This window comes from Nerophis ophidion, linkage group LG03 (assembly GCF_033978795.1).
Source record: "Nerophis ophidion isolate RoL-2023_Sa linkage group LG03, RoL_Noph_v1.0, whole genome shotgun sequence".
In the NCBI taxonomy this organism is placed as follows: domain Eukaryota; kingdom Metazoa; phylum Chordata; class Actinopteri; order Syngnathiformes; family Syngnathidae; genus Nerophis; species Nerophis ophidion.
The window spans coordinates 50,483,400-50,627,578 of record NC_084613.1 but is presented as its reverse complement, the minus strand read 5'-3'; the positions used below and the strand labels follow the sequence as shown (position 1 = coordinate 50,627,578).

At 40.2% G+C, this 144,179-nt stretch overlaps 1 protein-coding gene across 1 annotated transcript; it reads right to left on the bottom strand.

Annotated features, from left to right (window-relative positions):
* Positions 1-77,920: 77,920 nt before the first annotated feature.
* cd109 (CD109 molecule) lies at positions 77,921-138,440 on the bottom strand. Its single transcript, XM_061893786.1, has 32 exons — positions 138,219-138,440; positions 137,968-138,119; positions 137,503-137,531; positions 137,165-137,398; positions 136,955-137,077; positions 136,838-136,877; positions 130,058-130,139; positions 129,888-129,975; positions 129,188-129,299; positions 129,002-129,111; positions 128,711-128,902; positions 128,504-128,602; positions 128,356-128,418; positions 124,715-124,885; positions 124,490-124,642; positions 113,935-114,007; positions 113,759-113,834; positions 113,548-113,665; positions 110,352-110,465; positions 110,055-110,273; positions 109,790-109,931; positions 104,051-104,227; positions 98,550-98,631; positions 97,264-97,495; positions 97,012-97,183; positions 93,559-93,749; positions 85,341-85,490; positions 85,193-85,258; positions 84,441-84,583; positions 81,034-81,190; positions 79,206-79,308; positions 77,921-79,026 (listed from the first exon to the last, which is right to left on the bottom strand). Exons 1-32 carry the CDS (start codon positions 138,284-138,286, stop codon positions 78,815-78,817), a joined length of 4,143 nt encoding a protein of 1,380 aa, XP_061749770.1. The 5' UTR covers positions 138,287-138,440; the 3' UTR covers positions 77,921-78,814.
* Between the last annotated feature and the right edge of the window lie 5,739 nt (positions 138,441-144,179).

Here is a 144,179-nt window from a genome sequence, read left to right as displayed (position 1 = left end):
GATTACAAAAATTCATTGATAAACACACTTTTGTGTAATAGCCAATATGGTTTTAGTAAAAAACATTCCACAAGAATGGCTTTAATTGACATCATTGAATCTATCAAAGATGCACTAGACAACCAACTCTATGCTATTGCCATTTTTATTGACCTAAAAAAGCCTTTGATACATTAAACCACAGTATTCTAATTGACAAACTGCAGACATATGGGGTTAGAGAGACCTCTTTAAAATGGATATAAAGTTATCTCTCGAACGGAACGCAATTTGTACAGATGGGAAATAACAGATGAACAGACCACTTGCATCACTTGTAGGGTCCTTCAGGGGTCAGTTTTGGGACCAAAACTTTTCACATTATATATCAATGATGTAGTCAAAGTATCTGACGTCCTAAAATTTGTGATGTTCGCGGACGACACCAACATTCTCTGTTCTGGAAATTATTTAATTCAAAATGTCAGAAATTCATTTGTGGTTTTTAATAAATAAATTATCACTAAATCTCTAAAAAAACAACTATATCCTCTTCGGGAGAAGGGGAATGGAAAAAACATACACATAGAAGTTAGCACGACGTCTATAAATAGAGTAAATGAACACAAAGTGTTGGGGGTTAATCAATCAATCAATCAATGTTTATCTATATAGCTCTAAATTAAAAGTGCCTCAAAAGGCCGCACAAACCGCAACGACATCCTCGGTACAGAGCCCACATAAGGGAAAGGAAAAACTTACCCCAGTGGGACGTCGGTGACAGTGAATAGTGTAGCCTATACAGTAGCCGATGAGACACCTTGAAGAGGACCGCATATGTGGGCAACAGGGAAGTCCTGATTGCAATCAGAAAAATGATGTCGCAGAGACCAAGGATGAAATGGCCTTAATGCGTGCGGAATTCAAAAAGTCTGCTGGAGCAAAAGCTATGGAGGATGAAGAGGAAGACGAGGAATAATTAATGTACAGTAATTTCTTATTGTTCCACAGAAGATTCACTTCCTCTCATGGAAATGTACAGTTTATTCTACAGGGGCCACTCAAACCTCAAAACTCAAAATTGATTATAATTAGACTTAAATTGGGCCATCATGTGGACATACATGACGACATGGAAGAATTGGTTCATGAATCTGCACTTAATAACACAAGAAGAAACATTAATTGGACATCTTGTGGACTAAGAAACCAACAAAAAAACAAAAAAAAAAAGGGAAACCAAAATAAAAAAAATATAATCAATGAATCAAACAAAATCATTCGTATTGGTGTATGTATGCCGACTTGTCATTATCATCCATTATGATATGATATACTTGTTATGAAATGGTCATGTATCCATCAGATCTGCTGTTGAAACTTGGACTTTATAACCAACATATACATTGATTGTCAATTAGAGGGTGGACATGGATAAGCATTCTTGCTTTTTTTTCCCCCGTATTCCTTTTCGGTGGGTGCCGTTGCATGTCCGTCAAATTACAAATAGTGATGAAGTGTTGCTATATATGTCTGTCTGCCGGAAAAAATTAATTAATTAATTCATTCATAATGTGTTTTATACATTTATTTTTATTATCCTTTTTAACATTCATGTTACACAGTAAAATTGTGCTGCTTTGGCAGAGCCAAGCACAGATTAAGTTCATTTATATTCATTTTGAGAGAGTTGACCGAGCAAATGGCAAAAATTTGGTGGAATAGAGAAAAACAACAATGGTCCCATTTTCCACGCAACCAAGAATTGCTTTTAAAAACCCAAGGAAGCACCACAAAACAGCACAATAGGGCTTATGTTAACCACAAGTTTAGCAAATCACTGTCTTAATTCCTAGTGTGTGAATGCGAGTGTGAATGTTGTTTGTCTATCTGTATTGGCCCTGCGATGAGGTAGCGACTTGTCCAGGGTGTACGACGCCTTCCGCCCAATTGTAGCTGAGATAGGCGCCAGCGCCCCCCGCGACCCCAAAAGAGAATAAGCTGTAGAAAATGGATGGATGGATGGATGTGTTAAATGTGTAATTTCAATTGAAGAAAAATGGACAATATGAACATGCTTGATCTGGTTAGCCACAATTGTTGCATTTGCAGTGATTCTAAGTGGTGTGGAGAACAGCAGGCAGCTTGCAGGGAAGATCTGCATTTGATTCCATCAACAAGACACCAAAACTTAGAAACGCGCAGCTGGGAAGCACACGTAAGTGTTACGGCAAAAACGGAACTGTATGAGCATAAAAAACACATGAAAAATGAAGTGAATTATATTTATATAGCGCTTTTTCTCTAGTGACTCAAAGCGCTTTACATAGTGAAACCCAATATCTAAGTTACATTCAAACCAGTGTGGGTGGCACTGGAAGCAGGTGGGTAAAGTGTCTTTCCCAAGGACACAATGGCAGTGACTAGGATGGCGGAAGCAGGATTCAAACCTGCAACTCTCAAGGTGCTGGCACGGCCACTCTACCAACCGAGCTAAACCGCCCCCAAAGTCAATTGTGGGATTTAGCTTATAACAACCCTAACTGTCATGTATAGCGAACAATTGACCAGCCAGAAAGGGTAGGGTGACACTCGCATATAAAGCTCTCCGATTAGAGGCAAGTGAGTTTCCTGATTGCTAATCAGAAGCAGGTAGGTAAAATCAAGGCTCCAAACAAACGTAACCAAGGCGCCCTGAAAACAGAAACTCCATCACAAACATACGGAAACTAAACACTTACCTAAGGAATCAATACAACGAAAGCAAGACAGGACAGGACAACTGTAGTCTAGTACAGTGGTTCTCAACCTTTTTTCAGTGATGTACCCCCTGCGAACATTTTTTAATTCATGTACCTCCTAATCAGAGCAAAGCATTTTTGGTTGAAAAAAGAGATGAAGAAGTAAAATACAGCACTATGTCATCAGTCTCTGATTCATTAAATTGTATAACAGTGCAAAATATTGCTCATTTGTAGTGTTTTTTCTTGAACAATTTGGAAAAAAAGATGTAAAAATAACTAAAAACTTCTTGAAAAATAAACAAGTGATTAAAGTATAAATAAAGATTTGTGCACATAGAAGTAATCATCAACTTAAAGTGCCCTCTTTGGGGATTGTAATAGAGATCCATCTGGTTTCATGAACTTAATTCTAAACATTTCTTCACAAAAAATAATATTTTAAACATACCGGTAAACAATATTTATGGAACATGTCCACAAAAAATCTATCTGTCAACACTGAATATTGCATTGTTACATTTCTTTTGACAGTTTATGAACTTACATTCATATTTTCTTGAAGTATTATTCAATAAATATATTTATGAAGGATTTCTGAATTGTTGCTATTTTTAGAATATTTTTTTAAAAACCTAACGTACCCCTTGGCATACCTTCAAGTACCCCCAGGGGTACGCGTACCCCCATTTGAGAACCACTGGTCTAGTATATAAAAATGAGAATACCGGGATTACTGTACATACAAGATATATTAATTAATTCAGAAATAAGATCGATTGGCCGGTGACCAGTCTAGGGTGTATCCCCCCTCTCACTCAAAGTCAGCTGAAATATGTCCTTTTGAAGATAGGTGCCATAGAAAATAGATGCATGGATAAATAAGGTCAGAATCCATATGTATGCTATCATTGTGGAGACTCTCCGTCACAAAACAGAGCAATAAAACAAACTTTTATCACCAGATGTGAAGGTCTGAGGTCATTTAAATAAATGGTAGAAATCTGTTAAAAGTAGGTCAGTTTATGATAGACAAGTGTAGGAGAGTTAGCTCTGACCTGGTGCTTATGAGGATGACTTAAAGCAATATGACGTCATGCTTTTAAATAAAGATTACAGACACCCCAATGGATGGTGATTATTTCTACACAAACATACATGTGTTTCACACCAATGTTATATTCGCTAAACTTCCTGCAGAATGACTCGGTTTTATTGCCAGACAGAAAAAGGTAAACGGGTTGAAGTGAGGAGAAGGAAAACATTTTTCCGAAAACCAGCCTAATTTCCCTCTCACATTGTAATCTCTCTGAGCGCGTGTGCCTGAGCATACTTCAGCCCTCACATCATGCATGCCTTTTCCCCAGCAGTCGATAAAACAGCCTCGCCATGCAGACACACTCCCTCAATAAACGTAAGAGAGGCCAGGAAGTGCTGAGTCGACAGTCTGTTGTATTGTTTTAAGTAGGAGAAATATGATGAGAGAAAAGATTTGTCGTGCTGAACCAGGCTCGAGGGGCCTGTTTTTAATGAGCGGAAAATGAAGGCTCGAGAGCTGAATTTGCATGGAGGGCTTGGAAAGGAATCATGCAGTGGAAAAGGCAGGAGCGGCGTGCTGCATAGCTGGCAGGGACTCAAAACTGCCAGCTTTACGTCTGTCAACGTTTTCATACGTGCGTGGAGAGAAAGATACTTACACGACTTCACGTGGACGGCTGAGTTTATCACTTTTAGTTGTGCAACCGTCTCAACTGCACTATTGCTGTCAGCAACTTCCATTTGCTGACCGTGTTGCTTTAGGATGATGTCACTCTGCAGAAGCAAAGATCGTTAACTGAGGGAGAGCACGTTTAGTTGGAATGATGTCATGTCATGACTCCTTCTTCTGCTACTTTTTGTCAAGAAAACAGGAAAACGACTGGCTGTGAGTCTCATTATCACATTAGGCTCACATTTGGAGATAAGCAGGAGTTATTACTCACTCTAAATTAGATTCAGTAACAAGCTGTAGCAAAAGAACTTTCTCACATTACTCAGAGCAGCTGATTGTCCTGCATCACTTGGAAGGGGGATGACTTCCATGCCATAGGGTGCAAGTAGGAAGGATTTCTTGGGAAAACAAATGATGGGTCCACTGGGTTCCAATTGAATGCGATAAGATGGAATCCGGAAGGGCGGAACTGAATTAGCAGGGCAGGACAAAGAGTTGATTTCCCAAGCGATTGCTAGTTTCCAGATTGTTTCTAACTGTGTGAGCTGATGGGGAACATACATTTATTGGGATGTTCATCCAAGGGGAGAAGATTCTCAAAAGGGTTTTGTTTAGGAGAAAGTGTGTGAGAATAACCATTCTAACACAACCCCAAAAAATGTTTGACCTGCATCAAGTTGTGTTTATATTGGGTGTTTTTATTTAAGCACTTTAGACCTCAATATGGAAATGAATGAATAATTAAAATAACCCATAGGTTCCAGATGACCGAAATGTCGCAAAACCAGTTCTCTTTGTGGATCTTTTGCTCCTGAAAATTAAACGGGCAAGTACACTGTATATCCCATAATATTAGTTTTTGAGTAGTCGGTGGATAACTGTAATTGGAACTAGGGATCTGCCTGTAATGACGTGGTTGCATTTTACTGCGGAGGTCGTTCTCCCAAGATGCAGTAGGAACTCCGGAAGCGACGTGCAGGTGAGACAATGATTTTTTGTCCATAACGTCATGCAAAAATACTGAAGACCGAAAAACGTGCCGATAGCGTGGGAGCTATGGCGAAGCTTAGCACAGGGATAGGAATCAAAGATCGTACAAAAATACTTAATGTACGGGTTGCATGTAACAAGTAGAAAACGTTGTGACTGTTGCGTAATGGAAACAAGGAAACCAGACTGATTGTGGCGAGAAACGAGAATAAGTAGCTCTCTGATTAGTGGCCAGGAGCAGGTGAGGGTCTGGGACACTAATCAGAGGCAGGTGGACCTAATCTGCAGTTATGGCAACTAAACACAAACCCAGGGCTGCTGAAAACCGAACTGGGGAAGTCAAACTAACATTACAGTTGGTACAAAATGCGGCTGCTAGACTTTTGACAAGAACAAGAAAGTTTGATCATATTACGCCCGTACTGGCTCACCTGCACTGGCTTCCTGTGCACTTAAGATGTGACTTTAAGGTTTTATAACATACGTATAAAATACTACACGGTCTAGCTCCATCCTATCTTGCCGATTGTATTGTACCATATGTCCTGGCAAGAAATCTGAATTCAAAAGACTCCGGCTTATTAGTGATTCCTAAAGCCCAAAAAAAGTCTGCGGGCTATAGAGCGTTTTCCGTTCGGGCTCCAGTACTCTGGAATGCCTTCCCGGTAACAGTTCGAGATGCTACCTCAGTAGAAGCATTTAAGTCTCACCTTAAAACTCATCTGTATACTCTAGCCTTTAAATAGACCTCCCTTTTAGACCAGTTGATCTGCCGCTTATTTTCTTTTTTTTCCTATGTCCCCCCCTCCCTTGTGGAGGGGGTCCGGTCCGATGACCATGGATGAAGTACTGGCTGTCCAGAGTCGAGACCCAGGATGGACCGCTCGCCTGTATCGGTTGGGGACATCTCTACGCTGCTGATCCGCCTCCGCTTGAGATGGTTTCCTGTGGACGGGACTCTCGCTGCTGTCTTGTATCCGCTTTGAACTGAACTCTTGCGGCTGTGTTGGAGCCACTATGGATTGAACTTTCACAGTATCATGTTAGACCCGCTCGACAACCATTGCTTTAGGTCCCCTAGGGAGGGGGGGTTGCCCACTTCTGAGGTCCTCTCCAAGGTTTCTCATAGTCAGCATTGTCACTGGCGTCCCACTGGATGTGAATTCTCCCTGCCCACTGGGTGTGAGTTTTCCTTGCCCTTTTGTGGGTTCTTCCGAGGATGTCGTAGTCGTAATGGTTTGTACAGTCCTTTGAGACATTTCTGATTTAGGGCTATATAAATAAACATTGATTGATGATCCGGGCAACCGATCATAACAGTGCCGATCGATCGGCCAATGATCAGTATCGGCAGATTTTTTTTTAAACTATGTGATCCCCCCCTCCCTCGAGGTAGGATTTCATAATCAAAGTCGGAGAGTTACCACCCTCGAGGTGGCTTCAATGGTGGCTGCTCTGAGTGTAAACAATAATAGAAGCTTCTGTAGTAGTCATTATTAGTACTTCTGACACTTTTTGTCATACTGAATCAGCTATGCATAATATATTGTTGGACATTTATATCTGGTCACGTTACAGTAGTTTAATTTAAATTTTAGCTGTTTTATACATTCTACAACGCTAGCAATAGCTGTGTTTCCTCTTCATCCACCGTGTTTGAAGTTCGCAGAAGGAGTGCATGTTTTTCCAAATGTTGTTTATATTCTGATAAGACAAGCACACAAATAGTTCTCGTGGATGTGGCCATCTTCATTTCTGACCTTGTAACTGGAACGCTCATAACTCGGCTGTGACGTTATTACCAGCTCCGACTTCCAAGGTAAATGGAATGCAGCAATAGTCCTCCTGCTGACAAGCTCGCAGCTAAATAGGTATTTCCATACAGTGTGCAGCCACTTCCCAAAGTTAATAATAATCACCTCTATTGCAGCAAATAAACTGCATTATTAAAATCATAATTATCAAGTGTCATTGTCAAGTATTAGGACAAGGCTCAACATTTTAAACACCAAGCGCAAGCAGGAGCAGGCACGCTAATAGCTAAGCAAACCGCTGACCTAGCTAGAAAAAACAGAAAAAATAAGTGCTTAGTAAGGTTTAGGAACCTACTCAATGGCCTAGTGGTTAGAGTGTCCGCCCTGAGATCGGTAGGTTGGGAGTTCAAACCCCGGCCGAGTCATACCAAAGACTATAAAAATGGGACCCATTACCTCCATGCTTGGCATTCAGCATCAAGGGTTGGAATTGAAGTTTAAATCATCACAAATGATTCCCGGGCGCAGCACCGTTGCTGCCGACTGCTCCCCTCACCTCCCAGGGGGTGAACAAGGGTATGGGTCAAATACAGAGGACAAATTTCGCCACACCTAGTGTGTGTGTGACAATCATTGGTACTTTAACTTAACTTTAACTTAGGAAGTGTGCATTACAGCAGAAAGCAAGCAGTTATTAGGGCTGTCAAAGTTAATACGTGAACTAAAAATTTCAATAACGGGTACACATTTTTTTGATAACACGAACGCTTCATTTTTTGACCCTCCAGCTGTGCTGTAGCGGGGGGACTTGGCTGCAGTTCACTTGCTACTGATGAGCCACAAAAGAGCACAAATGGATAAAAGAAAGGCTACCTTATGGAAATATCAGGTTCAAAGCCATGGCAAGTTGTTCTCCCGACAAGAAAGGACTTTTTTTGCCGTGAAAAGAGACAACATCCTTCCAGCAAACACCTGCTGCGCGCGTCGAAAGAGGTGGGTGGTGCTTTACTTCCGCGTTCAGAGAACGATTAAGGTGCAGTTACAACATAACATTTAGTTGTTGTGACTGATTTAGTAAGTAAGATGACATAAAAGAAATGAAAGACGGTCAGCAGGAAGTAGAAAGGAGACTTTTTTTATTGCAAACATGTCAAAAAACGTTCTCAAAACAATCACACACTTTTCCGTCTTCAAAATAAAAGCACTACGCAGTGCATCTGGTTTAACTACATTAACAGAATAAAAATGTCTCACATTTTTATTCTGTTAATGTAGTTCAAACAGATGGGCTTTTCTTCCGCCCGATCGTAGCTGAGATAGGCGCCATCGCCCCCTGCGACCCCAAAAGGGAATAAGCGGTAGAAAACGGATGGATGGAAAATGTCTTACGTTATGATCATGCTTTGACAGAAGGGATGGGGACCGAATCCGGTACGTTTTTGGCACCAACTGAAACCAGCGAGTATTACTGGGCACCGATTCAAGTACGGTCCAGCGTTGCCATGTTTCGGTACGTGGGTTGTGCGTGACATCACGTCTGTTTGGATTAGCAATTTTGAGTGGCGAGTACTTGCTTGCCCTCAAACGGACATGCTCTTAGTACTCTTGCATCCCATCAATGTTTTAAGACAAAAACCCAACCATCCCAAATAGAAAACGCTGTATAGGTTACCAATTAAACAACGTTATCATGGACGCCCCTACTTATTTTATACACAATGCCAAGCCACACGTTACAACAGCGTGGCTTCGTAGTAAAGGGGTGCGGGTACAAGACTGACCTGCCTGTAGTTCAGACTTGTCTCCCATTGAAAATCTATGACGCAATATGAAGCCTAAAATACCACAACAAAGACCTCGTCCTGTTGCTCAACTTAAGCTGTACATCAAGCAAGAATGGGAAAGAATTCCACATGAAAAGCTTACAAAAAATGGTCTCCTCTGTTCCCAAATGTTTACTGAGTGATGTTAAAAAGGAAAGGCTGGGTAACACAGTGGTATAAATGCCCCTGTGCCAACTTTTTTGCAATGTATTGCTGCTATTATATTCTAAGTAAATGATTATTTCCCCAAAAATTTTAGTTTTCCAGTTCAAACATTAAATATCTTGTCTTTGCAGTCCGTTCAATTGAATTTACGTTGAAAAGGATTTTCAAATGATTGTACTCTGTTTTTATTTACAAATAACACAACATGCCAACCTACCTGGTGATGGGTTTGGTAGTTTATTACTTTTGAAAAAAAAATGTGTTGGTCTTTTATTTTTACCCCACCCTATTCTGCTCATTTGTTTTTAACTTAATTGCCTCCATGGACCCCCAGTACATATTTTCCAGATGGAAAAAAGAAAGGAGTACGTGGATTCGGGTTTTATTTGTTGACCAAATGAACACACACATTGGTACCCATCCTTAAAATTAAATATACAAATCTGTCCATTGTTTGTTGTAATAGAAATACACCAGAAATGAAAAATAAACAAGTCACCCCGTATATTCCAATGGTGGTCGTGTGTTTGCAGAATAGGTTTTACAGAACAGCCCACCCCTGAAAAGGTTCCTAGTTGCTTGGAAAAGTCCCACTGAGCTAGGAAAAACTCCGAAAGGTTCCTGAGAAACTAAATCTACCCAGGTAGTTTTTGGTTCGAAACAAAGGGGGAACTTTATTTACCCGGGTGAGAGGGGAAGTTCCTGAAAAAGTTACTGCGTTGGAAAAGGGCCTATTGCTTCTTGTTTTGTTTCGTTTGGTTGAGGGTTTTTTAACAGGCCCAAAAGCTCCAAACCACACTATTATATTATATTGGTGTTAGCAGAAGAGTCGCACAGTTTGGGATATAGTTTGGTCGTTGATGAAAATAGATTTGCCTCTAAGACGACCCCAGTTTAGTCCAAAAGTTTTGGCATTAGATTGTGACACTTTTATATCAGTAATAATGTTGACTTGGCTTTGATCCTTCAAAAATGTCCGTCTGCAGAATGAGGCCTTTACATCTGCTTTTACTCTGAAGCCAGTTTTTTCATCGCTACTGCTCTGCAGAAATGAGAGTATGGTCCATTCCATTCCTTCATGGAACCCATCATTACACGTCTAACGGTTGGATTCATACCCCCAAAAGACATTAATTAATACATTTTCATGCTATAAAATATGTTTCGCCTTTTCTAAAACCATGCATCCCTAGTGAAGGAGATGGACGATCCCATCTATTATCCTGTGAAATGAAGACATACAAGCTCAAGGAAACGTCCCACTCTGCATACAGCAGGTATTTCATTTAACAAATAAATAAATCTCCTGCACGCTGACAAGGACAGCAAAGATTTAGGACAAAAAGGAAATCCGGTGTGCGCGCATCTGCTCAGAAGTTTAACTCAGCGGATGTGTTGCTTTGTTGTCTATCAGGCAAATACGTCCAATATCCCCAGGGGATCATCTAAGACTTATCCAGCCCAGTAGCAGCAAATCAATAATAACTTTATGATGCCGTAAAATATTTGCAGTAGTTTACAATCATGAGTCCCAAAAGCCTGTCACTGGCCCGCCAAAAGTCACCTTAATAAGAAAAATATGCAAATAAAAAGCTCCGTGATGAAGAAAATACATTGCAAGTTGTTGGATAGGAATGCTCAATGGGCACTTAAGGGACCAGGGCTCAAATCCCAATGTAGGTGAACAATACCACCCATTCTTATTATTGATTTTGATTAAACTATAATTAGTATTTGTATTATTGTAATTATATTCATATTATTTTTATAAATACTGGCCCATACCGTGTCTGCTGAGAAACATTTTGCAAACGTAATTTAGGACCCAACCCTAAATAATGCTATTAACAGTAGAAGAGAAAGTCGAACACAAATACAAACACAAAACCCAACACCTGTGAAGTTGGCCCATTGTGAAAATGGCAAATAAAAACGGAATACAATGACTTGCAAATCCCTTTCAACCTATATTCAATTGAATAGACTGCAAAGACAAGATACTTAACGTTCAAACTGGAAAACTTTGTTATTTTTTGCAAACATTAGCTCATTTGGAATTTGATGACTGCAACATGTTTCAAAAGAGCTGGCACAAGTGTAAAAAAAGGAATGCTCATCAAACACTTATTTGGAAAATCCCACAGGTGAATAGGCTAATTGGGAACAGGTGGGTGCTCTGATTTGGTATAAAAGCAGAGTCCATGAAATGTTCAGTCATTCAAAAACAAGGATGGGGCAAGGGTCACCACTTTGTGAACAAATGCATGTGCAAATTGTCCAACAGTTAAAGAACAACATTTTTCAATGAAATACTGCAATCAATTTAGGGATTTCACCATGTACGGTCGGTAAAATCATCAAAAGGTTCAGAGAATCTGGAGAAATCACTGCAAGGCCGAAAACCAACATTGAATGACCGTGACCTTAGATCCCTCAGGTGGTATTGCATCAAAAACCTACATCAGTGTGTAAAGGATATCACCACAGGAACACTTCAGAAAACCACTTCCAGTAACTACAGTTTGTCGCTACATCTTTAAGTGCAAGTTAAAACTCTACTATGCAAAGCAAGAAATGCCGCCGGCTTCACTTGGCCCGAGCTTATCTAAGATGAACTGATGCAAAGTGTAAAAGTGTTCTGAGGTCTGACGAGTCGACATTTCAAATTGTTTTTGGAAACCGGTGGACGCCGTGTCCTCTGGAACAAAGAGGAAAAAAAACATCTGGACTGTAGTAAGCGCAAAGTTCAAAAGCCTGCATCTGTGATGGTATGAGGGAGTATTAGTGCCCAAGGCATGGGTAACTTACACATCTGTGAAGGCACCATTAGTGCTGAAATGTACATACAGGTTTTGGTGTTTGATTTTTTTTTATTAATGTTTAAACAGAGATGACCAGAACAGAAAAACAGCAATAAACTTTTTTTTTTTCCAAAAGAAAAATTAAATCAAATCAAATAAAGCTAAAATAAAAATAACAATACTTATACATAGAAGAGAAAGAACAAACATCCACCCCAGAAAGGAACACAAAAAAAACAAAAATATAAAAAAATATTTTTTTTTTAAATAAAATAAAAAAATAAACCTTGCTTAGACTGTCACTTATACAGTAATGACATAAAACATAAATATACTGTACGTAGACCTTCAGTATGTAAACCAACCAGAATACTGTTAAAAAAATAAAAATAACTGTTTTATCTTTGTTGATGGTTGGTCAAAAAAGGTCAGAAAGCACCTCCACACCCGATAAAACTTCCTTTCAGAACCCCTCATCACAAGTCTAATTTTCTCTAGTTTGAGTTTATATAAAACGTCTTTTACCCAGTGTGAAACTGTGGGTGGGGCAGCTTCCTTCCATTTCAAGGGGATCAAGCGGCGCGCAAATAAGGTTGAAAAGGCAATGAGCCTTTGACCACCGACAGGTAATCCTGACCCATCCCCAGTGACCCCAAAAAGCAGCAAAAGAGGATTCAATGTAATGTTAACCCCGAGTACACAAGAGAGTGCTTCAAATATACCTTCCCAATATTTCTTTATTTTGGGACAGGTCCACAGCATGTGTATTAAAGTGGCTTCATCGGCTTTACATTCATCACATGTTGGATCAATATCAGGGTATATTTTGGAAAGCTTAGATTTAGAAATATGAGCTCTGTGTACCACTTTAAACTGAATTAGAGCGTGCCTCGCACACATGGAGGATGAATTAATTTGTTTTAGAACTTTAGTCCATTCTGCTTCAGCAATACGAACTTTGAGATCGTGTTGCTAAGCCTCTTTGATAGCCGACATGAAGGGAGACCCCAAACCAGATACTAAGCGTAACATTACGGAAATGGCTTTTTTTTTGGTTGGGTTAAAAGATATTACCTCGTCTATGACATTATCAGGAGGGTTGGCAGGGGACCCCGGGATGGAGGCAGACACAAAGTGCCTTACTTGTAAGTATCTGAAAAAATGAGAGGGTGGTAAATTATATTTAACAGATAATTGTTTAAAGGAAGCAAAAACATTTCCAATATAAAGATCTTGGAACGTTTTCAGCCCCTGCCTTTCCCACACCCTAAATGTAGTATCCAGCAATGATGAAGGAAAGAATGTGTTTGATGATATTGGGCTGGAGAGACTCATAACTTGGAGTCCAAAATGTTTTCTAAATTGTGTGTATATTTTAATGGAGTTATGAACGATAGGATTATTGAGTTTTGTGTTTGGAGGAAGTGGAATTACCGCACCAATTAAAGCAGACAGGGACGAGGGGCTACATGAAAGTTTCTCCATTTCCACCCACGCTGGTACGCTAGAATCCGAGTGATGATGTGACCAAAAGGATAGACCACAAAGATTAGTTAGTTGCCCAGTAATATTTCCGAAAATTTGGGAGTGCAAGGCCACCATCCTGCTTTAGCTTCTGCAAGTGTTCTTTACGTAAACGGGGTTTCTTGTTGTTCCAGATAAAAGATGATATCATTGAGTCTAGTTTTTTAAAATAAGCATTGGAAATGAATACAGGGAGGTTCTGAAAGAGATATAAATACTTGGGTAACACCGCCATTTTGACTACATTCACTCTCCCTACCAACGAGAGTGGAAGAAATGACCAGCTGTTTAAGTCCTGTTGAACTTTGTGTTTTAGTGTATTAAAGTTATTTTTAAAGAGGTCACAAACATTCCTTGTTACAGTGATCCCAAGGTAGACAATGCTGTTAAGGGCCAATTTAAAGGGTACTGTGGTATTTTGTAGTGTTCTGGTGGTCATATTCAGTGGCAGTATTTCACTCTTCTGTGGGTTCAGTTTATATCCTGAGATTTCTCCAAATTTTGCGAGGAGGTCCAGAATAAGGGGAATAGTAGTCTCAGTTTTGGACACAAATAATAACAGATCATCAGCGTATAATGACAACGTATGCTCTGTGCCGAACCTTGTAATGCCATGCATAGAGTGGTTATTTCTTATTGCTATGGCTAGCGGATCAATAGCTATGGCAAAAAGAAGAGGGCTAAGTGGACATCCCTGACGGGTGCCACGATGCAGTCTGAAGGTTTTTGAATAATGGTTATTCGTCAGTACCATTGCCGAAGGGCAAGCATACAATAATCTGACCCATGAAATGAATATATCACCGAACCCAAACCTACGCAGAGTCTCAAACAGGTGACCCCATTCCACTCTGTCAAATGCCTTCTCTGCGTCCATGGAGAGAAGGCATTCAGAGTCAGTTTGACATGGATTGTATATAATATTAAACAACCGATGGACATTAAAGAAAGATCGCCTGTCTTTAACAAAGCCGGTCTGGTCTGGGGATATAATATATGGCAAAACGCTTTCCAGGCGGCGAGCTAATATCTTGGACAAAATTTTGTAATCACAGTTCAAGAGTGAAATTGGCCTGTAAGAAGCACAATCTAGGGGATCTTTGTCTTTTTTCGGGAGCAGCGTTATACAAGCTTGATTTAGTGTGTCTGGGAGAGTACCTTTGTTTAGCGAGTCTACGCTTACCGCTGCATATACAGGTGTTAATTGTTTAGAGAATGCTGCGTAAAACTCACTCGGCAGGCAATCAGGGCCCGGTGATTTTCTGGGTTGTAATAATTTGATGGCCTCCACAATCTCCTGCATCTGCATTGGTGCGTCCAAGGCCGTGACCTGATCTGGAGACAAAGTTGGAATAGGCAGATCTCTAAAGAAGTTAGATGTAAAGGAAGGGTCACAAGAATTATTCGAGCTATAAAGATTGTAATAATAACTTTGAAATGCCTCATTTACTCCTAACGGGTCAGAGACAATCTCGCCATCCTGCGATTTCACCCCCTTAATTACTTGCTTGGCCCTGGCCCCCTTAAGCTGTATTGCCAGAACCTCCCCTGCTTTGTCACCGTGCTCATAAATGTTACTCCGATTTTTTTAACAGCAGATTTTCAATAGTGTACGAAGTAAGTATGTCATATTCTGTTTTTAGTTTTAAACGTTCTTTGTACAAATCTGGAGAAGGAGTTTGTGAATGTTCCTTATCTGTATCAGCTATTTGTTTTTCTAATTCCACTTGTTTTGACTTTGAATCCTTAATTTTTTTGGCCGTAAATTATATTATTTGGCCCCTGAGATATGCTTTAAGGGCCTCCCAGACAGTCGCCATGGAGACATCTGGCATCATGTTAATATCTAAAAACAGAGAGATTTGGTCAGACATGAATTCCAGAAAGTTTTCATCCGATAGCAGAAGAGGATTAAATCTCCACAATCGTCTGGGCATATTAACGTCAGGAAAATTAAATTTAATTAAAAGAGGAGCATGGTCGGATACTACTATTGGGTAATATTCACATGTCTGAACCTCTGTAATTAATTTATTATCAATAAAAAAATTATCTATTCTACTATATGTTTGATGGGCGCAGGAAAAGAAAGAGTATTGTTTGTCTTTCGGGTGTAAGAAACGCCAGATATCTGAGATGCCGTATGTGTTAAGAAATGACTGCATGTAAGAAACTGATTTAAGTGTTGCATATCCTGGCCTAAGAGATGACCGATCCATCCTGGGGTCCAAACAAAAATTAAAATCCCCTCCCATGATCAGCAAATTGGAGTTTAAACAAGGGAGCTGATTAATGAATGAGAAAAAAATTGCGGGTCATCACAGTTAGGAGCATATATGTTGGCCAAAATAACATTACGATTATAAAGTTTACCAGTTACTAAAACATATCGTCCATTAGAGTCAGCTACAATTGCGGGTGGTGTGAACGAGACACTCTTATTTATCAGTATTGCAACACCTCTCGCTTTACCTTGAAAGGTTGAATGAAAGAGCTGCCCCACCCATCCACATCTCAACCGAGCATTATCTGAATTTTTTAGATGAGTTTCTTGAATAAATGCTATTCCTGCACTTAGATTCCTCAAGTGTGTAAGGGCCTTCTTCCTCTTGACTGGATGGTTTAAGCCTTTAACATTCCATGTTACTACATTAACCGAGCTATTCATTAGTGGAATTAAAAATTGATAGGTTAAAATAAATACTCATTAACAATATGTTTATAATGTATTAAAGGCACAGATGCATTGGTTGTGTAACAAAAGGTAAAAAGGTTAGACTGAGAAAAAGATCAACACAACATTTTGTTATCCAATACTTTGTCCGCCTACAGAGACAGTGAAACAAGGTACCCACCCCCCCAACCCCCAGGTGACGCTAGCTGCTGGAACATGCACCACACCTTCCATAACTAGTTTACCCATCTAAATCCTCCCATCCTCAGAAGTAAAATAAAACCCACCAATAATAAAAATAAAATACTTTGTATATTCTCAACGCGAACATAAAGTACAATTTTAAAGCATGCCCTTGTCAAAACAGTAAACATATGGCAGAAGTAAAGAAAACAGTCTGTGTATAACACGTAACAATATTTACCTCTTGAAACTGAGGCATTATCACATTAAGGTATGAAAACTAACCAGTCATGAGTTTTTAGAGTCCTCAGCAAACTTCTCCGCTTCTGCCACAGAGCTGAACGCGGTGCGGGTGCCGTCCGCCTTGGTAATACGGAGCCGCGACGGGAACAGCAGTGCTGGTTTGAGTCCCATTTTATAAAGCTCCGACATCACCGCCGCGTATTTCTTCCTTTGGTTAACCACGTCGGGGCTATAGTCCTCGTAGATGCTAAATGGGTTGTTCCTGAAGCTCAAATCGCCCCTCTTCCTTGCCTCTCGAATCACCACTTCCTTATTATAATACTGGTGAAAGCACACTATGACTGGCCGGGACTTGCCTCCGGGTCCCGGGTTGGGGGCTGAGCAGCGGTGTGCGCGGTCCAACTCCGGAGGTGACGAGAAAGTATCCGGTCCAAAAACGTCCTGGAAAAGTTGAACAAAGAATGCACTGGGATGCGGACCTTCAATCCCTTCAGGAAGCCCGATAAGATGAACGTTGCTCCTCCTGCTTCTTCCTTCCATCTCGGTTAGCCTCGACTTTAGCTTGGTGTTATCGGCTTGCAGGCTCTTACAGCAAGCCTCCACTTCAGCTAGGCGCTGATGAAACGCCTCCGCATTGTCCTCCAGGGAGTTCAGGCTTTCGCCATGAGTGTTCACTGTCTCCTGGAGCCCGTCGAGTTTCCCATTTACTTCGTCAAATGATTTTTTAATCTCCGTTAGTATGGACGTCTTGAGTTCAGAAAGCGAGGCTATTAAATCTTCTTTGCTAATGTTGCTGGCAGCCGCAGGAGCTACAGTCGCATGTTCAGGTTTTTCTCCCGTCTTAGAGCCTTTAGGAAGCATGGCAAAGCAAAAAAATACTAATAAGCATAGAACAAAGCAAAACGCTTTCGTGTGAGAGAGTTAAACTATTACATAAGTGGGTTTTAAAAGTTGTGGTATCGGTAGCACGAGGAAAACACACCCTACTCCATGCGCATCAGGTACATACAGGTTTTGGAGCAACATACTCCCCCGCTTATTTCAGCAAGACAATGCCGAGCCACGTGTTACAACAGCGTGGCTTAATAGTAAAAGAGTGTGGATACTAAACTGACCTGCCTGTAGTCCAGACCTGTCTCCCATTGAAAATGTGTTGCGCAATATGAAGCCTAAATTATCACAACAGAGATACTGGACTGTTGAACAACTTAAACTGTACATCAAGAAAGAATGGGAAATAATTCTGCCTGAAAAGCTTCAAAAATTGGTCTCCCTCAGTTCCCAAACGTATACTGAGTGTTGTTAAAAGGAAAGGCCAAGTAACACAGTGGTAAAAATGCCCCTGTGCACATTTGTTTGCAATGTGTTGCTGCTATTAAATTCTAAGTTAATGATTATTTGCAAAAAAAATTAAAAGTTTGTCAGTTCGAACATTAAATATCTTGTCTTTGCAGTCTATTCAATTGAATATAAGTTGAAAAGGATTCGCAAATCATTGTATTCTGTTTTTATTTACGAATTACACAACGTGCCAACTTCACTGGTTATGGGTTTTGTACAAGCTTGCTTGAATGTCCAGGGTGAGTGGAGTGTGTGGATGTTAGAGTGGTTCAAATCGGATGAGAAATGTGGCATATGCAGTCGAATGTATATTACCCATTCATTGTCAATTGAGAGAAAATTACTAGAAATTCCGGGAAAACAGGGAATTTTGAGGGAGGGAAAACATGTTTTACGTTCGACATTTGTCAAGAGCAGTGTGGGTGGATGGATGGTTGAAAGTTTGGAATTGTGTAAAAAAATTGCGCAAAATTTTGATAATTTGGGCCAATTCATTTGAATTTGGACGTAGTGTGTGAATGTGAGTGTGAATGTTGTCCGTCTATCTGTGTTGGCCTTGCGATGAGGTGGCGACTTGTCCAGGGTGTACCCCGCCTTCCGCCCGATTGTAGCTGAGATAGGCGCCAGCACCCCCCGCGACCCCGAACGGGAATAAGCGGCAGAAAATGGATGGATAAAGGAATTCATTTGAATGGGAATTTCCTAGAAATTTGGGAATTCCGAGAAATGTGAATCTTTAAAAATCTAGGCAATTGTCCGAGATTATATGAATGGGTTGTTGTTGGAATTTTTTAAACGATTGAAAAATGTTGCCGTAATAACAGTTTGAATTTTAATTGGTATTTTGGAATTCCTGGATTTTCGAGTAAACCGGGAATTTTTATTAAAAAAAAAAAAAAAAAAAAAAGAAATACATAACTTTTGTTGTCCCAATTAAGAAGAATGTTTTGAAGGTATAATTGTCAAAAACAGTTGAAAAATGTGGACTGTGAACATTTTCCAGTAACAGGTGAAAATAGAGCTTTGGAAAAAAGGGAATTCCTGGAATTATTTCAAGTTATGCAAGTTCGAAAACTGGCCCATTCATTTTCAATGGAAAAATGAACCAGGAATTCTGGGTAATCTAGGATATTTTAAAAACATTTTTCTAGGAATCTCATGATTTTTGATAATTGAACGGGGAGCGCACCAAACTTTTGCGGCGGAATAAAGATGAATAGATCTTTTTTTTGGTTTAGAATCTCTTATGTGTGAATGCTTGGGTATTCACACAAGTATAGAAAACATGTCGCGGAAAGTTGTAGATGTTTTTTTATGTTTTAGCTGTGCATGTGCTAACATTAAAACTGTTATAACATCATAAGTGTATCTTTTGTAGTACAAGATGTAGTAGTGTCTCTCACATCATACTTGCCAACCCTCCCGGATCTTCCGGGAGACTCCCGAATTTCAGAGCCCGTCCCGAAAACCTCTCGGGACAAATTTTCTTCCGAAAAATCTCCCAAAATTCAGGAAGAGGGGGGCATGGCCTCCAGCTCCATGCGGACCTGAGTGACGTGTCGACAGCCTGTTTTCACGTCCGTTTTCCAACAATATAAACAGCAAGCATGCCCAATGACATTATAACTGTAAGATGATCTAGGGCGAGTTCTCGGTTTCTTATGTGGGTTTTTTGTTAGGCAGTTTCATTAACGTCCTCCCAGCATGGTAACAACACACAACAACAGCAGTAATGTTTTCGTCTACCGTAAAGCAGTTTGTCTGCCGTAAACAGCAATGTTGTGACACTTTTAAACAGGACAATACTGCCATCTACTGTACATGCATATGTGACGAATACATCTACGGCGTTTAGAGAGTGCAGAAGAACGAGGAATAAACAGCCATGGCGACGCCGACGACGAGTAAGATGAAGAAATACGCTTGTAAGTTCCAAGCCGCATCTGCGATTAGACCTTACTAGCCTCAGGGAAGAAGTAGTGGACTACCAATTGCCTGGCAGTGAAGATTTTCCTCAGGAAGCAAAGTTTGACCGGTTTTGGGCCATGCTAGGGAGAGATGGAAGATTCCAGACTCTAGTGCATTTGATGAAAGCACTGAACATCCTCTCTCATCAGAGAGGGTGTTCAGCATGGTTAGAAAAATAGTGACAGAGAATAGAACAAGGATGTACAATTCAACCCTTAACTCAACAATGAGTAGATGAGTGTTATGTGTGTGGATATGTGTAAATAAATGAACACTTAAATTCAAGTATTTTTCTCATATATATATATATATGTATGTATATATCTGCGATATGGTCGCGACTTGTGCAGGGTGAATCCTGCCTTCCGCACGATTGTAGCGATTGTAGAGATAGGCACCAGCGCCCCCCACGACCCCAAAGGGAATAAGCAGTAGTAAATGGATGGATGGATATATATATATATATATATATATATATATATATATATATATATATATATATATATATATGAAATACTTGAGTTGGTGAATTATAGCTATCAATCAATGTTGATTTATTTAGCCCTAAAACAATAGTGTCTCAAAGGGCTGCACAAACCACAACGAACGACATTCACGGTAGGCCCACATAAGGGCAAGGAAAACTCACACCCAGTGGGACGTCGGTGACAATGATGACTATGAGAACCTTGTAGAGGAACACATATGTGGGCAACCACCCTATATACTCCTCCCCTCTTAACCACGCCCCACACCACGTCCCGCCCCACCCCCGACCACGCCCCCACCTCCCAAAATCGTAGGTCTCAAGGTTGGCAAGTATGTCTCATGTGCACACACTCACACACAGCAATTACGATCAAAGTGCAAGTACCTTAAAAAAAATACTAATTAAATCAGACGTTACTCACCAGTTACTCAGTACTAGTTTATGGCGGAATACTTACTCTTACTAAAAGTAATTATTTGGATGAATACAGTTTACTTTAACTTGAGTCAAAGTACTGTAACGTAACGGTAGTCTTACTTAAGCACAATTTTTGCCTACTATAGCGCTTTTTTTTTTTTTACCTTTTTAAGGAACTCAAAGCACTTTGACACTATTTCCACATTCGCCCATTCACACACACATTCACACACTGAGGGCTGGACCTGCCATGCAAGGCGCTAACCAGGACCCATCAAGAGCAAGGGTGAAGTTTCTTGCTCAAGGACACAATGGACATGACTAGGGTGGTAGAAGGCGGGGATTGAAGGAGGAACCCTCAGGTTGCTGGCACAGCCACTCTTCCACCCGCGCCACGCCGTCCCCACTCTAGCCAACAGTGTCCCTGCCATAAGGCAATAAACCACCATGTTTATGTTCCGTCCTGTTCTGGTATGACCCTCGCTCAGGCCCACTGGGTCAACTGCTCTGCTGACTTTCATAGCGCTTCAGCACTTAAGTGGCACAAGCATTTTGCCAGCTGACACATGTACGGGTTCAGCACAAAAAAAACAAGCACCAATGTTGAGATTCTTGTAAACGAACAGTTTACAATGGCCCTCTGTGGATATTATCTATAGTGCAGACTATAAAGAGGGCCCTTATGAGCTCAAGCTGACCCCTGCAAGTCTGTAAAAGCAAATACGAGATATTTCTACTCAACTACAACTTAAATGTATTACTTTAGGAGCACTAAATAACCAGACTGAAAAAGGCTGATATTGTGCTCGGTGTATTTAATAGTTCATGTATTGTGGCACTTTTGAGCCAATGAAAGATGATCAGAGTCAATATAGCTTAGGTACACAAAGATACCACATGTTCATTTGCGATGATATTATTTCATACATCTAGATATGACATAGGCATGCAAACGTTAGCATCCTGAACAGTTTACATACTTGCAATGAAGCGCCTACTGTGCTAACGAAATGCATGATTTTTAGGTTTAATTGTACAAAATGTATTAAAATGATAGCGTAAAATTTTTGCATGCACCAGTTAAATTGAAAGTGAATGATGGCGTCAAAAGGGTATTTGCATAGCGTTTACATTGAGCAGTTATAAAACATTCAACTGCCTTGTTACTGCCTGTAGGACCCCAATCAGCTGGACCTTCAGCTGCCTACTAATGTGTTTACATTGTACTGCCTCGTTAATGCTTGAAAGGACCCCTTAAATCAGTCCTTTTCAAGTATAAACGTTTGTAAAAGGACTCATGAAGTGCGTGTGACCTCGGGGAATATGCTATCTTTTGCCATTGTAGAATATGACAAAGCATATGTAGCGCTTGGCCTCACTGGGACTCCCGTGGTAGACGTGGAAGGGCCGATGTGTGGTTTTCTTTGATGTTATTAAGGATACAGTTTTATGCAGAGGTGTACTCATAAACAATTTTACAGACAAGTGATAGTATATATAGTCACGGGGGCATACTTGCCAACCTTGAAACCTCCGATTTCGGGAGGTGGGTGCGTGTTCGGGGGTGGGGCGGAGGAGTGTTTGGGGGCGTGGTTGGGGCAGGGGGCGTGGTTAAAAAAAATTGTGTTTGTTTACATGTTTTTTTTATTTCTCTTTGTTATTTGGGCTTATTGGACCCTAATTAGAATAAAAAATAAGAATCATATTTTGATATGATGCACTTAGTCCATAAGTACACAGACGTGTACTTCATGTTTAGTGACATGTTAATTTTTATTCTTAAACTTTTTTTTTCCAAAATCCATTGTATGTTATACTCTTCTGACACCACCAGATGGCAGTATAAGTGTCCACATAAGCGGCCATAAGACCCCAATTCAGTAGTGTACACAATTTTGGAAATAGGAGCTAAAAGGTGCTGTCCACGCATGTGGCCACTAAACCATTGAAGAGGTGAGTGTAACCACCTAAGCCGGGGGTCAGCAACCTGCGGCTCTTTAGTGCTGCCCAAGTGGCTTACTGGAACACTTTTTAAAAAAGGATTGAAAATGGAAAAAGGTGGCGGGAATTTTTATTTTTTAGGATGTCGTTGTGGTTTGTGCAGCCCTTTGAGACACTAGTGATTTAGGGCTATATAAATAAACATTGATTGACTGATGATTTTAGTATGTTTTTAGATTAAGGACAAACATGACACAATCCTTCCCAACTGTTAGAAAGCCCACTGTTTTATACGTTAAAATAAGACAGCCTCCCGTTTCCTTTAACTTGGACCCACACATCTATACTTTTGGCCATTAAAAGCCAGTAATTTCCACCAGTTACCTCACCTTCTGAGTAGCCTCTGTTTAACTAATGGTTCCTAAAGTTGTAAAAATATGTAGGATAAATATTACATTTCTGTCAAGGAAGATTTGCTTCAGCCTGCGACACATAGTCATTTGATATTGGGCTATTATTGTGAGACTGTGGACTATGATGCAGCTTGCTGCGAGGATTGTCTTCCTGGAATGCAAACGAACTGGACCAGACATGGCTTGAAGTAAATACATGATCTTAATTTTAACTACTAAGGGCGCTCACAGTGGAGGCACAAAACTTAATGTAGGGAACAAAATTAATACTATGGCAGAACTATGAACATGAAACAAAAACACTTAGTGCAGTGGTTCTTAACCTTATTGGAGGTACCGAACCCCACCAGTTTCATATGCGCATTCAACGAACCCTTCTTTAGTGAAAAATAAAATGTTTTTTTTTTTTTCAAATTCAAGACAAAGTTGTATGTTTTTGGTAACACTTTAGTATAGGGTAACATATTCTAAGTAACAGATACTTAATTTACAGTTATTTGGACACTAGGGGAACATACTCTAAGTAATAAAGACTCAATTTAGAGTTATTTGGTTAGGTTCAGGGTCAGGGTTAGAGGGTTAGGGTTATAATAAGGCCATGCCGAATAAGGCATTAATTAGTACTTAATGACTAGTTAAGAGGCATTATGTTACTAATTTGCATGTTAATAAGCAACTAATTAATGGGGAATATGTACCCCGCCTTCCGCCCAATTGCAGCTGAAATATGCACCAGCGCCCCCCGCGACCCCAAAGGGAATAAGCGGTAGTAAATGGATGGATGGATAGATGTTTCCCATACTAAAGTGTGACCATGTTATTTTTACTGGTGCACAAAATCAACCGTGCATGAACATCACCTCACAACAAATTACACACCTGCAAATCAGTCAGCTGTTGCTGTATCTGTAATATGTCAACAGGGAGAAGTTTGTATTTACACGAAGAGTCAGGTGTGTCTTGATCTCCGCCGAACCCTTGAAGTCAACTCACCGAACCCCTAGGGTTCGATCGAACCCTGGTTAAGAAGCACTGACTTAGTGTGACGAGAACTATGGCATGGACCGAACAAACACAAAAGATCCAACATGGGCAGAGCAACAGATTAATGATGTCATTAGAGTAATGTCGGCAGGTCGACTACCTGGCAACTACCGGCTTAAATAATAGTCACTTGATTATCAACGGGTGCGTGAGTTAAAACAATTGAGGCAGGTGGTTGTCATGGTGAAAAAAAACAGTGCACAAAGAGTCCAAAACCCAACAGAATATAACTAAACAAAACATGATTACAAACATAACACTTATATAACACTTTTAAAGTAAGTTTGATAGTAGGTCTAATATAACTAATCTTACTTTCATTATAAGACTTATACAAGACTTTTAAAGTCACTTTGATAGTTGGCTAATTTAACTAATATAGACACTTAAATCATGTGTTGCCTTCATTATAAAAAATATATACTGCTTTTAATTTTTTTCGGCTCCAGACCGATTAATTTTTTGTATTTTTGGTCCAATATGGCTCTTTCAACATTTTGGGTTGCCAACCCCTGGCCTAAGCATAAGCCATTTATTCCCTTTGGGGCAACCTAGTGTGAGTTATTTGAACAGCAGAAAATGTAGGCATTTTTGGGAAAATATCAATATATATCCCACATGTTATGATCAACATGAGTAGGTTAGGAAATGGGAAATGCGAGGACAAGCCTGTCAAACAGAGGTTGGGTTAGAAATGTGATTACTATTCACACGATTAACTACTGTGTTACAGAAGAATAATAACACAACATGTACTGTAACAAGTAAGTAAATACTAAGGGTGTGGGAAAAAATCGATTCGAATACAAATCGAATCGTTTACATTGTGCGATTCACAATTGATTCTCATTTTTTATTTTTTTTATTTTTTTTTTTATCAATCCAACAAACCACTACACAGCAATACCATAACAATGCAATCCAATTCCAAAACCAAACCTGACCCAGCAACACTCAGAACTGCAATAAACAGAGCAATTGAGAGGAGACACAAACACGACACAGAACAAACCAAAAGTAATGAAACAAAAATGACCATTATCAACAACTGTATCAATGTTAATTATAATTTCAGCATATCAGTGATTAAAAATCCCTCACTGACATTATCATTAGACATTTATAAAACTAATAAAAAAAGAACAATAGTGTCAGAGTGGCTTACACTTGCATCACATCTCATAAGCTTGACAACACACTGTGTCCAACGTTTTCACAAAGATAAAATAAGTAAATATTTTTGGTTCATTTAATAGTTAAAACAAATTTACATTATTGCAATCAGTTGATAAAACATTGTCCTTTACAATTATAAAAGCTTTTTTTTTTTTTTAAATCTACTACTCTGCTGGCATGTCAGCAGACTGGGGTAGATCCTGCTGAATTCCTAAGTATTGAATGAATACAGAATAATTTTGAATTGGAAATATATCGTTTTTGAATCGAGAATCGAATCGAATAGAAAAAAATCGATATATTATCGAATCGTGACCCAAGAACCGATATTGAATCGAATCGTGGGACACCCAAAGATTCACAGCCCTAGTAAATACACATACACACACATATGGTAACTACTACTACTAACTCAAACCCTGTAACTTCAACAACTATTTGCAACGCAAGTGCTGCAAGGCATGATGGGAAGCCATAAACACCCCAGTGGCGTGACAGCATTGTTGTTATTGTGTAATGAGTTTCTGTGTTTCTTGTCATTATTCCACATATTTCACTTTAACGACTCTTCAATGTGCGGAAAAGCTGACGCTCAGACAAGACACAAATCATCAGTGGAGTACACAACTGCAACCCCCTCCTCCTCTGCTGCATCCGCCATGACCGGCTCACCGGCATGAGAGCCTTGAGGTTGGAAGTGGAAAAAAACATCTTTAAATCAAAGAACCGCAAATCACTGTCGGTCAAGCTCGCTCCCAGCCATCGCTAGCGTGCATGTGCAGACACACATGTGTACACGCCACAGAACCAGCCCTCTGGTTTTCCTTTTCATTAATGTATGGATCAAGATAGGAAAAGAGAGACTAGAAGAAATATTTGAGCGAGTGAGGCCATCCAATTAGGCAATTACAAGCTTTGGGGCCCAAACATTCCATGACTTCACCGAGTGTTCACCATGGAGGTGGCTCCGCAGCGTCTCCTGGAAAGGGGCCCGAGACAGGAAGATGGTGGTTTCTGATACGAATAAATCGCCACCCCCCATTTCCACATCTTCCACCGTACGATAGGCAAGTCTAGCCTGGATGAAGGTGCCAATAATATGCATGAAAGTAAAAAAATGATGAATCAGATGTTTTACTCCCCTGCACTTAGCATCACATTTCACCTTGTGGTGACTACTTTCTTTTGCTTCCTTATGGTTCAAATTATTTATATCACTGGATCTGCTCTTGTAAGTGGGACGACTAAACACGAGTAAAACCACTCTGCTTTTTACCCTCTGATGTGCTTTTGCAGCATGGCAGGAAGACAAGAATTGCCCTTATTTTCCTGAAATAATAATTGATATTATTAACTATTTTCTAATGCAAATGTTGACATAGAAGAGATAGCACTATTATATTTGTAATTGTCAACACATTTAAGTACATTCAAGGCAATAACTCAAATCAATAAATGTATTGTTGGAGTTAAGGTTGGGTGTATTGATCCAAATAGCAACAGTGTCGATGCCATCATTATTGGATTGTTGCTAGTTTGTTACGATCAATACTTTTTTTGCAGTTTCTTAACATTATGCACCCAGAAAATTACTCGATTTGGCTCAGAGTCTGCAGTTCTCCTACCACATTCTCCCCCTCCCTCTGCTTTAGTTTTCCCTATGCTTCCGGTGCAATTCCCTGCTGCACTATTTTCTAGGGGTGTGGGAAAAAATGTATTTGAATACGAATCGAATCGAATACATTTTGCGATTCAGAATTGATTCTCATTTTCAAAAAAGCGATATTTAAAAAAAAATATATATATATATATATTATTATTATCTTTTTTTAATCAATCCAATAAAACGATACACAGCAATACCATAACAATGCAATCTAATTCCAAAACCAAACCTGACCCAGCAACACTCAGAACTGCAATAAACAGAGCAATTGAGAGGAGACACAAACACGACACAGAACAAACCAAAAGTAGTGAAACAAAAATGAATATTATCAACAACAGCATCAATATTAGTTATAATTTCAGCAGAGCAGTGATTACAAATCCCTCATTGACATTATCATTAGACATCTATAAAAAAAAAAAAAAGAACAATAGTGTCACAGTGGCTTACACTTGCATCGCATCTCATAAGATTGACAACACACTGTGTCCAATGTTTTCACAAAGATAAAATAAGTCATATTTCTGGGTCATTTAAGAGTTAAAACTAATTTACATTATTGCAATCAGTTGATAAAACTTTGTCCTTTACAATTATAAAAGTTTTTTTAAAAAAATCTACTACTCTGCTAGCATGTCAGCAGACTGGGGTAGATCTTGCTGAAATCCTATGCATAGAATGAATACAGATTCGTTTTGAATCGGAAAAATATTGTTTTTGAATCGAGATTCGAATCGAATCGAATATATTATCGAATCGTGACCCCAAGAATCGATATTGAATCGAATCGTGGGACACCCAAAGAATAACAGCCCTACTATTTTCTATTTGTTTTCCCTGATAAAGGGTTTTTAATTGCCAGCTGCCTCACAATCGGGGGTCCAGACAAACAACCTCGTATTAAGACTATGACAATTATTTAGATTTTTTTGAACTAGTGACCTTTGTTCCTAATTAATTACCTGTGCAGTGGTAGAACAAAATAATGGAAGTATTTCATTATTTTTATACTGCTCCATTGTTTTATATTGACGTATTTATCAGTACATACAAACATTTTATGTGCATACAACCTGTGTTTAATCATAATTAATTAAAAGCAAATTTCCAAAATTATTTGACAATGACCTTTTACAGTAAAAAGTATTGGAATTGGCGATACTACAGTACCAATGTACTTACTTGCTATCGGATCGATACCAAAATTCTCATTATAGCCCACACTTAGGAGTATACATAACTACAACAGATAAACACCTGTCTACACAGACAAACAAAGCTAAAACAATGCGTTTACTTAAAATCATGCAATCTTCATGATTTTCATGATAAATTATATTTATTTATGTTCATTAATTTACATTAAACCAAGCCTCTTTTGCTTGTGTATGAAAACAGTGTAGCAGGTATATACAGACTTTACTGACTCCGGCCATTGCCTCTCCTTAAACAGAGTTGGCGTTTTGGGGGTGGGGGTCTTGTGGTCTTGTAGTCCTGGGTCACCCTAAATAAGACATACTTCCATGCTCACTGTGATGTACCCTGTCACTAGGTGACGAGGCCATGTGCTTCAATGCTGTACAATTTAGTCTGCATCACATGCAAAAAATAAAGCCTAGATTAGGGCTCGGCGATAGTGGGAATTTTGGTATCGTTCCAATACCAAATAAATACAGGAATTGTATCGCCAATACCGATACTTTTGACTTGAAATCTCATAATGAATGAATAATGGTGTGGATTTGTCTTCAGTTAGTTGACAATAACTGTTATAACTATTTTATGCAAAGAAAACTGTGATTTGTAACTTAATAGAAAATAAAAAATATGTACTGTAATAGTATAGGAACTAAATAATAATTACCTTATTATGTTCTACTCTACTACACACAATTGTTGGAACAAAAAAAGCAACAATGTAACATAAACATATAAATATAAAAATTTGGGTTGTCTAATCAACTAATTCGATCATTCACAAAAAATGATCGATTTAACCAAGCAGAATAATCACGTAATGTATTTTGACCACACATACTCGTTTACCTTAACCGTTGAAGGTCACCTGAAAGGCGGTGAAAGTTGCTTTAAGGTTGGTTAAGTAGTTAAATCAACCAATCAATGTTTATTTATATAGCCCTAAATCACAAGTGTCTCAAAGAGCTGCACAAACCACAACCACATCCTCGGTACAGAGCCCACATAAGGGCAAGAAAAAACTCACCCGAGTGGGACGTCGGTGATAGTGACTATGATGACTATGAGAAACCTTGGAGAGGACCCCCCCGCCCCCCAGGGGAGACCGAAAGCAATGGATGTCGAGCGGGTCTAACATGATATTGTGAAAGTCCAGTCCATAACGGTGAGAGTACAGTCCAAAGTGGATCCAATGTAGTAGCGAAAGTCCCGTCCATAGTGGAGCCAGTGATTTAAATTATGCAAGCAAGTAATTTACTGTGATTAATCATGATTAATCTAAATTCAAAAGCGTAAATAATCTGATTCTATAAAGAATTATTTGACATCAATAAATAAAATGTAAACAAAGCTATTTCTAAAAAAACCCACAGTGGTCAGTGAGTGTGTGTGAGAGAGATTGAGCGAAATATGTGCTGTTGGCATCACGGCAGTATCATCCGATACTAACACCCACCATGGTATCGATACTATCAATATTTAAATCAATACGCGCAGCCTTAGCCCAGACTGGAAAGACACTTGACGTAAGGCAACATGGCCAAGGATTTCCTGCTAAGACTAATATAATGAACTGTTTCCGTCTTCTGAATGTGTGCACACTTTAAGAGTGCAGTTTGTGTTATGTAAGCCTGGACACAAGTGCCTCGCTCAGAGTTTACCTGTTCACCACAATGCAGGCTGCAGCCTGTATGCACTCAACCCCGCTTCATTTCATGCCAGATCCTGTAAAAAAGGGAGATCAAGTCTGCTGACGGTCAACTCAGCTTGATGTTTTTTACATATGGAGGCTCCCTCAGTGAGGCAGCAGTGGCTGTAAAATCTATTTAGGTCAAAGCTACAACGCTTCAGACGTTGTTTCTTGTCTCAGCAGTATGTCTCCAATATGTTTCGGACCTTCGTTAGGGCAGTGTTTTTCAACCTTTTTTGAGCCAAGGCACATTTTTTTTCACGGAAAAAATCCGGAAGCACACCAGCAGCAGAAAACTTTAAAAAATTAAACTCCACAAAGTTGTCAGGCCTTATTTAGAGTTTGTTGTTGTTTTCCTGTGTGTGGTGCTTTAGTTCCTGTTTTGCGCTGTTATTTTGGTGGCTTTTCCTGTTTTGTTGGTGTTTTCCTGTAGAAGCTTCTCGCCTTCCTTTGAGTGCTATTGCCTGACCTGCTTTGTAACGGTAAAATAGACTATTTCAGTTGTGCGGACGCTATCCTTCTTTGTGGGGACGTTGTTGATTGTCATACACACTGTAAGTCTTTGCTGTCGTCCAGCATTCTGTTTTTGTTTACTTTGTAGCCAGTTCAGTTTTACTTTCGTTTTGCATTGCCATCCCTATGCTTCATTAGGTCGAATCATTACATACCTTTTTACCTGCATGCCATCTCCCGCTGTGCTAGTGAGCATCCTGGATGATGCCAGTCACCCTCTGCATACCGTTATCAGTAGCAGAGGAGCCTGTTCAGTGCTAGACTGCTTCATCCCATGTGCAGGACTAATAGACTAAAAAACTCCTTTGTCCCACACACCATTAGACTGTACAACTCCTCTCTGGGGGGATGCAAAACAATAACAGTGCAATACTTTTTCATAACGTGGTCACTACTGCCTAATTTCTCTTGTTATATTCTTATGTTACTGTTATATTTTTATTCCCATTGTTGCTTTTTATTTGTATTCTTATTGTAATATTTTTCTACAATAAGTATACGTGACTTCAAAAATCTATGTTCTTCTTCAGCCAAAAACAAAAAGATGTGCCATTTTCAACACGTGGTATCATTTGCAGCATTACATCAGTATCAACCCTGATATGCTTGTGCCCAAACTCCAATCTCCTCACTCAAATATCCTTTCAGTTCGTTTTTTGTGTGAGTGTAGAAGTTGTGCAGTGAATCAAAAGTGTCTGCTCGGATGTTGCGAGACTGGACTAGTTTCCAGGTACACACGCAGTTACAAAAAGAGAGAATATCCCTGCAAGCAGATGACAAAGTTTCCTCATGTGGACCTCAGACGTCTGAAGTTGAGGCTTTAAGGAAAAAAAAAAGGAACATTCCATCACAATTCAACAGTGTGGCAATGGTAGTCACCTTGCAGGGCAGCTATTTCATAGCAGTCCACACTTGAGCTACATTACAATAAAAACACAACGGACAGTTTGGAGAGAAACATTTTACAGTACTTTACAAACATGAAGTAAACCATCTACTTCAGGGGCCACACGACCTTGGAGTTTGGTTGAGACATTGGGACTGAGCTACTAAGATCCAATCAACACTCACTAAATCAGGGGTGTCAAACGTAAGGCCCGCGGGCCGGAACAGGCCCGCAAACAGGTTTTATCCGGCCCGCGGGATGAGTTTGCTAAATATAAAAATGAGCCGAAATTTTTGAATGAAAGAAACCGCTGTTCTAAATGTGTCCACTAGATGTCACAATAGCAAATCTGTGTATCTTTGTAGATCAGGGGTTGGCAACCCGCGGCTCCAGAGCCGCATGCGGCTCTTTGATCACTCTGATGTGGCTCAGCTGCATACTTGCCGACCCTCAAAGTTTTTCCGGGAGGTTGTCCGGATTTCAGTGCTTTTCCTAGAAATATCCCTGGGTTAACATTCTCCGGTTTTCACCCGCACAACTATTTTAAGGGCGTGTCGTAGTGAAAATGCTTTTAGCGTTCTCTAAAACATATCGTCGCGTCTGCCTTCACGCCATGCAATCTGCATGCCAGCGGGTCACATGTAGCATGTGACCCCTGCTAGCACACATCATCGACTGCAAGGCATACTCGGTCAACAGCCATACAAGTTACACTGATGGTTTTGATATAAACAACTTTAACACTCTTACTAATATGCGCCAGACTGTGAACCCACACCAAACAAGAATGACAAACACTTTTCGGGAGAACAGTCACACTGTAACACAACATAAACACAACAGAACAAATACCCAGAATCCCATGCATCCCTAACTATTCCGCGCTACAGTATACACCCCCGCCCCCCCTAACCGAAAAAAAAACCAACAACATTATAATTTTCAGAATTGTTCTTGTTCTATTTTCAAACAAAGCAAACAATCTGAAGTTGTCTTTATTGTTAAGTTATCGTGCCGTAATTTAACCAGTTCGGCCCACTTGGTAGTAGATTATTCTCCACGTGGCCCCCCATCTAAAATGAGTTTGACACCCCTGCACTAATTATTGTGTGCAAACTATAACACTGTGTGTACTAATAGTGGCCGTGTGATCTAATATAGTAGGAAAGGAATTCATATGGCCCCCTATGTCGTGATTTACCTGACACATGAAACGTGATGTTTGGGGGTGGGTTGCAATCGCCACTTTAGCCGCCAGATGGCAGTAGAGTGTTAACCATTTTAAAATGTCTTTTGTGGCAGTTCCAACTTTGACAACAGCATCAGTTGCAATGTAGAGCGGAGCTTTCCCTCATTTTCAGCAGACTGCATTGAAAAATTATTACACCCCCCCACCTCTCACGCGAGATCCACCCATATGAATCCCTTCCCTACATTAGGCCAGTGTGTACAATTGATACCAATTGGCGACTTGTCCAAGGTGTACTCGCCTTCCGCCGGAGTGCAGCAAGTATAGCCTCCAGCACCCCCCGCGGTCCCGAGATGGACAAGCGGTAGAAAATGGATGGATGGATGGATGCAAAGGTCATGCAGGGCTCCCTATTTAAATGAGGATTTTGCATGTGGCATGCCAGCTGTCACCATGGAGAGACTCATTACCCTGCACATTCATGAAAACATATGTTCCAACCTGTGCTGTTTCATTATGTTGTTGACGTGCAGCACAGTCGAAGTGTGATCTGGACAACAACACCTTTGAACATTTTTAGCAAACCACAGGTACGCTCTTGGAAGTAGTGTTGTGATGGTACCTCTGGAATGATCCAGATACAAAAAAAAATGCATTATACAAGACGTTTTGACGTATAGGATTTGAGTTTGAGTTGAGTTTGAGTTTATTTGGAACATGCATGCATACAACATGATACATCACAATTTCCAGTTTGTCTTTTTAACATGTTTGAAAAGGAGTAAGAACAAGCAGAGCTTATTTAATCCTACCCCTTTTCATTTACATAACAGTTGCTAAAACTTGTGTTTACTTCCTGTTCTTTATTTATTCACAATATACTCTATAAGTATTCACCATAAAAATAAATAAATAAATAATTGGTAAGGTAAGTTATATTTCATATGATGTGATAAGCAAGATTATTTTGAAAATAAATGAATGAATGGATGAACTACAGTATATTCAGAATGTTTATCATGGTTCTTCTTCCTTGTACTTTGTAAACACTTTAAGTTTGAAGAGTTTCTTAAAATGTATCATATTAGTACATTGTTTGATTGCTTTGCTTAATCTATTCCATAATTTAATTCCACATACTGATATACTGAAGGTCATAAGTGTTGTACATGCGTACACATGTTTTCCATCCATCCATCCATTTTCTACCGCTTTCTCCCTTACGGGGTCGCGGGGGGCGCTGGCGTCTATCTCAGCTACAATCGGGCGGAAGGCGGGGTACACCCTGGACAAGTCGCCACCTCATCGCAGGGCCAACACAGATAGACAGACAACATTCACACTCACATTCACACACTAGGGCCGATTTAGTGTTGCCAATCAACCTATCCCCAGGTGCCGTACACATGTTTTAAATTACATTTTTCAGCAAGATTATATTTCTCCTCTTTTTTTTGAGAAGAATTGTTTTATATTCATGGCTAGCAGGTTACAGTTTGCTTTGTGTATAATTTTAGGTGTTTGCAATTTCACTATGTCGTGGAATTTCAGTATCTTTGATTCAATAAATAAAGGGTTTGTATGTTCTCTATATCCAACATTATGTATTATTCAAATTGATCTTTTTTGTAACACCGTTAATGAATGAAGTTTACTTTTGTAATTATTTCCCCATATTTCTACACAATAACTCAGATATGGTAACACTAGCGAGCAGTAGAGAATATGGAATGATTATTGGTCTAGAACATATTTGGCTTTATTCATTATTGACGTGTTTCTTGCTACTTTATGTTGTATATTTTTTACATGAGATTTCTAGTAAAATTTATCATCAATCATTATACTAGAAATTTGGTTTCATTTACTCTTCCAATTTCTATTCAGTCTAATTGTATTTGTGTTTGACTTTCTCTACTACTGTTAGCAAATAGCATTATTTTAGTTTTACTGAGATTCAACGATAGTCTGTTTTTGTCAAACCAATTTTTAAATTTGTTCATTTCTTCTATAATTATTTGTTTTAGCGTCTGTGTGTTTGGTTGCGTTTTGGACGCATATTGATGCGCGAGTTGTCACCCCCGGATGCTAAAGGACTTCGGACAAGGCAGGATAGAAGGTAGGAACTTGTTTTAATATAGAAAATGACAAAATAACACTTGACAAAAGGGTAAAGCAAAGGCGTGCCTACCCACAGAAAGCTAAATGCTAATGTTTAGCAAGAGTCGAGTTCAGAGTTCAATATACGATGTGCAGAGCGCACGCGAAGCTAGGATGGGACTTCGCAGAGTAAATATAAAGAAGAATTACCAACGCAACTGTTGCTTAGAGCAAACAAAAGATCCAGACAGAACTCAGGTAGCAGGCGGGCTTAAGTACTAAAACAATAATCAAAAACAGGTGTGCGACGGAAAGGCAGTGCAGTTGAGCAGATGAAGTTGCCATGGTGATAGAAACAAATCAGGAAGTGCACAAACAAACTCAAAAATCTAAACAACAAACAATCCGTGTAGCGTATCGCACCATGTTCTCTCCTAAACAAAACATTGTTGTAGGTATCATCCGCAAATAATACTAACTTTAAATCTTTTGTCACCTTACAAATGTCATTTATATAAAGATTGAATAATTTAGGTCTTATTATTGATCCTTGAGGTACACTACAGGATATATTTAGCGTTGTAGAAGTGTGTTCGCCTAGCTTCACGTATTGTTTCCTGTTCGTTAGATAACTTCTCTTCCAGTTTAAGACTAACCCTCTGATGCCATATCGTTCTACTGTTTTGATTAAAATATTGTGATTAATTCAGTCAAATGCTTTATTTCGATCCATAAACACTGCTGCCGCACATTTTTGACTATCTATTGCATTGATAATTTCTTCTGTAATTTCATTTAAAGCAATTGAAGTTGAAACATTAGCTTTGTATCCACATTGGTTCTCTTTTAGTAGTCTATAAAGATAGATATACATATAGATACTGTATGTCCTACATAAAAAGACAGAACACCGTTCAAAAAATGCAACCAGACACAAAAACAAATCAATTGGCTTTGTTATTAATTAGACTGGAGCTATAAAACGACATTGGTTGGTCTAATATTAATATTTATTAAAGTTCATGTATGTTGACAAACACACACGTAAGACACAATATTCTCAGTCCATCATCTTTCTTTGAGGTACGATCGCCTCCTTTCTCACAGCCCTTTGTGTGCAATTGTCTACTAAATATAGACGCAAAAGAGCGGCCATTGAACATTTCTTGATAAATCACATTGTGAGCGATAAATGATTTATATTTATATCTCTTCCTCCCAGTATTGTGTGCCTTCTAATAACCGGCATATATTTTGCATATACAGTACATAAAGACAAACATGCTGAATAAATTGTGTACTCTATTTTGCTACATTTAAAGCCACAATAATCTGCGAACAAGAGTAAATCAGTTTAAAACATTTTAAGAAAAAATAATCTCACCTTTGACACCAGTTCGGTTAGTCATAGTGAATTAGAGCACTGACAAGCTCCCTGAAAAGTAATATGAACACCATTTGACCCTTGACCTAAGTTACCTCAGTTGTCTCGAGTCAGATATACCTTAAATTGATTTTCCAGAAATAAGACGATAATTGCTTGACTTTAGTGGCTCTTTAAGGGCTTAGAAACACCTCCGGCCTAAATCCCAGCTAATTGGATATTAATCAGAGTTGTTAAAACATATTCGCTCTTGAAACGAGAAACTATGCCCACAAAAATGTGACTGATGGGGAGACAAAGACATAAATAATTTTATATTTCGGAACTGCTTGCTTTGATGTTGAAAGAAAATAGCGTCACAAAAAGCACTGATAAGCAACATGCATTGGACCTTGACCTTTGAACTTCACAACCTCAGGCAATCTGATATCATCCAATGTCCTACAGATGCAAATATATTTGATGTTATTGAGGTCTAAAACAGGGCTTGGCATTCTTCCCTATCAAATTACCTACTTTTTGCCCTTTTTTCCACAAAAAAATGAACAAAAAAAACTGTAAAAGCTTTTCTTGGAGAAAGATACATAAGGTCAATGTCATGGCCTGAAAATATTCTGGATTTCAACCCAATTGAAAATGTGTGGTGGAAATTAAAGAAAATGGTTGATAACAACACTCCAACTTTCCAAGATGATCTGACAACTGCAATCGGTGAAAGTTTATAGTTTATAGTTTGAGTTTATTTCGAACATGTATTCAGTCACATTATGATAAATCACATATTTCCAGTTTTTCATTACAACATGTATGAAGAGGAGTAGGAAAAAGCAGAGTTTATTCAATATTCCCATTTTTTCATTTTATTGCAATTACTAACACATTTGTTTACCTCCTGGTCTCAATTTCTACACAATGTAAATCATTAAATTATGAATAATAAAGTTCTCAATAAATAGTTAAACACGTTTTAATTTATATAATGAGGTAAATTAAATCTATTTTTTTTAACATATGGTTCAACCTTTTTATCATGATTATTTTTTTCTTTATACTTTGTAAACGTGTTGAGTTTAAACAGTTTCTTGAACTGGATCATATTAGTACTTTGTTTGACTTCTAACTCCGTTCCATAACTTCACATACTGATGTATTAAAGATGTTAAATGTTGTACAATATGCAAATGTATTAATTTAGATTTTTCTCTGAGATTATATTTTCCTCTTCTGTTGAGAATTTTTGAACAATTCTTGGGTAGCAGGTAATAGTTTGTTCTGTGCATAATCTTTGCTCTTTGTAAATTCACTATATTTTGAATTTCAAGCTTTTTATTTAATAAATAAAAGGTGTAAATGTTTTCTATATCCAACGTTATGTGTTATTCTAACTGACCTCTTTTCAAACACGGTTAGTGACTGAAGTGTACTTTTGTAGTTGTTACCTCATATATCAACACGATAACTCAGATATCGTAACACTAGTGACCAGTCGAGAATATGAAGTGATTTTTGATCCAAAACATATTTTTCTTTATTCATTATTCACAATTTTCTTGCCATCATGTAATGCATATTTTTATATGAGATTTCCAGTTCATTTCATCTATTTTTACACCCCAAAATGTGTTTTTTGTTTTTACTCTTTCAAATAACAAGTTTGTTTGACTTTCTCTTCTAATGTTACCGGATAGCATTATTTAATTTTACTAAAAATGCATCCCTTTCTTCCGTTATTATTTGTCCAAGCTTTTGTGTGTTTTCTCCTGAACAAAATGCTATTTTGTCACCTGCGAATAGTACCAATCCTAAATCCTTTGTAACTTTACCAAAGTCGTTTATTGAGAGATTAAACAATGTTGGTCCCGGTTTTGATCCCAGGGGTACGCTCTAAAAACTGTTGTGTTAAAAAGTACCCAGCTGCTGGGTAACTATTGGACCAAACCATCCAGCCTTTCTACCGCTTGTCCCTTTTAAGGGTCGCGGAAGGGTGCTAGAAAGTATCTCAGCTGCATTCGGGCGGAAGGCGGAGTACACCCTGGACAAGTCACCACAATCCTCCCATCCATCCATTTTCTACCGCTTGTCCCTTTTAAGGGTCGCGGAAGGGTGCTGGAGCCTATCTCAGCTGCATTCCGGTGGAAGGCGGGTACACCCTGGACAAGTCGCAACAAACCATCCATCCATCCATTTTCTACTGCCTGTCCCTTTTAAGGGTCGCGGAAGGGTGCTGGAGAGTATCTCAGCTGCATTCGGGCGGAAGGGGGAGTACACCCTGGACAAGTCACCACAAACCACCCATCCATCCATTTTCTACCGCTTGTCCCTTTTAAGGGTCGCGGAAGGGTGCTGGAGCCTATCTCAGTTGCATTCGGGTGGAAGGCGTGGTACACCCTGGACAAGTCACCAATGGTGGGTCAATTTAGCCCAGTAAAATCGGTTTCTTATTTAGCCCAGCTGAATGGGTTATATACATACATATATATATATATATATATATATATATATATATATATATATATATATATATATATATATATATATATATATATATATGTATATATTCAACCCAAATGTTAGAAATAAATTGGTTATTTTCATGTTTCTTTACAATGAAATTAGTTCAATCTGTCAATCCAAATATGTTCAATAGAGCTCACTTTTATACAGTTAAATGAGTGATATACTGGTGTAGTATACATTAAGATGAACATATATTTAATAATCAAGGCACTTTTAAGCAGTTGACAATATTTATTTTTTAATGCACTACTTGAGACAGGAGGGGATGGCGTCACACATAGTGGGCGTGGCCTAAACTGAAATTACTCCAGCCCCCGTTTGGTTTGTAGTTCTCTAAAGAAAACTGCCATTTTAGTTGTAGTCCGACATCAAAATGATTTATGACTCATACAGGTTAAAAAAAAGTTAAAGTACCACTAATTGTAACACAAACTAGATGTGGCGATATTATTCTCTGCATTTGACCCATTACCCTTGATCACCCCCTGGGAGGTGAGGGGAGCAGTAGGCAGCAGCGATGCCGCACGGGGGAACCATTTTTGGTGATTTAACCCCCAATTCCACCCCTTAATGCTGAGTGCCAAGCAGGGAGCTAATGGGTCCCACATTTTTATAGTCTTCGGTATGACTCAGTCGGGATTTGAACTCACGACCTGCCGATCTCAGGGCGGAAACTCTGCCCACCAGGCCAATGAGTGGTAGAGGTTGAAGTTGGTATAGCAACATGTAAGTTTTTAAGCTTTCCGCTTTTTTGTCATCTAAATGTCATGATTTATGACACCTATGGGAAGAAGTAAAAACTTCCACTCGTCGTTTCTAAAACGTCCTCCATCTCTCTTTGTAGACAAAATCCACCATAGTGCACATGCTTAGCCTACAACATTTTTCTTTTTAAATCATAAGACAATGTTATAAATTACTTTTAATCGCTTCCACAATTTAATGTGAAATCTATTCAGCATGGTCTGCACTAATTAAAGGCCTACTGAAACCCACTACTACCCACCACGCAGTCTGATAGTTTATATATCAATGATGAAATATTAACATTGCAACACATGCCAATACGCCTTTTTTAGTTTACTAAATTACAATTTTAAATTTCCCGGGAATTGCGTCTTGGAAACGTTGTGTAATGATGACGTGTACGCAAGACGTCATGGGTTTTTAGGAAGTATGAGCACTACGCACACACACAGCTAAAATTCGTCTGCTTTAACGGTATAATTAAACAGTATTTTGGACATTTGTGTTGCTGAATCTTTTGCAATTTGTTCAATTAATATTGGAGAAGTCATAGTAGAAAGATGGAGTTGGGAAGCTTTAACCTTTAGCCACACAAACAAACGGTGATTCCTTGTTTAAAATTCCTGGAGCTGAAACTTTACTACGGTCAGAGCACGCACGGTCAAGCAGACATGGATCCCAACCGAATGTCAACCAGCAGGTTTCGGTGAGGAAATTGTGGTTAAAAAGTCGCCACCCGTGAGACATGGCGTCAAGACAACCGTGGAGACACCCTTCCAACTATCAGGTAATATTAAACTCACTAAAACACTAGCAACACAATAGAAAGATAAGGGATTTCCCAGAATTATCTTAGTAAATGTGTTTAAAAAAATCCGAATACGTCCCAATGCTATCGCGTTTTTTTTTTAACTAGTTTTTTTTTTTAACTAGTTTTTTTTTTAACTCGTTTTTTTTTTTTTTCTAGTCCATCGCTATGCTATCAATATCCTCAAAAACGAATCTTTCATCCTCGCTCAAATTAATGGGGAAATTGTTGTTTTCTCGGTCCGAATAACTGTTTTTGTTGGATGCTCCCATTAAAATCAATGTGAATATGTGAGGAGCCCCCACACTTGCGACATCATCGTCTGCGACTTCCGGTAAAGGCGAGGCTTTTTCAGGAAGTACCAAAAGTGGCGAACTTTATCGGCAATTTTCTCTACTAAATCCTTTCAACAAAAATATGGCAATATTGCGAAATGATCAAGTACGACACATAGAATGGACCTGCTATTCCCGTTTAAATAAGAAAATCTCATTTCAGTAGGCCTTTGAGCTCTACCCCTATGGGCAGACGTCGGTATTGTAACTTGAAGTTTTTATAGCTGTCCGCCGTCTTTTTAGCAGTCCAGTCATGCAACAATACACAAATCAGCGAGACTGATAAGCTTTTGTTTTGGTTGTGCAGGTCACAGCTTGGTTCCCTCATATTGTTCTTGCAGACATCTTCTTCAATCTGTCAACTTAAGGATTTACAGTTCTGTTTAACTCAAAGGCAGACTGGGTGTGGTTCTAGGTTGTTTGCTGTGTCAGCAGCCTTCACACGGGCTGGAGTGTTAGTTCATCCATTTACACGGCACATGCGTGCACACATCTCGTCTGGGGCCTGAGCTCCACAAACGCAACAGACGTAACAAAGCGACAAAATGAAGCACGTTGGCTCCTTTTATGACTTTTTGTAACGGCTGCTGGCACAGATCCCAGACGACCTCTCAGTAACAGTCTGCACCATAAAGAGCAGGGCGTACAGTATCAGGGTTAGAAGTAACATTACCTAAGTCTAAGCATACGTTGTAGCTTTTTTGCTGTTTGACATGCTGGTATTTGGCATCCAGGATTAGGCAAAAAGAAGTCTCAATCACTTTCCACAGCACTTTGTACCCTGGTGGTATATGAGCCATGGAACAACCTTTGAAATGTTGGTGACAATCTCCAAAAAGGAGTTGATGCAGGCGCTTATTTTGACTGTTTGAGACACCATAGCCTTGAGTTACAATGTTCGTTACGCCCTCCGAGTTCTTAATCAAGGCTCAAGTTGTTCGTTTTTCTCCCACAGACATTTATTTCAGCCACGTCTTCTTCTCGTTAACAAAGATGCCAAAACAATGCCAAACAAAATGCCGTCAGAACTAATAAATAAGAAAAACAGAAGTTTCAATTAGTCTCACATCAAATAAAAGAAAACACATTGAATTCACATACATTATCACAAAGAATTATACCTCAGTGGTCTCCCAAACTCCGGGGGAATAAAGTTTCTTTTGAAGCCGAGACTCTATTAACGTCTTCCATCAAATGCTTGCTGTCTCACGCTGCTTCCCTTAATCCGTCACATATTTATTGTCTCCCCAACATTGTGACTAAACCGGGACAAAAAAAATGTTCCCCTCCAATTTAAATTGGTTTTGTAACAAAAATAAAGTTAACATATACTTGCATGAATTAACCAAACAAAATACATTTATAATCATATTATATGTAAATATGAACTTTTATTTATACATTGTATTTATTTATTGTCACAATAATTGTATCTAAGTTATCACAAAATTTTTGTGTTGCCATGAAAAAGCTGTCTTTGATCCTACCAAGCAAAAGGCTTGTAAAACTCCACTGAGTAGGATGGGAAGCAACATGAAGGTGTTCTGTTTCTTTGATGTATTGTAATCAACAAAAAGATATTGTCTTGACCCGAGATCTACAAAGCAAAGAGGAAGCAGGACCTGACGCCCCTCCAGGGACCTCTTCTTTGAACAGTTTTTCAACCTTTTCTTTGAACTGTTTTGAAATCAAAAGCGATGGCTGTTTACGACCCATGTTGCTTTAGATACAGCTGTTGCCATTTAATCAGGGAACGTCCAAATAAAAGAGGAGGCTTACAATCTTTCGGCACAGCGTGGTGGAACTGTACAAAGAGTACAGTCCAGACGTTTCTCCTCATTGAGCCAAATTTAATTATGTCTCTGTTTAATTCCTTGCTTCTTGTCTTGTTTAACAGATGTCATCAGTGTTTGCACCTGACATTTATTCTAACCAGCCATGAAATCACAGTATATAACATATAAACAATGTGCTTCTTTCAGCAGCTATAGTGTTTGTCCACTCATAATGGCCCTGCCCGTCTGTTGTCTTCAGTAACCCAGAAAGTAAACATTTACTAGCCTTGAGGGAGGTCTGCACTCTACTAGTCAACATTAAGGCTATGTCTACACTAAGCAGGATAACCCCTTAAATCAGTGTTTAACAAAGTGTGGGGCACGCCCCGCTGGTGGGGAATAGAGACATGACAGGTGGGGAGGGAGGAACGGGAGGAAATTTCACTTTAAATTGTTTTTATTTTTTATTATATTCTTAGATTTCTTTTTTTTTTTTTTACTATGCTTTCATTTTCCATACACACTGTAAATCACTTTGTGTTTCTGTCTGTGAAATCCGCTATATAAATAAATATAAATTACTTATTTTTCCTGTAGGTTTTACATTTTTAGGTAGGAGCGAAAGTTTGACGGACATAGCAACATTAGTTACAATGGTGGCGGGGCTAAGCGAAACAAACTTTTGCACCGATGGATAGCAGGCTAATGTGTGGACCACTATTACACAAAATGGATAAATTTGCGACTTGCACCTCAAAGGTCGTCGAGCCAGAGCCAGCGCCTGCAGAGAAACAAAAATCTGACGGGCCTAATCAACCAAAAAGCCAACCGAAAATAAAATATGATGGTGGGGGCAAAGGAGAGACCCCTGTGTGTTCTGTGTCAAAAACCGCTAGCAGCAGACACCATGAGACCCAACAAATTAAAGAGACACCTCGAGACCACACACCCCAATCCCGTCAATAAGCCACTTGATTTCTTTCATAGAAAACTGGCAGAGTACTGTCAACAGGAAAAGAACATGGTAAAAGCTGCATAAGTAAACAGTAAGGCTCAAATGGCTTCATATAGAGTTGCATACAGAATTGCACAATGCAAAAAAACACACACAATTGCTGAGCAGCTCATTCTCCCCGCTGCAATAGACATGGTGTCAGTCATGCTTGACGAGACAAGCGCAGCAAAATTAAAAGTTGTCCCACTGTCAAACGACACAGTTGCGAGACGTATATGTGACATTGCAAGTGATCTTGAAGAAAGTCGTTTTGCTTTACAAGTGGACGAAGCTACTGACAGCAATAAAGACTGCCTGTTCATCGCATATGTTCGCTTTGTGAATGGCTAGTCACTGTGCGAGGATTTACTGTTTTGCAAATACATAAAAAATAGAGCCACTGCTGATGAACTGTTCAAGATAATAGACAGTTTCCTCAAAGAACACGACCTTAAATGGGAAAACTGTGTGGGCTTTTGCTCTGATTGCGCACAGACCACGGCAGGGTCAAGAAACGGGCTGCAGGCTCTAATAAAGATGGTTGCTCCAAATGCACATTGGTCACACTGTGTCATTCGCGTCAAGGCAGCTCAGCCCCGAACTCAATGAGGTTTTAACAGATGTTGTGAGCACGTTAAATTTTATCAAAACACGACCACTGAAAGCGCAACTGTTCTCTGCACTGTGTGAGGAAATGGGAGCTGATCATACAGCCGTGCTGTTTCATAGTGAAGCAAGGTGGCTCTCCCGGGGCAAAGTGCTGTCGCGCGTCTTGGAGGAGGAGCGCATGCATGAGGCTGCAAGCAAGTTCAGTGATGAACAATTTCTGTTGAAGCTGGCCTACCTCAGCGATATGTTTTGAGAAGCTGAATGAGTTAAATCTGCAGCTCCAAGGCAAGGATAAGCACATACCCCAACTGGCAGACAAAATCACTCCATTCTCCCAAAAACTCGAGGGATGGGGCAGGCGCCTCGACCAACAAAATATTGATGCCTTTGAGAACCTGGGTGAGGTTGCTTAAACCACCGAATCTGGTGCCACCACAGTGATCCCCTGCATCAAGCAACACATCTCCTCCCTGAGAGAAGTGTTTCACAAATACTTCCCCATCAACAGTGCTCAGTACAACTGGGTTATGAATCCATTCAATGCAGCAGGTTGGTATGTTGACATTTTTATTGAATATTATACTCATATATTGTACATGCATTTTATCTGTGTTGTATGCTACCTACTAACTGGAATGTTAGTTCAGATTGTTGTGTACAGATGATTGTTATCAAACAGATTTATTTGCATTTATTATGTAATGAAAAATAAAGTCCATCCATCCATCCATCCATCTTCTTCCGCTTATCCGAGGTCGGGTCGCGGGGGCAGCAGCCTAAGCAGGGAAGCCCACACTTCCCTCTCCCCAGTCACTTCGTCTAGCTCTTCTTTGGGGATCCCGAGGCGTTCCCAGGCCAGCCGGGAGAAGTAGTTTTCCCAACGTGTCCTAGGTCTTCCCCGTGGCCTCCTACCGGTTGGACGTGCCCTAAACACCTCCCTCGGGAGGCATCCTGACCAGATGCCCGAACCACCTCATCTGGCTCCTCTCCATGTGGAGGAACAGTGGCTTTACTTTGAGCTCCTCCCGGATGACAGAGCTTCTCACCCTATCTCTAAGGGAGAGCCTCGCCACCCGGCGGAAATAAACTCATTTCGGCCGCTTGTACCCGTGATCTTATCCTTTCGGTCATAACCAAAAGCTCATGACCATAGGTGAGGATGGGAACGTAGATCGACCGGTAAATTGAGAGCTTTGCCTTCCGGCTCAGCTCCTTCTTCCCCACAACGGATCGGTATAACGTCCGCATTACTGAAGACGCCGCACCGATCCGCCTGTCGATCTCACGATCCACTCTTCCCCCACTCGTGAACAAGACTCCTAGGTATTTGAACTCCTCCACTTGGGGCAGGGTCTCCTCCCGAACCCGGAGATGGCTCTCCACCCTTTTTTGGGAGAGAACCATGGACTCGGACTTGGAGGTGCTGATTCCCAATCCGGTCGCTTCACACTCGGCTGCGAACCGATCCAGTGAGAGCTGAAGATCCCGGCCAGATGAAGCCATCAAGACCACATCATCTGCAAAAAGCAGAGACCTAATCCCACGGCCACCAAACCAAAAATAACGTAAGCCTATTAATTTATAATCTATCTGCAGCAGCTGCTGATTTCATGTCTGCTAAGGAGAACCAGTTTATTGAACTGACATCTGACTCCAACCTGAGGCTGAGGTTCACCACTCAGACTCTTTCTCAATTCTGGTTTGGAGTGGAGAGGGAGTATCCACTCATCGGGCATAGAGCTGTGTCCATTCTTCTCCCCTTTGCCACATCTTATACGTGTGAAATAAGCTTTTCAGCTGTTGCTTCACTCAAAACAAAGTACAGGTCTCAGCTGAACGTTGAGCATGACTTAAGAGTGGCAGTGTCAAGCCTGCAACTCCGATTTGAAAAGCTGTGCAGTGCAAAACAGGATCATTGCAGCCACTAATGTTGGAGTCCTGTAAAACTAATGTTCACTTGCCCTGTCATGCCAAATGCATAGCTCCTCCTTTTTTTTTTTTGCAAAGATTTCAAAGTGGCACTTTTATTTTATTTATTATTGAACTTGATGCAAGTTATTTGATTTATTATTGAACTTGATGCAAGTTATAACACTTTTATTTGATTTGTTATTTAACTTGATACAAGTCAGAACACTTTTGTTTTATCTATTATTGAACTTGATGCAAGTTATACCATATTTTATTCATATTGAACTTGATATTATTTTATGTTATTGAGTTTGAATGTATACAACTTGATAATACTTGATGTTCAATAAATTTGAAAATGTTAAGCTTGGCATTAGCGTTCTGTTGGGGCGATGGGGGCAGGTTGGGCTTGAAAACTCCCCCTTGTCCAAAGTGGGGGATGACAAAAAAAAGTATGAGAACCACTGCCTTGAATGAATAATTATTTAACCTAAGTCCCGTTTCGGCCCCACTAATTTATCATTTAAGGTTGCCCTTCTTGGATAGTTTTTTACACTGGTAAGTGCGCCGTCTATTTCTTAAATCTCCGCCTCTTAGCTTTGTATGGACTCGGAGCTAACCGCTGGAAATATGGAGGCGAGTCATCTGGACATGCCCGTGTTTCTCCTTCTGTCTGTACAGACGCTTGTGGAAATCACACATGAATACCTTAAGAGAAGAAAATGCGCGATTGCAGCTATTTCGAATACAACACATCTCAGACGGTGAGAGAACTTTTGAATGTCCAGGTCAGATGTGATTCCACTTACTGAAAAACTTTTTCTATTTGTCGAAGGAGAGACAACGAGAATGCGAGCTCCCGTGGATGTGATTAAAAAAGGATGCGTGTGCTTTGTAGTACCTGGCTGTCGGGGGAAGACTACGGAAAACGGCGAATGCATTTGGACTGGCAAAGCAGACTTTATCAGTTTTTGTCCGCCATGTACGTCGCGGACTCAGCGCCTAGTTTCAGAGTATATAAAGTCACCAAAAAGAAATGGACAATGAAGGTGAAGGCAAAAGAGTGAGGAGTGTCCTGACCAAATATCTAGATCCCTAGATTATTGATGTAAAATGTTCTTTATCACATTGTTTACTCTCACTGTGTCCATTAAAATTTGTATCAACCTTATGATGGCTCAGGTGTGATTCACTACAATAGGGCCCCACAGCTCACTGGATTCCAGTTAATTGAAATACCACAACACTGGATATTGTTCAGAGAAGTTAAATTTAAAAACTTGCACACAAAGCAACACTGGAGGTGAGTATGACGTGCTCAATTTCCGCGCATGCGTATTAGATCGCGTTCCGCCGGCAGAAAAACTACCATCGTGTTTGTGTGTGTGTGTGTGTGTGTGTGTGTGTGGGAGTTACCCTGCATAACCTTAGCCAGTTTAGAGTAGAAGGGGTCTAAATCTGTTCATGGAGACATTTTCACTGTAGTGTTTATGTAAGATGTTTGCTTTTTTTTTTTTTTTTAAATAAATGTATGTAATGTAAATGTTTTTCTTGGGTCTTGCCATGCGTTTCTGTCAAAAGGTGCTTAACCATTTAACCCTTTTTTGTTTATTAAATAACAGAATTGTTACATTTGTATTATTCTAATAACAATCAAATAATAAACAGTAATGGTCTGATCTACAAAGACCCAACTAAGTACTAAATAGCATGTGACAACAATACGTTAAATACTTTAAATAAACTTTAAATTGTGTGTATTGCTGGTGATCTATTAAGACTGTGTGTACAATTGATAAAAGCGGTGCAGACCACTATTATTTAGCTTTAAATTGGCTGTCACCATGGAGACTTATTTGTGGTGTTTCATCATGTTGTTGACATGCAGCACACAAATATAACATGCACCACCTTTTCAAGGCTGTATCAAAGTGTGATCTAGACAACAGAACCTATTATAGCATGTTGGCTGATGGTGTGTTCTGGGAGGTACTGTGGTTTTGTGGTCCTCTGTCTGGAACAAAAACATTTTTTTCATATTGGAAATATATTATAATAATATATTTTCTACAGAACTAGCCATTTAAGATATACAATAATAAAATGTCAATGTTAACTAGATATGTTTAATATATATATATTTTTTTCATCCATCATCCATTCCTTTTCTACCGCTTGTCCCTTTTGGGGTTGCGGGGGATGCTGGAGCCTATCTCAGCTGCACATGGCTGGAAGGCAACGTACACCCTGGACAAGTTGCGACCTCATCACAGGACCAACACGGATAGACAGACAACATCCACACTCACATTCACACACTAGGGTCAATTTAGTGTTGCTAATCAACCTATCCCCAGGTGCATGTCTTGTTTTTTTTTTGGCAGTGGGAGGAAGCCGGAGTACCCGAAGGGATTTTGACGATCCAAAATATGTTGACACACACATAGGAAGGAGGATTCTCTTTCCATCATCTGCAGCCCGATCGCATCCTTTCTCATGTATGTAACTGTGCCAGTTTGCATAAACATGCCAACCGTGCTAAAATAAAGAAGCACAATTGCGCACGCAGAACAGTTTCCGTCCTGATGAATCACATTGCAAGCACTAAATTATGTTTTTTTCCCTTTGTTTACCCAGGAAAGTTCCATTAAGATTTAAAAAATATCTTTTGCAAAGCAGTCCAGCCACACACATATGTGGTGTTGTGTTGTGGGAGCAAGGTCGGTGGAGTGTCTTGCCCAAGGACACATGAGCAGTGACTAGGATGGCCAAAGCTGTAATCGTACCAGGAAGCTTCTAGTTTCTGGACGGCCACTCTACCACTGAGGTGTTCTTTTTAGCATGTTTTTGAAATAACTACCAGGCCAAATTCAAGGAGACTCGGTAGAAGGGTCAGAGGAACCTCATAGATGTTGATGCAGATTCTGATAAAACTGCGAGAAAAAGACAGGCAGATTTTTTTTTAAATATTACAATTCTTACAGTACATTCTCAGTAAATGGAAAAGAAAGCGTGCCTCAGAGTTTTATACCATCTGCCTTCCTGCTAAACTCCTTGGCCTGTGACAGGAAATATTTAGATATCAAGGTCAAGTCTGCTCAAGTCAGTCAAAAGAGAGCGATTCATGTGGCACAGCAGTGTGCATTATTGCTATATCCTTATACCGCAATCTTTTAAGTGCATAAGCTATAAAATAACTTCAGTGGGGATAAAACCGCGTCAGATCTAAATCATGTCCTTTTAAGTCTGAAGCGCAGTTTTCCTTCCGCTTTGTAGCATTACAAAAGCAGACACAACAAATTCCATGAGAGTCACATCTATAAAGAACGGTATGCAATAGTAAACCAGAGGCAAACTTTTTCCTGAGATAGGAGCCAAAATACAAGATCCATCATTTCCAAAGTCATGTTTTTATTTCCCTTTGCAAACACCCACGCTTCAAATGCTATGACATGGTAAGTAATGCAAAGTTTCTTATAATATATATATATATATATATATATATATATATATATATATATATATATATATATATATATATATATATATATATATATATGTACATATATATATACATATATGTATATATATATATACATATATGTATATATATATAAATATATGTATATATATATATATATATATATATACATACATATATATAAATATTAGGGGTGTGGGAAAAATGTATTCGAATTTGAATCGCGATTCTCATTTTTTTTTAAATATATATATATTTTTTTCATCAATCCAACAAAACAATACACAGCAATACCATAACAATGCAATCCAATTCCAAAACCAAACCTGACCCAGCAACACTCAGAACTGCAATAAACAGAGCAATTTAGGAGACACAAACACCACACAAAAGAAACCAAAAGTAGTGAAACAAAAATAAATATTATCAACAACAGTGTCAATATTAGTTATAATTTCAGCATAGCAGTGATTAAAAACCCCTCACAGACATTATCATTAGACATTTATAAAAAAAAAAAAAGGAACAATAGTGTCACAGTCGCTTACACTTGCATCTCATCTCATAAGCTTGACAACACACTGTGTCCAATATTTTCACAATAAATCTTATTTTTGGTTCATTTGATAATCAAAACAAATTTACATTGTATATATATATATATATATATATATATATAATATATATATATATATATATATATATAATGTATATATATAATGTATATATAAAATGTATGCATGTATGTATATATATGTATGTATAATGTGTGTATATATAAATGTATATATAATGTATATATATATATATCTATATATATATATATATATATATATATATATATATATAGTGACGTGGCAGCATGGTGGAAAAAGGGTTAGTGCACGTGCCTCACAATACGAAGGTCCTGCGTAGTCCTGCACTCGGGATCTTTCTGTGTGGAGTTTGCATGTCCTCCCCGTGACAGCGTGGGTTCCCTCCGGGTACTCCGGCTTCCTCCCACCTTCAAAGACATCCACCTGGGGATAGGTTGATTGGCAACACTAATTCGGCCCGAGTGTGTGAATGTGAGTGTGAATGTTGTCCGTCTATCTGTGTTGGCCCTGTGATGAGGTGGCGACTTGTCTAGGGTGAAACCCGCCTTCCGCTCGATTGTAGCTGAGATAGGCACCAGCGCCCACCGTGACCCCAAAGGCAATAAGCGGTAGAAAAAATGGATGGATGGGTGGATGGATGGATATATACACACACACATACACATACACATATATATATATATATATATATATATATATATATAGATTGATTGATTGATTGATACTTTTATTAGTAGATTGCACAGTACAGTACATATTCCGTACAATTGACCACTAAATGGTAACACCCGAATAAGTTTATCAACTTGTTTAAGTCGGGGTCCACGTTAATCAATTCATGGTATATATATATATATATATATATATATACCATATATATATAGTGACATGGCAGCATGGGGCGAAAGGGGTTAGTGCATGTGCCTCACAATACGAAGGTCCTGCGTAGTCCTGGGTTCGATCCTGCACTCAGGATTTTTCTGTGTGGAGTTCGCATGTTGGGCCCCAGCACCCCCCGCGACCCCAAAAGGGATAAGCGGTAGACAATGGATGGATGGAAGGATGGATGGATATTGTGACGTGTAGGCCCAAACCAACCTCCCAGAGACAGTTCTGTTAAGTTTCAAACCTAGCAGGGTTGCTGTATTCAGTCACTTTCCTGAAAACAGGTTAACTTAAATTGCTCCCAATTGGGGTTTCCCTTTAAACAAATAAATGTTCTCATTTTTCTTGCCTTGATCAGGTCTCCTAAATTGCCTGGAACACAGAGTAGAGAAATCTCTGATCCAGCACAAAGTTCAATAAATCACAGTATTTAATGAATCAAACATATTTAAACCTTCAGCAGACTAATCTACAAACTATATTTCAGTGGAGCAACACACGTATTGCCCGATGAGCGCAGACCTTTCCCAGCAGGGAACCAGCCACTTAATGAGTCAGACACGTAGGTGCTATTTAAGAAAGCGCAATGATTGCCTACCTGACACAGCTACCTTGGGGCAGGTGGCCACACATCAACCTGATTGAGAACAGAATTAAGAATGTACTTGCCTTCAATGACCACACCCAGAGGTTGGCGTAGTTTGACCGCCTGGTCCATAATCTAACTGTGATGGCTGACCCTCTGCCTAGTCTCACCTGTTCGGGGGTATTGTGATGCTCCACGATATGTATTTGCATGCAAGAACATAACCCTCGATGACAGATTGTATTTAAATGCTGCCATGATGATCACTATGAGGATGTTTTGTTGGTCTTCTTGCTGAGCACAGGTTTAAACTATTTGCAAAATTGTGTGCTTTGCCCTTCTACTGTGGCTATAAATATTATCGAAAAACCTAAATACTCGGGTGACGAGAGGGGTGGCGCTTTTTACCGATCATCACCTGGTGGTGAGTTGACTCCGATGGTGGGGGAGGATGTCGGAGAGATCTGGCAGGCCCAAAGGCATCGTGAGGGTCTGCTGGGAACGTCTAGCAGAGTCTCCTGTCAGAGAGAGTTTAAATACACAACTCCGGAAGAACTTTGAACATGTCACGAGAGATGCGTTGGATATTGAGTCCGAGTGGACCATGTTCTGTACATCTATTGTCATCGCGGCCGATCGGAGCTTTGGCCGCAAGGTAGTTGGTGCCTGTCATGGTGGTAATCCCAGAACCCTTTTGTCCACCAGCGCTGATGGATGTCATCAAGCTGAAGTAAGAGTCCTATCGGGTCCTTTTTGCTCATGGGACTCCGGGGGCAGCAGATAGGTACCCACAGGTTAAGCGGTGTGTGGATTCAGCGGTTGCGGAGGCAAAAACTTGGACATGGGAGGAGTTTGGGGAAGCCATTGAAAACAACTTCTAGACGGCTTCGAAACGATTCTGGACCATTATCCGGCGCCTCAGAAAAGCAAAGCAGTGCACTGTTGACACCATGTATGGTGAGGATGGTGTTCTGCTGACCTCTACTGCAGATGCTGTGGAATACTTCGAAGACCTCCTCCATCCCACTTACATATCTCCCTATGAGGAATCAGTGCCTGGGGAATCTGTGGTGGGCTCTCCTATTTCTGGGGCTGAGGTTGCCAAGGTAGTGAAAAAGCTCCTCGGTGGCAAGGCCCCAGGGGTGGATGAGATCAGCCTGGAGTTCCTTAAGGCTCTGGATGCTGTGGGGCTGTCTTGGTTGACAAGACTCTGCGACATTGCGTGGACATCAGGGTTGGTACCTCTAAATTGGCAGACCGGTCTGGTGGAACCAGAGGGTATGTTCCAACCATCGTGGGATCACATTCCTCCGCCTCTTCAGTAAGGTCTATTCAGGTGTACTGAAGATAAAACTACACTGGATAGTTGAGTTATATAGTATAGTATAGCATAGTATAGTATAGTATAGTATAGTATAGTACTCGGATTATGACCAAATGGATAAGATTATGAGTACAAGCGGACAAAATAAGTTTCCTTTGTCGTGTGGCGGTGCTCTCCCTTAGAGATAGGGTGAGAAGCTCTGTCATCCAGTAGGAGCTCAAAGGAAAGCAGCTGCTCCTCCACATCAGAGAGGAGCCAGATGAAGTGGTTCCAGCATCTGGTCAGGAGGTGTTTAGGGCACGTCGGACCAGTAGGATACCGTGGGGAATACCCAGGACAAAGTTGGGAACACCTCAAGGTCCCCCGGGAGGAGCTGGACGAAGTGGCTGGGGCAGGGGTAGTCTGGGCTTGTCTGCTTAGGCTGCTGCCCCCGCGACTCCACCTCAGATAAGCGGAAGAAGATGAATGGATGGATGGATAATACTAAACATATATGCTGCACATACATGTAGACAAACACACTAAATACATTGCACTACCTATTGTGCGCAGTCATGAGACGCAATCCTCAGCGAACAAGTTTCGGATATTAGCTTTGCATATGATATCAAGTTTTGCACATATTTTGACACATACAAACCTTCAATAGATCAGAACCTTTCAGTTTTGTAACCCATTTGCATATTGGTCGAGTACCATAAATGTCAGCCTTCCCGTTTTTGCCAGGAAATCACGTTTTGTTTTGCGATTCAATCAAACCAACGTCAGAGAGATATTCCAAACTTTGTGTAAATATTTAGACAAATAGGAGACTTGTTATCTTTACCTGAAGAGGAGCAGGCAGCTGGTCACCATTTCTCATGTTTTCGGTAACATCAAGGAAGAATTAACGTGAGCCAGCTTGAAAAAATGCCTCACCAATGAGCGCTGTGAGGTAGCTCAGAAATGTTTTTATTTTCATTTAAGCAAGAGTTCTTTTCTGGAAATCCTTAATATCAGTGTGCATCAGAGTTAATAGTGTGATTGTTAGTGGAGCGCATGTCACGACACGGCAGGGTAACACTTGCCATGACCCCAGGATGCCAAGACAGAAATTGGCATGCAGGTAACACAAGTTGAATTCTTTAAGTAGAGTGAAAAAAAATATGTATTGCATGCACAAATGAAACAGAGCCCATTGTGGAAACAAGAAACACCCTTGTACTTGAACCCTACTGATTGGCAAGCAGGGACCGGTGAGGGGAATGGTACTCAGAAGCAGGGGTAAAGTCACTGCAGAACATACAACAAAACAGGAAGTACAAGACAAGTACGAGCTGTGGACAGGAAGAAAAAGGAAAGGAAAAACAACAACACAACTGAAAAAACTGCCATACAGACCATGACAGGGCTCTTCTGAAACAAGTGTCCCCGCTGGCACTGAAATATTGTCATCATTTTCTCTTTTTTTTTTTAAATTATTTTTGATGAAAATGAAAATCCCTTATGTTCAGTCATTTTCCCAGGAAATTTCCCATATTTTGAAATACAAATGTTTACAAATCAAGATCAAGACCATAACAAAATGTCTGGTGGAGCACGTTGTGATTGTCTACAACCATGCCTTCTCGGTAGGAAAGAGAGTTAGACTAAATGTTTTCATTGACAACCAGGTGATGTTTAAAACACTTATAATTGCCATTTTTGGGGAGAAAGACATAAGATTGGTAACATCTCTATTTGAATGTTCTGAACTCCTGTTTCAATACCAGTGTTGTGTTAAAGTTAAAGTATTAATGATTGTTGCACACACACACATTAGGTGTGGCCAAATTATGCTCTGCATTTGACCCATCACCATTGATCACCCTGGGAGGTGAGGGGAGCAGTGGGCAGCAGCGGTGGCCACGCCCAGGAATAGCAGAATAACATTGTTCAGGTAAGTTGCAACATTGGACGCTGCACTGGATCTACAGTAATGTAGGGAAGGGATTCTTATGGCCCCTTGAGTGGGATCTGGCGTGAGAGGATAGGGTGGCGATGCAGTCTGCTGAAAATGATGGGAAGTCCCACACTACATAGCAACTGACACTGTGGTCAAATTTGGAATTGCCACAAAAAGCATTTTAAGAAGTGGATATAGAGCACCCCCCTAAATTTGTCACGTTTTATGTGCCAGGTAAATCGCGACAATGGGGGCCAAATTTATCCCCTTCCTGTTGTAGTTGAGACTTAAAGGGGAACATTATCACACTTTCTGAAGGGTTAAAACCAATAAAAAAATCAGTTCCCAGTGGTTTATTTTATTTTTCAAAGTTTTTCTCAAAATTTTACCCATCACGCAATATCCCGGAAAACGGCTTCAGAGTGCCTGATTTAACCGTCGTTATATCCACCCGTCTATTATCCTGTGACGTCAAGGCGTGATCACACAGAAACAAACATGGCGGATAGCACAGAAAAGTATAGCGATATTAGCTCGGATTCAGACTCGGATTTCAGCGCCGTAAGCGATTCAACAGATTACGCATGTATTGAAACGGATGGTTGGAGTGTGGAGGCAGGTACCAAAAACGAAATTAAAGAAGAAACTGAAGCTATTGAGCCATATCCCGACAGACAGCGGCACGAGAGGAAGAGCAGACGAATTCGGCGATCGCCTTCTAACCAACGATTGGTATGTGTTTGTTTGGCATTAAATGTGGGTGGAGGGAAAGGCTGGATGCAAATATAGCTACAAATGAGGCATAATGATGCAATATGTACATACAGTTAGCCTAAATAGCATGTTAGCATCGAATAGCTTGCAGTCATGCCGTGACCAAATATGTCTGATTAGCACACTCCACTTAAGTGAATAACATCAACAAAACTCACCTTTGTGATTTTGTTGACTTTATCGTTGGAAATGCATCTGCTTTGAGTGTCGCAGGATATCCACACATTCTTGCCATCTCTGTCGTAGCATAGCTGTCGTCGGTAAAGTGTGCAGGACAAACGAGGGACTTTCTCATCTTTTGACCACTGGAGGAACTTGAATCCGTCTCTGTTCGTGTTGTTACACCCTTCGACAACACACCGACGAGGCATGATGTCTCCAAGGTACCGGAAAACAGTCAAAAAAACGGAAAATAACAGCGCTGATTTCACTTGGTGTGTGTAATAAGATTGAGAAAATGGCAGGTCGCTTCACGATGTGACGTCACGGGTGAAAGGTCATTGATCCGACAGGCGAACAATTGAAAGGCGTTTAAATCGCCAATTTCACACTTTTAGAGTATGGAAATCGGTTAAAAAAACATATGGTCTTTTTTCTGCAACATCAAGGGATATATTGACGCTTACATAGGTCTGGTGATAATGTTCCCCTTTAAGAAACAACACCTCTGATGTAGGCAGCCAAATAGTGCACTCTGTCACAAATACTCAACAATCACACAACTAAGCGACTAACCACTGCGTGATTTTTGTTCACTTTGCAGAGGTTTAGGTTTTGATACAGCTCTTGTTTCAGTCATTCAGACCCTCCACTTCTAGGCACTCGCTACTCTTTAAGCAAACGTCAGTGGAAACAAAAACGAACAGGAGCCTTTATTTGCCCAGCTTCCTCCATTCATCAAACCTGTGATCCCCGCTACTGCATAACCTCTTAAGTTGTACGCCTTTAGGCCAAAAAAACATGGATCTGTGCGTTTCCTCTGCAGAGAGCAATCATGGAGGCTGATCACACGACTCCAGACGTCGAAAACGGTGCTTGAGTCCTAATCAGCAGTGTGCCTGTTTAAACAAAGAGCCTTGTTTTTACAAATACAAATAATCACGCTGGGATTTTTGCACTTTTTTGGGGGGGAGGGGGAGTCTGGTTGGTTTCCTCCTATGTCCACAGACAGTATACATCAGGCATACAGGAGCAGAGGCACGAACCCACTTTCACCTGTTTTTGATTACTGTAATTGGCCAGTGAGTTTGGGAGGAAATGTGTGACAGCTGAATCTGGGGCAGAAAACCTGACCCTGGCGAAAAATGAGTGGAAAATGAGGCAAGGGTCTGACTGAAAGAAGCATTTAGAGTCAGGGGTTTGCATATGCACGGGACCACTTTAATCTGACCCCTGCTGTGAAATCATTCATCCTCTCACACACACACCCACACCACACACACACACACACATGTTTAGCAATTTGGAGGCTTGCAAGGCGGGTCAAAGGGGGACCAGAGCCATCCCCAACCAGACAGAACCAATCAATCACACTCCGAGAGCCCGTGTTGTTGGAGTCCTCTCCCCACTGATGCGCTTTCAGCGTGATGAAAACGCCTTCATTCTACTGCGAGAAAGAAAAATAGGCAAGGGAAGATCCGTGGAGGCCTGTGGAAGTCGTGGTGAAATGTGTGAAGAGCAGAGATGAAGGCCTCTTCCACAGTCATATTTTACAGCGTGGAATGTGGACACTTTAACACGCTCCAAGTATATGTTTAGGGTGGATCCTCGCTCGTCTTCTTTGTGCGTTCGGCCGCAAAAATGCTTCATTAGAGACAGGAAGCCGTCACAGTTGGACTATGTGAGACTTGTGCAATGAAAGTGAATGATGGCGACCGCCACCTTTTGCTTGATGGCGCCCACAAAGACGGTGAAACCAGTTAAGACATAAACCGTAAACTACACAACAGAAGTGTGCCAATATAATAGTATATCATTTGAATATTTTCTCGTGTGAAACGTTAGAAAAGTTTTGCTCTAGTAAAATTAGTCAACAGAGAACAATGGTGAAGTGAATTATATTTATATAGCGCTTTTTCTCTAGTGACTCAAAGCGCTTTACATAGTGAAACCCAATATCTAATTTTTACATTTAATCCAGTGTGGGTGGCACTGGGAGCAGGTGAGTAAAGTTTCTTGCCCAAGGACACAATAGCAGTGACTAGGATGACGGAAGCGGGGATCGAACCTGCAACCCTCAAATTGCTGGCACGGCCACTCTACCAACCGAGCTATACCGGGTATGAAAAACACTAACCTAATGACAGATTTATGCTTCTGATGCGGACTGTTAATTTGTTTTTGGGTGACAACTAGTGGTGACAATATTTCAATAAATTAAGGTCATGACTCATTGATTGATTGATTGATTAAAACTCTTATTAGTAGATTGCAAAGTACAGTACATATTCCGTACAATTGACCACTAAATGGTAACACACGAATAGATTTTTCAACTTGTTTATGTCGGGGTCCACATTAATCAATTCATGCAGTAATTTGGATGTTGCAGACACGTTTGTTATTTTTTTTTATTTATTTTTTTTTAGCCTTTATTTAACCAGGTAATAATCCCATTGAGATAAAAGATCTCTTTTCCAAGGGGGACCTGGCCAAGAGGGCAGCAGTAAGGTTACAATAAAAACAGTAAACAACACATAAAACATCACATTTACAACATTAAAACTTGCTCATATGACACATGTGCATACAGACAAGGTAGAATGCAATCCTTTCACAGAAGCTGTAAACTCATTCAATGTAACAAGGATTTGAAGTTGAACGTTCGATTGTAGGCTATTCCAAGCCTTCGGTGCTGAAAACCTAAATGGTTTCATGCCCAGTTCAGTTCTTACTTTGGGGATGACAGATTGAAGAACATCCATTGAACGCAGATTGTGACTTCCTTGTTTTTTTTGTCAAAAGACAAGATAGATAAGATGGAATGATACAAAGAATGGTTTTGTAGATAAAAACATATCAATGATTGAGGCGTTGAGCACATGAAGATGTTATTGAATAATTTCTAATAGGCATCTGACAGGGAGACTTTGTATTTATAAATAATACGCAACTACAATTATTTGAGGCATGTTTCTATTGACAAATGTTGCTTTTGTTTGAATGAAGTTAAAGTTAAATTACCAATGATTGTCACACACAAACTAGGCGTGGTGAAATTTGTCCTCTGCATTTGACCCATCCCCTTGTTCACCCCCTTGATGCTGAGCGCCCAGAAGGGAGGTAAAGGGTCTCATTTTTATAGTCTTTGGTATGACTCGGCCGGGGTTTGAACTCACGACCTACCGATCTCAGGGCGGACACTCCAACCACAAGGCCACGGAGTAGCACACTAATGTTATGATCCCACAGGATAGTTTGGACAGTGTTATTTCCTGTTTGGATATTCTTGTTTTGTCACTATTTCCTGTTTGGTTTCTGTGTTTTGCCGCACCTTTACTTAATGTTTCTTGTCCTGCCAGCACACCTGTTCCACCTTGTTAGTTAGTTCTATTTAGTTCCACTTTCACCCCTTCTTAAGTGCCGGTTTTATTATCTTCTGTGTGCCAGAGCGTTACTTAGCTTTCAGAGTTCCTGCTAGGCCTGACTTTTATTCTGCTCAGTACCTAATTAAGGGAACTCCCGCTTGCACTTTGCCTACATTGCCATACGCCTGACCTGGGCAAATTAGGACCGGGGGCCACATGCAGCCCGTTAAGCTTTTCAATCCGGCCCGCCGGACATTTCCAAATAATTTTTTTAGATCTTTGGGATGGAAACTGTAGCTGCCATTATGATGTGCGGTGATGTTTTCTAATGACCGTAAGTCTTGAACTTCACAAAGTATTTCAATGGTTGGAATCGGTACATTTACGTAATCTCACCAAATCACCAATCACCAAAATGATTCCCGAACGCGGCCACGAATGCTGCTCACTGCTCCCCTCACTTCCCAGCGGTAGGTGCAAGGCTATGGGTCAAATGCAGAAGGTCATTTCACCACACCTGGTGTGAGTGTGTGATAGAGATGCGCGGTTTGCGGTCTCATCCGCGGAGTCCGCGGATAAGCCACGGGTCGGGCGGGTGACATGATGATAAAATAGATTTTGAATAGATTCCGGCGGGTGGCGGTTGAACCATTTGGAAATATATGATATACATGGTTCAGAGATCGGTAACTTTTACCGTTCAAAGAGCCATTTTGGACCCGTGTCACTAAGCGAGGAAGACATTAGTTGACGTAAACATTCTCAAGTATGTCTGCCGGCAGTCACCCAGTTAATAAGTATTAGGGCATGCTATGAAGCCTTTGCCTTTAACATAAACGCAACACAACAAATACCCAGAATCCTTTGCATCCATGACACATCCTGAATATACTTTACCCCCCCCGTGCGTCGATAAGGTGGGCGGGGTTGGGGGCGCGGGGGTGTAAAGTATATTCAGGCACTGCCATGGATGCAAAGGATTCTGGGTATTTGTTGTGTTGCGTTTATGTTGTGTTACTGTGAGGATGTTCTCCCGAAATGTGTTTGTCATTCTTGTTTGGTGTGGCTTCACAGTGTGGCGCATATTAGTAAGAGTGTTAAAATTGTTTATATCACAACCATTAGTGTACTCTTTATCACCACGTATGCCCTTCAATCTTGTATGTTTGTTTGCGTAAGCTGCATACAGCATGTTGCTGGACTGGCAAACGGTTCGTACATGTTGTTGAAGGTGTCAACGGCAATGGCTTCACAGCACGCCCTTATTCCCGTTATCTGAATGATCACCATTGGATATTTGCAAGAACGTTAGTGGCTCCCATTGCCTTCTTTACTTTGTGACACGGGTCAAACTAGTTATTTTAGAGGTAGAGGTCGCAGACTCTGGATATATAACAACGGGCGGGCGGCGGGCGGTTGCGGTTCTCACAAAATGTTGGTTTGGGTGGATGGCGGGTGGATGATGACTTTAGTGATGCGGTTGCGGATGATAAAATTGCCTATTCGCGCATCTCTGGTGTGTGACTATCAGTGATACTTAAACGTTAATATACTAGCTACTATGTTAATCTTTAATATACTAGTTAGTATGTTAATCTAATTAGTTACTATGGTATTCTAATTAATTACTACGGTAATCTAAGTCACAACAGCTCAGACGAGGCACCAAGCAGTGTGGGTGGGGAGCGTTTCCACAGAGTGTTTTCAGACCGGCCAGCCTGAAATGCGGGTGTCAGAGACAGACGCGGAAGGACATTTTTACAACCAAGTTCTAAAGTTTAGTTATATATCAGATTGTAGGAGGGGTTTCTTTTTTTTTACCCTTCGTGTTCATATTTAGTTGTGTTTGTTGTATTTTTATTGCATTTCGCTTGATTGTAAAATATGTCAATGGAGACGGGGTGTGACGTTCATATGTCAATATTCAGTGTTTTATCGGTCATAGTCAATATTGTAAACCCCACTGTGGGGAGGGGCGTGATCCACGCGTTCCCTGCGGGTGGGGTGTGTGCAGGGGCCGGCCATGAAGCAGCTGACAGGTGAGTGGACAATCTCAGCTGGGACGAGTTATCTAGTCACCTGTTCCTTTATTAGCAGGGTGGGAGACCATGAGAGGAGGCAGAACACGGAAGCGACACTGCCGGAGGGAGAGCGGCTGGAAAGCCAAAGAGACTTTGTGTGAAAGAGAATTAAACTATTGGAAGTGCTGGGCTGAAAAGCCACTAGAGACTGATTGTGTAAAGAATTAAAAATTGTAAACGCTGCCTCGAGTGTAGTGCCAAGTTCCTGTGGTCCCCGAAGAACCCAAGTACGAGCGATCGTTACACTCACATTCTTTATTTTCACGTACATTCTGGGTGTCTCATTCAGTAAAAAAAAGTTGAAATTCCATTCCGTTTTTAAGGCGGTCTGTCATAACGTTTTTAGCATCCAATCAGACATTATTGTGAGTTTTTTGTATTAGTGTTCCTAAAAATAATTATACTGGCCCCCCAGACACATTTCTTTCTCTAAATTTGGCCTCCGAGTCAAAATAATTGCCCAGGTCTGCCATACGCCAACAGCCAACATCGTCACAACCGAATATGTATGTCGGGCTATTGCGTGCATGACTTTTGTGTAGCTGCTACTGTAGCTTCTACAGTAGCCTATAGCCTACCATGCTTAACTTTTGTAAATTACTTGACTAAAAAACAAGAAAAAAATCAACTTCATGTGTGATTATTGTAGGCCACACTTAATGTAAACACACTGCAGGACTGTTTGTATTTGAGCTTAAATCGGAGCTTTTAGTTGAAAGCCGATATCATCCGACACTTGTTTTATGCTGATATCAAACAGAAGAACTTGCGGCAGAACTAAGTGTTCATTTAGTTGCCGGTAGTTTACCATGAGGTCAGGATCGAGGTTAGGTCTTTTAAGCAGAGGATGAATAACCGCTATTTTGAATGCTAGGGGATCAGTGCCAGAGTAAAGTGATATTTTTCATGTCTTTGTGATCATGTTTTGTTTGGTTATGTGCTGTTGTTTTTTAGGACTCTTAGTAATTGTTTACGCTCCCTTGTTTTTTCACCATGACGACCATTAGTTTCACCTGTCATGTGTTCACGACTCACGCACCTGATTTGTTTGGAGTCACGCACCTGTCAATAATTACGTCACTATTATTCGAGCCATAGCTGCCAATAGTGATTGGTTGATGAGGCGTCATGAAGCGTTTCGACACATTGCAAAACTGTATTGATACTGTGTTGATACTGTGTCACTAAATACTGACATCTGCTGGACCGACTCAACTGACACTGATTTTATGACCTAGTATATGCAATAATATAAACAAGTCATTGTATTTAATTTAGGATTATTTCATATCTTCATTTAAATAAAAATATATTTTTATATTTTTTAGATAGTCAATAAATAATGTAAACATGTATCATAACATGGAAATCTAAGAGAACGTGTTGTGAATGAGGATGCGTGCGGACTTGGATTTATTTATTTTACACATTTTTATTAAAAAAACAGTTTTTCCAACGTATTAAATATTAGACGATTTCTCCTCTTAGTTATTATTTTATGGTGGAAATCTTTCTTTTTGCCTGAGGCTGCTCAATGATCTCCGACAACGATAAATGACAAATGACCAATGACAGAAGTGCGGCGATTCTCTTGGCAGCAGCATCTCGTTGACGGATGCGCTTCCTTATAAACAAAGTTTGGCGCGCAGGCGTCAGTTCGACACAGTTCGCGTATCGGTCATGTGACCGAAACAGCTCATGATCGGTCACGTGACTTTCGAAAAGCGGTACGCGCACCGACACAGGCTTTTGTTCTATGAGCTCGACGCATGCGCCGATTGATCGGTGTTGCCGGACCCATCACTAGTTGTCAGGTAGTTCGCCTGGCGGCATCTGTCATGACTTGGACTTTGGCGCGTTTTGTTTTCCCATGGTCCAAAGCGACTGGACTGGACAAGGCGTGAAGGTAAAGACATGATTTATTTTAACTCTAACAAAGTACAAACAAAAGGCGCGCACAGGGCGTCGACACAAACTTGGCTAAGGAAACAAAAACGTAAACACATATCCTGAACTATGGTCAAAAACAAAAACACTTGCGGTGACGAGAACTCTGGCATAGACCGAGCATTAACAAGAGATCCAACATGGGCAGAGCAAGAGATGAATAATGTCAGGAGTTGTATCAAGAGTGCATCAAGAGTGATGTCGCCAAGTACCTGACAACTATGGCTTGAATTATAGTGACATGATATTTGACAGGTGCATGAGTCCAAACAAATCAGGTGTGTGAGTCGTGAACACATGACAGCTGAAACTAATGGTCGTCATGGATAAAAAACAAGGGAGCATAAACAGCTACTAAGAGTCCATAAAAAAACAGAACACAACCAAACAAAACATGATCACAAAGACATGACAATATATTGTTAAAGGGGAACATTATCCCAATTTCAGAAGGGTTGAAACCAATAAAAATCAGTTTCCAGTGGCTTATTTTATTTTTTGAAGTTTTTTTTTCAAAATTTTACCCATCATGGAATGTCCCGAAAAAAAGGCTTTAAAGTGCCTGATTTTTGCTATCTGTAAATCCACCCGTCCATTTTCCTGTGAAATCACTGCGTGACGCCAATACAAACAAACATGGAATAGAACAGAAAGATATGGCGACATTAACTCTGATTCAGACTCGGATTTCAGCTGCTTAAGCGATTCAACAGATTCCGCATGTATTGAAACGGATAGTTGGAGTGTGGAGGCAGACAGCGAAAACGATTAGCTGGCAGTCATGCCGTGACCAAATATGTCTGATTAGCACATAAGTCAATAACATCAACAAAACTCACCTTTATGATTTTGTTGACTTTATCGTTGGAAATGCATCTGCTTTGAGTTTTGAAGGATATCCATACATCTCTGTCGTAGCATTGCTATCGTCGGTAAAATGTGCAGAACAAACGAGGGACTTTCGCATCTTTTGACATTGGTGCAACTTAAATCAGTCGATTGGTATGTGTTTGTTTGGCATTAAATGTGGGTGGAGGGAAAGCCTGGATGCAAATATAGCTACAAATGAGGGATAACAATGCAATATGTACATACAGCTAGCCTAAATAGCATGTTATCATCGATTAGCATGCCGTACTAATCGATGTACACTCCACGTAAGTCAACTTGAATCCGTCCCTGATCGTGTTGTTACACCCTCCGACAACATACCGAGGTACGGAAAACAGTCGAAAAAACGGAAAATAACAGAGCTGATTTGAATTGGTGTGTGTAATACGATTGAGAAAATGGAGGATTGCTTCCTGTTGTGACGTCACGGGTGAAAGGTCATTGCTCCGACAGCGAACAATTGAAAGGCGTTTAAATCGCCAAATTCACCCTTTTAGAGTTGGGAAATCGGTTAAAATAACATACGGTCTTTTTTCTGCAAGGTATATATTGACGTTTACATAGGTCTGGTGATAATGTTCCCCTTTAATATTTAGAACTGATGGTCCCATTATTACAAACAGCTCATTGATAAGTTTCGCAGGAAGTGTGTCAAGTAAACATGTTGTTTGTTTTGTCCCTTTTATACGCCGCGGGAGTTCCTCTAATGTTATTTCATCAAAAAGAGAGACACTATTTTGGAGGGCAATAAAATGGAATAATAGCGGCGTACTTCCTTTTTCTCTCTTATTTGGGTGTCAGGTGTGTTTTTCTTTCTCTGTTTTACCCGCAGATTCTGACTCAGTATTTCTCACCTCGAGGGTGCTCCTAATTTTCAGGATTGCATTTGGCTTGAGTCTTTTACAAACTCCGACCAAAGTCCTTCTTCTTGGAAGTCAGAATCATTAAAATAGTCGCCGCAAATTAGACTCCTCTCACTTGGTGTGTCCCATTTTTTGTGCGAGTCAACGAGAGTGGAAAGCTCCATAGTTTCCTCATATTGGTATTATTTAGAAATGCATGCTGGTGGACTCCTTCTTTAGTTGTATTGCGTAAAGGGGAACATTATCACCAAACCTATGCAAGCGTCAATATATACCTTGATGTTGCAGAAAAAAGACTATGTATTTTTGTAACCGATTTCCGAACTCTAAATGGGTGAATTTTGCCAAATTAAACGCCTTTCTGTTTATCGGTCTTTTAGCTATTTAGGTAATATAGCCGCCATTTTCATTTGCAACACATTACAAACACCGGGTCTCAGCTTTGTTATTTTCCGTTTTTTTCGACTATTTTTTGGAACATTGGAGACATCATGCCTTGTCGGTGTGTTGTCGGAGGGTGTAACAACACTAACAGGGAGGGATTCAAGTTGCACCACTGGCAAGAAATCTGCCGCCAGACCCCCATTGAATTTGCCAGTGTCTGCACATTTGACCAGCGATGCTAAGACAGACATGGCACAGAGATGTATGGATAACCTGAAGATGCTTTCGCAACGATTAAGTCAACGAAATCACAAAGGTGAGTTTTGTTGATGTTGTTGACTTATGTGCTAATCAGACATATTTGGTAGCAGCATGACTGCCAGCTAATCGATGCTAACATACTATGCTAATCGATGCTAACATGCTATTTACGCTAGCTGTATATACATTTGAAACTAGATACCCACATTTAATGCGAAACACACACTTACCAATCGACGGATTTAAGTTGCTCCAGTGTCACAAGATGCGAAAGTCCTGATCGTTTGGTCCGCACATTTTACAAGCGATGCTAATAAGGCAGCCATGCTATGGGCCACTTCATTAGGTACACCCATTTTATGGTCGAATAGCGTCAATAGCTATTCGCTCAATAGCTTCAATTTCTTCTTCAATTTTGTTTTCGCTATCTGCCTCCATGCTCCGACCATCTGTTTCAATACATGCGTAATCTGTTGAATCGCTTAAACCGCTGAAATCCGAGTCTGATTCCGAGCTAATGTCGCTATATCTTGCTGTGATAACCGCCCTGTTGTTTGTATTGGAAGCACTGTATGACGTCACAGGGAAATGTCGCATCGCAAATAGGGAAAATCAAGAACTTTATAGCTTTTTTTAGGGATATTCCGTGATGTGTAAAATTTTGAAAAAAAAATTTGAAAAATAAAACAAGCGACTGGGAACTGATTTTTATTGTTTTTAACCCTTTTGAAATTGTGATAATGTTCCCCTTTAAGCAGGAATATTTGGGAAATCCATCAACTGTTGTGTGGAAATATTGTGATTAAGAATGAGGTTATATGGCATCACAACTGTGCCAAAATTATTGCAAATCGTACAAAAACACCCATTTTACGCTTGTGAAGTGTCTTTCTGCTGTCGTGATGTGTCTCTTTGAACGTGTGCCGTTCAACTATTTTGGACATTTAGGGGCGGACATTGAATATACGGCCCAACAACTCCTCTTTTGTCTAACTGGTTACTAAACACCTACAGTCTCCTGGTCATTGCCAAGGCACGGGGACGGCATGACGAAGTTGGTAGAGTGGCTGTTCCAGCAATCTGAGGGTTACTGGTTCAATCCCCACCTTCTACCATCCTATTCACGTCCGTTGTGTCCTTGGGCAAGACACTTCACCCTTGCTCCTGATGGGTCCTAGTGAGCGCCTTGCATGGTAGCTCCCGCCGCCAGTGTGCGAATATGTGTGTAAATGGGTGAATGTGGAAATACCGTCAAAGCGCTTTGGGCTCCTTAAAAAGGGGTAGAAAAGCGCTATACAAGTACAGAGGGGTTAGTGCGTCTGCCTCACAATACGAAGTTCCTGCAGTCTTGGGTTCAATCCCAGACTCGGGATCTTTCTGTGTGGAGTTTGCATGTTCTCCCCGTGACTGCGTGGGTTCCCTCCGGGTACTCCGGCTTCCTCCCACTTCCAAAGACATGCACCTGGGGATAGGTTGATTGGCAACACTAAATTGGCCCTAGTGTGTGAATGTGAGTGTGAATTTTATCTGTCTATCTGTGTTGGCCCTGTGATGAGATGGCGACTTGTCCAGGGTGTACCCTGCCTTCCGCCCAATTGTAGCTGAGATAGGCACCAGCGCCCCCCGCGACCACGAAAGGGAATAAGCGGTAGAAAATGGATGGATGGCATTTACCAAGGCGGGCAGAGTAAGGCTGTTATACATTGGGTCAGCAATTTTTGGTAGCAGCAGTAAATGTTGGGCCGGCATTATATGTCCTGTATGTCTGTGTAGAGGTCGTTCCCTACCGGTTCCACAGATAACACGTCACATGAGTCTGGCGTGCTGTTTAACAGAGTTTATAATCAGCATATGACGTAACACACAATCTTCTCAGTACGACCTTTTCAGATGTCGGTCTCTCCAGTTTCTCCCACACCTCTTTCCTCCGCTGGCCGCTCACTGTTAAAGACAACAGCTGATTAGATTAACACGTACCACCTGCGAAATCTAATCACCTGCCAGCTGTGTCTCTCTGTCCCACACATGCCCCGCCCCTAGTCAATGGTGCTCCGCCCTCAACACCATTGACTGAGACAGTGACCTTTGCTCCTGCAGCCCGCTGATCACACCCTCACCCCACAGTCTGTTCCTCAACTTACCTCGTTTTCTGCTGAGTGGATGATCCTTACATTTTTCTACACAAATCTCCCTGCCATGATGACCCGCCTTACTCTGCCTCCAAATTGGAGACAGCAGGCACCTAAAATGACCAATCGAAAATGAGAGGAGATGCTGGGCTGTGTATTCAATGCCCGACTCCAAGTTCCAAGATTATGGAATGTCGCACACTTAGAGAAAAACTCATGCAAAAAGAAGGCGTGTGCACCAGTGTTAATTTTGACAGCAAATTTTGATTTAGTTTTAGTCATAGTCTTTTGACTATAATGTAATTTAGTTTTAGTCATGATTTAGTTATGTAAATTGTTTTGGTTTTAGTCTAGTTTTAGTTGACAAAATATCATAAGATTATAGTCGACGAAAACTACAGTAGATTTAGTCGACTAAAGGGTAATATGTAAACTTTCCCTTCAATTTCTGAAAGTCAAAGCAAAACAGCGGAAAAATCACCGATACAAGTCGTATTTTGATGAAAATCATGTCTCAAATTTAGTATTTCACTAGTAAGCCGTGTAATAAACGGGATAACGTCGAGTGAGTTGTATGTTGTGGAAAATGCTTACCTGTGTGTGGATTTCGGGGTGATTCGACTGTAAATGTCGCTTCAAGTTTGTTGTGTTTTTCCCCGTAATCCTCGTGCTGCATTTCTTACACTGCTTCTTGTTATCTTTGACGTCAAATATAAAATTTCCCCACATGTCCTCTCTCCTCTTCCTCCCCGGCGTTGACATGTTGTCTTCTGCAGCGCATTCCCGGGTCAGTCTCAAACTCAAACTAAATTTACGTAACTTCCTTACCACGTCGCTCTGATTGGTTCTCTTCCGAACTCCTCCCACTTCTTCCTAACGAAATGAATTCCGATTGGATCTCGTCTCTGGCAGATATTTTCGTCTCGTTTGTATTCGTTGACGAATATGTCAATACACCTCGTCATCGTCTTAGTCCACGTAAATTATTTTTTATTTAGTTATTGTCTCGTTTTAGTCAGAAAAAAAAGGTCGTTGACGATAACTATGACAAAAAATTTTCGTCAACAAAATTAACTCTGGTGTGCACACAAAATGGCTGCAGATGCAGAATAAGTGCGGGCACACAGTGTTGTCGTACAAGTGATGACAGTTCTTATGGCCACAACCCGCTAGGGCCCAAACTGTCACACACAGTCAGGCAAACACTCCACGCATGTGGAGTGTTTTTTTTGTTTTTTTTTACACTATTTTGGCACTGTTCTGATGCCATAAAGATGCTACCAACGCCCACATTTTGGAGCTAAAAGTGCAAGTCTCAAAATGTGCTGGGATTTGTTAGAAAACAAGCCTAAAATCACATGTGCACTGCATATTATTTGCCACTCACCAAAATTTAACATTGTTATTTGTAGGAATTTCCCTAGTTTTGTGAGTTTTTTACACATTTTTTGTCGTTGCTTGAACATCAAAATCTTAATTTTAGCATGCATTATCATATTTTGTTGACTCCAGTTTTAAAATGTTAGAATTGAGAAAATAACCGTTCATATAAAAATATGTTTATTTCCCCCTCAAATAAAAATCATGTTTGAAGATTCTGCAAAATGACTAATTTAAAAATTGCGAGTTGAATAATGCTTCTTTTCAGAGTAGTTTTTAAATATGCAAATCTTAATTTGGGATGTCTTATCAAGTAAAACTAACTAGCTGCATTGATGAATAATTTAACCAGTTTTTAGTATTTTTTCCCCAAAAATATAGCTCTTTTTTGCAGTGTGTATACCTGTACACATCATTTGTAGGTCCATAACTATGAAATGTGTGCCAATGTTGTCAGCATTAGAGGAGTCCTTTAACATAGCTCCTTTTACAGTACATCCAGAGGAAAATAACCCCAATTATCTACAGTCGTGGTCAAAAGTTTACATACACTTGTAAAGAACATAATGTCATGGCTGTCTTGAGTTTCCAATAATTTCCACAACTCTTATTTTTTTGTGAAAGAGTGATTGGAGCACATACTTGTTGGTCACAAAAAACATTCATGAAGTTTGGTTCTTTTATGATTTTAAAATGGGTCTACTGAAAATGTGACCAAATCTGCTGGGTCAAAAGTATACATACAGTAATGTTAATATTGGCTTACATGTCCCTTGGCAAGTTGCACTGCAAGCTTCTGGTTGAAGTTTTGGCCACTCCTCTTGACAAAAGTGGTGCAGTTCAGCTAAATTTGTTGATTTTCTGACATGGACTTGTTTTTTCAATCTTTCAATCAATCAATGTTTATTTATATAGCCCTGAATCACAAGTGTCTCAAAGGGCTGCGCAAGCCACAACGACATCCACGGTACAGAGCCCACATAAGGCCAAGGAAAAACTCACCCCAGTGGGACGTTGGTGACAATGACTGGGAGAAACCTTGGAGAGGACCGCATATGTGGGCAACCCCCACCCCCCTTCTAGGGGAGACCGAAAGCAATGGATTTTCAGCATTGTCCACACGTTTAAGTCAGGACTTTGGGAAGGCCATTCTAAAACCTTAATTTTAGCCTGATTTAGCCATTCCTTTACCACTTTTGACGTGTGTTTGGGGTCATTGTCCTGTTGGAGCACCCAACCGCTCCCAAGACCTAACCTACGGGCTGATGATATTAGGCTGTCATGAAAAATTTGGAGGTAGTCCTCCGTTTTCATTGTCCCATTTACTCTCTGAAAAGCACCAGTTCCATTGCCAGCAAAACAGGGCCAGAGCATAATACTACCACCACCATGCTTGACGGTAGGTAGGGTGTTCCCTGAATTAAAGGCCTCACCATTTCTCCTCCAAATATATTGCTGGGTATTGTTGCCAAACTGCTCAACTTTTGTTTCATCTAACATAACATGGACAAAGATAAGACCTTCTGGAGCAGGGGTAGGGAACCTACGGCTCTAGAGCCAGATGTGGCTCTTTTGATGACTGCATCTGGCTGTCAGATACATCTTAGCTGACATTGCTTAACACGATAAGTAATGAATAATTCCGCTGGTAATCACAGGGTCAAAAATAACGTTCAAAATATAAAACATTCTCATGCATTTTCATCCATCCATCCATCCGGTTCCTACCGCACCTGTTCAAGAAGTCGCATTAATGGTAAGAAGTATTTTATTTGTTTTTGGTTACCCTCAGAATAACAATGTTGTTAAAAAGAATAAGAGACTTATTATACTCTAAACATGTTGGTCTTTCTTAAAAATGCACACATATAGTTGTATTCAGCGTTAAAAAAAAAAAATTATATGTCTCTCAAGGAAATAATTTCTAAAATATTGGCTTGTATGGCTCTTTCAGCCAAAAAGGTTCCCGACCCCTGTTCTGGAGGAATTTATAGGACCAAATTCAGTGTTTGGTCCTACAATAGGACAATAAATAATCAATATCTATTGATGCTGCATGCACCAATTTCTATTTAGACTGGCCAAGGACGGCATGTACAATGCCTGAAAAGTACAGTTTTTACACCAATAAAAAACGGTGTCCTAAAGGGAAATGCAAGTCAATCAAAGGTAATACAACTCCTTATAATTGTTGAATCATGTCCAGATGATTTTCCTCAGGTGTCCAAAGAAGGTTAATGCATGAGAACAGCTCGTAAGATATTAGGACCTTAGCCAACATCACTGAGATGAGTGTACATAATAAGTGTGTACACCTGTATGCAGAAACTAGAAGTTGATATGAGTCCACTGGGGAAAACAGCAGTCTCATGTCTCAGCCTGAGACCACTCATGCAGTAGAGCAGACAAAAACTCTGACACACAACAATGACTCGCAGGAGCTCGTCATCCACCTGTGCTGCCTCCCTTACGCACACCTCTGCTGTCTCACCAAGCATGGCGCCCCTCAAGCGAGATGATGGAGAGGTCCTTCAGGCCTGCTTTGTTCCTCAGGAGTTTCCTCTATCCAGGACGGATCTGTCTCCCCCCTCTTAGCGGGACGTTCTTGGCCCGGCCTGCGAAGGGTCACCTGGGGGTTGTGCAAATAGGCGCTCACGCTGGGTGGGATGCAAGCTCAAACAGATTTTCCATGACTCGCCCCCGGTGAAGCACGTCCTGCCAAACAAATGCATCATCCTGCTCCCCGCCGCCAACGGAGGGAGCCGCTCGGGCCGCAGCGCCAGGGAGTTTGAGGTTTTCCCATTTGATTCATCTTTGTTGTTCCTGCCACCACCCACAATTTCTGTCACGTAACTTTTGGCTCTGCATGAGATGTGGTTGTTTGTGGACGGCAATTACATCTGCTGATACATGGGATCTAAAAAATGGTGTAAAAACTTGGCAGGAACACCTTCTGACCACAGTAGCTTTTATTGAAAGCCTGTGGTTGCAATATACACTTCAAGAATAAATCATTGTACAAGTAGAACATATATGAGTGACACAAACTCTATCATATTTCCCTTACGGGACAGTTATTAATCTTTTTACTTATGCAATAAATTGTAGCGAGACTATTTATCCTGCAAAACTTGCTCATTTTAGTCCCTCCAGCAATTATCATGCAAATTCAATGTAACGTAGTTTGTATTTATTTATATAATTATTAAACCTATTTATGCGGGGTAAGACAAGAACATATTTTCATTTGCAATGATGACCGAGCAAAGACGCACCGTAGAGATGTTGAAGTGTGATGATAATCTGTCATTGTCTCTCATTTACTAATAAGAATGTGTGCTGTAGATCTTTCTCAACTGTTTGCAAATGCTCTTAAGGTGCAAGTGTTAATGTGGTGAAATATAATGTTAAAGATAGATGAATACTTTTCAAGCGAAAAACATACACGGAGAATGTTTGCAACTTTAGGTTGACAAAGCAGACAGCGGACATTTAGGAAACTTTTGGTGGTGTTTGTTTCAGTGATTACCGTAAATTCCGGACTGTAAGCCGCTTCTCTTTTCTTACGCTTTGAACCCTGCGGCTTATAAAGCGATGCGGCTAATTTTTTTTCGCCAACGTTCATAATTCAACAAAAAGTTATTAACATATACACTGAAAAAGTGTGTTATTGTTCGTGTTATGGCGCCATATTTTGGATGAGTTCGGTCCCTGCAGGTGCTGGGGTTTGAAGTATTTCCTTCGGTCTCGTGCTTTCAAACATAAGTGCCGTTCCGTCTTATCATCCATAGCCGTTCTACTCGTATGGATTATTCATTCATTACGCCAAACAATGTTTGTAGGTTTTACAATATAACTAAAACTATTTATAACTTACTAATAGGGATGTCTGTGGGAGTGTTTTTATGCGTATTTGTACACGCTATTGTAATGTAATCAAGCTAGTTTCATTAGCATTAGCTAATAGGTTTCAAGTGCCAGTGTTAGTGTGTCAGTTTTATTGACTTACAATGGCATTCTTTTTATATTGTTTCAGTTTCGTAGATCCACCAGTGGAGTTAAGGCGTCTGTTTAGCTGATTGGAAAGTTAGCTTCCGCAGCTAGTGGTTCCATGATGATGACTTGTTTTGTTTGATCAGCCATTTTACTGCCATGTAACAGGCACCAATTGGAAACAATTAAGGGATGTAAATAAACATACACAAAATCTTTCTGCGTAAATAACTAATTTCACAATATTTTCATCTGTGGCTAATATATGGAAGAATACTACTTCTTTTTAAAAGTTAGTGGCTGTGGCTTATATACTGGCGCGTTTTATTGTCCGGAAAATATTATATGATTAAATTATTATTATGTGCAGTAGTTTGAAAATTTGCTATTTGTATGTGTTTTCTTTGCTAGACAGTTTTTAGTTTTAAGGTTGTGCTGTATAAAAGGAGTAAAACATCAATGCAGTGTTTTCAAAACTTTGTTGATGGGGAGCTGCATTTTGTTTGGAATTTTGCCTATTATTCACAAAGTTATTACGAAAGGCATGGCGATGGAATTTTTTTTTTATAATGCATTCTAAATTGTAAATACATGCGATCAAAAGTTTGCTTACAATGGAGCCTGTAGAGCCGTGCAATCCTGTATATTAAGCCCTTTGAAAAACATCCAAACTTCTCCATTGAGGTTTCATATACATGATGTGAGGATATATGTAATGTAGCAACAAGCATGTTTACAACAACATTTAATATTTAAGTATGTTGAACAACATTTAATATTTAAGTATGTTGATTATTTTTAAGCATATGCGTCGCATTAATAAAAAATAAAAACATTACATTTTTTGTTTCTTCATCATTGATTATAACTCACTGCAGACTTCATGAGAGCCGACAAACATAAGAAAACATCACTTACCGACACTGTGCGACGTCTACTGTCATTAGGATGCCGAATGTTAGGATATTCATATATTCCCCTTTAAAGGAAGAACGACTCATAATCCTCAAGAAACGGGGTGGGGGCCGGATGGGGATTACCAAGCGTCTTTTCGTGTCGTTTTCACCAGTTCCAGGTCCTAAATGGCTGTCAAAGTGTACCAACCTGTCGGATTACATCCTCAGCCATCTACTTTCCAGGTGAGATGCATGATTTGTTTTTCACACTCCCCACCTCCACCCAACGCCTTCACCACCGCTAAATTCCCCTTCGGACTGATGGACAGCTCAACAGCGCTAAATAGCAGCAGGCCGGCCTCCGGGGCCCCAACTTCCCCCCCTCTGTTGCGAATTGTTGTGATTGTATGTCATTTGTTTATGTGTGCTCTGGCAAATGAGATTTTTTCCCTTGGGGGTCCAGCCTTTGACTGATATTTTTTTAACTCTTACCCCCATTGCCAATATCACCATTTTCCCACCTTTTTTAAGGAGCGCCATAAAAATGGCTGATCCTTTGGCGGTCCCGTCTTGTCTCCTTGTAACGTATGTCTGCTCTTAGTGGGACTGTGCCGAAAATTGTAATTTTCAGTTTTTATGTGTCTTGTGCATGTTAAAGAATTGACAATAAAATAATCTTGAATCTTATGATCTACAATAAACTTACAAGTGAGGAAGCAGCTGCAGACAAGTCGATAATGTAATGTTAGTGATCACGGCACCGCTACAAATAGTTTGTCCGCGTTTGCGCTAAGAATAAAAAAGTTACTAATACTTGGTTAATATTCAAGTCACGAAATGTAAATGGAGAATTGTTGGCAGTTTTTGAATGGTTATTTTTGTGATTTTATGGGCGAGATAAAGGGCCGCCTCGGGTGCCACTGTAAGCTCACATTTATTTACATTTATTTCATATTTAGAATGCATCACAAAAAATAAATCTGTCGCCAAAGGTAAAACTCCCAAAAAAAAGTGCAGTTCTTTAAAATCCTGTGCTTTTTGAGGTTAAGGTCACATTGAACACTTAAAACATTGACAACAAATCACAAGTAGATTCAATGTTACTTAAAATAAAATATCTCAAAACAATGTAACTTTTGCCGCAACTTCCTCAAAAAGCTGCTGTAAACTCATGCATTTTGAGGCCACAACAATCACAAAAAAAATCCTGCAAAATCTTAGAGGGGCTGTAATCTGAACAATTTGTTTTGCAGCCCGACCACAATATTGCATGTTTATGCCATCAGAAAAGGAAACAAAGCGGCTTCTTACGCCTCTGCAGCTACGTTGATGGGAATTTAACGTTCTTGTGGTTTGATTTACTGACATGAAACATCCAGAAGCTTCACTTAGCAGATTCTGATCTGCTGATAAAAGATGCTCTACAGTCTTAAAAAACACCTAAAATAGTGAATGTATGACATCATGCCAAGTGACTGATGGGCTGTTATCATAACATGACCCAAAAATATGGCTGTGGAGCTGCCAGGGTCATTTGACATGACCTTAATGTGTGTGCTGTTGTTGCAAACATTCACAATCACGATGAGGCACACATGTATCGTTATACAATAATACAATTATTCTGTTGTTATTTTATTTGAGTTAAGAGTTTTAGGTTAAACACAAATGTCGAATAAATGCAACTGGACTCTTCTTACTTGTTGAAAATGTTTTAGAGTTGCATCCAGCCTTTGTGGATTACATGACCTGACTACCTCACAATAGTTGCATACTATTCAAATCCAAGCAGAATGTATTTAGAAGCCAAGGTTTTGGAGTAAAATGAATACATGCATGGAATTGTTCAATATTAATTTTAATGCAAAACAATGATATTTACAGAATAAAATACATATATTTTTAGGGATGCCCAAAATAAGAGTTAAGTCACATGATTAGCCCCCCCCCCCCCCCCCAAATATTGTATTTATCATTTATATAAAATATTTATTACATTAAGTATGTATAATACTTCACCTCAATAAACATGCATCCAATTAAATTCAGGTTAGAGTTAAATTGAATGAAAATCAATTGTTTTAAACAAATTAAAGAGGCACAAAAACTGTGTTGTGTTGATTTTTCAGGAAGTTGGCAAACCTGCAGTTGAGTGAATAATACACTTTGAGTATGTTTATGAGTACTACATACTGTAAATTCAAGCATGATCATTATTTCAATGATATTTGGGTTCCCTTATTACAGCGTTTTAAAATCCGTCCAACATAAACTTTCCTCCTGATGCCAAGTCTGCCATCTAGTGTTTGTGAACCTGCATGTTTCTGATCTACTCTGCTGCAGTGCACAGCCTGGAGGACAAATGTAGGAACATCTCCTCAAATGTGACCATTACTTATTTATTTATAGCCACAACTCCAACATTTCAAAAAGATGTGTATTATTGTGCATTGTTTTATTCTGTTTTTGTGTGATACCTCATATTCTCAAATGTCCATGTTTGGTATTGATTCTACAGTCAGGTAAAGTTAATTTTGTTCAACTATGATTTGCGGAACAAGGCTGATAACTTTGATTGGTATAGTGTCCTGACCTGCCATCCAGGTCTGGCCATATATATAATTTCCCAGTTTTTAGTTAGTGTTAGTTTCCATGACGACTCCATTGCTTCCTGTTTTTGCACTCCATTTTGTCGCCATGGTTACTTATTGTGTTCACCTATCTCTGATTAGTGCTCACCCACTCACCTGCTTCCTGAGCACTAATCAGAGGCAGTATTTAGCTCGTCATTTCCGGTCCGTCCTTCTGGCGTCATTGTTCTTTTCATGCCAAAGTAAGTGTTTGTTTTATGTTCATAGTTAACGTTGAAGGCATACTGAAATTAGATTTTGTTATTCAAACGGGGATAGCAGGTCCATTCTATGTGTCATACTTGATCATTTCGCGATATTTCCATATTTTTGCTGAAAGGATTTAGTAGAGAACATCGACGAAAAAGTTCGCAACATTTGGTTGCTAATAAAAAAGCCTTGCCTTCCCTACCGGAAGTAGCAGACGATGTGCGCATGACGTCACTTGTTGTAGAGCTCCTCACATCCTCACATTGTTTACAATTATAGCCACCAGCAGCTAGAGCGATTCGGACCGAGAAAGCGACAATTTCCCTATTACTTTGAGCGAGGATGAAAGATTTGTGGATGAGGATAGTGAGAGTGAAGGACTAGAAAAAAAAAAGGCGAGGGCAGTGAGAGCGATTCAGATGTTACTAGACACATTTACTAGGATAATTCTGGAAAATCCCTTATCTGCTTATTGTGTTACTAGTGTTTTAGTTAGATTATATGGTACCTGAAAGTCGGAGGGGTGTGGCCACGGGTGTGGTGACCGCCAGTGTCTCTGAGGGAAGCCATGCAGCTGCATGAGGACGCAAGCTTCGCTCATAACTACGGCAAGAGCCGACTTATTACCACAATTTTGTCACCAAAACCTGCCGGTTGACATGTGGTCGGGAACCATGTTCGCTTGACCGCTCTGTTCCATAGTAAAGCTTCACCTTCGGGAATTTTAAATAAGGACACACCGGCTGTGTTTGTGATGCTAAAGGCAGCTGCAATACACCGCTTCCCACCTCCATCTCTCTACTTTGAGTACTCCATTATTAATTGAACAAATTGCAAAAGATTCAGCAACACAGATGTCCAGAATACTGTGTAATTAGGCGATTAAATCAGGCTACTTATAGCTTGGATCGGGCTGGAAAAAAAAGTCCGCTACAACCGGTGACGTCAAACGCACGCGTCATCATACCGCAACATTTTCAACAGGACACTTAGCGGGAAATTTAAAATTGCAATTTAGTAAACTAAAAAGGCCGTATTGGCATGTGTTGCAATGTTAATGTTTCATCATTGATATATAAGCTATCAGACTGCGTGGTCGGTAGTAGTGGGTTTCAGTAGGCCTTTTACGTTAAAGAGCTAGTTTTGTTTTCATAGTCAAGTTTTTGTACCTCCTGAGAGCGCCTTTTTTTTGTACCCTCTTTCGAGTTAGAATTAAATCATGTTTATACCTGCACGCCATGTCCCAAGTAGTCCGTCTGCTTTCTTGGGAGAACGACCCCGCAGCAAGCTGCTACCCCCCCCATTATGACAAGTATTTATTTATTAATTGTATGCTCCCCATCACTAGTTTGTATTTAAATAGTATTTATTATATTGCAGTGAGCAACCAGATGCTGGTTCTGTAAATCCTATTCATAGTTTTATGGTTATCATTACATATTTCGTCTTTGCTACTTAATCTTTTTTGTGCGATGTGTTTTTGCTGTGTGCAACTATATGTTTATTGATAAAATACAGGTAAACTTTATGTAAGATGTAAGTATATTAACACTGCTTTCATGACTGAACACATGCATGCAATCATGCTGTGATGTGTGTCACAAGACTTTTGATTGAAAGCAACATTTTCGGACTCAGTTATGGAGATGCTTGATTACTCTTTAATTATTCACAAGGATGTGTTTGCTATGCTTCTATCTGCAGGTCCACAGTTACATAATGTGGCAAAGAATTATGGTTGACGATTCATAACTAGGCTTCACGGTGGCAGAGGGGTTAGTGCGTCTGCCTCACAATACGAAGTTCCTGAAGTCCTGGGTTCAAATCCAGGCTCGGAATCTTTCTGTGTGGAGTTTGCATGTTCTCCCCGTGAATGCATGGGTTCCCTCCGGGTACTCCGGCTTCCTCCCACTTCCAAAGACATGCACCTGGGGATAGGTTGATTGGCAACACTAAAATTGGCCCTAGTGTGTGAATGTGAGTGTGAAATGTGTCTGTCTATCTGTGTTGGCCCTGCGATGAGGTGGCGACTTGTCCAGGGTGTACCCCGCCTTCCGCCCGATTGTAGCTGAGATAAGCGCCGGGGCCCCCCGCGGCCCCAAAAAGGGAATAAGCGGTAGAAAATGGATGGATTCATAACTAAACATATCGGACTAATTTAATAACAATTTATTGTATTTGCTTTCTGTAGATAACATCATTTATTTTTTTTACACAATAATTTCTTGCGGTGGGGGTGACATACAGACTACATTACAACACTTGAATGCATTAAGAATGCAATTGTTGTGTAGTATGTCTTAATTACACATACAATCGAATAGGGAGATCAAATTAGACTATAATGTCACTATACTACTATAATGAAAAAGTAGCCTGTAATCATTCCAAATAGAAGGCAACAAACGCTGTAGGTGGTGCTTCTTATTGAGTGTGCTGAAAAATTTGGGGGCACCACAATAGGAATTCCCGTCTTACACAGATGACAGTCCTCACCACAGAAGGCACACGAGTCCAGGTGGCGGAGCGCATCAGAATTATATGTTGTTTCTGCTCTCCTCGCTGTAAAGCAAGAGCAAATGATGTTATTATGACATCCAAATGACAACCCGATGATATATGTGATTGCAGTATGTTCAACTTTACATTATTCCATCACATGCACTGTGAGTGATTGCAACCAACATCTTAAGGATTGTGGTGCTCATTTGTGTTTATGTTTAGTATGTAGCGGTACTTACTGGGTTCATAATAGTCATAAACTTGCACCAGAGCATCCTGGATGTGAGCCACTTTGAACACTCTGATGAGTGGAATTTGGATACAAACCTCTGATTTTTTGAGCTGCAAGCATAATGTAATAAATGGTCAATTACATGCATGTACGTTAGTCTAATAAATATCAGCTATTGTGTGGACAACAATGCTCCTTTAAATAATAATAAAGACATTAGCTGCATGGTGTTGTTACTTAGCTCTTGTTTAAGAGAGTTTCAAAATATTTGAACTATTCTTCAGTGTGATGCATTCCACTAATAATAAGCATATACATAATTTCTGGCACAGTGCTTGAGTTGGATTGCTTTACATCAGTGGTTCTCAAACCTTTCTCCAAGTACCACCATAATAACTAACATTAAAATAAAGTGTAGTATGCATGAGTATTCATTAAAACAAGGCAGATATTTTATTTACCAAGTATATTTAATATTTTGGCAACTAGAACATTACATGCAGTTTGAACAGTAACACTGTGTTTGAATATTTAATGAAGTAAATATTTGGCCTACTGCAAGATGGAGAATCACTGTTTTAAATTATGAAAGTGTGCCTTAAGAAAGACAGCCCTCATGAAAAAGATGTAGAATAATATATTTATATAAATTACAACAGTACTGAAACGAGGAAATGCTTTGAATTGCGTGAAACCCTACATACCAAATTGGAACATTATGTATGGCTCACTATGGGAATAGTTTGTGACATACCCCTATGGTCAATACCTGGACCAAAGTTGTTTGATATAGAATAACTGGTTATATCCTAAAATACTTAAAGTTATAATTACTCGCAAATGACACAACCAAGTTTTATTCAGAAGCTTAAGCTAAAATTTAGGAAAAAGTAAAAAATAAACAGAATAGTGTAGCTAGTGTATGCATTGACCAGGTAAATAAAAAATAATTTCTAGGTATCATAATTGAAGATTAAACACGATTTGGACTAAAAATGCGTCCACATTCTTAACTCTTCACTTTAAATTATTGCTATGAAAGCACACTACAGTCAAAAACCAGATTGCAAAAAGGGCTTTTAAGATAATACAAAACCCTAAAATCAAAAATAGTAAACGTTAAAAAAATGCACAAAGCAAACAACATGTCACTGATATTGTACAACCATTTGTTTTTCAGCAAGACAGAAATACAAATGAAAAATGTTATCTAAAACATATGCCTGTATTTCATTAAAAACTTTTTGCATATCAACATTCTCAGTGAAATTATTTACAGTAAGAGACGAGTAAGGAACTGAAACAGTGTCTTAATATGAACCAGTTTGTGTAACATGTGGCTTTTTACAAGACAAAAGGAGGAAGCAGACTGCTGGAACCTCATTGTGTCTGTTATTATTTATCTCAATATGTATTCATGCACCCGCCTCCCGCTCGAATGCAGCTGGGATAGGCTCCAGCACCCCCCGCAAACCCCAGAGGAACAAGCGGTATAAAATGGACGGATGTATTCATGCAACATTTATTTCGTTGATTATTTACTATACATCCTGTTTTAATTCATTCATGATTAAATAAGTGATCCACGGATTGATTATACATTCTTTGTGTATATTTTGTTCTTTTAAAAAAAATGGCAGACACATTTTTGATGTGAGCATGCGAAACACGTAAAAAAGAACGGTTGATCACAAAACGGAAAAGGAGTAGGATTTAATAAACTTAGCATCTTCCTACTCATTTTCAGTGCATGTCGAATGTTAGTGTTCCTTAATGTTATTTTGTCAAACATGTTTGGAGGAAACTAATCTCAATTCAAGTTGATTAGGACTCACAGAATGCAGGTAGAGGTAGACATTCTGAGGCAGGTTCTCCACCTTTCTGATCAGATGCGCTGGAGCAACGGGCTCAGGGTGAAGAGTGAAGCCACTGAGCATCCCTACATCCAGTATAACAATGCCAGTTTGGGTTATGACCTGACTGTTCTTTAATCTGGACAAGAAACATTGAAAATATTAAGTAGGAAATACAAAGTATCTGAAAAAGAAAATTCAAATAAACTAGGCTGTACTCCATGTGAAGTGATCACAGAGACTCTAAAGGTGTGACTGTACAGAGCGTGTGAATAATTGTGCTCTGTGATTAACTACAGATCAATCTGGGGTATAAACCATCCCTTCCAGTTTCCACCAGGAGGAGACCAAGGTTTTCCCAGGTCAATATTTGCAACATGTTCTTGGTCTACCATTGGGCTTCCTCTCAGCTGTGCATGCCTAGGACACCTAACCAGGGAGTCGGACTGGGTCCCATGCCACCTCACCTCCTCCTCTCAATGGATGGGATCAGTGGGTCTACTCTAAGCTCCTTCTGGGTTGCGGAGTTTCTCACCCTATCTCTTAGGGCAGGGGTCGGCAACCTTTACCACTCAAAGAGTCATTTTGACCCGTTTCACAAAATAAAGTAGACAATGGGAGCCACAAAACTCTTTTGAAATTTAAACTGAAATAACACAGCATAGTTTTTTTTTTTTTGCTTTGTGCTATGTGTATACCAGGGGTCTTAGACACGCGGCCCGCACCTTGATAAGAAAATGTAATGTTAGTGCGGCCCGCGACTTTTATTTGAATGCCGCTTGACAGCATTACGCATATCAACCCTCCTGAATTTTCAAAGCAACTGTTCTCGCAATTATCTGCTGATGGTCACCCAGATAACAAAATTAAGGGCGAGATATGAAGCCACTGCCTTAGACACCTTCTACAACGTGTACAAACGGCTTGCCAGCCCAGTAACATGATATATGTGGCTTGCGCAGATAAACATACTCGACTGCAAGGCATAGTTGTTCAACAGCCATACAAGTTACACTGAAGGTTGTGATATAAACAACTTTAACACTCTTAATAATATGCGCCACACTGAGAACCCACACCAAACAAGAATGACAAACACCTTTGGGAGAACATCCTCACAGGCTATATTATACACCCCCCACCCGCCCTCCGTGCTTCGGTTGAGGTGGGGGGTTTGGGGGGGCGGGGGTGTATAATATAGCCAGGAAGAGTCATGGATGCATGGGATTGTGGGTATTTGTTCTGCTCTGTTTATGTTGTGTTAATGTGAGGATGTTCTCCCGAAATGTGTTTGTCATTCTTGTTTGATGTGGGTTCACAGTGTGGCGCATATTAGTAGGAGTGTTAAAGTTGTTTATATCACAACCTTCAGTGTAACCTGTGTGGCTGTTGAGTAAGTATGCATTGCAGTCTTGTTCGTGTGATGACAGAAGCAGCGAAATGCATGCGTCCGGCCAGCGCGCAGATAGCATTGTGTAAAATCGGGCGTGATGACATGTCGCAGAGGACGTTAAAAGTAAAGCCAACACGGCACGCCCTCAATATTGTTGTCCGAGTGAAAATCGTAGACTACAGTACTAGCCCCGGGTGATGTCCGGGAAACGCACCAAAATGCGGAAACCTCCCGGAATAATCGGGGGGTCGGCGATTATGCAACTGAGCCACATCAGAGTGGCCAAAGAGCCTCATGCGTCTCCGGAGCAGCGGTTTGCCGACCCCTGTCTTAGGGTGAGTAAAGCCACCCGACAGAGGGAACTCGTCTCGTCTGCTCCACAATGTTTTTCTTTCGATGAGTATGTAGCTCTTGTGACCATAGGTGAGGATAGGAATGTAGATCAACCGATAAAGTGTTTGCCATAGATCCGGATACAGAACATTTCCTCATGCACAGGTCCGGATCTCATTTCTGTGGATATCAGTTGTTCTTCCGTGTCTTTACTTCTTTCATCTGCCTCTGCATTTAGAGTCACCATGTTTACCAGTGCTCATTTTGACAACAGTTTTTGAATTAGTTTTAGTTATAGTCTTTTGACAGCAATTTATTTTAGTTCCGTCATGTTTCAGTAATCTAAATTTAATTAGATTTAGTTTAGTTTTAGTCAAATAAATTTAGAGGATATTTTTATCGACTAAAGCGAGATAACTGTTTTTGTAGTTTTTTTAAAACCACTTCTATAAAAGTTATTCCAGTTAATTTCAATAACTGAAATACAGTCAAAGATGCTAAAAAACCTATTCAAACTTCACGAAGCACATGAGGGCCAGTTGGGCAAGCTCCCATGCACCTGACAGTAAGTACCCTTGAAAGTTTAGTGTTCCACAACCAGGGCAAAAAACACATTGCACTTATTTGGGAATAGACTTCTAAAGGATGCTGAGGTAGATGATCCCCCTGTAGTTGGAAGACACCCTCTGTCGGTCACCCTTTTTGAAAAGGGCGGCCACCACCGCAGTCTGACAATAGAGCAGTGGGGGGCTGTCAGGAGCAGCAAGGCCTTCTCTGCCAGCCTAAAATAAATCATGATTATAAATTGATTAAAGTTAACTTTATTTTTGATTTACTTTCCTTACATATATAAAAGTATTCATCATATTCTTTTCATGTCATATTAGGACTCCAGTGTTGAGTTTTTTACGTTAGAGCTTTAATCCAAACAGAATTCAACTAGTTTGTTGTCAGCGCTGAATGTAATCTGCCGGAGCACTTCCGAATAAAAAAATGCGGAGATGAGTGCAGAACCGCATGTAACTTGGCTAGCAGAGAAATTTTATATAGACTTGCTTTTTAACACATGATGGCTGAAAAAGGGCAAAACATTGATTAGTTTACAAATATATACTTGTAAGGCCATTCGATTTGAATAATTTTTAAATGGGCCGGAAATCAACCTGTTTTGTACACTTTTGGGGTGAATCAATGCCCAGTAGTGTGCAAGTGTGTTTCTGTGTAGTATTTCTTAAATATTGGTTATGTGGTGACATTAATTATGGTATCGTGTGGTATTCATTAAAGCTGGTTTACACAGAACATCATTGAAGGCCTCGGTGTGAAATGCACAACACGCCACTGCAATAGATTGTTGCTCTTCCCAACTTCCACTAAATATTGAAGAGACGTTTCAACCACGGCGGTACCACTTGCATCTCTGTGTGTGTATTATGTTAAGTAAAACTATACATTTGTGCATTACTGATCATAAAAATACATAAGTAATTATGATGGTAAATTTAACAAATTACATCTGTAGTGTAATATTTGTTTCCCAAACCGTTGTTTTGGCGACGATAAGCCGAGACATTATATTGGTAAAATAATTTAAATGTCATCCATCATTGTAAAAACAATGAACATCTTCATTTATGACACAATTAAATATAAAACCTCTTACCTGACACACGCAGATAACAACAAGTGATGATAGTCTTTCTCATCATTGACATCCAGGTTTAATTCAAAAGCCTCCTCGTCTCTGGCATGCAAGAAGCGTGTCTGTGAAAACGCTTTGCTCTCCAGGTTGTAAAAGACATTCGTCTGGAGGGATTTATGGAAGAGTTTAAGACATTAAATATTACATTCTATGATGTTACGCTTTACTGTACTGGCTGATATTAATGCCAATGTTTAAAGGACACAAATACACCACAAAAACGATAGTGGTCGTTGCAATACAAAAAAAAACCAAAGTGATTTGTTGCATATTGCAATTACATATTCAACATAGATATCCTGAATTACAGACAGGAGGAAGTGGATGGTGAACCATTGCGTTTAAATTGAACAGAATGAAGAAATTAAGCCCTAACCAAAATCTTGTGAGTAGTATATTGCAGAGACACTAATGCAAACAATATTCTAACCTACACTATGTGTTCCAGATGTTAATCGGCAGGAGACCATCCCGCTACATTTGCATTTAGCTGTGTTTTCTTTTGGTATTTACAATGTATTGCGCATTAGCTCACGCACAGCTGCAGCTTTCAAGTGACTCTGGTCATGTTCCGGCTATTAAAACCATAGTTTATGGAGAGTTCAATTTGATGGAAACATTCCAACAATTTAGAGGGGAATGGTTGTTTCTTCAAATTTTCAATGTTATTGACAGTGGTTATTGTTAACGGACATGAGGTTTAGAAAAGAAACCTGGAATATGGCAAATCCTCTTCCTTCAATGTTCACATTGAGGTGAATATCCTGTTCAGCATTGATCTGAAAAGTAGGAAGTCAAGTTAACGATGCCTCTGCAATATACTGTATGCTTCTACAAACAAAATGTTCATTTATTCCTTACCTCTTGCTGCTGATATGTTAGATATGTGGTGGAGTTGATGGGGAACATAAATGAAGAGGCATGATTGGAGATATGAAGACGCAAGTCGATGGCGTTGGCTCCACTAAATGCAGCATACTTAGCTAGAGCCTGCAGCGCAATGACAGTACCCTATTGTGGAAAAAAGATCCAGACTATTGGTAATGCACATAATGTATGCAATACAAATCAGTTGGTTTTCTCAAATAATATTATCCAGAAAAGTAATGTGATGAAATTCAACAGGCCCAAAAATGATGATACAGCAGAGGATTGGGAGAATGTCATGTGATCAGATGAAACCAAAATAGAAGTTTTTGGTATAAACTCAACTCGTCGTGTTTGGAGGAAGAAGAATACTGAGTTGCAGGCTCCAGCACCCCCGCGACCCAAAAAAGGGACAAGCGGTAGAAAGTGGATGGATTGATGAATATAGGGGATGCTGGAGCCTATCTCAGCTGCACATGGGCGGAAGGAAGCGCACATCCTGGACAAGTCACCTCCTCATCACAGGGCAAACACAGATAGACAACATTCACACACTAGGGCCAATTTAGTGTTGCCAATCAACCTATCCCCAGGTGCATGTCTTTGAGGAAGTACCCGGAGGGAACCCACACATTCACGGGGAGAACATGCAAACTCCACGCAGAAAGATCCCGAGCCTGGGATTGAACCCAGGACTGCAGGACCTTCGTATTGTGGGGCAAACGCACTAACCCCTTTGCCACCGTGAAGCCGGACTAAAATAAAAAAAAAATGCAATTCAAAGAGGGACTGCACTTTTTTTGCCTATCATTTATAATCCCTATGTGAGACAAGAACACAATTCTCTCTCTTTTTGGTGCAGTGGAAATCATAAAAACCTGCTAGTACAAGGCGGCTTACAATGTAGCCTAATGGGATTCAGTTATTCCGCCTATAGAGCCCCCCCCCCAAAAACATCTAAAAAAAACCAACAGTACTTCATCTACATGCTAAGAATTGAATGTCAGTCAAGTATAAGCAACATTGTTGTTGTGAGAACTAAAACGGTGCCTTACTCACAAAGGTGTAAGCCCAGTACTTATTTGTGTGAAATTCTACATTATACATAAATCATGCCTCGCACTTCATAAGCCGAGATGTTGGTCAACTTTGAAGTTTAACTTAAAAACCGATGTCATCGCTAGTTAGGAAGACATGGCAAGGATCTTGTTTCACCCCAGCATTTTACACCTGAGGAGTGATGTGTATGCTGAATTCATCATCTAAAAGGGCGTACAAGTTGCGTGTTGAAATATATAAACATCCCAGTCAGCATCACAGTGAAAACGGACATTTTAAGTGACTTGTTCTATTATGTTCGTATTTTGTATTTCTTGTTTAGCATTTAGCACAACTGCTAAATAATGCTTAGTATTCCAGTGGAATGGAATACTAGATGGTCCACCATCTAATAGATGGTGGACCATCATCTACTAGATACATATATTTAGGCTTAATAAAGATAAGATTATCACTAAATAGTCTGCCATGACCAGTGGTAGTAGCTGTTGATGGAGATAGTGAGCGTTGCTATGCGCTCTGTGAAATCAATACACCCAAAAAGACACTAATAATAAATGTTATCATGAATGTGCCTGTTACTACTTCCATAAATGGGTTGTACTTGTATAGCGCTTTTCTACCTTCAAGGTACTCAAAGCGCTTTGACACTACTTCCACATTTACCCATTCACACACTGATGGAGGGAGCTGCCATGCAAGGCGCTAACCTGCACCCATCAGGAGCAAGGGTGAAGTGTCTTGCTCAGGACACAACGGACGTGACGAGGTTGGTACTAGGTGGGATTGAACCAGGGACCCTTGGGTTGCGCACGGCCACTCCCACTGCGTCACGCCGTCCCATCCATCCATTTTCTACCGCTTGTCCCTTGCGGGGTCGTGTGGGGTGCTGCAGCCTATTTTAGCTACATTTGGGCGTAAGGCGGTGTACACCCTGGGCAAGTCGCCAGCTCATCGCAAGATATTTAATGTTCGAACTGAGAATTTTTTTTTTTTGCACATAATCATTAACTTAGAATTTAATGGCAGCAACGCATTGTTCCTCATGATAGAGGACAAATAGTTAGAACCTTGGCACCAAATGCTCAGACTACATCTGTCCAAGCTAAGTCTATAAGAACGAACTGATGAAAACTATTCAGATGAGAGGCTAAACGTCTTCTAAAACAACTGATCAGTTGAATGCCATGAGAATAACAATAACTGATTGAATGAAAACACCCATTTTTTGATTACCGTGCACTCAACCAAATCTCCATTAAAAACAAACATCCTCTTCCCCTTCAAGATTCAGCATTTAAAGTTAATGTTGAAGTACCAATGATTGTCACATTTACTCCTTCAAACCGCCAAATATTTCACTAGGCTTGACCTATGTAATGATTATCACATTTCTGAGGGGGATAAGTGGAAGACGGCTTATAATACACCCCTCGGACACTTTGAGTATTTGGTAAAGCCTTTTGCCTTGGCGAACGCACCCCGCTTTTTTCCAAGACTTTTTCAACAACATTTGTCGGGATATGTCTGGTTGATTCATTTTTGTGTACCTCAATGACATTTTGATTTTTTCCCTTTCTCTCAAGACACATGTCCATCATGTCCGGTTAGTACTTCAACGACTATCAGAACAAGTTATTTATTCAAGCATAACGATGCTCATTCCATCCATCCATCCATTTTCTATCGCTTATTCCCTTTTGGGGTTGCGGGGGGCGCTGGCGCCGATCTCAGCTACAATCGGGCGGAAGGCGGGGTACACCCTGGACAAGTCGCCACCTCATCGCAGGGCCAACACAGATAGACAGACAACATTCACACTCACATTCACACACTAGGGCCAATTTAGTGTTGCCAATCAACCTATCCCCAGGTGCATGTCTTTGGAGGTGGGAGGAAGCCGGAGTACCCGGAAGGAACCCACGCATTCACGGGGAGAACATGCAAACTCCACACAGAAAGATCCCGAGCCTGGATTTGAACCCAGGATTGCAGGACCTTTGTATCGTGAGGCAGACACACTAACCCCTCTTCCACCGTGAAGCTCATGCTCATTCCATGCCATGCCAATACCCTTTCTGGGGTGTGTTGTGGGGAAGGGTCAGCTTAGTCCCAATCCAGCCAAAATCCAGGCTGTGGTTGACTGGTCCACTCCTAAATCTAGAAAGCACCTTCAGATGTTTTTAGGGTTTGCCAGTTTTTACCACTGCTTTATACGGAATTTTAGTTGAATAGCACAACTCCTGACTGAGCTAACATTCACTAAAATCCTGTTTGGCTGGACACCGGAGGCTAGTGCCACCTTTGGTATATTTAAGCAGCTGTTTACCTCAGCTCCTGTACTTGTGTACAGTCACTCATCTCTGCAATTTGTCCCCGAGGTGGACACTTTCAATATTCATGCTTTCCCAGTGCTCTACCATCGACCAGAAGCTGCATCCTGCGCCTTCTTCTCTCGTTGCTTGACCTCTTGATTGATTGATTGATTGATACTTTTATTAGTAGATTGCACAGTACAGTACATATTCCGTACAATTGACCACTAAATGGTAACACCAAATAAGTTTTTCAACTTGTTTAAGTCGGGGTCCACGTTAATCAATTCATGGTACTCTGCTGAACGGAATTATGATATTGGCAACAGGGAAGTTCTGCCTGTCAAACTGAATCTCCAGGAATGGAGGCACTGGCTACAGCGGGAAAAGCATCCACTCATTGTCTACACAGACCATAGGAAACTGGCGTACCTGCGTACCGCTCAGACTTAACCCCGAGAAAGCTAGGTGGGCGCTTTTTCTCATATTTTTTGACTTTGTTATCACTTTCGGACCTGGGTCCCAAAATGTGAACCCTGACTTGCTGTCTCTACGTTCCTTTTCCTTGGAGCTCTTCAGTTGGACATCGGGAGTCAGGTCACAGAGGCCCTCAAGTCTACGCCATCCCTGGGCGGCTCCTTGTCTGGATGCCTGTTTGTCATTCCGAGACTGCGCTCCGATGTGCTTGGATGAGCACATGACTCTTAGATTGCCTGTCACCCGAGCATGAATTACACAATTATTCTCCTCTCCCAATGCTTCTGGATGCCTACGCTCCAAACTGACACTAAGATCTTTGTTGCAGCATGCACAATCTGCGCCTGGAACAAGGCCTCTCATCAAGTCCCCTCTGGACTTCATGTGCTACCTATCCCTTCCCAACCCTGGTCCCAAATTGGGACTTCTTCACTGGCCTGCCTCACCTCTATTGGTAGGGACACTATACTAAGGTACAATAATATTGAAAATTGGACCGTTTTTCTAAAATGGCTTATTTCGTGGCTCTCCCAAGTTGCCATCGGCGCAAGGGACAGGCCAAATGATGGTGCCCCATGTGTTTCGGCACCACGATATTTCCACGTAGGTGGTGTCCGACAGTTTTCATCTGCTGTGTGGGGAGCATTCCGCAGAACTCTTGGCGCGTTCCCCTGCTTGTCCTCCGGCTACCATCCTCGGAGCAATGGCCAGACAGAACGGACCAGCCAGGGCTTGGAGGCAGCCATCTGATGTGTCTGCCATCTACACAACTCCCTCATCCTCTCTGCCACAGCACATATCTATCGCCATTCCATTCGGCCTATGGATACCAAGCTCCAGTTTTTCTCTCACTGGACTCGGAAGCCAATGTGCCTCCGTTGTCAGCTCACCTGCGTCGGGCACGCCTGGCTTAATGCAACACAAGGGCTGGACTGATGAGGACATTAGAGCGGAACCAACGGCACGCAAACCGCCGTCGCTCTCCTGCACCACTTTAGCAGGTGGGACAAAAACTGTGGTTCTCTTCCCATGAGCTACCCATTGCGGTAGACTCGCTAAAACTAGCTCCTATATTTGTCAGACCTTTCCCTATTATCAAGATAATCAACCGTGCTGCAGTTAATGTTTGCCCTAACAATTCCCTCAAATGCAACCCTGTCTTTTATGTCTCCAGCCTCAAGCCAGTTACCTCCAGCCCGCTCTGCCCTCCGAAGGTGCTTCCTCCTCCCCGACTGGTCGACAGACACCCTGCATTTACGGTTAAAGCCATCTTGGATGTGAGGAGAAGGGGCAAAGGTTTCCAGTACCTGGTTGACTGAGAACGGTACGGTCCCGAGAAACTTTCATATCGACCCATCGCTCCTTTTAGATTTTTACCAGCGTTTTCCAAACAGGTCAGGTAAACCGCCAAGGGGGCGGGCGTTAAAGGGGGCGGAGGGGTATGGTTACATTCTGTCCCTGCTGTTGTGGTTCTCTTCTCCTCAAATTTATTTGTGTCTCTCTCCTGCAGTTCGGCGTGGCACTGGATCCAGGAGACTGGCCACACCTGATCCCAATTAGTCTCAGGCTATTTAGGCTGAGAGGCGACAGCTGGCTGACACTAGCACTTCACATGTGTAACCCAGGCGTCCATGATCTACACGGCTTTCTCCACCACTCTTCGTGTTGCCTTTATCAAGCCAGGTCTGACCAGTGTTGAGCTTGCCAGACACACGTTGTTTTGGTATTTGCTTATGTTTATTCATGGTGTGCTCCTTTTTTGCCACCATCGCTTTTTGTTGCCTTTTTTTTTACATCAACATTTGAGAAATATTGACTTTTCCCTGGTTTCCGTCTCTGCATTTTATGAGATCCTCACTCACGATTCTTGAGAGAGAAACTGTCTACTGAATGCTAGTCCCGCAGGACACCCGGTCTATGTATCTACGTCTGTTAGGGTAACAAATGGCAGCTCAGTCGCCAGAAATTTACTGCATGTTATTGCAAATGGAAACACGGTACCAGTTTTAAAATAAAAATTAAAAAAAACTAAGCTGCCAGTGTTTTACCGAAAACATCCAAAGTTGTTTTTACAGTGTACAATTTAATGGTGCAGCACAGTGTGACAGAGGTTCGTGCTTGTGCCTCACAATACGAAGGTCCTGGGTTCAATCCCCAAGCTCGGTGTTTTTCTATGTGGAGTTTGCATTTTCTCCCAGGACTGCGTGGGTTCCCGCCGGGTACTCTGTCTTCCTTCCACCTGTGAATGTTTTCTGTCATCTGTGTTAGCCCTGCGATGAGATACCGACTTATCCTGGGTGGACCCTCCTTTCTGCCCGAATCCAGGTAGGATAAGCTCCAGCCACCCCCGCGACTACAAGCGGTAGAAAATGGATGGATGGATTGATGGATGGCAATTTGATGGATACCTTGCTTTGAAATCATAAGTCAAGCGTTTTAATTTCAACAAACATTTTGAATGTATGATAATAAAGGGACAACCAGTAGAAAATGGATGGATGGATAATATAGTATTTGTTGCATTATTGGATAATAATAAAGTTTCTGCAATTGCATGCAGTACATGTATTTTTTTTCTGTCAAAATGAATACATTAGGTAAGAAAAAAAATGAAGTATTCTATTGACACATATTATTTGCAGGCTTTGGTTTCAAGCAATCTCCTCAATGATTAGTCAAAAGGCACTCACGTGACTAAAGGGCACCATGTTGTGTACCGGTTTAAAGTCAAAAGTTAAAATACCACTGATAGTCACACACACACTAGGTGTGGTGAAATTATTCTCTGCGTTTGACCCATCCCCTTGTTCTACCCCCAGAGTGGTGAGGGGGCAGTAACCCCCAGGTCCAAACCTTGATGCTGTGTGCCAAGCAGGGAGGTAATGGGTCCCATTTCGATAGTCTTTGGTATGACTCGGCCGGGGTTTTAAATCAGAACCTACAGATCTCAGGGCGGACACTCTAACCACAAGGCCACTGAGCAGGGCTTGTTTTTGGTTTGAAGCTGCAGCTAAGCGGCACTGCATTTCCTCATTATATATTTATTTTAATTGAAGAGTGTTTGCCAAATGTTTCCCATGTTAACATGCCCTGTTGTGCGGCATTGAGATGTGGCACTCGCAAAAAATATGAGAAGCAATTGCATACGTGAATACACCATGCCTGACAAAAGTTTGCTTCAAAATTGCACCTTTTCTGCATGTCTGTGTCACCAATGATCCTAACTGAACTACCAATAATAAATATTGCAGTAAAAAGAAGCATAAATTCAGTATTCAAGTTAATATGGTGATAATGAAATCAGGAAGCCATGACTCATGACAACAAAACCTATAAATATTTTAAAAAAGCAAAAGTAAAAGCACAGGCTTATATAGCACAGTAATTACAAACAGTACATTGGTGGCAGTCAAGATACTTTACAAAAAAGTCATATGTTCTCAGTAATTGTTGGTCCAGAGCTAATGAGGATTTTGGGAAATGAAGGAAATGTGTTTATTTTTTATGTACATTTCCCTGGCAGAAGCGTATTAGAGAGCCGCTGGTCACAAAACGCTGCATCAATACAGTGGAGTGCATAAAAAACGGCCAAAAATTGCCCCAAAATGCTTATTATATATACTATTTTGGTGAAAAAAAAGTATTTTTTATTGTGAGTTTATGAGCTAGAGTTTATATAGAATTATATTTTGTCTGATTATTTAGGATTTTTTTTCATCAGGAAAACTAACGTCAGACTCAGTTGCACAGCCACACAAATCTTAGGTACTAAATATGGTGCCATTGTTTAGTTGTCAATACTCTCTATATACATGACTGTGCCACTAGTGGTATGCGGGTTCCATCACTTATGTAATTATTCAAACACAGTGTTACTGTTCAAACTGTTTGTAATGTTACAGTGGCCATACATATTAAAACTACTTGTTAATTACCTCAGCCTTGTTTTTAATTAATAATTAGGAATACTACACTACTGTATTTTAATGTTGGTTACTAAGTTGGTACTTTGAGAGGATAAATACTTAGCATTCTGCACCATCCTCTCTGACTAAATCTGTCCATTCTAGTCTCTGAGCATGTATTGATGAAGCCTGCTTCAATGAGAGGAGAAGCGTCTTCTAATCTCTTCAGTCCCGCTGCAATTGATTCAAGCCCTTTGAATTACATGGTTGTATTTTGCAAATATTTTAGCCACTCTACAAACAAACACAACAGTAAACTGGAAGAAAACTATAATGGTATAATTAGTGAAAATGACTGTTTCTGTTTTTTCAAACAGATGAAATACAACAAGGATATGAAGACCTCATGTCACCATAAGTAATTAAGGTGGTTTATTTAATTTCCCAGATGTTTACCTGTGTGCTCCCGTAACCACCAAGATGGTTCCTCTGCTTGCTTAACCATTTCATCAGTGGGATCCCATTCAAAAAGCTGCCCAGCTGGATATATGCCAGCATCACATACGAAGCCATTTCAATCTGAGACGAGCGGGGCTGCTCCTTATACGGGTCCAAACCAGCAGACGATGCCCACATCATTACATCATCTGGGAAATAGAATTATTATACAGTAAAAGTATGTGTAGTGGCATATTTTGGGCTCAAGGAAGACTTGTTGCTGTTTTGGTTGTTACAGCACTAGAGGGTGCTCATTTTAAACAGACAAGTCAATCTATTAAAATGTTCCATAAGCACAATACATTATACTCAAATGTGATGAAGTTGCCCATGCTAACTTTTGATTGCAGTCAAATTTTAGTTTGTGTTTGTAAAATCCAAACCATCATTTACAGATAAGGCAAAAAGAAAAAAGCTTCTCAGTGGTAAAAATTAATCAGGATATCCTCCTGACAGTAAACACTCAAATGGCAACTGCAAATAATGCTGCTTGTCAGGAGGTTACGAGTTTAAAACTTTACATTAGAAGAATGTGACAACATTTTCTACCCACAATGAAAAAAGAATTCCGGTACTATTGTTTTAAGGTGCCCTTGAGCAAAGCACATAGTTTGGGGCATGTTCGTGAGTGTGTGTGTAAATGTGGGGTGATTGATTGTGATCTCTATTCTATATGTGAATGTCACATTTTTTGTACAACAATGCAGAGGATGGACAACAATAACGACAAGAAGCTTGAAAGTTGATCTGCTCAGTGTGAACATTTAGGTTCTGATTTACTGAGATACAAATACCACATGCTAAATAATGCGTGCAATCTATACAATAGCGTGTACTATTAGTGGGCGTGTTGCATGCAATTTACTAGGACTGCACATGCAATTTTAAAGTGATACAGAGAACCTTATTTAAATGAGGATTATATGTGTGCTGTACGGGATATCACCACAATGACACTCTCTTTTACTGGACATTCATGTTATGCTCTTACCTGCGGTGTTTTGCTGTCTTTTTAAACATGCCCGAGACATGCACCACTCGTTATGGGCATTTTAGAAGCAGTCGTGCAGTGCATCTACATTGAAACCACTTTTTATTTTTTTATTTTTACTGCCTACGTGCACTCATTACAGATAAGCTGCACTTACTCCTCTCAAAACGCTAAAAAAATGCGCACTTAAAGTTTTTTCATACAATAAATATTTTAGTAATATATATTCTATGTGAAAAAATTAATTTCTCATTAAAAATACTAAAAGACATCAATACGGATCAATTAAATGTGTTTTAATCAGCCCTTTAATTCCTCTAACAGTTATAAAATTATAAAATGATGTTGCTGAATAGATGATGCATCCAATATTTTTTATTTTTGACCGTCCAAAATGTTGACAAACACGTAGGGCGGAGGATTCTGATCTATCATCTTGTCTGTGCAGCGCGAGCAACGATTCTGCAGCCGTGTGTGGAACTGTCAGTTAGCCCGTCCTTCTGACACGTGCTTAATAAAATGTAATATAGTTTTCGCAAAACGATGATGAGTGTTCATAAATCACATTGTATGTTCTAAATATTTATTTTTGCATATTTTCCATCTCCGTAATGTGGGTGTTTTAATGATCAGCATATACTGTATTCTGCTTACCGTATTTCCTTGAATTGCCGCAGGGCATATAGTATGCGCCTGCCTTGAATTACTGCCGGGTCAAACTCGCTTCGCAAAATAATTAGCGCATGCTTAGTATTACCGCCGGGTCAAACTCGTGACCTCACGAGTGACACTTCCCTTGTCATCATTTTCAAAATGGAGGAGGCTGATTTAAATGCCGATAATTTGAAATCGCACAAAGGGAAGAAGATTAAGAGCTATTCAGTAGGATTTAGGGTTCAAGCTTACATCACTCTCAAATTTTTACTGCATGCCTTTGGTAAGTGCCAGAGTGAGAAGATGTTTTAAAATAATTAGCGCATGCTTACTTTTATCGCATGCCTTTGGTAAGCGCAGGAGTGAGACAAGGTTTTGAATTAATTAGCGCCCCGGCGGCAATTCAAGGAAATACGGTATTAATGAAGACAGAGACACAAAATGGATTGTATGCCTTATTCTGCACACTTAACTGACGCAATCCACTTTGCACACGTTTAGTAGATCAGCTTTGCTTGTGCTATCAGGTTTCACATGTTTTAGTACACGCAAACCTCAAGTATTTTATTTGGAGCCACCCCAATTACAAAAAAAAATTCCCGCTTTATTTGTGTGAAACATTTTTTACACTATTGCATTCAACAGAAATGTTATTTGATGCATGTTCATGACAAAAACAAATTACTGGGAAATAAACTCTTCAATAATTATTTTTATGAAAAAAAAGTATTTAACATAATGGAGATATCCATTAATCCCTTTCTGGGTCACGGGGGGTGCTGGAGCCTATCTCAGCTGCATTTGGGCGGAAGGCGGTGTACACCCTGGACAAGCCACCTCACATCACAGGGCCAACACAGATAGACAGACAAAATTCACAGTCACATACCAGGGCCAATTTTTGTTGCTAATCAACCTATCCCCAAGTGCATTTCTTTGGAGGTGGAAGGAAGCCGGAGTACCCGGAGGGAACCCACGCAGTCACAGAGAGAGCACGCAAATTCCACAAAGAAAGATCTCGAGCCCGGGATTGAACTCAGGACCTTTGTATTGTGAGGCGCATGCCCCCACCCTGCTGCCTATCTTGGATATATACATTTGAAAATGTTTTTAAAAAGGGGCAGCATGGCTCAGCGGGTAGAGTGGCCGTCTTGTGACCAGAGGGTTACTGGTTAGATCCCGGTCTAGACAACTCATGCCGGGGTGTCTTTGAGTAAGACACCGAACCCTTAACTGCTCCTGATGGGTCGTGACTAGTGCCTTGCGTGGCAGCTTCCGTCATCAGAATTCCTCAGTTTTGTTGTTGTTAATGTGCAAGACATTAAAAGCCTACTCTGTTCTTCTATTCTATATCTGCCTTAGGGAAGGTGATGATCGCATTTCTGCTGTAATATTCCCAACCAATGACGGAACCGGAAGGGTTACGGAATCAATGTGTGGTAACATTTCTGTTGAAGTGCCCTGACATTCACTAATTGATATATGATACCTGGTTCCGGGGTCCTACACATCACAGCACGTGATTTGCGAGTAGGAAGGGGCGACCGTGTTAGTGTGCATTCACAGTATGTTGCATATCCACCAAATCCCACATAAAAGTAGCGCTTTACTCATGATCTAATATTTATACAATTCAACTAAAGCTGGAGGGTGTCTGTCATATTAGCTGATTATGACAGAGTCAAAGTCATTGTTTAATATTCATGACTCTACTGTGAATAGAAATGTGATTCTGTACATTCTTCTGTATCGTTTGTATTTATTACCTTTGTAGTCAGCTCTCCTACTCAACTCTGTCAGTGCAGCGCCAGCCGCAGGACTTTTGGCGAGAGCGAGAGCGTAAGCTGCCAGACTCAGTGTGTAGTTACTTAGCGTGCCATTGGTCACATGGCCCTCCAGGTACACTTGCATCATGGACATATTTCTAATTTCCATTTCCTGCATGTAGAAGAATAAAAATAATGGTGGAAAAAGGCCATGAGAGTGTAATATCCTAGCATCTATCAATTAAAACTCACCACATAGGTATTGTTCTCCAGTAAGGCTATCATTACATAGGCTGTGAGGGCCACAGAGCTGTTGTCGAGGTCTTCGTGCATTTCTGTGTGCATCAAGATTCCCACCTCATGGAACTCACCCTGGGGCCCCTGATGGTCTAGGAGCCAATTGGTTGCCCTATCTAAGACATCTTGGTCTATTTGTATGTACGGTTGAGCCTGGAGGAAACACTTCAGGACAAAGGCGGTCAGCCTGCAATAGAAAATAATTTCAAAGTGTGCACTATATACAATGACAGCTGACATTTTTTTTTGCCTTCATGTTAAAATATTTAAAACTTTGACAAACTTTGACCCATTTTGTGATTTCAAGTACTGTAGTATCTAAACTTGCAAGCTTATAAGTTTTTTGGACCGAGCTCTTCACTCAAACACTTGTATCTCAAATCAATGTATTTTGTTTTTTCCCCCCGCCACCCCCAACACCACCATTTTAAAATGTATTATGCCTTCTAAAAAGGAAAACTACTTTTAGATAAGACCTATCGTATAAATACAATGCACTATTAAGTACTATTAACAACTACAGTATTTTTTATTAAGTAATGTAATAGTAATTAACGGCAAATATCTTGAAAAGAGGACTTCGACCATATCTCCTTTCAGCTGCTACTCTGTCAAACACACCGTGAGCAGCTTTTCCATATTTCCATGGATAATTGCCTGTCTTTTTTACAATTACTTTAACATTCTGAGCTGACGTTATGCATTTTGTTTAAGTATGCCGCAGACTAGCAGTGATACACTGAAATTGCTTTGCCAAGTTAGCTAGTAGCTACAGGCTTGGTCATTCTTTGATGACTAGCAACTACTACTTTTTCTCAGCACTGTCTTTCACACTGACTTTCTTTCTTACCATGTTTGGAAAACACAGTTCTGTCGATCTCTAGCTTTAAGCTGATGCTAGCGAGTAGCAGAAGTTATGGGCTGATCTTATGGGGTTCACCGGGATATTAGCTATTTCAACAGAATAGCTAATATCCCAGTGAACGTGAATGCTTTTGACCCAGAACAGGAATGCTTTTGACCCACATTTTTGCTTGCAACTTAAACAATAACATTTAGCTGAGGGACAGCACTAATCTCAAAACACTCTTAAGTTGAGGTACCACTGAATAGTTACATACAGTACATTATAAAAGTGAAAATCTAAATAACAATTACATTTGTAACCTATTTACAGAATGTTTTACACACAAAAATCTCTCAACAATAAATCCAAAGTGCTACAGTGGACTAAGACCTACCATGTGCTACCAGAAGTGTCACTTGCACCAAAAGCACTGAAGGATCCATCATCCCTCTGGTAGGACAGCTGTCTTTGATACCCTGACAAGCATATTTGATAAACCTTGGGTAACGTGTTGTTATTGGAGCAACAAAGATTCTTAACATCGGTACACATCAAGTTTAAAATACTAAAGTGAAACACGTACTTGAGGATGGTGCTGCTTGCATGAATGCAAAAACTAGCAAGGCAATGTGCTAACGAATACTGGCTCCAGCTCTGCCAGAGCATTCAGTTAGCGGCTGATACTGGAAACATAAAGGGCATGTACGAAGGCATCAACAAAGCCATGGGACACACCAAGAAGGTTACAGCGCCACTGAGGTCTGCCACGGGTAAGACCATCCAGGACAAGGGCAAGCAGTTAGAGAGATGGGTGGAACACTATTTCGAACTGTACTCCAGACAGAACCAAGTCACATACGATGCCTTTGCAGTCATTGAAAGCCTCCCTCTCATGGCTGAACTAGACGAGAAACCCACTGTGGCTGAACTGAAGAAGGCCATTGAGAGCCTGTCCTTGGGGAAAGCGCCTGGGAAGGAAGGCATACCACTTGAAGTAATCAAGTGCGGAGACAGCACACTGAGGGAACATCTTTATACGACCTCTTCTGTCAGTGCTGGGAGGAAGGAGCAGTACCTCAGGACATGAGAGACGCCAACATTGTTACCCTGTACAAGAACAAGGGTGATAGAAGCGACTGTAACAACTACAGAGGAATATCTCTCCTAAGCATCGTAGGCAAAGTCTTCACACGCGTCCTCTTGAACAGACTGCAGAAGCTTGCTGATAGAGTGTACCCAGAGTCACAGTGCGGGTTCCGCTTGGAAAAATTAACCATTGACAAGGTCTTCACCAGGAGCGTCGCCAGACATATTTCAATGGGGCACGTGCCCCAGTGTTGATCTGCAGCGCCCCAGTACAAATTTCACCAATAAAAAAAAAAAACGCTTCAGAGTTTTAAGTCTACATAACATAGACAACAGCGCACATACTACTTAGTATGGTAATTGATTGCTACTGTATTCACTCCACTTAACAATGAGCACATGGCTAATTAATATGGTAATTTATTCACATGTGGATCTAGACTTCAGTTGAGAGAGAGAGAGAGAGAGAGCGAGAGAGAGAGAGAATGCGAATCACTGCTGAGGTAGGTAACGTTAGCCGACAACAATTTGTTAATTATATTATTTTGATTTGACTCAAACTGTAACTCCTAGATGGATATCAGAAAGTTATTCGCCCGCAGCAGGAGAGATGCAGCGAGAAATGAGAGATGTAAGTGAAGTCCTAGCTAGCTAGGCAACATCCTTGTCTTAAATTGATGCTAAGTTAGCTAACGTTATTCCTTGTATCCAGACAAACATATTCATTTGTTTTACGAGCTGTCGGGGGAATTTCTAATGAACATGAAACATAATGTTGGTTATTGTTTATTGTTTATTGAATGGATCCCCATTAGCTGACGCCAAGGCAACTGCTAGTCTTCCTGGAGTCCATATAGGAGCATACAAAATTAAAATACAAATACATGCATTACCCGACATACAATGGAAAAATACAACATAACATAGCTAGTTAAACCTAGTATTAAAAATTCACATCATGTGGGTAGCTGCAATAGGTGTATCTTCAAAGCTGTCTTGAATGACAATTTACTTTGTGAGAGATTAATGTGTGATGGCAAAATATTCCAGAATGAAATACAGTACAAACATGACTGTATGTTTGAGGAGATTGGTCCTGCGAGCAGAGAGTGCCAAATAGCCATTGCTGGCATTTCTAGTGTCATAAATGTGTCTTAGTTGATTTTAAAAATTGTTTGTAAAAGTAATCTGGGGATTGATCTAACATGATAGTTCTAAAGAACATAAGGAGACTACACTGCATCTTTTGTTCAACAGACAACCAGGACAGACGTGAATGCATAAATTAAATATTAGTGCACAATGAACATTTAAGTACAGTCTAGCCGCTCTGTTTTGAACAAGTTGAAGTTTGTTCAGGTCAGACTTAGTTGTAGCAAACCATATTATCGGACAGTAATGAAGATGACAAAAAACCAAGGACTGTATAACTTGACCCATTGTTGAGGATGTCAAGAAGGTGGAGCACTTTCTGACCATGGCTAAACCTCTTCCCATTTTCATTAAAATACTAACGATATGATCGGACCATGACAGTTGACTGTCTAATAGCAGACCAAGCAGTTTTGCTTTTTTGACCTGCACATGGTGTATCTGATGGAATGGAAATTGAATAATATAAAAGAACACAGATGTAGGGGTGCTTCTTTTTTTTTTTACGTTTGTAGATGTTAAATTTGCAGATGATTACTGCAATAAATATTTCAAAAAGATTAATTGCTCTTCCTTTTTGCTTCTACCAGTATCTGTTTAGAAGTCTGCAGTAAAAAAGTGCACAAGTAGGCCAAATGCATTAGTTAATTTCAGGTGGTTAATCAAAGATCCATACAAAATAATCTGATATGATTTCATAGTTTAAAGCACTATTTATGTATTTTTTATGATAAATAAGTGCTAAAAATGTTTTTGCTTGCGCGCTTTGCACGCTCACATGAATTATTTGTGCCCCAGGTGTGCCCCAGTACAGTATTAGGTCTAGTGACGCCCCTGGTCTTCACCATCAGGCAACTGCAAGAGAAGTGCAGAGAGCAGCACACGCCCCTCTTTCTGCCCTTCATAGACCTGACCAAAGCATTCGACCTTGTCAGCAGGGATGGGCTCTTCACAGTCCTAGCGAAGATTGGCTGCCCACTGAGACTCCTGAGCATGATCAAGTCGTTCCATGACAGCATGAAAGGCACAGTCCAATATGACGGCTCGACGTCAGATGACTTCGACATCCGCAGTGGCGTTACACAGGGCTGTGTCCTCGCTCCCACTCTCTTCGCCATCTTCTTTGCCGTTCTGCTGAAGCACGCCTTTGGATCATCGACCGAGGGTGTTTGCCTCCACACTCGGTCAGACGGCCGACTGTTCAACCTGGCTCGCCTAAAGGCAAAGAGCAAGGTCCGGGAGTTAACCATCAGAGACATGCTGTTTGCAGATGACGCTGCTCTGGCCACCCTCACAGAAGAAGAGCTCTCACTGGAAGCAGAGATCAACAAGAGGCTCGGCAATGCATCCACAACCTTGGCCAGGTTGTCGCAAAGAGCGGGGAACAACAGCATGCTGATAATAAACACCAAGATCGCCGTGTATCGTGCCTGCGTGCTAAGTACTCTCTTGTACGCCAGCGAATCCTGGACTCTGTACTCCTCGCAGGAGAAGAGGTTAAGTGCCTTTCACATGCGCTGCCTCCGTTGCATACTCTGGATTACATGGAGTGATCGTGTGACAAACAACGAGGTGCTGATGAAAGCCAAGATTCCCAGCATGGTCACTCTCCTCCGTCAGCGTCGCCTTTGATGGCTGGGCAATGTGCGTCGAATGGACGATGGCGGATCCCTAAAGACATCCTCTACGCAGAGCTTGCCTCTGGCAAGAGGACAACGGGACGGCCACATCTCCGCTTCAAGGATGTCTGCAAGCGTGACCTGAAAGCGCTTGACAAGGACCTGAACACCTGGGACGAGGTTGCTCAGGACAGACACACCATGAACACTGGACTGAAAGCTGGCGAGGCAAAACTCTGCCAGATGAGAAGCGAGCTCAGAGAAAGAGCAAGCAACTACATCCTGTAGCTGACTTGACCTACAAATGCACCAAGTGCAACAGAGACTGTCACTCCCGTGTGGGTCTATACAGCCACAGCAGACGCTGTATGACCAACTAAAACATATTCAAAGGGCGCCAATCCATTGTCTTCCGAGACTTACAGATGCCAACAACACTATATATATATATATATAGATATATATATATATATGTATCCATCCCATCTCTACCGCTTATTCCCTTAGGAGTCCCGAGGGGCGCTGGTGCCTATCTCAGCTACAATCGGGCGGAAGGCGGTGTACACCCTGGACAAGTCGCCACCTCATCGCAGGGCCAACACAGATAGACAGACAACATTCACACTCCACCGTGCTGCCCTATATATATATATATATATATATATATATGTATATATATATATATATATATACCTTATTTTTCGGACTATAAGTCGCAGTTTTTTTCTTAGTTTGGTCGGGGGTGCAACATATACTCCGGAGCGACTTATGTGTGAAATTATAAACACATTACTGTAAAATATCAAATAATATTATTAATCTCATTCGCGGAAGAGACAAAGAAAATGTCAGCAATCGTCACACACACGTCAGCAATCGTCACATACACGTCAACCAATAAGAATTCAGCGGGAAAGGGTCATGGCAGAAGTGCATTGTGGGTCATGGAATGCTAACTGCTATATGCTACATGCTACTGAAGTAACTATCAAAATGGATCATTTCATCGTTGGCGGTAATTTATAAAAACTGAGAAGGGCTGAACAAAAATGGCATCGAAAAGGAAATCATGTACTGCAGATTACAAGCTGGACGTAGTGAAATATGCAGCAGAAAACGACAAGAGGAAGCAGCGCATACCTTTGGAGTTGGCAGAGTTGTTTAGAAGCCACATCGAGGAAGAAGATTTCATGGGATTTATCGATTAGGAGTGACAGATTGTTTGGTAAATGTATAGCATGTTCTATATGTTATAGTTATTTGAAGGACTCTTAAAATAATATGTTGCGTTAACATACCAGGCACCTTCTCAGTTGGTTATTTATGCGTCATATAACGTACACTTATTCAGCCTGTTGTTCACTATTCTTTATTTAAGTTAAATTGCCTTTCAAATGTCTATTTTTGGTGTTGGATTTCATCAAATAAATGTACCCCAAAAATGCGAGTTATACTCCAGTGCGACGAATATAGGTTTTTTTCCTTCTTTATTATGCATTTTTGGCTGGTGCGACGTATACTCCGGAGCGATTTATAATCCGAAAAATACGTTATATATACTGTGTATATATATATATATATATATATATATATATATATATATATATATATATATATACATACACATATATATATATATATATATATATATATATATATATATATATATATATATATATATATATATATACATACACATATATATATATATATATATATATATCCATCCATCCATTTTCTACCGCTTATTCATATATATATATATATATATATATATATATATATATACAGTATATACACACATACAAATATAAATATATATTTACATACATATATATATATCTGTATACACATAAACATACTGTATATACGCACACATATATATATTATAAAATACATATATTATAACATATATATACACATATATGTACACTTACACACACACACGCACGCACGCAAACACACACACACACACACACACACACACACACACACACACACACACCCACACACACACACATAACTTAAGGTTACATACCTTCAAACATGTAGTTCAAAATCCTTTTCCTGATCTCGGGATGATCCTGGCTGGACCAGTCCAGGTACTGAAGCACGTAAATACTTGGAGCAAAGTGTATCAAGTTCTGTTCTCCACATTCAAGAGGGATTTGAACCAGCGAATCCAAATGTTTGATGGACAAGGCCAAGACATCACCTGTGTAGCATAACATAGTGCGAAGGGGAATGTGTTACTGATAGTTTTCATTCATGCACGAACTGAAATATGTGGAAAAAATAGTGACCAACTTTGGCAGAGCAGTAAAGAATTATACAAACTCTTCAAAGTCCAGACACTGTTCAGTCTGTTTGAAAAAAAAAACCTCATAAAATTGATTTACTGTTCATAACACTGTAAAGTGTAAAACTAACAAAACCAGCAGGGGATCAAATACTTTTCCCCTCTCTGTAAGTTAGTATACCATCCAAATGGTTGAAATTGGTTATTTTTTGAGAAATCAAACCTTTTGCTAAATTAAAAACTTACAGTTTGCTGCGTGTTCTAAAAAAAAATAACTAAACCCAAAAAATATAAAACCACCAAGAGCTACCACATGTTACCAATGGTGGTTAAAAGGGGACCTGTTATCCTAGACTAAGTTTTCTTACCTCATGGTACCTTTTTTTGGATTTGGGATCAGCAATAGTCCCAAAAAAATGTAATCACACCGTAGAGGCAAAGGGGATATATTAATAAAACAATCATGCCTTGCTTCATATTTCCTCCAAAAGATCCATTTTGGATTTTCCCCTTTTGTGACCTTATTCCCATTAGTGACGTCAGCGGATATTTCCATATATGGTAAACTTTTACCCAAACAACTTTGTGCTTTCCTTCTTTTTCTCTATCCTCTTGAGATGGGGCTGAGTGGCTCGTACATGCACATGCATCCTCCGCTGTTGCCATATTTAATACAAAGTGCTAACTTACATCTGTCAGTAAACTCAATGTGGAAGTGCTATAAACGACAACAGAGCTGACAGCGTGAATACACAGTCAAAGTGGAGGCACGTAATATAAGACCGGCCACAAAACGGAGCATTCTTGAAGTTAAAGTTAAAGTAACAATGATTGTCACACACACACTAGGTGTGGTGAAATGTGTCCTCTGCATTTGACCCATCCCCTTGTTCACCTCCTGAGAAGTGAGGGGAGCAGTGGGCAGCAGCGATGCCGTGCCCGGGAATCATTTATGGTGATTTAACCCCCAATTCCAACCCTTGATGCTGAGTGCCAAGCAGGGAGGTAATGGGTCCCATTTTTATAGTCTTTGGTATGACTCGGCCGGGGTTTGAACTAACAACCTACCGATCTCAGGGCGGACACTCTAACCACTAGGCCACTGTTGCGTTCAGGTCACGCCGCAGTGAAGATTGTGTTCCCCAGGAAGCAGAAGGATAGTCAGGAGATGCAGCATGCAAGTAAGAATCGTTTAATCCGCAAAAAAGTGAAAATACAAAAACTAAGAGCAGCTGGCAGCGCACCGAAAAATCTAAACTAGCTTAGCCGAGCATAGCATAGCAGGAAAAGCAGGACTTAATAAGGATAGTACCTTAACGGGACCACGAACGTAACTTGTCACAATAATGAACAATGCGACCATGCCGAGTACACGGTGACATGGGCTTAAGACACGGGCTTAAGAAAGGACATAATTAGGGCGGCAGCAAGTAGAGCCACTAATCATAAAACAAAACTCAATGCTCATGCTCATTTGCACAAAGAGATTATACTCAATTATATATTCAGAATAAAATATGTTAAGGTTACTACACTGAACAAAAATATAAACGCAACACATGTGTTTTTGTTACCATTTTTCATAAGATGAACTCAAAGATGTAAAACTTTTACTATATACTGTACACAAAGACCTATTCCTCTCAAATATTGTTCACAAATCTGTCTAAATCTGTGTTAGTGAGCACTTCTTCTTTGCCAAAATAATAGATCCCACCTCACAGGTATGGTATATGAAGATGAAGATTAAACAGCATGATTACTGTAAAGGTGTGCCTGAGACTGCCCACGAAAAAAAGGCCACTCTGAAATGTGCAGTTTCATGTCGCATGTTTTGAGGGAGCGTGCAGTTGGCATGCTGACTGTAGGAACATCCACCAGAGCTGTTGCTCTTGTATTGAATGTTCATTCTCTCCCATAAGTTTTCTCCCAAGACCTTTCAGAGAATTTAGCAGTACATCACAACTGCAGCCCAAGTGTAACCACACCAGCCCCTGACCTCCACATCCAGCAGGTGCACCGTCTGAGACCCATTGTTGTGCCATTCACCCAAGACCATCACCTAATGTTGCAGCATGACAATCCACAGCCTCATGTTGCAAGGATCTGTACACAATTCCTGGAAGCTGAAAACATTACAGTTCTTGCATGGCCCTCATTCACCAGACATGTCACCCATTGAGCAGGTTTGGGATGCTGTGGATTGGCGTATACGACAGTGTGTTCCAGTTCCTGACAATTTCCAGCAACTTGGCACATTCATTGAAGAGGAGTGAAACAACATTCCACAGGCCACAATCAACAACCTGTTCAACTCTATGCGAAGGAAATGTGTTGCACTTTGTGGGTGGTCACGCCAGGTATTGACTACTTTTCTGACCCTCCCCAGATCCCAAAAGAGTAAAACTGCAAATTTCAGAGTGGCGATTTATAGTGGGCAGTCTACAGCACATCTGTGCAATAATCGCACAAAAACAAAATTTTATGCGTTTATATTTTTGTTCAGTATATAATGCTGTTTAACCGGTGAGTGGAATCATAAATGTGTGTATTCATTGAATGTAACTGATATGGTCGGACTTGGATGAGGATTGGTTCGATTGCACCTCGTTCGAACGCGAACACACTCTAGGCCAAGGGTCACCAACACGGTGCCCGCGGGCACCAGGTAGCCCGTAAGGACCAGATGAGTAGCCCGCTGGCCTGTTCTAAAAATAGCTGAAATAGCAGCACTTACCAGTGAGCTGCCTCTATTTTTTACATTTTATTTATTTACTAGCAAGCTGGTCTCGCTTTGCTCGACATTTTTAATTCTAAGAGAGACAAAACTCAAATAGAATTTGAAAATCCAAGAAAATATTTTAAAGACTTGGTCTTCACTTGTTTAAATAGATTCATTTATATTTTTACTTTGCTTCTTATAACTTTCAGAAAGACAATTTTAGAGAAAAAATACAACCTTAAAAAAAATGATTCTAGGATTTTTAAACACATATAACTTTTTACCTTTTAAATTCATTCCTCTTCTTTCCTGACAACTTAAATCAAGGTTCAAGTATTTTTTTAAATTATTATTGTAAAGAATAATAAATGCATTTTATTTTAATTCTTCATTTTAGCTTCTGTTTTTTTGACAAAGAATATTTGTGAAATATTTCTTCGAACTTATTATGATTACAATACAAAAAAAATATTCTGTCAAATCTACAAAATCTGTAGAATCAAATTTAAATCTTATTTCAAAGTCTTTTGAATTTATTTTTTTAATTTTTGTTCCGGAAAATCTGGAAGAAATAATGATTTGTCGTTGTCAGAGATAGAGCTTGGTCCAATTTGTTATATATTATAACAAAGTGCAGATTGGATTTTAACTTATTTAAAACATCTCATCAAAATTTTAAAATTAATCTTAATCAGGAAAAATTACTAATGATGTTACATAAATTATTTTTTTATTTTTTTCAAAAAGATTCGATTTAGCTAGTTTTTCTATTCCTTTTTTTCGGATGAATTTTCAATTTTAAAAGAGTCGAAATTGAAGATAAACTGCGTTTCAAAATTGTATTTTCATTTTTTTCGTGTTTTATCCTCTTTTAAACCGTTCAATTAGGTGTTTTTTTTCATCATTTATCCTCTACAAAAAACCTTCCGTGAAAGGAAAAAAAATGTACGACGGAATGAGGTACAGAAATACCCATTTTTTTTTATATATATATATATAGATTTATTTATTAAAGGTAAATTGAGCAATTTGGCTATTTCTGGCTATTTATTTAAGTGTGTATCAAACTGGTAGCTTCGCATTAATCAGTACCCAAGAAGTAGCTCTTGGTTTCAAAAAGGTTGGTGACCCCTGCTCTAGGCAGCCACCGATCAGCTGCACACACCACATCAAAGGATGCCACCAGTGTTTTCACATGTATGCATGCTTACAAAAGCCCAATTAACTTTTAATATACAGTATTGTTGAAATAATACTGCACATGGCCATTATTCCAGGTACCAATTATACCAGGTGTGTCTGAAGTGCGGCCAGCAGCTAATTGTTTACCGGACCCCCACACATTCTGGAAATGCTATTGCAAAAACAAAAAAGAACAATAAAAAAAGTGGAATGAGGTGCCGCTCACACTGGTGAATGAATGATGAATGGTCGGAGGGGCCGTAGGCGCAAACTGGCTGCCACGCTTCCATCAGTCTACCCCAGGGCAGCTGTGGCTACTGATGTAGCTTACCACCACCAGGTGTGAATGAATGTTGAGTCCCACTTCTCTGTGAGCGCTTTGAGTGTTTAGAAAAGCGCAATATAAATCTAAGTTATTATTATTATAAATCTAAGGAGAAAAAGTTGCAAAGTTGACACAAAGCTGCCATGAAAGCTTTTTTTTTTTCTTTTTATTTTTTTGCCATTGCTCAAAAAAAAATGACAAAAAAAATCAATGTTATAATGATTTATTTTCAAGGCTCCAGTTATTTGAAATATTTCACTTTAAAATGTTTTATGTGGTAAATATTGCATATATTGTGTAGTTGTCATATAAAAACATCAAAGTTTTTTGACAAAAGCGCATAAAACAAACAAAATAACAGTTCAAACGTAAAATCGACAGATATATCTGAAGTTGATCTGTTGAAAGTAAAAGAAAAACCTTTTACAAATGTATCACTTTATGAGTGGGGCACCTTTTGGAACCCAATATATATTTAGTGTTTTTTTATATACCTTTTCACTGTGATTACTCAAAAAAATTAAATAATTAAAATCAATTGTGTCTTGCATTATTGATCTTTTAGGGCTCTAGTTACTAAAGCACTGCATATTTCAGTTTTCAATCAATCAATGTTTACTTATATAGCCCTAAATCACTAGTGTCTCAAAGGGCTGCACAAACCACTACGACATCCTCGGTAAGCCCACGTAAGGGCAAGGAAAACTCACACCCAGTGGGACATCGGTGACAATAATGACCCAGTGGGACGTTTTACTATAAAAAAAAAAAAGTTGTTTTTGACAAAAGCCTTTTTTTAATTAATTTTTATTACTTTATATCAACTTGAAGTTGATATAGAGATTTACTGTAAGCGTTAAATAATAATAAAAAAATAACAATATTTTGACTTATTTTTAACACTTTAATGACTGAGACCCTTTATGGTCGCCGGGACCCCTAAAGGTAAAATAAATAAAAAAATCCATATATTTTGTTATCGTTTCAAAATAAAAATATAAAAATGGCCCCCACATGCGTTAATTTTTCTGTGTGCGGCCCTCAGTGCAAAAAGTTTGGACACCCCTGAATTATACCAATGAAACGCTTAAATCTTATTTACAAAGAAAATTCATATCATCACTCACTGTGACACAGAAAGACACCTATCTATTCTCGATTAAATAATCTAAACCAATCTGCAAACCTTAACATGACACATTCAAATGAAATTACAATTCATGACGCAAGTTCAGACGTACGTACGTACCCACTAATGCCACATTGACTCGCTGACTGTCTTGCACCACATTTGGTGGCAAAGAGATAGAGATGGACTCTGATTTGTTGTGGGTGTGTGGTGCCAGTTCCAGGAAGAGTGTTTTTGAGAAAGACTGTTCAAATCCTTCAGGCTTAAAGAAAATGGCATTAATTAGGATAAAATATAGGAAACCACAGTGCAAAGTTTATCAAATGTTTTGTGTGTTAATACAAGGATATTGTCCTAAATGTTACTTCACAGCGCAGTACAATACCTTCACAAGTACTCTCCAAACAAGCCTGTCTGAGCAGTTCACAGATACAGCGTCCACAGATAACTCCATCTCCCCAAGAGCCACGGGCCTGATAGGGAACAAGGCTTTGGCAGAGACGTAGCCCTTTAAGATGAGCGTTTGGGAATTTAACACAGCATCGTCGCCATGTTTTTCCAACACAAACTCAAAAGCCTCATTTTGTGAAAGAAACAAGATCACCTGTTGGAAAAACAATATGTGTTTATGAATGACGGTGGTAGAATATGATTGTCTTCACTTGAATGTAGACCTCATTACCTCGAAGTCTCTCTCTAAGTGGTTGATGATGTTTATTTCCAGTACAAGCTCTTCTCCTCTGATGAGGTATGATGGAACATTTAGAGACAAGGAGAAATCTTTGGACACCATCAGCTGTGAATAAGAGGCCATAAAGTAGTATTTAAAAACTATTAAAGGGCACTCAGGTTGGTTGGTGGTTCAAACCCAGCTTCCTAAATGTCCTTGGGCAAGACACTTCACCCACTTTTGCTCTAGTGCAACCCACACTTTCCTCTGCACAGGGTGAGAAGCTGTATTTTGTTAGTTTTGGATAGGTTACATAAAAACTACATGGACAATTTATGCGAATGTATTACGGTATATTTGGTGCAAATACAAATATTTGTTATCTAAAAGTTGCAGGGTGCAAATTTAAATACCATGAAAGATAAGGACTAGGCTAAACAATATTCAATAGAAAGAGCAGTGAGACTCCCTTCAAAACATATAATAGCTTAATATAATATATTCCTCAAAAAATATATAATTTGTGTAGCATGTTTTGTGGGGTTTTCTGTTCATCCCGGTTTACTTACTCACTGTGGGAACTAAAAATCTCCAATGCATTTGACATGACCAACGTTTACTAACCAGGCTTGAAAGCACTGCTGCGCGTCCACGCAAGTCTCCTGACCTCTCACACTTTAAAAAGCCTTGCACTTCAGCCAATCAGCAGGCTACTTTTTGGTTTGTTTTAATTATTAATTTAAAACAAACTAATTAATTAATTAATTGATTAATTAATTAATAAAATAATTATTCTTACTAAAGATGCATGATAAATATCGGACGGATTATTATCTGATATTAGAATCCGATTGCTCAGCTAAACGATAACAAAAAAACGCTCCATGAGGGAAGATTAACGTACGATGGTGAAGGTGGGTTTGGGTGAGCAAATCAAGCACTATATTTTCTTCTACAGTTTTTGATTAATTGATTGAGACTTTTGTTAGTAGATTGCACAGTACAGTAAATATTCCGTACAACTGACCACTAAATGGTAACACCCGGATAAGTTTTTCAACTTGTCTAAGTCGGGGTCCACGTTAATCAATTCATGCACGCCAGTTGTAAATTACCCCTGAGCTCATCGTAGGGCTACAGCTATTGATTATTTTAATAATCAACTAATCTATCGATTATTTTGTCACCGGATAAAAAACACTTAGTAGCCTCAATGAGTATTTTTGGGAAATTACTTGAGATAAATCATGGTGTTTCGGCACGCTATTACCTTCATTCTTTTTTTTTGTAATTAATGCACTTAATCAAAATTAAACTTGCACTTTTTAACATGGGTGCATGAATAAAAATAGAGAATCTCGGCGGTTTGCAACCATACGGATAATGGCACCTACACCCCACTCCTCTGATGCATGCTCTATTGCAGCGGCCATGTAGTAACTATGTCTGCGTATCTAAAGTTCCCGGCACTCCATGTGGTTCGAAATTTATCAATTTAAACAGTTTCACTCATTAAATACTTAAGGCAAAATAATATATTTTAAAGCTTTTTCTATATAAGTTGATTAATCGTTGCAACTCAAGCTCCTTAGAAACAAAGATGGTGTCGATAATGTATGGGCTTCTTCACTGTTTCAGAGGGAGATGTGCTATTTGCGCCGAATGTTCTCCAAACATTCCACGAAGAAGGAAAAACATTGAGCTTCAACATTCAAACCTCATCAGCCACTTGCAACGCCAGCATTGCCACACGTGTTTTAAAAACCCTGTGAAGACGCCTGGGCTGCTAACGAAGCTGGGTCAAAACCAGCCGCAAACAAAGGGTGTCTCTATTGCCGCAGTGCAATAATGCAAAAAGTTTGTTAGAAATTATCCGAGGGTTTAAACGATCTGTGATATTTCATCATGGAAATGATGGCAATCGACGGCCAAGCCCTTTAACCTCATTTAAGATACAGTGGAACCTCGATTTATGAACACATCTATTTCAGACCTTTACGGTTTAAGAACCTTTACATCGTGCCAAATATACCTCTGTACGTGAACCATGTCTTCGCGTACAAACGCTTTATTAATTCATTTTGCATGCCGCTTTAGGCCACCGGGGCTGCCATTTTGATGACATCACTTCCTGTACATAAAGGCACAGCCATTTTGAAGATGCGAGGCCCCATACTGTACATGACATGCTATACACGCTGGCACGGCCATTTCGAAGACCTTCAACGGCTAGCGGCACTTCTAATTTGTTTATTTCCCCTACTGCATTTGATATGTCCTTCATGTATTCCGTATCCGGCCTGCCAGCGTCCAAAATCTGGCCCGCAGGAAGTCCGAAATTATTATTATTTTTTAAAATAAAAACAATTCGTATTATTATTATTTTTTAATCTTTCCTTTCGAATCCGTTTTCTACGGCTTGTTTCTTTTGGTGTCTCCTAGCCACTCAGGCAAATCATAGTGTCTAAAAATTCATTTTTCCATTAATAACGTGACATCATCGCGCTCAGTGTGTATATATATACATATATGTATATATATGTATATGTATATATACGTATATATATATATATATATATATATATATATATATATATATATATATATATATATATATACATATATATATATATATATATATATATATATATATATATATATATATATATATATACATATATATATATATATATATATATATATATATATATATATATATATACATATATATATATATATACATATATACATACACACACACACACACATATATATATATACATATATATATATATATATATATATACATACATACATACATACACACACACACACATATATATATATATATATATATATATATATATATATATATATATATATATATACACTTATACACACACAGTATAGCAAGGTATAACTGTACTGACAAATCTACAGTTTATGGAATCCAGCTTTGTTTAAGTCTTTTTTTAGCTCCTGGTGTGCAATTAACCTACAGTTAAATTGAATTTAGAAATATAATTGATATGAATAAGTTATTGGGTGTTGGTTTTGACAAGCAGGTTATTGGCTTGTAAAAAAAATGCACATCCCTAATTCTTATTTTTCTGTCTGTTTACTAAACAAAATCTACTTTAAAATTTGCATTGCCCTACTCATCATTTTAAAAAGCTCACATTGGGGTATGTGTATTTTTTTGCGTTACCTTTTGTGGCACAGGAGAGAATCCCAAACCTAACTCGTCGGATATCACCAGTGCGGCGGCATCTAAATATGTAACATCATCTGGAACAGTTATTCCCTCACTCGTCCAGGTTTTGTTACTAGAGGAGAAACAGAAGTACATTATTAATGTTACATATTCTCCGATTCCTTTTAATCAATCACAGCAATTTTCTCGGGTCCAAACAGCTCACCCGAGAGGAGCATCAAACCACAAAAGGGGCTTGCTTCTGTCCATCCAGTGTGTCCAGTACTTGTCTACTAAGATGTCTGCAAGTGCACATCAAGACCACAAGAGGGGACTATTGAATAAAAATTAAAGGAACATGATTTTCTCTGTGCTTTATGCTATCATGACTCAATACCATACCATTTTCTGTTCCATCCATCAAGTGTTTTTCTTTACGCAGTCTAGCATTGGAAAGCATCTGTATATTACATCCCTACAGTGACAACACGAAATAAGGTTAATTGGTGAGTAAAGAATGTAGCTGCAGTGCATCCAGAAAATATTCACTGCACTTCACTTTTTCCACATTTTGCTATGTTACAGCCTTATTCCAAAATTGAATAAAAACATTTTTTTCATCAAAACTCTACTCACAATACCCTATAATGACAATGTAAAAAGCTTCTTTTTTTTAATGTTACGAAAATATATTAAAGATTTTTTTTACATCATTAGTATATATTATTCATATTCGTACATAGTATTTGTACATAATATTCATATTTACAGCCTTTGCTCAATACTTTGTTGATTTACCTATGGCAACATATACATCCTTATTTTTTTTTTAGTACATTGCACAGCCATCTTTGGACAGTTTTGCCCATTTCTCTTTGCAGCACCTTTCAAGCTCCATTAGGTTGGATGTGAAGTGTTGGTTTTCATACAGGATGTCTCTGTACATTGCTGCATTCGTCTTAGTCTAATCAGGGAGTTGACCAAGAACCCTATGGTCACTCTGTCAGAGCTACAGCATTTCACTTTGGAGAGAGGAGAACTTTCCAAAAGGAAAACTATCTCTGTAGCAATCCTGTATGGTATAGTAACCAGACGGTAGCAATTTCTTAGTAAAACGTTTGCCAAAATGTACTTGAAAGACTCTCAGACCATGAAAAACAAAATTATCTGGTCTGATGAGACTAAGATTGAACTCTCTGGTGTAGAATGTCAGGCGTCATGTTTGGAGGAAATCAGGCACCACTCATTACAAGTCCAATATAATCCCTACAGTAAAGCATGGTGGTGGCAGCATCATGCTGTGGGGATGTGTTTCAGCGACAGGAACTCAAAGACTACTCAGGATAGAGGTAAAGATAAATGTAGCAATGTACAGAGACATCCTGGATGAAAACCGAAACCAACACATAACATCCAACCTGATGAAACTGGAGAGATGCTACGAAGACAATTGGGTGAAACGGCCCAAAGATAGGTGTGCCAAGCTTGTGGCATCGTATTCAAAAAAACTTGAGGCTGTAAGTATTGAGCAAATGCTGTGAATACTTATGTAAATGTGATTGTTGATTTTTAATACATTTGCAAAATAAAAATAAAAAAAACTTATCTCATTATCATTATGGGGTTTGTCTGTAGTATTGGGTATTGTCTGTAGAATTTTGAGGACAAAAATACAATTATTCCATTTTGGAAGAAGGCTGTAACATAACATGTGGAAAAATTGAAGCGGTGTGAATACTTTCCAGATGCACTGTACTGTGACAAAGACGTATAAGCTTGACTCAGGCTGCTGCAATTTTTTAAAAACAAAGATTGAAAAACTCCTCAGGTTTACAGGCATTTTTGAAAAGGTAAATGCCCTAAACCCTCAGCAAAAACACATACGCGCACATGCACATTAACACTCGCGCGCACACACACACACACACACACACACACACACACACGCGCACGCACAAAAATCTACAAGAGCTTTGCTGAGATAAGAAATATTTATATTTATATTCATACATTTCAGTGTTTCTTTTTGTCAACAAGCCCCCCAGGTCTTGAACTAGGCATACTAGAATTACCAGCTCTTACAAGTACTCAAGAAAGCAGGCAGGTAAGTTACATCAAGACTAACTGGTTCGGGGGTCACACTGTGCAAACGTATACTGTATAGTATACTTTCTGTCCTGTGAAAGATCATGTGTTGGGTGACTTGGGAACAAATGAAGAGAAAATGTGTGCAAACTGAAACAAAATATCAAATGCTATTGTGTCAAAATGTATCTTTTTACTGTTCACACAGGTTTTTAATATTTTCATATTTAGGCGTGTAACACAAAATACGAAATAAAATAATTGATTGAGCCCTGCGATGAGGTGGAGACTTGTCCAGGGTGTACGCCACCTTCCGCCCGATTGTAGCTGAGATAGGCACCAGAGCCCCCCGCTACCCCAAAGGGAATAAGCACCAAAAATTGATGGATAATGGATTGAATCAGTACTTTTTTTTTTTCCACTGAAGATAATAATGAATAAGATCCATCCATCCATTTTCTACCGCTTGTCCCTTTTTGGGGTATTGCCTGGATTTCAGCATGCAAGTGATGCACTCATCAAAATGCACCATGGTCAGCAGAGCAACAAGCACGCTAGCTTAAGCCCTGTATGTCCACTAAGCAGAATTATTTCGAAGTTCCGCCGTCGGATTGTAAATACGTAAATATGCAATAAATCACTCAGAGTCACACGCAGCATTTATGCAGCCAGATGCATATATAAGAAGAAAACAGTAGTTCTGATTAAAAAATAGCCAGCTATACCCAGTTTATAATAACACTGATTGTGTTGGTCCAGATTATTACACTTTGCACGCTACTTTTTTTTCTTAGACAAAAGTTTGTGCTACATAGAAATGTGTAGCTTAGTTAGTTGCAAAATAACTTCAATTCAATTTATAGGTAGGAAATATATTCCATATCCTAACCTGTTACTTGTTGACAGTCAGAGAACTATTTTAGTTGACTATTTATTGGTCCTGATTTTTATAAAATATTTGTAAATATGTTTATTTTTAATCTAACTTATATTTGAATATTTGTCTTATTTTGCAATAACTGTTTATTTTTTTTAAATGCATTTACAGTGGAAACTGGATTCACGAAAGCCTCTATTTGCGTCATTTGTGGTTTACGAACCTTTACATGGCGCCAAATATGCCTCTGTGTGCGGGCCATGTCTCAACGTAATAATGCTTCATTCATTCTGTGTGCCAGCCCTATTGTGGCTGCCATTCTGATGACATCACATCCTGTACACACATGCACAGCCTTTTTGAAGAGGCGAGGCCCCCTATGTTACTTACTGTTTACATCCTGTACACACCGGCAGCCATTTTGGCCATCTCGGGGTTGGAAGGTGTGTGGAGCCAATCCAAGCTGCACTTGGGTGGAAGGCGGGGTTACACTCTGGACAGGTCGCCACATCACTGCAAGGCCAACACAGATAGTCAGACAACATTCACACTCACATTCACACACTAGGACCAATTTATTGTTGCCAATCAACCTATCCCCAGGTGCATGTCTTTGGAGGTGGGAGGAAGCCATAGTACCCAGAGGAAACCCACGCACTCACGGGGAGAACATGCAAAGTCCACATAGAAAGACCCCGGGATTGAACCCAGGACCTTCGTTCTGTGAGGCACACACACTAACCTCTGTTTCACTGTGCTGCCCGGTTTGATAATACACACACACACACACACGCACACACACATATATGTATATATGTATATATATATATATATATATATACATATATGTATACATATATATATGTGTGTATATATATATATATATATATGTATGTATATATATGTATGTATACGTATATATATGTATGTCAGGTCAGGTCTTATCCCTGCTACTGGTAAAATGTAACCCAGTACAACCTGCCGCATGGGTAGATGGGACCCGTTAGCCCAGTAAGGTGACCCATCTAGGAGAAGGTAAACTCCAATCCAAAACCGCCACTGCCTTGTGGTATACCTTTCTTGTGGAAGGCTTCGGGAGTAAACCCTGAGGAAAAAATCAGGAGACGGAGTCCCTAAGATGGTCCACTGCTGGCTACAGCGGTGCACTGGCAACTCCTGCGACACTGTTGGTGCCAAATTGTACCAGCTCTTGCTGCTCCTTTGGATCCATCATCAGTGTGAAGAGGGGGGTCCTGCTGCATGGGCAACAGCTTGACCTCCATATTACTCCGCCCTGGCTTGTGCCCTGGAGAGGTCACTCCAGCCTCGTGTCATAGCGTGGAAACAACAAACGAGAAGCAACAGTCTACCGGTTATAAGCTACAATGCTCGATTGGCGTAGAGCATAGCGCCAGGGGTTGCTTCCGACGGTGGGAGAGATCCTTGAATTTCATTGGACAGCTACTGCCCGCCTTAAGCTGGGCAGCCCCCAGCCAATTAGGTGCTGTCCCTGCCTTCCTCATTGGGTGCATGGGGATTAGGTAAAACCGACAAGCAGACTGTAAGACCTTCACCAAGCATGAAACAAAGTATGAAAAACAGGTGCCCAGTCCTAAAACTGGGAAGCTGGAATGTCCGGACTATGACACCCGGACACTCAAATGATCTCCAAGACATCAATGATGCAAGAAAAACGGCTGTCATTAACAATGAGCTACTGAGACTCCAGGTAGACATAGCTGCATTGCAAGAGACCCGCCTAGCCGACTTGGGAACCCTCAAGGAGAAAGACTTTACCTTCTTCTGGCAAGGAAAGAGTGCCGGAGACCGCAGAGATCATGGAGTTGGATTCGCTGTCAGGAACACTTTGTTAAAGATGGTTGAACCAGGAGACAAAGGATCGGAACGCCTGATGACACTCCACCTCCACACCTCTGATGTCCCAGTGACCCTAGTCTGTGCCTATGCCCCCACTCTAACGTCTACAGCAGAAGTTAAGGATACATTTTATGCCAGCTTGAATGATGTCATCAAGAACATCCCCTCGAAGGAACATCTCCTCATCCTCGGTGATTTCAATGCGAGAGTGGGAGCTGACCATGACTCATGGCCTTCCTGTCTTAGACACTTCGGAGTTGGCAAAGTCAATGAGAACGGGCAACGGCTACTGGAGTTGTGTTCCCACCATAACCTTTGCGTGACCAACTCCTACTTTCAGATGAAACCACAGCACAAGGTGACATGGCGCCATCCCCGCTCAAAGCATTGGCATCAGCTGGACATGATCCTGATCCGAAAAGCCAACCTCAAGTTTGTGCTCGTTACTCGTAGTTACCACAGCGCAGACTGCGACACCGACCATTCACTTGTCTGTTACAAGATCAAGCTACAACCAAAAATGTTTCAAAACTCCAAACAGAAAGGCAAACCCCGCATTGATTCCACCAGCATGCATCTTCCAGAGAAAGTAGAAGAGTTTGCCAAGTCCCTCAACAACATCCTGTCTGAAGAACACCAGCACTACTCCGCCTCCGAGAAATGGGGCCACCTCAGGGAGGCTATTCAGAAAACAGCCCTTGCAACATTTGGGAGGAAGATCTTCATAAACAACGACTGGTTTGTTGCCAAGTCCAGCGAGATGACCCCTGTCATTGAAGCAAAGCGTGCTGCCCTTACTGAATACAAACGCTCCCCGAATGAGAAGTCCCTGCAAGCACTGAGAATTACAAGAAGCAAAGTGCAACAGACTGCCAGACATTGTGCCAATGAATACTGGCAACAACTCAGTGAATCCATCCAGTCTGCAGCTACCTCAGGTAACATCAGAGGGATGTACGAGGGCATAGAGGCTGCTCTGGGCCCAACACAGAGCAAAACAGCCCCCCTAAAGACCACCAGCGGGGAAGTTATCACTGACAAGGGCAAGCAGTTGGACAGATGGGTAGAGCACTATTCAGAACTTTACTCCAGAGAGAACACTGTAGTCGCCTCAGCTCTTGATGCCATTGAACAGCTGCCCATCATTGAGGAATTAGATGCTGAACCAACACTTGCTGAACTTCACAAAGCGATCGACAGCTTAGCGATTGGCAAAGCACCTGGTACTGATGGCATCCCCCCAGATCTCATCAAGCGCTGTAAAGACACCCTCCTGCAGCCTTTGCATGATGTCCTCTGCCAGTGCTGGAAAGAGGGAGCCGTGCCGCAGGACATGAGAGATGCCAAGATTGTCACCCTTTACAAAAATAAGGGCGACAGGAGCGACTGTAACAATTACAGGGGCATCTCCCTCTTGAATATAGTAGGAAAACTCTATGCCTGTGTCGTGCTTGTGCACCTTCAGACTCTTGCTGAGCGCGTTTACCCGGAATCTCAATGCGGCTTTCGCGCCAAGCGCTCTACAGTGGACATGATATTCTCCCTACGCCAACTTCAGGAGAAATGCAGGGAACAACAGAAGCCCCTGTACATATCCTTCATTGACCTGACCAAGGCTTTCGACCTGGTTAGCAGAGAAGGGCTCTTCAGCATCCTACCCAAGATTGGATGCCCTCCAAAGCTCCATAGTCTCATTAGATCTTTCCATGACGACATGAAGGCAACCCTCCAGTATGAGGGTAGCATATCCAACTCATTTCACATTAAGAGCGGAGTCAAGCAAGGTTGCGTCCTTGCTCCTACACTTTTCGGTATCTTCTTTGCCCTGCTCATCAAACATGCATTTGGGACTGCAACAGAAGGGGTATATCTACGTACAAGATCTGACGGCCGACTTTTCAACCTAGCCCGTCTTAAAGCAAGGACCAAAGTCCGTGAGACAACCATCCGGGACATGCTCTTTGCTGATGATGCCGCCGTCATTTCGCACACTGAACCAGAACTCCAGTGCCTTATGGACAGATTCTCCCAGGCCTGCAAAGACTTTGGGCTTTCCATCAGCCTAAACAAGACCAATGTGCTGAGTCAGGTAGTGGACACGCCACCAGCCATCACAATTGATAAGCACCAACTGAAAATAGTACACCAATTTACTTACCTGGGATCCACCATCAGTGACAATCTGTCCCTTGATGGTGAGATCAACAAACGTATCGGCAAAGCTGCCACAACCCTAGGGCGCCTCACAACCCGCGTCTGGGAGAACCGGAAGCTGACAACTCCTAACAAGATGGCAGTGTACAACGCCTGCATTGTCAGCACTCTTCTCTATGGCAGCGAAACATGGACAACATACTCCAAACAGGAGCGCAAACTGAACACCTTCCACATGCGCTGCCTTCGCCGCATCCTCGGCATCCATTGGAGTGACAAGGTGACGTGTGCCGTATGGAGGATGGACGTATCCCAAAGGACATCCTGTATGGCGAACTTGCCTCTGACAAGAGATCTGTTGGCCGGCCGAAACTGCGCTTCAAAGATATCTGCAAGCGGGACATGAAAGCCCTGGACATAAACACTGAACATTGGGAAGATGTAGCGGCTGACCGCAGCAAATGGCGCAGTGTCCTTCACAAACAGCTGAAGACTGGCGAGGAAAAGATCCATGCCACAGCCAATGAAAAAAGAACCAAGCGGAAGACAAGCACTCCTGCAGTTGCGCCTTCCAGCTACATCTGCAGTAAATGCGGCCGTGTTTGCCTCTCCCACATCGGACTCATCAGCCACAGCAGGCGTTGTCGCTGAGTTTAAACTTGACCTCTGTACTGGCGTAGTATCCATAGTCGTTACGACTGACGGAGGCCTTTGATGTATATATACACATACACACAGTATTAGGGGATTCACGGTGGAAGAGGGGTTAGTGCGTCTGCCTCATAATACCAAGTTCCTGCAGTCCTGGGTTCAATTTCAGGCCGGGATCTTTCTGTGTGGAGTTTGCATGTTCTCCCCGTGAATGCGTGGGTTCCCTCCAGGTACTCCGGCTTCCTCCCACTTCCAAAGACATGCACCTGGGGATAGGTTGATTGGCAACACTAAATTGGCCCTAGTGTTTGAATGTGAGTGTGAATGTTGTCTGTCTATCTGTGTTGGCCCTGCGATGAGGTGGCGACTTGTCCAGGGTGTATCCAGCCTTCCGCCTGATTGTAGCTGAGATAGTCGCCAGCGCCCCCTGCGACCCCAAAAGGGAATAAGCGGTAGAAAATGGATGGATGGATATATTAGGGCTGCAACAACTAATCGATTAAATCGATTAAAATTGATTATAAAAATAGTTGGCGATTAATTTAGTCATCGATTCGTTGGATGTATGCAATGTGCATGCACTGAGGCTTTTTTTCACCCTTTCTTTCTTTCTTTCTTTCTTTCTTTCTTTTCTAAACCTAAACTGCAACATTTACAAACAGCTGAGAAACAAGAATCAAAATGAGTACAAAAACAGTATAAAACAGCGCCAGGGCGGCTAAGGCTGCGTCTCATGAGGTGGCAGTAAGCCAGCCAATGATGTGTCATGTGCAGCTCACGTGACCACGCCGTCTCATTTGCTTGGAAACATTGGGAAAATGGCGGAAAACAGTACCGATAGTTCAGCGCAGAAACATATGGAGGTTAATGCTGCAATGGAGAAAAGTGTACGACCTAAGTCGTCAAAAGTGTAGGAATACTTCACTTTAAACACCGCAAAGAAGACCGTTTCCTGCGTGGCACGGAAGTAATACATCGCTTCGGGAGCACCTGAACAGGAAGCATGTAGGAGCCATGGATGAAGAGAAGAACTCACAGTACATAACTTTTTCAGTCCATAGTCCGAGTAAATTGATCCTTTGTGTCCGCTTTTGTGTCTTTTTAATATTTTGTTAACGAGGAGATTTTTTTCTGAAAGCGCAGCAGCAACTGTTGTGTATTAACTTTTAGAGTTTTAGGAACTTTTTGGGTAGTTTTGTTGTTTTGAGTCGCAACAGGCATTCATAAGTTCAGCTTTTTTTTGAGTAACATTAACGTTAAGTCTTTGTTGCAACGCGGGGCTGATAAGGTGTCTCTGGCACATTTAACTCCGTTTTGAGAGAGAGAAAACGCACGGACGGACAGAAATATCTCAGGTTGGTTTCATAATGGATCAATGTAGCCGGACCCGATAAAGCTATATAAATATATTTAGATTTGAGTGACGCTTTAGTATAACTAAACGTTATGAAGGTGCTGGAATATTTCATGCTATTATTCACAGGCAGCCTAAAATTAATCCTTTATTATTCACAACAGAAACGTGTACAATATCTGATCCAGTTCTGATCTGATGAATTACATTTCTGTGTTATTATTGGTGTATGCTGATTCCCCAAAGTCCATTTATTTCATTTAGCTTTTTTTTTATTGAAGTGGTGTATTTAGATAGATAGATAGATAGATAGATAGATAGATAGATAGATAGATAGATAGATAGATAGATAGATAGATAGATAGATAGATAGATAGATAGATGGGTACTCCGGCTTCCTCCCACCTCTAAAGAAATGCACCTGGGGATAGGTTGATTGGCAACATTAAATTGGCCCTAGTGTGTAAAAGGGAGTGTGAATGTTGTCTGTCTATCTGTGTTGGCCCTGCGATGAGGGGGCGACTTGTCCAGGGTGTGCTCCGCCTTCTGCCCGATGGTAGCTGAGATAGGCGCCAGCGCCCCCCACGACCCCAAAAAAGGGATTTAGCGGTAGGAAGTGGATAGATAGATAGATAGATAGATAGATAGATAGATAGATAGATAGATAGATAGATAGATAGATAGATAGATAGATAGATAGATAGATGGATAGATAGTTAGATGGATAGATAGATGGATAGATAGTACTTTTATTGGTTCCCTCAGGGAGTTACCTCAGGAACATTTAAATTCCAGCAGCAGTGTACAGAATTGAGATCCAATTTAAAAGGTAAAAAGTAAATAAATGAGGGTTTAAAGCCGCTGCATTGACTGATAGTGTCCTAAATATGTTGGTGACTGACATGAGGCTACTATCATTGGTGGAGGATGACGGTTTCAGAAAAATGATTTACGTCCTCCACCCTGGTTACATTCTTCCCTTGAGGATCCATTTTACGAAACTGATGGAGAGGAAGTATGAGCAGACATTTCAAGCTGTGAAAACTGACATTAAAGCCACCCAGAGCAAAATTGCTCTGACCACTGATGTGTGGACAAGTGTAGCCTACTTTGGCATTACATGCCACTACATTGGAGACGAATGGAACATGAAGTCAATCTGCTTTACGACCATGCCACTAGAGGAAAGACATTCAGCATCCAACATTGTGAAATGGTTGGAATAGGTAGTAACCGGGTTGGAAATTCCCCTAAGCAAAATTATTGCTATTGTGCATGACAATGGTGCACAAAAACATTTTTCTAACACTTGTCTTGTTTTATTTGGCAAGTCGAAAGGACATGGTGCCAGTATGCGTTTTTTTTTTAAATAAAGTATTGGAAAGGACAGAAATGTAGTCCGTCTCTTTTATCCGATTTTTAATCGATTAGAAGTAATAAATGACAGATTAATCAATTATCAAATTAATCGTTAGTTGCAGCCCTAATATATATATATATATATATATATATATATGGATACACACACAGTATAAATGAATACATTGTCATGTCTTCAAAGTCTGCAGGTTTTTTTTTTTTTACTAAAATAGAGACTTTTGTTTAAAGTGATTCTTACAGGTAACTGCTTTGGTTGGCGAACAATGTTGAAGAACCAATTACGTTTGTAGATCGAGATTCCACTGTAGTTGCATCATAGTAAAACAAAACTTGCTGCATCTATCGGTATTGGATATGAAGTGCTGCACAATATTGGTACATTGATAAGAAAGCCAATTATTACAATAATATACTATAACATTAAGGCAAATGATTATATTATTTGAACTGTTTTTACGTCTTACAAATGGTTTAGTATGAGTACCATGCTATGACTGAACTACTGCCACCTCAAACATCACTTGCTTTTTAAAAACATACACACATTCATTCCACCACCTAAGGCACCTATACCTTACCTGCCATGGTTTCAAATCCCAGTCAGCCTGTGGAGCATCATAGTGCCTTCCCAGCACCAAGATTCCTACATGGGAGTTCTGATCGTGGGCTGTCACAGTAAGCCACACCTGCTCACCTGGCTGGGCTTTTTTCTTGCTCCAGTTTAAAGATACCTGCAACCACAGACACACATATAAACACAAATGCATGTGTAATGAATATATACTTTTAGAGGTGGTCCAGACATGTCCTTGTTGATTGATGAGGATCTGTGCAGTGTCACTAATTAGCTCGCCATCAGAGAGGACAGAATAAACAGTGATGCAGGCCTCAGGGGACCAGGACGGTGTCGGCACAAGTGAAAAGGAGGAGGAAGTCTTTGTCCCTGCTGTCACCACTTGACCACGAGAGCTCACCTGGAATACAGCAAGAAAATATTAACTGAATCTTTAGTGGTGTATTAATAAATATTTCACATGTTGAATAGTAACATTCAATTACAGCGAATTAATTTGTGATTTGTTAAATGTAAATTGCATTTCAAATCAAAACATTTACCCTGGAATTTGAATGCATTTTCGAGGTAGTTTATCATTTCAATATTGAAAGAACTTGTCAAGGATGATATGCTGCCACATTTCATGTAAATAGCTTGGCAAACGTGATTATCGACAAACTCAGTGTATCCTAACGGCTCTTGTTTATGATACAGTTTGTGCACAGCTATACTGCAAATATCCAAAATAGTTTCTCTCGTTTTGATGAAATAACACTAGAAGAATTGTTACAACGTGTAAATGGAATAAAACAAACAACATGTTTACTTCCCACTTCCTGGGAAACTTATCAAGGAGCTTTTTGTATTATTAGGTCCATCAGTGCTAAATATTATAAACCTATCACTTTCCTCGGGCACCGTTCCCCTAGCATTCAAAAAAGCGGTTATTCATCCTGTCCTTAAAAGACCTAACCTCGATCCTGACCTCATGGTAAACTTCCTTTTATTTTGAAAATCCTCGAAAAAGTTGTTGCAGAGCAGCTAAATGAACACTTAGTGTTTAACAATCTATGTGAAACCTTTCAATCCAGTTTCAGGGCAAATCACTCTACGGAGACAGCCCTCGCAAAAATGACTAATGATATATTGCTAACGATGGATTCTGATGCGTCATCTATGTTGCTGCTCCTCGATCTTAGCGCTGCTTTCGATACCGTCGATCATAATATTTTATTAGAGCGTATCAAAACACGAATTGGTATGTCAGACTTAGCCCAGACAGTGGTAGATCCTGTTGAAATCCTATGTATCGAATGAATACAGAATCGTTTTGAAACTGAAAAATATCCCTTTTGAATCGAGAATCGCGTTGAATAATAAAAAAAAATCGATATATAATCGAATCGGGACCCCAAGAATCGATATTGAATTGAATCGTGGGACACCCAAAGATTTGCATCCCCTAATATATATACATATCCATCCATTTTCTACCGCTTATGGGGTCGCGGGGGACGCTGGTGCCTATCTCAGCTACAATCGGGTGGAAGGCGGAGTACACCCTGGACAAGTCGCCTCCTCATCGCAGGACCAACACAGATAGACAGACAACATTCACACTCACATTCAGGTGCATGTCTTTGGAAGTGGGAGGAAGCCGGAGTACCCGGAGGGAACCCACGCAATCACGGGGAGAACATGCAAACTCCACACAGAAAGATCCCGAGCCTGGATTTGAACCCAGGACTGCAGGAACTTTGTATTGTGAGGCAGACGCACTAACCCCTCTGCCTGTATGTATGTGTGTATATATATATATATATATATATATATATATATATATATATATATATATATATACAAACCCCATTTCCATATTAGTTGGGAAATTGTGTTAGATGTAAATATAAACGGAATACAATGATTTGCAAATCATTTTCAACCCATATTCAGTTGAATATGCTACAAAGACAAGATATTTGATGTTCAAACTGATTATTTTTTTTGCAAATAATCATTAACTTTCGAATTTGATTCCAGCAACACGTGACAAAGAACACTTGTTTGGAACATCCCAGAGGTGGGCAGGCTAATTGGGAACAGGTGTGTGCCATAATTGGGTATAAAAACATCTTCCCTAAAAATGCTCAGTCTTTCACAAGAAAGGATGGGGCGAGGTACACCCCTTTGTCCACAACTGCGTAAGCAAATAGTCAAACAGTTTAAGAACGTTTCTTGAAGGGCAATTGCAAGAAATTTAGGGATTTCAACATCTACAGTCCATATCATCTTCAAAAGGTTCAGAGAATCTGGAGAAATCACTCCACATAAGCAGCATGGCCGGAAACCAACAGTGAATGACTGTGACCTTCGATCCCTCAGATGGCACTATATCAAAAACTGACATCAATCTCTAAAGGATATCACCACATGGGCTCAGGAACACTTAAGAAAACCACTGTCACTAAATACAGTTCGTCACTACATCTGTAAGTGCAAGTTATAGCTCTACTATGCAAAGCGAAAGTCATTTATAAACAACATCCAGACACGTCGCCGGCTTCTCGGGGCCCGAGATCATCTAAGATGGACTGATGCAAAGTGGAAAAGTGTTCTGTGGTCTGACGAGTACACATTTCAAATAGTTTTTGGAAATATTCGACATCGTGTATCCAGACCAAAGGGGAAGCAAACCATCCAGACTGTTATTGACGCAAAGTTCAAAAGCCAGCATCTGTGATGGTATGGGTGTGCATTAGTGCCCAAGGCATGGGTAACTTACACATCTCTGAAGGCACCATTAATGCTGAAAGGTACATACAGGTTTTGGAACAACCTATGCTGCCATCTAAGCGCCATCTTTTTCATGGATGCCCCTGCTTATTTCAGCAAGAGAATGCCAAGCCGCATTCAGCACGTGTTACAACAGCGTGGCTTCGTAAAAAAAGAGTGCGGGTACTTTTCTGGCCCACCTGCAGTCCAGACCTGTCTCCCGTCGAAAATGTGTGGCGCATTATGAAGCGTAAAATACGACAGCGGACTGTTGAACGACTGAAGCTCTACATAAAACAAGAATGGGAAAAAATTCCACTTTCAAAGCTTTAACAATTAGTTTCCTCAGTTCCCAAAAGTTCATTGAGTGTTGTTAAAAGAAAAGGTGGTGTAACACAGTGGTAAACATGTCCTTTCCCAACTACTTTGCCACATGTTTCAGCCAGGAAATTTTAAATTAATCATTATTTGCAAGAAAAAAAAATAAGTTTATGAGTTTGAACATCAAATATGTTGTCTTTGTAGTGCATTCAATTGAATATGGGTTGAAAAGGATTTGCAAATCATTATATTCCGTTTATATTTACATCTAACACATTTCCCAACTCATATGGAAACAGGGTTTTTATATAAGTATATTATATAAGTATATTTTATATATATATATATATATATATATATATATATATATATGCAAATATATCCATCAACGTTGTCAGAAATTATTTAAACTATTCAGAATTGTAATTACTCAACCTGAAATTGTAGAAATATTGCACATTTTGTATATTCACATTATAACGAAAAACAATTTACAATAAGGCTATAAATCAATAAGATCAAGAAAACCATAAACAATACAACATTTATATCAATAGATGGATCTGAAGCGTGGAAAGTAAAAAATAATTGCTGACGTACTGTATGACACTTGTAGGAGTTGGGCCCTTTTGGATCCTAAAAGTGTCAATCTTAAGGTTGCACAAGAAATGTATCCTCGCAAGTATTTGGATGTGATTAATATAATATTTGAAATTCAACAGTGTGATTCATCTGATTTTATTAAAGAGATATATTTTGAGATAAATAAGGAATTACACATTTGAACAAACATACCACATAATGAAGGCTGGATGGTTGAAATGTGCTTTCCACATCTAACTGAAGAGGCAATCCAACCTGGAAAATGAAAACAGTATTTAATTGAAAAATTGTTTCACTTATAACGTTTATTTTACTAACTTTTATATGCAAAGAGTAATACCGTTGCAGGTAAGCGGGGGTAGATTACAAGATATGAGCTGTTAGGAGATGAGTAGTTGTTGAAGAGCGTCAGAGTCTCTACACTTGACTGAAACTTGGCCTGTGCATAAATATTATTTTAAGCATGCACTGAAAACACAATGATCTTACAGATTGTTTTCATTACGAATCATCTTATGAGGTCTTGTTGGAATGGATAAACACACACCTGAATTAAAAGCATCTTTACTTTGTCCTGTAATTTAAACTGAATATGGACTTTCCCATCCTCAGGCACAGGGAGAGTCATTTTGGTTGTTTCAGCCACCATCATCGATGTTCTCTGAGTGACGTCAACTACAGCGGAGTTCATTTGATCTTCTGGGCTCAGAGGCTTTCTATCGTATCTGGAGATACTAAGCTGTGAAAAGTAATCAGAGAAGTTTGCTGTAAAGTGTAGCTTGTGGCTATTAAATTGAAAGTGGAGGATATGTACAATATAAATGAGTAATTATCCCACTTTTGTAAAGAAGGTTAAAGAGGGCTTTAGTGACTGTGGGAAATCACAGAACTTAAGCTGGAATGAGGTCTTCATCTGGTGGACCGCAACAGTTCTGCTGACTTTAATTCCTTATGTGAAACAATATAGGTATGTAAGTATACCACACAAATATAGAGTATACCTATAGTTTACATGACATCCAACCTGTTGACTTGTCAGTGATGCACGCTGTAATGTGCACCAGGTCCACTTTTGATGGTGCATGGAGGCCCGGAAGCTGAGTTTTGCTAAAGAGAAAGTGAACTGACCCATTAAGCTGTGGGAAATAGTGGAAAATTGTCAAATTTATACCAAATATGCTAAGAAAAAACAAATACTACTATACTACTACATTATTGATTCATTCTCATTCAGAAGAGCATAGACATTCACCAACGCCAAACTATCCTTCATTTTTGTTTCAAGACAACTGTACATAATGATAAATGGGTTGTACTTGTATAGCACTTTTCTACCTTCAAGGTACTCAAAGCGCTTTGACACTACTTCCACATTTACCCATTCACACACTGATGGAGGAAGCTGCCATGCAAGGCGCTAACCAGCACCCATCAGGAGCAAGGGTGAAGTGTCTTGCTCAGGACACAACGGACGTGACAAGGTTGGTACTAGGTGGGGATTGAACCAGGGACCCTCGGGTTGCGCAGGGCCACTCCCCCATAGCGCCACGCCGTCCCGTACGTCTTTATTTAAAAATGTGTGAACAATTTTAAGGACAATGTTGAACTCTCCCCCATCTTAAAATGGGATATAATATTGCTTCAGTTATGATACAATCATTATTTCAACAATACATTCATTATTCAAGTTCCATATCAGAAATACTTCTCGGTATCAATTGTACCTCTTTGGTTTGTGTTATGTTGTTTGCAGAATATGGCTGAGTGAGTGAAATCACGAGGGTTCCTTTAACAGGTTGCCCACTGGGATAACTATAAGCGAGAGAAGATTTTTTTGTAAATTTTTACATACAGTATGCAGTATTATCAACATGCTTGAGACTGCTGGACCCACATGGCTCTCACTGATCCTGAGATATCCTCTCCTATTAGAACTTGTGTTGGCGTCTTGACCAGCATGTCAAAATGCGGGGGCTCTGCAACAAAAGACATTTTAGTTTTAAGAATAGAAATATTACATTAAAATAGTTCCTGCAATAACTTTTACTTTTGTAAAATTTAATGGCTAAGGCCCAGACTTTTCATAATGCGAGGTGCAGCAGCTTGAGGAAAATTAGGAAAATCCTGTTTTCCAAACCAGCCATTCTATATTTATGTCAAAGGCAAAATAATGGAGTATACCGAGCAAATGTAAGTCTAAAGGGGTCATATTAGGATTTTGCAGCATTTAAAAATGTCCCTGTGGTCTACAGAAAATGTAATGATGGGAGTTTAGGTCCAAATTTGCATAGATTCTGTTTTAAAGACAGGCGGTCTTAGGTTACGTTCACACTGCATGGTAAGATTTCCAAATCTGATTTTTTTCAACCCAGCAATTTCCTTTTTGAGCAGCTGGATGACTTAACGGCTGATGTTGAACCAGAAGACACCAAAATGAACCAATATTTCCCCAATATGAAAACAATTGTTGACATACTGTATTTCCTTGTATTCAGATAATTGCAGCGCACCATCGCAGTTAGTGCCCCCAACCCTCCACTTTGCGCTCAATGGCTTTGGACAGACTTTTCATTATTACGAGCAGCTGTTGCGTGATTTGACGGCCGCCTTCCAGACGCTGTGGGCCAAAGTCGGTGCCTTCAGCCAGCATGTATATCAGGCGAGCACTCGGGACTCACCCGGAAGGATGTTGCACCGGGACGGGAACCTTTCCACCCTCACCAGCAGCTATTTCTTCCACTCCTTGGGAGCCCAATACTCCTTACCCCCGTTTTTTCATTGGTGATTGCAGCTTCTGCGAACAGTCTCTTCATCAGTGCTTGATAGCTTTTCACCAACAACCGGGTTCCTATTCCACTGACCAGGCTAATATAGCTTTTATCATGAGCTTGCTACCTGACAAGACATCTGGCTTTGGCCAGGGTGGTTAGTAAGAACTCTCCTGCTGTGTGCTAGTCATTACCTTGGTTTATATAGAAAATAATAAAGGTTTTTGACCAACTTCTAATACGCAGAAAAGTAAGCATCCACCTGTTAGGATTTAAACTATCCTGCCTGTAAATCAGTTTTATGTTTGATCATGTTATGTTTTGTTTTGGACTCTTGTTTCCCGTTTTGCACTTCCTGGTTTTGTTTGTTGCCATAGATACTCGTTAGTTTCCACCTGGTCTCCAAGTCACGCCCCTGCCCTCACTCCCACACCTGTTTCTCATCACCATAGCCACTATTTAAGTCATTTGCTTTCTGTTTCTCGGTCTGGGAATTTTGCATTCTGCTATTGCTTGCATACTGCTTACTGCTTGCTGCTCCAACCTTCATGCCATGCCATTCGGTTTTGTCCACGTCAAGTAAGTTTTTGTTATTTAAGCCATTATGCTAGTTTTGTTTATAGTTCATTATTCATGCCATCGAGCAAGTGTTTTTGTTTCATGCTTGTATTTTGTGGTCTAGCCTTAGTGCCTCCTTGTGAGCGCCCTTTGTTTGCTTATTTTTGTATTTAGTGTATTAATAAATTCATCATGTACTCACATTCTCGCCTGGCTCGTCCCAAATATTCTCTGCATCGAAGAAGCAACACAAATCCAAGTCATAGTCCTGACATAAACAAGACACGCTCTCTGTAGCCGCACACTCCACGGATTTCCGTATCCTCGTCGCAGAGAGTGGATTTGGTGACGTTGATTTATGCAGCATTTTTCACAAGGCATTAAATCGTCGCATTGAGAACGACCTTGCTACCCGAGCCGAAACTGCCACGCTTGACATACTGATTAAATTTGCCATTTACGGAAGTATTATTGTAGCAAAATTATTTGCAAATGTGTATCTCAATCTGTGCGCATGTAATCCCATGTGTGTGCATATGTACTAAATTGTGTGTCTGTATTTCGATCTAATTGAGTGTGATTAGATCCACGCGTGTGTTTTAAATCGGCAGAACATGTTTTTATGTTGTCTGTCTGTCTCTAATCAGAAAGAACCCTGCATGGGCTGTTTACTTACACGTGACTTTTGCGACACTTCTGCCGTGTAAGATTTGAACGAGCACATCCAGATTCCTGAGTGAGTCATACAACGCGTGCGTGCACATTCAGAAGTGTATGGGTATAATACAATCTGTGCGTGCGTATATATGATCTGCGAGAAGCAGGAAGTCTCTATTGGCTGTCTTTTTTACAAGTGACTTGCGACACTTCGGTCGTGTACGCTTTGAGCGAACGTATCCAGATTTGTGACCGTGTAATACAACATGTGCGCGTACATTCAGAAGTGATGCATGTGAGATCATCAGCGTCTGTGTATCTGAGGTCTGCCTACATCTGACCAACCACGGAAGATACCATGCCATTTAAACCAATCAGAAACAACGTAAGGCAGGTCTTGGCGTCTCTCTTTCACGCTCAACTTTAGGTTGTTTCTTGTTTAAATTGCGTGGTGTCTTCCGTTGTTGGTTAAATGTAGGCACACCTTTGATACGCACACACACAGATTGTATTACACACCTACACTTCTGAATGCGCATGCACATGTTTTATTACACGGTCAAGAATATGAATGCGCTCACTCAAATCTTACAGGGCAGAAGTGTCGCAAAAGTCACGTGTAAGTAGACAGCCTATTGAGGGTTCTTTCTAATTAGGGACAGAGAGACAACTTAAACAACAGGGATCTAAAACACATGTACACGGATCTAACACACGCGTGAATTGGATTACACGCATACAGATTGAGATACATGTTTGCAAATATTTTTGCTACAATAATACTTTCATAGCTATTTGTCTTGACCGGAGGTCGGCAACCCTCTACTCTAAAACTTTGAAAATGGGAAAAAATAATGGTAGTAGTCGGGTAATAATTATTTTTTTTTGTTTCACATTGATTTCTGTAGGACCAACATGACACAAACCTTTCAAACAGTTTGAAATCCCACTGTTTATATTACACATGCTTCACTGAAGAGTTTTTGGCGAAAGCCGTTTTGTCCGACAAATTTTGCGCTTCTTGAGCTGAGATAGGCGCCAGCGCCCCCCGCGACCCCGAAAGGGAATAAGCGGTAGAAAATGGATGGATGGATGGAACTCTCTGTAGTTTGTTTACATGTCCAACTTTTTCCGACGCTGCCACAGTAAAGACATGTTTTATGCCACTCCTTCTTCGTCCCATTTTGTCCACCAAACTTTTTATGTTGTGCGTGAATGCACCAAGGTGAGCTTTGTTGATGTTATTGACTTGTTGGAGTGCTTATCAGGAATATTTGGTCAGTTCATGACTGCAAGCTAATCGATGCTAACATGCTATTTAGGCTAGCTATGTGTATATATTGCATCATTATGCCTCTTTTGTAGGTACAGTCGTGGTCAAAAGTTTACATACACTTGTAAAGAACATAATGTCATGGCTGTTTTGAGTTTCCAATTATTTCTACAACTATTTTTTTTTGCTATAGAGTGATTAAAGCACATACTTGTTTGTCACAAAAAAACATTCATGACGTTTGGTTCTTATATGAATTCATTATGGGTTTACTAAAAATGTGACCAAATCTGCTGGATCAAAAATATACATAAATTAACATACATTATCAATTTTGGTGATGTAGAAAAGATACAATCAAATCAAATTAGCTTCATTGCATGGCCTCCTAACTTCATGTGAGTAATTAAAGTTAAAGTTTAAAGTTAAAGTACCTATGATTGTCACACACACACTATGTGTGATGAAATTTGTCCTCTGCAATCGACCCATCCCCTTGATCACCCCCTGGGAAGTGAGGGGAGCAGTGGGCAGCAGCGGTGCCGCGCCCGGAAATCATTTATGGTGATTTAACCCCCAATTCCAACCTTTGATGCTGAGTGCCAAGCAGACGGGTAATGGGTCCCATTTTTATAGTCTTTGGTATGACTCGGCCGGGGTTTGAACTCCCAACCTTCCGATCTCAGGGCGGACACTCTAACCACTAGGCCAATTATGATTGATGACACTTGTTGACTTCTCTTAGCCCATTTAGGGCTAATGTGGTGCAGTCATTAGACTTGGTTACAAACACAACAATGGGAAAGTCAAAGGAACTCAGCACAGAACTGAAAAAACAAATCATTGACTTGAACAAGTCAGGAAAGTCACTTGGAGCCATTTTCAATCAGGTTAAGGTCCCAAAATTAACTGTGCATACAATTGACATTATGTCCTTCACGAGTGTATGTAAACTTTTGACCACGAATGTACAGTATATTTGAGCTCATTTAATTTTCTTTACTTATGTCCTCTGTGTATTTAAAATATATTTGCATGTCTCATGGCACATTATGGTTATGTAATATTGGCTGCATTTCTAATAGTTTTAGATATTATGGACAACAGCAAACGTTATCTAGCTTGCAAAAATTGTATTAGATCCATTAGAAGAAGTCTGCCAATTCCTTCAACTTGGACACGCACATGAATACCTTTGGCCATACAAAGTCAGTCATTTCCAGGAGTTATCTCACCCTCTGAGAAGCCTCTGTTTTACTGTTTTCCAATGTTGTAAATAAGTGTAGAATGAATATTAAATTTTAATAGTAGGCTATCATAGCTAATATAGACACTTACATCATGTGTTGCCTTCATTAATAACACTTGTATACAGCTTTTATTTTTTGCAGATGCAGAACGATTTTTTTTTTTTGGTCCAAGCAGGTTGGTCACTGTTTCTCACAACTTTCAACCTATATATTACCTGCACACTAAGTATGATGCGCTCTGCAGAGTTTTCGGACCTGCCACTGAGGAAACCACTCCGGAAACCATCATACCTGTGGCTCAAGTGATAGGAGTACTCCAATGGGAGGTGGAGAGAAAGGTAGTCGATGCCGCCTCCAAGATCAAGGTCCCTGACAACGTTCCTGCAGGCAACCTATTAGTACTAATTAACTTAAGTCCTGCAATGGGGACACATGTCCAAAGTAGTGTGTCATCCTGGCGTAAGGCGCACTATGTTTTAGGTCTTGCAAAGATTCTGTTGGCCAGCAATGGGAAAAGACATCAAGGACTTTGTGAAAGCCTGCTCCATCTGTGCCAGAGGCAAAGCCTCTCATCGCCCTCCAGCTGGTCTCCTCAACCCTCTGCCTATCCCGTTATGACCATTGTCCCACATAGCTTTAGACTTCATCATAGGCTTTCCAATTTTCAAGGCAACTCCGTCATAATCAATGTTGTCGACTGTTTTTCTAAAATAGCTCACTTCATTTCCCTGTCCCAACTACCTCCTTCCCTTTAAAATGAACAACTCCTGGTCTAGCACGTTTTCCGCCAACTGTTACCCCTCAGGACTTGGTCTTGTACAGGAGATCCAAATTCCCTTCCCAGGTTTGGAAGGCTTTTTGGAAGGCGTTGGGAGCCACCCGCAACCTTTCATCTGGTTACCATTACCAGACTAATGGCCATACGGAGCGAGCTAACCAGGACCTGGAAGCAGCTCTTTGCACACCCTTCGTCCTGGTCACGCTCACAATTCCGTTACGTACTTGACCGCAGGTGTGTCTCCTTTTTAAGTTTCCTATGGTCATCAGCCACCTCTCTTTCCCTCTCATAAGTCAGAGGTCACAATCCCATCCATCCAACAACATATCCAACTAGCTCATCAGGTCTGGCGGGATAACAGAGTTGCTTAGTCCCGGATGGCTGCCCAGAACTGTAGGATTCCACTTATCAACCCGTACAAGAGGTATGGCTGTCGTCTCGGGACTTACAATTAGCTGGCTCCTCCAGGAAACTTTCTTCCTGGTTCATGGGGCCCTTTAGGATCACCAGTCCTTCGGCGGTGGAACTCCAGCTGCCTCCATCAAAAACATCCATTGGTCCATGTCTCCAATTTCAAGCCGGTCTACACCAGTCTGCAGTGCCCTACGTCAATGCTTCCGTGCATGATCGATGGTCACCTTGCCTACACTGTGAAGATCATTCTTGACTCCAAAAGGTGCGGCAGGAGTGCTTAGTATTTGGTTGACTGGGAGGGCTGTGAAAGCCTATGGGTCTCCAGCTCCTGTATCCTCGATCCTTTACTCCTGTGTGAATTACACTCTCTCCATCCTGAGAAACCAGGTACGCCATCAGGGGTCGCCCTACAGAATAGGGTTGGTGGGGTACTGTCATGATCTGGCAGCCCTGCTGCTGCCTATCTTTTTTTTTTTGTTGCAGTGCCTGGTTTCTGGGTCAAGAGGTAGAGCCACCTGCATGCACATCGGATGCTTATCTCCTCCTGACTACTTAATCTTTCCAGTTCCTTCACTTGGCGCAAGTAGATTTTCCAATAGTTCACCCTTCCAGTCGTGTACATCTCTTCTGCTTTGGCTCTACTCACGCCTCTCATTCCCTGTAACTCAGCCCGTTGTTGTGTTAACTGGTACCTCCCCACACCATCGGTGCGCTATTTCTGTTATTCACACCTTAAGTGTGCATCCTTAGTTATTTTTTTCTCACTCTTCTTTGAGTGCTCTTTTTGTTATTATTCCTATTTATTTTTTTGCTCTACATTGGGGTCCGACTCTGGCGAGGTAGATCATGACAATTTGCTTCTTCCTACTCTTTTTTTTAGACATTTTGAACTGTGCATGTGATTTTCATTCATGTCCAACCCACATAAACCCATTACCAATCTATGAATATGTATGAGTGTAAATATACTGGTTACCATAATGTTCCACAATGAATGTTCTCTCGTCAGTCACATGCTGTTTTGAGGATCAAGAAAATAAAGTTTAGAGTTAAAAGTTAGATATTCCGAAAATAAATGAAATGTTAAACTTACCTGCGCTGTAATGGTGACAGCCCATTTTCCTAGTGAAGGGGTCTGGGACAAATGAAATTCCTGAAACACAATCCTTTGATTCCCTGTGTACTGCCGCCTTTCTTCCACAATCCCACTGGGATTCTTCAAAGTGGCACAAGACCATAAGTAAGATTTTCCATCACCATTTCAAAACAATACCTGACTAAAATAGTCTAATAAAACCTTTACCTTAATGGAGATATCCACTCTTCCTTTGTATGGACGGTTATCCAACCGAACGCACGCGGCCCACATTTTGACAATGTCTCCTGGACGATATTGTGACTGCTCAGTTTGAAGGAAACAGGAGACGTTCCTGAGGTCAAATCTGAGGCTGGTGATGTTGGAGAACACGATGCTGTCCCCATCGTAGCCGGTCACCATCAAATTTAAATGTGAATTTTGAGTTATGGAGCCCGGAAACTGCAACAGTTTGGAGTGGATGTAATACTGAAGCTGCAGCATTTAATAGCAAACCTTTGGTTGATTTGATTTCATATAGTATATGGTGAGAGTCAAACACTTACTGGAGGGATCGTAAGCAGCTGAGTCAAACCTTAAAAAAAGGATACTTAAGCCATTATTTTTCTTAAATATAATAAATGGTTACAACAAGAGGTATTTAACTTTATATTTCTGTAATGTGCTTAGTATAAACATGCTTTTAGCATAACAGTATATTTCATGTTTTTATAATAATTTATAGAACTCACTCCTGTGACTCAATTTAGTCATCTCCAGCTTATGAAACTTGTACAAAAAATGTAATAGAGTTGCCTGAGATGGTCCAGAACACGTTTTTCTTAGTATGTATGAAAGAGAAGCTACTCGCGGCAACATTTAGGTTTTGATAACTTGATGCCAGCTGAAGCAAAATCACCAATGCAGTAATTATCCAATGGGAGATTATTTCCTATTTGTTTAGTTGTATTCAGGTGGAAATTTATCATCGTTTTTTAAAAGAAAAAATGACCATAAAAGTTGTGTGTCACCTCCTTGGAAGACCTCTGTCTGGGCTACTTTAGTGTTGCCATGTGAAAGTTCCGCCTTGACCCTGACAGTAAGGTCAGAGAGAACGGTGACAGCCAGCAGAGATGATGTCCCAGCAGGCAACACCTCAGGTCCTGTCAGCACAAATAATGTCCTGGCGCAAAGTGGACAGCAATGACCATGAAAACAAGAGCATAAACAGTAGTTATGTTCATATGAGAAACTCAGGTTGGATCGTATTCATGTTACTTACTTGTGAGTAAAGGCGGTCCGAGCAGAATACACAACTCCTAAACACACAAGGACCCAAATGTCCTCCATGTTTCTTTCGTCTTCTTCACAGAATGCTCCTCTTGGACTGCCAACTGAAAATGAAGGCTGCCAACAAGCTCAGCCGTCCCAGATCTGCCCGAGACAAAAGGCCTCCCGGAGGCTCTCACGTGGCTTTACACAATGTTTCAAATGACACAGACAGATCTTTTATCGTATCATAGTCTGCCACACAATGGATGTGATCCTCACACCCTTTTGACACCTTTCCCTGGAGGGACTTTTGTCAACATTTGTCAATTCGGACAATCCGCATCGCTGTCTGGTAAAAGTTGTCAATTTTAGGACATGCAACAACCTTTAGGACCACCTATTAAAACATCTTGGTGAATGTGCTATTTTTATAAATAGAAAAGTATGGATGATTGTTGTGTTAAATCAGGGGTCGGGAACCTTTTTGGCTGAGAGAGCCAAGAATCCAAATATTTTAAAATGTATTTCCGTAAGAGCCATATAATATTTTTTTCAACACTGAACACAAATAAATGCGTGCATTTTAAGTAAGACCAACATTTCTAGAAAATAATAAGTCTCTTGTTCTTTGTAATAACACTGTTATTCTGAAGCTAACTGTGGAGGGGGCATGGCCTGCGGGCCTGCAGCGAAGTGGGGGGTTGCAGGATCGGCCTCGAAATCAACGACAGGTGTGTAGATGGCCCACCTGGGCTTTGTTATCTAATCACCTGTCGCTCTGTTTATAAGCAGCAGCCAGGAGGAGAGACGGGGTTGGGGCTGGAGCCAGAGCGCGAGCGAGAACGAAAGAGGAAAAGACAATTGCTGGAGAGAAACTGAGAGACTTATTAAAAAATAAGACAATATTGTAACCATGAAACAGGCTCTTATGTCGGTGCTTGGTGGTCTGAAAAAATCCCAGGGGGGCAAGCCCTACACTATCCAATAATAAATAAATAACTTCTTACCATTAACGCAACTTCTTGAACTGGTGCGGTAGAAAATGGATGGATGCATTAAAAATGCATGAGAATGTTTTATATTTTTAACTTTTTTTTAACACTGTGATTACATGTGGAATTATTCATTACTTATCGTGTTACGCAATGTCAGCTCAGATTTATCCGAAAACCAGATGCAGTCATCAAAAGAGCCACAGGTTCCCTACCCCTGTGTTAAATGCAACCACAACTGTGTAGTAAAACAGAAAGAATGATAAACATTTATTTGTTCTATCATTGCTTTGTGGTGTAGTTGGTTTTAATAATTTGTTGGAAGATTTTGAAAATACTTTTCCTAAAATGTTAGTCTTTAGTTTACTTAAAATGTCTCAAGTTGCAACCTATAGAATATAAGTTGATTCAGGAGCAGTTCGGCTCAAGTTGGTAACTTCATCCAACCACTAGATGGTAGCCCAATGCAAGCTATTCAAAAGTCCAACCAGCGTTCTTTCTATGCATCTTACCAAGTCAGAGCAAACTTAAACTTTTTCATGTAAAAGCTGGCAACCATATTGTGTACACATACGTCCATGTTTTTACATCCTGTAAAATGCTTAATTTCAATATTGCCATGAGTTTAGTTTTTTTTTTCACCATGTTATTTTTTTCCAATGATTGGAAACAAGTCAAACTTTATTATTCTTGATAAACCTTTATTCCTTTGGTTTTTAGCACTAGTTACATATTAACACGTTTTACAAGAAATGTTTGTCAAATATTTGGCATGTACAATACTGTGTAACCAAGGGGACAAAGTCCATTTTGAGCATATCTACGAGAGGCATTTGGTGCGTCATTATGAGAGTAATACATGTGCAAGCCTGTGCAGCCTCTACTAATGCACACTTTCATTTACAATTAAGCCACTTTTCACATTGTGATCACTTTCATGCAACTTTAATTTACTTTGTTCTGAACCAAATAAATGCATGTAAGCAATTATTCAATGTTTACAATACATCCTTAGACAAAGTGTTGGCATTAGTGCATATTTGTAAAATGCTAAGCTGTACATTGGACATGTTAAATAATAAAAACACACACAGGCAGCTTGATGAAATACAGCACTTGGCGTTTGAGTTAAGTACCAGTGTGGAGACATTTACAGCGCATGTATAATTTACTACCATAATCATCTGGACTGGAAGCTTTGACTTTAAATATATTATGGCACATTTAGAGAGCTTAACGTTTACTACAAATGTGATTCAGCAACCTTAGCTTTTAAGTTTTTACCAAATTAAAAATGTAATTGAAAATTGATCTTGGGAGTATTTGCACAATGTAAATGCCTTGCAAAAGTATTGACACCCCTTGGCTTTTTTTCTATTTTGTTACATTTCAAATTATGATTCAAATGTTTTTTTTTAATCAAAATTTTATGTGATGGATCTGCACAGAAAAAAAGATGCTGTTGAAGTGAAATGAGGAAAGAAATGTATACAAAAATATTTTAAGAAAATAAAGGAATTAAAATTGGCATGTGCATATCTCCTGTCCAAAGGCAAAACCCAGTAACTCAATTTTGGTCAAAACTGAGCTGATAATAATTTTGGAGTTCCTAGGTGTTATGCTTTACATTAGTGTATGCGATATTGTAATTTGTTCCATAAATAAGCTGTTACGCGCATGGCAGTACCTAGCAACTACCACATAACCGAGTAGATACAACAGAAAAACCTAGTATCTCAAGGGACCAATCGGAGCTTCTTTGTCAGTCGCCTTATTGTCTTTAATGAGACATTTGCACGAATGGGGGCCGACGGTCAATCTGATTAAGTGATATTATGGCACGAGGGGATATTTGGAAGATTGGCCCAGCACGTTGCAAGCACCTTCATTAAATGCATTGTTCTTGATTCTTCCCCTTGCATACTCTTTTGGGCAGATAACTGTGGAGTTCAAAATAAAATCTGGACGCTGTACACGGCTCTTGCCCAATGTGCAAACGCAGAATTGGGCCCACCCGAGATTGTGATAAAATATCTGGAGAAAGGGCACACGTTCATGAGAGCAGATTCAATCCATGGCTCAATCGGCAAGAAAATTAAAGCTCAAGAAAACATCTATACGTTTGATGACTTTGTAGATCTTTGTAAGACAGCATCAAGATAGATTGGTTTTCCTTTGTTTTCTCAAAATCAGCTAGAAGTGAGTTACTAGGTTTTGCCTTTGAACGGGAGGTATGTATTCACCCCCTTTGCTATAAAGTCACATAATTAGTGAAAGGAAGACCACCTGTGTGCAATCTTTGTGTCACATGATCCGTCAGTATAAATACACCTTTTTTGAAAGGCTAAAGTTATTGAGAACCACAAGTAAGAGTTGGGTTATAAAGAAATATCCACATATTTGATGACCCCCCTGAGCGCCATCAGATCCATAATCTTCAAAAGGAAAAAAAGGGACCACAACAAACCTGCCAAAACAGGGCTGCCCACCAAAACTCACAAGGAGGGCATAATTCAGAGTAATCAAAGGAAACCTCGAAAGAGCTGCAGAGTTCCACAGCAAACACTGGAGTGTCTGTGCATAGGTACACAATAGGCCGTACAATACATTGAGGAGGGCTTTATGGAAAAGTGGCCAGGAAAAAAATATTACTTAATGTTAAACATAAAAAGGCACATCTTGAGTTTTCCAAAAGGCATGTGGCCGATTCCTTAAATTTATGACCGAAGGTCCGATGAGACTAAAATGTTACTTTTCGGCCACAAAGGGAAATGCTATGTCTGGCAGCAACCCAACGCATCCTATCACCCCAAGAACATCATTCCCATAATGAAACATTGTGGTGGCAAGATCATGTTGTGGGGATGTTTTTCAACCGCTATGACTGGTAAAACTGCTCCGAGTCGAGGAGAAGACAGATGGCCCTAAATACAGGGATATTCTACAGCAGGGGTCTCAAAGATGCGGCCCGCGGGCCAATTGCGGCCCGCAAGACGTTATTATGCGGCCCGTGCTTTGATATGACAATTTAATGTTGGTGCGGCCCGCGAGTTTATGTCACGCTTATGGAACATGTTTTGTTTTGGTCATGTTATGTTTTGTCTTTTGGACACTTGTTTCCGGCTTTTGCACTTCCTGGTTTGTTTTTGTTTCCATAGGTCCTCAGTTCTCACACCTGCTTGTCATTGTCATATTTATTATTTAAGCCACAGTGGCCGAGCGTTCAGTCTGGCAACTTTGTACTTACCAATCTACTTACACCTCCTGCTCATGCCTACCACCTGCTACGCACCTTGCAAAGATCCATGTCTCGTTCTCAGTTCCATGTATGTAAGTTTTTGTTCATAGTTCATTGTTATTCATGCCATTGAGCAAGTGTTTTGGTTTCGTGTTTATAGTTAAAGCCTCTGATCTAGTCTTTTGTTTCATAGCCCAGCTTTTGTACCGCCATTGTGCGCACCCTTGGTTTTCCTGTTTTTGTATTATAGCGTTTAAATAAATTAAACATGTACTCACTTCCACGCCTGGCTCGTTCTAAATATTCTCTGCATCGAAGAGGCAATACAAATCCAAGTCCAAGTTTGACAGTTTAATATGAACGGCGCTTGAAAAGGTCATGCTTGCCAACGTCCCCAATTTTCCAAGGAGACCCCTGAATTTTAGGGCACCAATTCTCTCGAAGCTCCTGTCAATTTTTACCAGTTCAACAATATTCAGGGAGTGCCATAATGGCACTACCTTTAGCGCCCCCTACATCCTGAACTGACAGCGTGCAAGCCCAGGTGTATGTCGCATCTGGCCATGTGAACACACATGTGTTAATACAAGATGTACTTGATCAACAGCTACACACGTTAAGGGTGGCCGTAAAAAAAACTTTTAACACTGTTACAAATATGTGTCAGACTGTGAACCCACATCAAACAAGAATGACAAACACATTTCGAAAGAACATCCGCACCGTAATACAACATAAACACACCAGAAAAATTACCAAGAATCCCATGCAAACTTAACTCTTCCGGGCTACAATATACACACCCGTGCTATCACCAACCTCCCACACCCCCACCCTCCCTACTTGCGTCGGTTGAGGTGTTGTATATTGTACCGCTGCAAGGTGTTCTGGGTATTTGTTCTCTTGTGTTTAAGTTGTGTTAGGGTGCGGAAATTCTCCCAAAAAGGGTTTGTCAATCTTGTTTGGTGTGGGTTCAGTGTGGCGCATATTTGTAACAGTGTTAAAGTTGTTTATACGGTAAGTCGGTGTGACGTGTATGGCTGTTGAACAACTACGTCTTGCAGCCACTGACGTTGTTATGCACAAGTCTCACACAACATAATACAGAGCCGGCACGTTGGTTGTGTGATATGAAAGCGTGCGCGATGACAGTGAACCAGTAGTCTTCTATTGGGGGTGCGCGGACCCCTGGAGATACTTGAAGGTATGCCAAAGGACAAGTGAGATTTAATAAAAACATTCTAAAAAACAGCAGCAATTCATAAATCCTTTATACATGTTTATTGAATAATACTTCAATGAAGTGTGAATGTAAGTTCAGAAACTGTGGAAAAATAATACAACAATCAAACATTCAGTGTTGACAGCTAGACTTTTTGTGGACATGTTCCATAAATATTTATGTTACAGATTTATTTTTTTGTGAAGAAATGTTTAGAATTAAGTTCAAGAATCCAGACGGATCTCTAATACAATCCCCAAAGAGGGCACTTTAAGTTAATGATTACTTGTATGTGTAGAAATCTTTATTTATAATTGAATCACTTGTTTATTTTCAAAAACTTTTTTAGTTATTTTTATATCTTTTTTTCCAAATAGTTAGAGAAAGACCACTACAAATGAGCAATATTTTGCACTGTTAAAAGTAAAAGATAAATTACCAATGATTGTCACACACACACTAGGTGTGGCGAAATTATTCTCTGCATTTGACCCATCACCCTTGTTCACCCCCTGGGAG

What these genes read in the sequence shown, in the direction of transcription:
- cd109 (XM_061893786.1), bottom strand. Translation starts at nt 138,286, where the DNA reads ATGGAGGACATTTGGGTCCTTGTGTGTTTAGGAGTTGTGTATTCTGCT. An exon ending in TTTGAACTACATGTTTGAAG is followed by an intron (nt 98,632 to 104,050) that starts GTATGTAACCTT and finishes TATGCTTGTCAG; the next exon opens with GGTATCAAAGACAGCTGTCC. An exon ending in TAACATATCAGCAGCAAGAG is followed by an intron (nt 85,259 to 85,340) that starts GTAAGGAATAAA and finishes CCTACTTTTCAG; the next exon opens with ATCAATGCTGAACAGGATAT.